General features: G+C 49.2%; 4 protein-coding genes across 6 annotated transcripts; 2 read left to right on the top strand and 2 right to left on the bottom strand.

Annotated features, from left to right (window-relative positions):
- The first annotated feature begins 38,756 nt into the window (after window positions 1-38,756).
- Window positions 38,757-41,311, top strand: LOC129325764 (uncharacterized). The gene is made up of 4 exons (XM_054973649.1): window positions 38,757-38,837; window positions 39,087-39,416; window positions 40,798-41,112; window positions 41,253-41,311. Exons 1-4 carry the CDS (start codon window positions 38,801-38,803, stop codon window positions 41,309-41,311), a joined length of 741 nt encoding a protein of 246 aa, XP_054829624.1. The 5' UTR covers window positions 38,757-38,800.
- A 29,948-nt stretch (window positions 41,312-71,259) lies between these two features.
- On the bottom strand, window positions 71,260-78,369 carry LOC129340991 (uncharacterized). The gene is made up of 7 exons (XM_054995865.1): window positions 78,351-78,369; window positions 77,670-77,817; window positions 76,217-76,540; window positions 74,340-74,642; window positions 73,512-73,607; window positions 72,811-72,860; window positions 71,260-71,702 (listed from the first exon to the last, which is right to left on the bottom strand). Exons 2-7 carry the CDS (start codon window positions 77,710-77,712, stop codon window positions 71,649-71,651), a joined length of 870 nt encoding a protein of 289 aa, XP_054851840.1. The 5' UTR covers window positions 77,713-77,817; window positions 78,351-78,369; the 3' UTR covers window positions 71,260-71,648.
- An 8,382-nt stretch (window positions 78,370-86,751) lies between these two features.
- APH1A (aph-1 homolog A, gamma-secretase subunit) lies at window positions 86,752-102,677 on the top strand. Its single transcript, XM_054998804.1, has 7 exons — window positions 86,752-86,874; window positions 89,126-89,296; window positions 90,398-90,471; window positions 91,341-91,463; window positions 92,244-92,371; window positions 99,472-99,595; window positions 101,060-102,677. Exons 1-7 carry the CDS (start codon window positions 86,762-86,764, stop codon window positions 101,122-101,124), a joined length of 798 nt encoding a protein of 265 aa, XP_054854779.1. The 5' UTR covers window positions 86,752-86,761; the 3' UTR covers window positions 101,125-102,677.
- A 2,262-nt stretch (window positions 102,678-104,939) lies between these two features.
- CA14 (carbonic anhydrase 14) lies at window positions 104,940-133,856 on the bottom strand. 3 transcript variants are annotated; one of them, XM_054998771.1, is made up of 11 exons: window positions 133,625-133,856; window positions 127,422-127,442; window positions 116,123-116,302; window positions 114,612-114,754; window positions 113,633-113,728; window positions 112,936-113,002; window positions 111,855-112,012; window positions 109,358-109,484; window positions 107,894-107,914; window positions 106,750-106,834; window positions 104,940-105,025 (listed from the first exon to the last, which is right to left on the bottom strand). In XM_054998771.1, exons 1-11 carry the CDS (start codon window positions 133,677-133,679, stop codon window positions 104,956-104,958), a joined length of 1,023 nt encoding a protein of 340 aa, XP_054854746.1. In that variant the 5' UTR covers window positions 133,680-133,856; the 3' UTR covers window positions 104,940-104,955. The 3 variants fall into 3 exon arrangements, with proteins under 3 accessions (XP_054854746.1, XP_054854766.1, XP_054854755.1); XM_054998791.1 differs by having other exon boundaries at window positions 106,697-106,834; window positions 133,625-133,855; XM_054998780.1 differs by lacking the exon at window positions 133,625-133,856 and adding an exon at window positions 130,037-130,114.
- Between the last annotated feature and the right edge of the window lie 712 nt (window positions 133,857-134,568).

Here is a 134,568-nt window from a genome sequence, read left to right as displayed (position 1 = left end):
ATTCCCCTTGATCCCCAGGGTCCTGTGCAAGATAGAGGAGGACGGGACGGACTGCATCCTGGTGGCCCCCTTTTGGCCACGGCAGGTTTGATTCCTGAAGCTCCTGCGGATGTCCCAACGGACCTATGTCAGTCTGCCCCCTCGGCACGACCTTCTCCTAAACGGGAGCCTAGTCCACCACGACCCCAGGAAGCTGCACCTGACGGCTTGGCGGATCGTTCCTCCCCTGTAATTTTTACTGACGAAGTACAGAGGGTCCTCCTGAACGCCCGTCGACCATCCACTAGGCGCGCTTATGCAGCCAAGTGGCGCAGGTTTGAACTTTGGGCACTTGCTAAAGGAGTGGTGCCTGACAGCAGCCCTTTAGGGGTTGTGTTCGAGTATTTGTGCCACTTGCGTGGCCTGGGCTTGAAGGTGTCCTCCCTCAAGGTCCACCTGGCAGCTATATCAGCTGCTCACACCCGAGTTGAGGGTGTTACGGTGTTTTCTCACCCACAATCCCGCCAGTTCCTTAAGGGCATGTTCAACCTTTACCCACCTGTGTCAGCGCCAGTGCCTCAGTGGTCGCTGTCCCTGGTGCTTTCACGTCTAATGTTGCCCCCATTTGAACCTATGGCTACCTGCCCCTTGGATGTCTTGTCTTACAAGGTGGCATTCTTGGTGGCTGTGACATCGGCCAGAAGGGTCGGTGAGCTGTCTGCGCTGCGGTCTGACCCTCCTTTCCTTGTGTTTCATCCCAACAAGGTGGTCCTGCGTCCCAGCTTGGGTTTTCTGCCCAAGGTGGTGTCCGCTTTCCACCTCTCGCAGGATATCTCGCTGCCTGCATTTTTTCCTCACCCTTCCTCTAGAGGGGAGAAGGCCCTCCATTCCCTAGACTTGAAGAGGGCCCTTGCCTATTACCTGGATAGGACGAAAGGGTTCCGCTCCGGTCCTCACCTGTTTGTATGTTTTGGGGCCAAGGACAGGGGTAACAGGGCTTCCTCACAGACCCTGTCTAGGTGGATTGTGACGGCCATTAGCAAGGCCTATTCCCTGGCCGGGGTGGCTTGCCCGCTTCATGTCAGAGCCCACTCCACGCGGTCCCAAGCATCCTCTTCGGCACTCCTCAAGGGTGTGCCCCTAGTTAACATTTGCAAAGCGGCCACATGGTCCTCTGCAGACACTTTTGTCAGGCATTATGCCATTGATGTCAATGCGGAGCAGGATGTATCTGTGGCCAGGGCTGTCCTACACTCCCTTTTTTCCTAGGGGAGTCTTGGATGTAGGTCCTTGCGTACCTGCTAGGTACCCTTGGGTAATTTAGTGTATATATATGTATATATATATTTTCTGTATATAGTGTTGTATATACTGAGTATGTATATGTTTCTGCACATCTTGTGGACTGTATATATGTCTATGTGTATGTTATGTTATTCTTCTTTGTTCAATAAAATTGTGTTGGACTTCACCCCACCTTCCTCATTGTGTGAAGCTTGGTACACTCCCATGTGTGGAGGCACAGAAGAACGAAGATGAAAACAGGGTTAACATACCTGTAACTTATGTTCATCGAGTTCTTCTGTGCTGACACACAACCCTCCCTCCTACCCCGCTGTGAATTCCAATGCACAAATATGTGGTGGCTGTAACGGAGTTTGATGTGTTTTAAGGTGTTACGGCTAAGTGTGTTGGTCAAGCGGCGGCAAAGGAGAACTGAGGGAATGCGCCGTTGGTCGCTGGAGGATCACGTGACCGTTTGGGCAGGAAGACGGTCGCTGAGGCGCGCGACAAACGACCCCTTCGGAGCCATAGAAGCTCTAGAAAATTCTCCGGCGGCTGGCCTGCGCCTGCGCAGTCCCCATGTGTGTCAGCACAGAAGAACTCGATGAACATAAGTTACAGGTATGTTAACCCTGTTTTCTCTTCGTCAGATGCATGGAGGGCCAACAGAAACTGGTCAAATATAGAGGGGGAGGGGGGAGGAGAGGGGAGATGCAACCAACTCCTTTGATATGGAGATGCAAACAGCTCCTTTTGATGTGGGGATCAGTTTGCTTCTGTAAAGGTTCAAAGGAGTTTGCCATGTTAGTCTGTAGTAGCAAAATCAAAAAGATTCTCGAAAGCTTATTCTACAATAAAATTGGTTAGTCTTAAAGGTGCTACTGGACTCTTTTTGATTTCGATACTGAATTTAAGGTTTCAGTCAAATCTTTCTATCACAGCCCCTTAGTGAAATACATCAAATGGAAGGTGCATCAGTGTGAGAGAGGAACATGCCGTTTTGCTGAGCTGTACTCAGGGAATTAAATCTTGGCCTTTGAATGATGTGCCCCATCTAACAACAACAACAACATTCAATTTATATACCGCCCTTCAGGACAACTTAATGCCCACTCAGAGCGGTTTACAAAGTATGTCATTATTATCCCCACAACAATTACCCTGCGAGGTGGGTGGGGCTGAGAGAGCTCCGAGAGAGCTGTGACTGAGCCAAGGTCACCCAGCTGGCTTCAAGTGGAGGAGTCGGGAATCAAACCTGGCTCTCCAGATTAGAGTCCTGCTGCTCTTAACCACTACACCAAACTGGCTCATCTAGTTGCTGATGTAAGATGACATAAAGATTCTAAGCCTCAGCAGTCACCACCAATTCCCCGACTAGCATGACCACCCCGTTGGACCCATTCGGTGGTCACCTTGGCTATAGGGACCAATCCCAGGAGTCTTGCAAGCCAACCTGAGGAGGAAACCCTTGAAGCCCTTTCTGAGGACAAGGACGAGTTGTCAGTCACGGAGCCCCCCCCCCCCGACAGGTGGCTCAGATATTCCTAGAGAGGAGTCTAGAAGCTCTGCGAAGGCTGTCGAAAGCCACCTGGTTCCTTGGAAGCCCCTTAGAGAGGCAGGAAGAAGTGTCCGTCTGTCCATCTTGCACAGCCTCAGAGCTGCCTATGAACAGTGCTGTGTAGTCAGAATTTGTTAGTGGGTCGGAACCAGGCCTTTTTGGCCTATGTTAGAAATAGAAAACCAGCTATAGGTTGGGAAAAAGAAATCTTCCAAAAACTCTCTCTGTCCCTGCAGAATAAAGTTGCATCCCCTGGGAAGATCTCACCAGAGAATAGGTAAAGCTATAAAAGTTAATTGTGTGAGACCTTTTTTTTAGTCCTTTGGTATAAATCACCAAAAGATCAGAGGTAATGAGGGCTAGGGTAAACAACAAACAGATTATCTCTAGGAAGAACAGGATATCCTAACACCACTGGTGTGATGTGAACATTCCCTTGCAAATTACAAATGCATATCAAGGATGCAGTCTATCACAGAGGTAAAGGATGTGTGGACTTGTGTTTACACGAAAGACCCTCAACGGAACTGTCCTTCAAGAACAAAGACAATGCGATTGATTAAGATGTTAATGAAGCAAGTCTTTGATATTTCCCTATAAAAGAGGGACGAAACAAGAACTCGGACCCCTCACTTGCCAACACACAAAGGCCAGCTTGAGCTTGTGGTTGTGCAACGGAGTGGTCACAGAGCTCTGGAATGGGGGGAGGGAAGGTTTTTTTTCTGTAGTTATAATATTGTTGTATCTTGCATGCTAACTTGTATTCTGTATCTATCTCTATAGTGCTCTAGTGGTCAGTGAGCTGGGCCCATATCTGGTGCCTTGCCCAACTGTTTTTGTTTTGTTTTGCCTTTATGAATAAAAACTTCCAGTTTTGCTTAAAGACCTTCTTGCCACTGGCATATTATTCTCAGCAGAGACATCAGTTTAGTACTAGGGAAAGATCAAGTGAGGTTGCACTCTTTACATGCCTATGGTAAGAGGCAAACCCAAGCAGCGAACCGGCAGCAACGAGTGGACTGGTCCCTGGTTGCAGAGCGACAGTTTCCACAATATGCTGCAGCATTAGCAGCAGCCTTACCTGGAGCTGTTCCTCTTATCCTGCCATAGAATAGAGCAAGAGTCCAGTAGCACCTACAAGAGTAACAACATTTGTAGTAGGGTAGAAGCTTTCGTGAGCCACAGATACTCTGTATCTGAAGAAGTGAGCTGTGGCTCATGAAAGCTCATCCCCTACCACGAATTTTGTTAGTCTTATAGGGGCTCCTGGACTCTTGCTCTTTTCTACTACTACAGACAGACTAACACGGCTACCTATCTTGATCTACCTCTTATCCTATAGCTCTTTGGATGGCGGAGCCTACCCTGCACCAACTTTCTGTTGCCTACCATTACCATCCCGGTAACTGCAACTCTTGCTGGTGACCCACAGACCTGAGCCCCCGTCCTCCATGATCTCTGTTACAGGTAGAGATCTTTCCCTGTCTGCTGTTTTGAGAGGTCACCCTACTCATAGACAAATGCGAAAGGGGTGGGTGGGTTAGTTTGTTTAAGCCCCCAAGGGCTTGGAAGAGCTCTTGGGGGTTGGGAGGGGTGATTTTCAAGTTGCTCACTTACCCTTCACAGACCCCCCCCCCTAACTTGTCGCGTCCTAGTTTAGTACTGACACACGCATCCTTGGTCTATCTATCCACTTTCAATGAATGGAAACCCCACTCGCTAACTGCTGTGACTGTGAACGCATAAGGTAGTTAGTGTCAATTAATCTGTTCAATTCTCTCCATTTCTCTTGAGACCTGCCAGTGGCAGATTCCAGCTTCGCATGCTCTTTCTTCATGTAAACCCACACAAATAGCAAACTAGTACAGTTGGGAGAAAGGTTATTTTCCCTTTTTGCCTCCTTTCTGTTCACAGGGAGTTTTTAACTTAGGGGGGCATTCCATCTTGTGATCCTTCCGCGCACACACACACACACACACCCATTCCCCTGCAGTCATGAACCACACCTTACTCTTAGCGGGGCTGGTGCTGCTCGGACCAAGCGGTTCATTGAGATCAACAGGAGATATCGAGGACCCAGCCAGCCCCCATCCATGAAGCATACAGATCACAATTTATTACTTATTCAGAATGGTGAAACAAGGCTGCCTGCGAAGAGCTCCCGGAGGATTCCACAAATGGGACGAGTGGGCAACGATGGGGCATGTGTAGAAAAGTTTAAGGGGAAGCACATCAGAACAAATGGGGTCCAAACTTGCTGAGACTGTGGACCAAGCTAGAAGTGAGGAATGACACTTGCCTGGCAAGTGAACAGACTCACGCATATTCCTCCCTGTTCACTTGCCCTCCACTTGCACGTAGTGATCGAGTGGAGGGCAAGTGAACAGGGAGGAATACACGTGAGTCCGTTCACTTGCCAGGCAAGTGTCATTCGTCACTTGTAGCTCGGCCCTCAGAGGGAAAAAGACCTCAGGGTCATAGTGGAGAGCTCGGTGAAAGTATCGGCTCAGTGTGCCTCCGCAGTGAAAAAGGCAACCTCTGCCATTTGGTGATTATTAGGAAAGGGTCTGAAAGTCAAGTAGCCGGTATTATAATGCCTTTGTGTAGATCTATGGTGTGGCCTCATTTTGAATACTGTGTGCAGTTGCGGTTGCTGTATCTCAAAAAGGAGCTCTTACCCTCAGAGGCAACTGCTATGACGTAGCACCTCCAAGCAACTTACATTCAACCATGACTGTGGACCAAGACAAATTTTAGTGGATTAGTCAGCAACGAATAGATCAAATTTAGATAAATATAACATATTACCAAAACTTAAAGTGCTCTTTTTAGAATATCAAGGTAAACACAAGAAGGCTGTCTTTGATTCTTCTTCCCATTAAAGCGCCAAGTCCTACTTTTTAAGGATAAAATGATCCCCGCAGCTTCATGGCAGGAGACCCTCCATTCAGTCAGCGGGACACAATCCTGGCTTCTCTTCGTCTTTGATCGGCTCTTCTTCTGTAGTTTCCGTGCTTTCTTCCCGAGGCTTTCCGCTGGGCTGCAGTGCTCCCCAAGACAGCATCCTTGGCTTCCTCTGGGACATTCTAGAACACCAGCTCCGGTTCCAAATGGAGGGAAATAAATTGGCAGTTCTTGAGGGAGGAAGTGTGTAATTGTAGGAACAAAGTCTGATAGGCCATCTGAACTAAACCTCCCATCTGCATTTAGTTTGTTATCCCATGTTCAACCTGGGATACAAAAGGAGGAACTTTTGTTCTTCTCGTGAACGGAGGGATCCGGTTTATCAAACCTCCTATCACAGTAAATGTAATAGGTTTTAATTTGCCACACACCTTTCTGTTGCTTAATATTTACGACATTTTATCCTCCATGCACACACAAACAAAAGGATCAAGAAGAGTTGGCTGGATCCTGCAGATTGAAGAATCTCTTTTGTTGGGAGGAGATTCTTTGCGCAGGGCGAAGCACCACCGTTACTGGAGCAGACCTGCAGGATCCTCTGTCATGAACAGAGAAGGCTGTCGACAGGGAAGAGAGCTGAATTAGATTGCTTGTTAGACCTCTGACTACAGGTACTGGATCCTAACTAGAAATTACTAAACCTTATGAGTATCCTTTACACGTTGGCTGTTTCCACACATCTTACTTGCCTGCAGAACATCGTGCGAAAGACCCAGAAGACACCATCTTCTCGCGCAAAATCATGCCAGGAAGACGCTGTTTTGCACGAAATCAGATATTTCGCACAAAACTCCTGGATAATGAACTTTGCGCAAAACTCCCGGATAACGGGAGTTTTGCACGAAATTACAAATTTCGCACAAAACTCCTGGATAACGGCATCTTCCTGGCACGATTTCGTGCGAGAAGATGGTGTCTTCCGGGTCTTTCGCGCGATGTTCCGCAGGCAGGTAAGACATGTGGAAATGGCCATGGACCTGTTCATGCCCCACCCCAAGACTCAAAGGAAGATCAACATCTACGTATCTGTAAACTTCTAATTGTATCTGCTCATCATCCTCCACTAGATTTTATCTTTGACTATCTAATAGTTGGGAGCATCTCATTACCATAACCATACTGAGTGAATTGATCACCCTTTAGAGCAGATATAGTTTTAAACCAGCCTCTATTTATAAACTCCCCCATCCAGGCACATGCTTTTCTGTTGTGTACATAAATCAGGCTGATGGATTAACACTCGAACACATCAGAGGGAGCTCTGATTCGGGAAAACATATGCAGTAATAAATTGGTGTAGTGGTCAATAGCGGCAGGGCTTTAACCTGGAGAGCCAGGTTTGATTCCTCACTCCTCCGCTTGAAGCCTGCTGGGTGACCGTGGGTCAGTCACAGCTCTCTCAGAGCTCTCTCAGCCCCACCCACCTCACAGGGTGATAATAATGACATACTTTGTAAACCACTCTGAGTGGGTGGTAAGTTGTCCCGAAGGGCGGTATATAAATCGAATGTTGCTATTTCCCCAGCAAAAATGTTAAAGTGCCTCCAGACTTCTGTTTTACATCAACAGGCTGATTTCAAACAGAGAAGGGAGGAAAGGCCTTTGGGATCCAGCTCTAAAGTGAGATTTCAAACCCACTTTACTAAACTTATCATTGGCAGTTACTGAAAGCAATATTACCCCTCCTGCCCCTACTTTCTATACCTAAAGTTCAGTTATGTGTCATTATGCTTTATGGGAAAGATTTGGGTCCAGTAGCACCTTAAAGACCAAGTAGGTTTTCAGGGCACCCGAATCTTGCTCTTCTACTACAGACCAATACGGCTGCCCATCTGAAACATGTTTTATGGATATACTGTTTTGTTGTGCCAAGTGAAGAGGCTCTTTTTAGCTTCCTGTGTGGTTTGCTAGTTGCTGATGAACAACTGGTGTTTCATTAATGGTACACCGGGCCAGGCTTGATTAAAAATCCACCTCAGAAGAAGTACGTAGTGGGGGAATATAAAGAATTGTCCCCCTTGCAGCAGCAGCAGCAGCAGCTTGCGTCTGGGCACAGAAGGACGAAGTCTCTCCAAGGGTTGGAGCATGGCTCCAAGGCGCCTCTTGGTTCCATGGGACTGATGCTTATTCGTAGGGAAGCATCCACTTGCTTGCTACGCACACATTTGTGGGGACAAAGAAAACTTCATCACAATTCTTAAGCCTTGCACTCACCTAAAAGACAAGTGGCCCAGTAAAATCTGTCCTGGAACTGCTTGCTGCTTAATTAAATGGGAAGTGCCACACAGGGACAAAATCCAGCTACAGCCCTCCAATGTGTCAGTTGGACCTTGCTTTAGTCACACCCATGCTTTAGGTCTACTCTAGAGGCAATCGACCGCTTCCCAGACTGTACCACTCCTGGTAGCTGATAGAAATGTTCTTGTCGCTTCATACATGCAAACAAATCCCTGCACCAAGAAAACTAGTTGTCAGGGAAGAGGATTCTAGCTTAGACTTCTCCCTGGCATGCTACTTTTCAATGAGTCACAATCTTTTTTCTTGGGAAAGCATTCTATCACATGACCCCAGCTGCAGTCAGAAGGGGAATAGTCCAAATGCAAGTTTATCGGTTGTGAGCAACAACCACAACATTGTGCTCCAGCCAGTCTCCGCTAGAGTGTGCTGGATTCCTTCCTCATTCTCTTCTTTCTCTTTGGAGGCTCTGTGAAATACCATTTTGGCCTGCCTCATTCCCACCTGCTGTGGCACGTCTCACCTGCTCTCCTTGACCTCAATTGATTCCCTTCTTCGCTACAAGCAAGCTGGATCGTTATGCTTTCCCCCACTTGTCTTCTCCAACTGGATGGAACGGTCTCCAAGCCTTTCAGAGCGTGGAGCTGCCCCCTCCTTGGGTGGTTGGAGCAAGACACCTTTGGTATGTTGTTACGCAGGCTGCTAAATATAACAGGAGCTGGCTGTACCTTTTGAAATCACAGCCTGAGGTCTTCTAAAAGAAACCACAGAAGATGGAGAAGACTGAAGAAGGGGAGCCGGCCCTGAACTAAATGGCTCACAGAGTTGTTAAGATTCTGAAAAACAGAAGCAGAATTAACTAAATTATTCAGCAAGGCATGTCCTAGTAAGATGATGACCACAGCTCTGCCGCCACCCCCCCCCCCCCGCCACCCCCGGACATGCCTGGTCACCGTTCACCACCTGCTGTGTATGATGCCCCTTCCTGGCCTCAGATGTACAGAGAAGGGCAACTAAAATGATTAAAGGGTTGGGACACTTTCCCTATGAGGAAAGATTGAGGCGCTTGGGGCTCTTTAGCCTGGAGAAAAGACGACTGAGGGGAGACATGATAGAGGTTTACAAGATAATGCACGGGTTAGAGAAGGTAGAGAAAGATGTGTTTTTCTCCCTTTCTCACAATACAAGAACTCGTGGGCACTCTATGAAATTATTGAGCAGTCGGGTTAGAACAGATAGAAGAAAATACTACTTTACACAAAGGGTGATAAACACATGGAATTCGTTGCCACAGGAGGTGGTGGCAGCTACAAGCATTGCCAGCTTCAAGAGGGGACTGGACAAATATATGGAGCAGAGGTCCATCAGTGGCTATTAGCCACAGGAGATAGATGGTATTCTCTTTGTGGGGAGGTGGTGCTCTGTTGTCTTGGTGCTGGAAGGAAGGCAGAGGGAGGGCTTCTGGTGTCCTGGCCTCACTGACAGTCCTTTAGATGGCACTGGATTTCTAGCCACTGTGTGTGACAGAATGTTGGACTGGATGGGCCACTGGCCTGATCCAACATGGCTTTGCTTATGTTCTTATGTTCTTATGTTGTGCAGCGCCCTTTAAGCACTACTGCTTTATGCGCTGACCTTACAACGGCCAGCAGTTCCCTTCTGTTTTCTGCTGTAACCCTGCCAATTTGCCCAGTTCTCACTAGCAGCAGGTGGCAAGTGATGGAATATTCTTGCATGAAAAGATGTTTTAGCACCCAGAAGATGTGCCAGTTTGGGAGAAAGCTGGGTGAGAATGCCTGTCTATTGCATTCTGTGTGCAGGGAAATTCAAGCTTCACTAAACGAGTCAATGGCTTGTGAGATTCACTGCCACAAGGTGGAGTGCCAGCTTTAAAAGAAGCTTTAAAAGTTCATGAGGCCCCAGGTTTGTGTTCACATTTATTTTGGCTCAGAGCCAAGCTACAAGTGACGCCTGACACAGGTTGGACACTTGTCAGCTTCCCTCAAGTTTTGATGGGAAATGTAGGCGTCCTGGTTTTACAACTTGGCTCTCCATTACAGCTGCAAGACCAGGACGCCTACATTTCCCATCAAAACTTGAGGGAAGCTGACAAGTGTCCAACCTGTGTCAGGCGTCACTTGTAGCTTGGCTCTCAGAGAGAGTTATCAATGGCTATTAGCCTCCACGGCTAAACCAAACCTCTGTATTCATACAGGGCTACCAGTTGAAAATTTAGCAGAGTAAATAAAGTGCAGCAGAATAATGCAGGGTAGACGTGTGTGTGTTTAACTACTAAGAAAAGTTTACTACAAAAATTAGGGAAAGGATTACATGGCAAGAAAACAACAAGTCTTAACTAAGTTATCTTTCTAGTTCTGATATGTTCCATCTTGTTTCTTTGTTCCCCCTCTTTCTCTCTCTCTGACCCCTTGCGTACGTGCAGGATAGCATGAACTATCTCCAGTATATTGATCATTGAGAAGAAAGCCTCCCCCTTTCTGGCTGGAAGAGTCTCCTCTACACCTAATTGGCTCTGTGTGCTAAACTTGCTATCATCAGCTTACAGAAATTTCAGCTTAACCCTTTCATGACAGAAGGGATAGCACTTGCAAAACTCAACACTGCCCCTTCATTTGGCTCTTCCTATGGGTCTCTATTAGAAATGGGCATGAACTGAAATATGAACCAAAATTAAGCAGGAACCATGCCGGTTCGTGGTTTGCGAACCGCGGTTCATCAGATCCCATTTCTGATGAACCGCCCCGAACTTTAGGCTGGTTCATTTGGTTCCTTTTTTTGGTTCGTGACTGCAGACAGCCTGGTGCCAATCAATCAGTTTCCTAGGCAACAGGGGATGGACTTCCTGCAGACTGTCTGCTGACCCGGAAGTGATGATTTTCTGCCCCGTATGTGATGTTTTCACGAACCAAACAAACCGGTTTGTGAACCAGGGGCAGGTTCGTGCAAGTTCGTGGTTCGTGAAATTTGACGAACCATGAACCGCATGGTTTGGTTTTTTTCTGGTTTGTGCCCATCTCTAGTCTCTGTACACAAGACATCTTACATGGGGACTCTCAAGTGAAAGATCATACACTTGTTATCCCATTGTGGATAAACATGCATTGCTAGGGAGACAGAGTGCACTTGAATATAAGACCACACAGAAAGTAAGTCACTTGAGCATCCCTGTGTAAGACGTCTTGTGTAGAGAGACTCTATGAAGGAAGCCTCAGTTTGAGCTTTGCTTGTTACCTGGCTTATGTAACTGCATACCCCCCTTCCCCCAGTGTGCACTTAGAGAAATAGTAAAGGGTCCAGTAGCACCTTTAAGACTAACCAACTTTATTGTAGCATAAGTTTTCAAGAGCCACATCTCTCTTCATCAGGTGCATCGTCAGAAGAGAGCTGTGGTTCTCAAAAGCTTATGCTACAAAAAAGTTGGGTTAGTCTTAAAGGTGCTACTGGACCCTTTACTATTTTGCTACTACAGACTAACACGGCTAACTCCTCTGGATCTATCACTTAGAGAAAGACTCCTTTGCCATTGGGTGCCTTCACTGGGCAAGAGAGGCTGATTCTTATGAAGATGGCTTACCTTAATCACTGGAGTTTCATACAGAGAATAATCCACTGTATATGTGGAGTTTTCTGGAAAAGTAAGAATGAGTTAAGGTTATCCCAACAGGTTCTGAACAGCAAACAAAACTAATTTGAAAACAATTTCAGGTAGGGAACGTCCCCCAAGGAAACCTGGCAATGGACACTCTGGGAACTTGCCGAGAACTCTTTTTTTGTTAAGCCTCCCACCCACTCCACAGAGCTGCCATTCCCAGGTCAGTGGCAATGAATTAAGAGATTTATATACTACTTCTCCAACATAATATGTCCAAAGCAATTTACATATTGAAAATGAAGTCCATAGCATGAATAGTTTTTAAAAGGTATATCTGCACAGAACAATCTTTATGAAGTTGAAACTACACAATCAGCATATCTGAGAGTTGCGCTTTCTGTGTCACGGGACCAGTTTTCAGTCCTGCTTTTCTGTCCAATCAGGGCTGACACCAGGGCAGCTAACAATTATAACAGCATCATTAAAATGCATCATAAAACCAGAGCTAAAATACATATATAAAATAAAACACTGCAAATTAAAACATAAGGCTGGAAGGAGCGATCATCCAGGGAAAGCCAGACAAAGCAAAAGTCTCCATTTGCTGGAGGATGACAATGATCAAAGGGACAGACAAAAGTCCCGTGGATGGTAGTTCCATAAGTTTGGCATCATGACCCAGGCAGTCCTATCAAGTTGCTACTCATCCACCCTCAGAGCCAAGCTACAAGTGACGCCTGACACAGGTTGGACACTTGTCAGCTCACCTCAAGTTTTGATGGGAAATGTAGGCGTCCTGGTCTTGCAGCTTGGCTCTCCATTTAATTGAAGTTTACAGAGCGGCAGTCTATGGGAGGGAGAACATGTGGTCGGGAGGGGAGTGCAGGCGTTGGGCTCTCACCGGGCACCCCCCTTCCCCTCCATTGGGTGGGTGGGAGGAGTTCTGTAAACTTCAATTAAATGGAAAGCCAAGCTGTAAGACCAGGACGCCTACATTTCCCATCAAAACTTGAGGTGAGCTGACAAGTGTCCAACCTGTGTCAGGCGTCACTTGTAGGGAAACCTGGAGCAGGGCCTCAGTAGAGCTGGCGTGGCTGGCTGCAGCTGCTGCTGCAGCCATCCAGCCCCGTGCCGCCACCGCCACATGCCCCAGCCGTGCGCAGAAGCTGCGAGCCGCTGCTGGGGCAGCGCGTGGAGGCTGCTCCGTGCTCTGCACGCCGCCCCAGCAGCGGCTCATGGCTTCTGCACCCAGCTGGGGTGTGGCGGCGGTGCAGTGGCGGCAAGGGGCTGGCTGGCTGCACCCTCCGGCGCCTCTCCCCCTCCGGCGCCTCTCCGGCGCCTCTCCAGTGCCCTCGCGCCCGAGGCCACCGCCTACCTGGCCTCAATGGGCACGCCAGCCCTGCTTCTGTAATTCTGACAAACATGCACAATGCAACAAATCCTCAATTATGAGAACAATTTAGAGGACTGCCTCCCCCTCCCCCAAAGCAGAAGATTACCAACAGAAGCAGCATCTAGACAAACTTGGGCAGAGACAGAGCAATACAAAAAACTGCCGCAAATTTAGTCAGCACGGTGTTCAGAGTAACACCGATTCTGGGCATATTCAAGGACTGTTTATAAAGCAACTGAATGCAAAAAGCTGGCAAACAGCCGTGTCTGCCCAGCCACAGGCAATTCTCCAACCAGCTGCCAGGCACCACTTTTTCTTAGCTTAATTGTGACAGGTCCTCTTACCATCGTAATAGTCTTCATCATAATAGATCATATGACTTCCTAGGAAAAGCAAACATTTCAATGAGTAACATGAATGACTGAAGGCCAAGATATTAATTCTAAACAGGGCTTTTTTTCAGGGGGAACGTGGGGGAACGGAGTTCCGGAACCTCTTGAAAATGGTCACATGGCCGGTGGCCCCGCCCCCTGATCTCCAGGCAGAGGGGAGTTTAGATTGCCTTCCGCACCGCTGAGCAGCGTGGAGGGCAATCTCGACTCCCCTCTGTCTGGAGATCAGGGGGCGGGGCCACCAGCCATGTGACCATTTTCTCTGAGGGCAACCCACTGAGTTCCACCACCTCTTTTCCCAGCAAAAAAGCCCTGATTCTAAACATTGCCAAATGTCCCTTCTCCTCACCAGGCAAAGATCCTCTTACTTCTCAAGTCCTAAGCCACAACTGACTCCGATGTCCAGGAAAAAGCTGTTGTGTGCAGTTAAAGTTGCTGGAACCTTCTGTCAGCCGGGAGAGGGGGTGTGGTAAGCAGCTCCCATAGGGTCCGGGGGGGGGGGGCAAAGGCAAAGATTCGCCAGAGAGCAATTCTCCCTTCTCTTGGGACTTCTCAGCCCTAGCCAGCCCAGAACAGGCCACTGATTTGATCAGCTCTCTTGGCTCCTTCCAGCCTCCCCTTCCCCATCACCTGCTTGGCAAAATAACTGGACTCTGGTGGGTGGGTTGTTTGCTTGCTAGCTGGTTGGCGGTTGATTAAAGATGCTTAGAAGCGGGGTTCTTGACCCAAACGGTGCCAGCTGTCTTGGTCAAAAATGATTGTGGCTCACGTGATATTGTGATTAAGCTTGCCTAATCTTAGAAATGCATAGGCAAGAGAGCATAATAGGTGGGCGTTCTTTTGAAATTGGAGTGTGGGGGGCAGGAACGCAAACAGCATCCCCCCGCCCGCCTCCTCCTGAATCACTGCTGCTTCCACAGCACGGCAGCTTTTTCTGCGCCTGTGTGAAATCAGCTATGTTGAAATTTGCCTTGGCACCCGCCCTAATATGACATTTGTCCCCTCCCAGTGGCTGGCATCGCCTTCATTGGGCCAGCAGATCGACTTACCATTGAAATAAAAAGTGTAATTCTCTTCTCCGTCATAAACTATGAAACTCCCTCCAGCAATACTACCTACAATGAACAGACATTTCAGTGAGCCACGCACAGCATCACAGACAAAAATATTAATTCTGAATATTGCCAAAATACCCCCCTCCACAGACCAGGAGTAATAGCTCATGAAAGCTATAGCGGTGCAGTTATAGTTTCTATTGCTGTAGTGGGTGGGTAGGGTCTGGAAAACTGGCTGGGAGCCACTTCTCAGGAGTCTAATTTTTCTCTTGGTTTCTTGGACCCTTGAAGGTGTATTACAAGCAGGCATACCGAATAACCCCAAACTAGCACTATGGCAGTTGCCCTCGATTGGAATGGGAACATCTGGCTTTGGGGCGGAATATTATAATGCAACACATTATTCTGTCCTGAGCAATTTCATTTAAGCTCTGAACCAACCCCAGTCAATGTTGCATTACCAAAACCTGGCAGTTCTGTGACAAAACACAGTTAGATTGAAACTTGCCCCAGGCACTGGGATATGAAACGAAGAATGTATAGATGAATGAATTCAATGAGCTCAGTCAAAATTAAACTGTTCACAAAGATGGCCAAAAGATTACATCTGGTGAATTTATCAAAAATAATCCTTGTGTTGTAATAGTACAAAACTGGATTGTTCAAAAGGGCTTTTTACTCAGATAGGGGGGCTGTATTATAGGGAGGTGGTCTCAAAAAGATGCTTTACTAAAAAGTTAGGGACCACAAACTTTACCATTATGTTGCCTTATTCACTATCTGTTGCTTTAAGTATGTGCTCCTATATACTACTGGTTGCTTTAAGTACGACCCTATGGGGTAGTTCTGTGTTGTCTCAGGTCAGTCCTAGAATTGCTTATGCTCTGTTTCAGCATTTCTTCAAGTCTGTATTGGATTTTTGCTAATGCTCTGTCTTTGTAAACTTGCACGTTTTTACCCTGTGGCATTGTTTATTGAAATGACCTTGATATCAATGGTACTAATCTCACACTACGTAATCCGCCTTGAGTCTCAGTGAGAAAGGCGGACTATAAATGACATAAATAAAAATAAATAAACTTACTGAAAGTAATCCTTGTGTTTGATTCAAGGTCCCTGTCATCACCTGCAAAGCCTTTCATGTCCTAAGACCCCCATATCGGCAGGACGGCCTCTCCTGCTCCGCTCCGCTGTGTCTGCGTCGCTCGTCTGAGCAAAGCCTTTTGAAAGTGCCACCCTGAAAGGGGGTACGTTCAGGAGTTGCCCAGACCGGAGCATTTCTTTGGTTGGCTCCCACCCACCTGGTGGAATAGCTTGCCTGACCGAGTCAGGAAGGCTCCCGCACTTTTATCATCCCGCAGAATTTGTGAAATGGAACTGTTCAGGATAGCATTTGAAGAAAGGAAAACGGGATACGGTAAATGGAATCATGCAGGGGGGATGCTTTCTATCTGGGTTGCCAACTCCAATTTGGGGAATTCCTAGAGATTGGGGGTTGACGCCTTGGGGAAGGCAGAGTTTCGGAAAAAGGGGGGCCTCAGTTGGGATGTGATTTCCTCCTGGGAAACTGATCCTTGTAGTTTGGAGACGAGTTGTAATTCCAGGGGAATTCCATGCACCACCTAGAAGTTGGCAGCCCTTCTTTCCATAAAGATAATAGTGTTGGACTTTTAATTGCCTGTGAAAATTTCAGATAGTTCTGTTTTTTCGTTCACCTTCAAGCGGCATTGTTTATTGAACGCATTGTGTATCTCCTTGCTCTCCATGAAATCCATTTCAGTGGATCCTCCGATTTGTGACATCAAGAATATTGTAGGCACTATATTGTTTTTATTCCCTTCTGGACGTTTGTGCATTGTTGTGATAACTCTGTAATCTGCCTTCTCCTTGAGAAAGGCAGACATAAATGCAGTAAATAAATAAATAAATAAAAATTTATTACAGTAAATTTGTAATCTGCCCTGAGCCTGCTGGTGTGGGGAGGGCGGAATATAAATTGAATAAATAAATAAATACATAAATAAATAAATAAATAAATAAATAAAATGTTTATTTCCATCCTATTCGAGGCTTATTTTGTGAGCCAGAAATCTTTGATCGTGAACAAACATCTGAATGACATTTCTGACAATAAAATATAGTCTATTTGGCCGTAATGTCAAACATTAGCAGTGACTTCTTTCTGGGATTAATTTGCTATGGTTTTTAAGGTGCCAAAACAAAGCGCACTGAGGTTTCCCTAACGAGAAAAACAAGCTGCCTTAACTACCCCCCCCCCCAAAAAAACCCTTTAAGAAAGTTTGCAGAAGTTTTCTTTTTCAAAAGCCTGTGTGCTCTTTGGTGTGTTGTGACTCCAGCATTGAAGGTAGGGATTTACTAAACTGGGCACCCTGGGTCAAAATTCCCTCACGAGTTTCGCTGGTTTTAGTGGGGAAACTCCAGGCCCAAGAGTACAGCACCCACTGATGTGTGGATCCAGTCTTTGACAGTCAATTCCCTCCTCTATCCATTCCTGGGGCTAAAATCCGTCAGCACCAAAACAGCAAATGAAAGTTCTCAAACCAAAGTTGGGCATAAGAGCGGAGGACTGCTGGTTGACAGCAACCTGCTACCTCACTGGAAGAACAGCCATCAGAATTAGCAAGCCCACCTACCGATGAAGCTCTGAAGAATCACAGCTCGCAGGAGGAAAACCCACATCCTTGTTGCCGTTCGATGCACCGAGCAGCTTCTGAGACTGCTCTGCAGGGTCATCCCAAGAGTTCCTTAGAGGAACAATCAGAGTTATTCTGTGACTATGACAGGAAACGGCTCTGCTCCAAGGGCTGAGCCAAACCAGCACCTTCCTCTGTGAAATGGAAGGGTGTGGCTGTGTGTGTTTGTAGACTTGCTGCAGCTTTGCGAATGAGTGACCGATGTCTCAGCTGCTGAGAGGCCAGGAAACTGCATGTCAGATGAAGGAATGGGGCTTTTCCAGAGGCCCCCCGAGATTTCTAACTATGACGAAACACTTGCAGAAGTCCCACTTCTCACTACAACAGATAGCTTTGTGATATATCATAACAGGAACTTGCGAGAAAGAACGACGTTTGCACTGAGTGATATTTCAGCATGGAGGGATGAATGACAAGCCCAGGTCTGGATATCCCAGTCTTGGCTGCAAAGTAAAAGGGGGGATTGGAGAGGGTCAGATGAGCATCTCTGGGGTTCCACGGGGGAACCACACCACTCCAATGGACTATGCCCTTCCTCAAAAGGTGTGATCCATCAAGTGGCCCATGCTCCAGTCACGTTTGGGTTACACAGGGATGCCCAGGGCTTTTTTTCTGGGAAAAGAGGTGGTGGAACTCAGTGGTGGAACTCAGAATCGCACAATGATGTCACTTTGGGTCAGCTGGAACAAAGGGGGAGTTTTTTAAAGTTTAAATTGCCCTTGGCGAAAATAGTCACATGGCCGGTGGCCCCGCCCCCCGATCTCAAGACAGAGGGGAGTTCAGATTGCCCTCCACACCACGGTACAGAGGGCAATCTAAACTCCCCTCTGTCTGGAGATCAGGGGGCAGGGCCACCGGCCATGTGACCATTTTCAAGAGATGCCAGAACTCTTTTTCACCGTGTTCCAGCTGAAAAAAAGCCCTGGGGGATGCCTTTGAAAACAGTCCAAAAACTTCAGTTTGTCCAAAATACAGTAGCCAGGCCAACGTTGGAGACAGGATACCAGGATCGTATTTAGAGATGGGCATGATCTGCATTACGATCGAAAAAACCCCACGATAATGGTGATTGCGCGATCGTGACCCGGCGGATCGTGATCGTCCACGGCCAACGATCCAGCGGTCGGGGGAGGCCTGGATCGGGGCAATCGGGCTTTGTTCGGGGATCCAGACACTCAGGCACCAGCAATCTATTCCCCTGGCAACGGAGCCAGGGGAATGCCTGAGCTCTGTTTGTCCTCCTTCTGTCGCCCTGGAAACCCAAATGGAAGCCCAGCTTTCCTTGATCAGCAGGGCTTCCTTCCAACCACAGAGAAGCAAAGCAGTCACAAGTTGGGAGAAGACACCCATGGCAGGGAGGGGGAAGGGGGTGTTCTGTAGCCATGGGCTCTCCAATCTCATCCCTGCAAACCCTGATAGGCAGCTATGATGGCCAAACACAGACCTCCTGTGTTGCTGAATGGCACCCATGCCATGGGCTCCCAGGCTGGGTTTCACTTTCTGCAAGCAGTGGAGTGGGACAGAGCTCTTGCTTGCTACTTGCTAGCCTTTGGAGAGAGAGAGAAAGAGACTGAGAGAGTCGGCCGCCGCCACAACCCACCTTCCCACATAGCTGGGAATACCAGCGTGCCCCGCTTTGGCATCCATGATCCACGGTTCGGGAACAGGAGATGATCGGTGTGGATCGTTAATTCGGGATCGTCGCTGGCGCCGATCCACGATCAGCTGGATCATTAAATTTTTTTGGATTGTGCCCATCTCTAATCGTATTACCCCTGTGCTGAAGGATCTGCACTTGCTACCCATCAGAACATAATCATCGTAATAACAATAACAGCCGTGTGCTTATACACTGAATGTCCCACTCAGAGCAGAGAACAAGGTCAGTGTTGTTATCATCCCCACAATATGGCTGAGGACCTGGGCAGAGAGGTGTGGCTGACCCAAGGCCACCTGCTGAACTCGCGGCAGGAGTGGGATTCGAACTAGCAGAGTGCTGATTCTCCCATAGGATAATGTCTGTTGGATCAGACCGGTGGTCCTTGTAGTCCAGCATCCTGTTCCACACAGCAGCCAAGAGCCAACCAGTTTTCCTGGAGGGCCAAACAAACTGGGCGTAGAAGCCGAGGGCTTGCACGCTTGTTTTCCTTGTCGCCCGAGATCTTTATTCCTAGGCACTACAATCTGATGCAATTCTTCAGACAGCCTCCCCCAAAATAGCAACTGCGGTGCACGTATGCCTCACTTTAGCAACCTTTCGTTCCTTTGTCATCCAAAAGCCCTTGCTGGTTTCCTTCTCCTGACATATCTGAAGAAATTCTTCTTGTCTTAATGTTTTTTGCAAGCCCCTCCCCAAAGTTTCTTTTTACTCATTTTGTTGTCAACTTACATTTGTTTTTCTAGAACGAGTGCTGCTTTCTGTTCACTTTGTGGAAACCTTCCACTTAAAAAAAAAAACCTTTTTGCCTTTTGTGGCTTTCATGAGCTATGGTTGCCATCTCTGGGTTGGGCAATCCCTGGAGATTTGGAGGTCGAGCCTAGAGAAGGCTGACTTGGGGGGGTGGAGGGAGTTCAGCAGAGATGGGCTGCCTTAGAGTCCCCCCTCCAGACCAGCCACTTTCTCCAGAGGAACGGATCTCTGTGGCCTGGAGAGCAGTTGCCATTCTTGGAGATCAGTTGTCATTCTTGGAGATCTCCAGACCCCACCGGGGGGGGGGGGGTTGGCAACCACCCTTGACTTGTGTCCTTAGCCCTGCAGGCATTCTTCTGGACTTGGGGTACCTTTCCTTATTTGAACTATGCATTACATCTGGGCTTTAATTAGTGTACTGTTAAAGAGTTTCCAGGCGTCCTGGAGGGCTCTGACCCTCTTGGTTGTCCCTCAGCCATTTAGCAAAGTTCCCTCTTTTGAAATCAAAAGGGTTGGGCACAGGGTGCTGAAAGATCTCCAGGCACAATTCAGACTGCAGCTTCGGATGATTAAGGGCCTGAACCACGCGGGCCAGCCAAGGCAGGCGGTATCAGAGCTGCATGGTAGCTACTGATAAGAGCACGTGCCTTCAGCTGTGACAGTGGCTGAATGTCTGAAGGCACTGAGACTGGGCCTCGTTCATCATCCTCCGAAGCCTCACGGTGCATGTGGGTCATAGAATCCTAGGGTTGGAAGGTACCCCAAGTCCAGGGTCATCTAGTCCAACCCCCCGCAAAGTGCAGGAAATTCTCAAATACCTCCCCCCCTACACACAGTGACCCTTACTCCGTGTCCAGAAGATGGCAAAACACAATCAGGATCCCTAGCCAAAGTGGCCTGTGGAAAATGCTACCGGACTCCAAGGTGGTGATTGGCATTACCCTGGGCATAGAAGAAGGGGCCGTGAGAACTAAGCACTGATGCAGCCCTTCCTGCCCTCCCTCTTTTGATCTGCCCAGGTTCGCAGAATCAGCACTGCTGTCAGGTGGCCCTCTGGCCTCTGCTTATAAACCTCCAATGAAGGAGAGCCCACCACCTCCCGAGGAAGCCTGTTCCACTGAGGGACTGCTCTCACTGTCAGGAAGTTCTTCCTAATGTTTAGCCAAAAACTCTTTTGATTTAATTTCAAGCCATTGGTTCTGGTCCGACCTTCTGGGGCAGCATATCCAGGTTTTTGGATACCTCACAGGCTCCCCCCAGGCTTTCCATCTTCTCCCCTCCTGGGGACAATCCCGGGCAACAGGCATATCTCCTTACTGGGTCCCTCAGCACCTCACCCCCTATCTCTGACTCCTGCTCTGCCCATTGGCCATTTGGGCTGTTTGTTTCTCTTCTGAAGACAGTGGGAGGCTGAGGATCCAGGGGCTGCCTCTGTGGGGTTAGCCACCACGGCATCCTCATCTTCCGAGGAGGCCTTATTAAGCCCAACACCTGCGGGAAAGACCTCCCATATTCTTCTGTTAAGATCTGCCTCACCAGCCTTGCTCTCTGTGCCCCCTCCTTCAGAGGTGAGGCAGGTGGTGACCATAGACAGGCCTGTTTCCGTGGAGGCACAGCTCACCTGTGGAACACCCTTCCCCTGGAGGCACGCCTGGCCCTTACCTTGAAGTGCCAAGCCAAAACATTCCTTTTTATTCAGGTTTCTAACTCCGAGGTTCTGTCTTTCGAACAGGGCTTTTTTTCAGGGGGAACGCGGGGGAGCGGAGTTCCGGAACCTCTTGAAAACGGTCACATGGCTGGTGGCCCCACCCCCTGATATCCAGACAGAGGGGAGTTTAGATTGCCCTCCGCGCTGCTCAATCTAAACCCCCCTCTGTCTGGAGATCAGGGGGCGGGGCCACCAGCCATGTGACCATTTTCTCTGAGGGCAACCCTCTGAGTTCCACCACCTCTTTTCCCAGAAAAAAAGCCCTGCTTTCAAAGCTGTTGTTCTAGTCTGCTTCTAGCCCAAATACTATTTTATGAATATCATTTTAGGTTGTCGAGTGACGTTCTAGAAGTAGAGAAGAGCAAGCACCTATAAGACTATTTGTGGTAGGGTATGAGTTCTAGGCTTTTTTAATGGCTTGTTTTTTTAAAAAAATGGCTGGGCCTGTCCTGCTTTCTTAATTTTTAATTATTTCATGCTGATTTTATTCTGTTTGACTCAATAAGAATGTACACAGATGTGTCATGAAGGGATGAGCAGGCGCTTGGCTTTTGTGGCTCTTTGTTATATGCCCAGGGTAATGCCTCCAGAGAAGACCAGGGCTGCTATGCAGAGGCAGGCAAAGGCAAACCACCTCTGTTCGCCTCTTGCCTTGAAAACCGCAGCAGGCGTCACCATAAGTCAGCTATGACTTTGAATGCCCTTCACACACACACACCACACACACACACACACACACACAGAGCTGGTGACTTGCAGCTGGTTGTGTGAATTGGTTCCATGAAAAAGTGTGGTGTGCAAAGGCCACATGATAGCTCCGTGATCCGATGCGCGCTGTCTGTGAGGGAGCCTGCCCACAGGGGAGTCAGTGTGCTTGATGGACGTGCTAAGCACAAACCCACTCTAAGCGGAGGGAGACAAAGAGAGAGCAAGTCTTGTGGATTTGGCCAGGAGACCTTCCTTGGAGGTATTCAGGAAGAGGCTAGGTGGTCCCCCGACAGCTATGATGATTTTCTGACTCAATATGAATGTGCACAGATCAGGAGAGGGAGGGCCGGAAGGGCTGAGCCAGAAGGGATAGCCCTTGTGGACCTTTCTTGCATGCCCAGGGTAATAATGCCGATCGCCACTTTGGGGTCAGGAAGGAATTTTCCTCCAGGCCAGATTGCCTGGGGATGCTGGAGGTTGTTTGCCTTCCTCTGGGCATACACCAGGGGTCACTGAGGCAGGTGTGCGGGAGATAGCTGTGAATTTCCTGTGTTGCACATGGGGTCGACTAGATGGCCTTTGGGTTCCCTTCCAGCTCTACGTTTCTACTTTGTGAGTGGCCTTGAGCAGATCTCCAACAGGTGACAAATACGTTTCCTAACTAAATCAATAAAGAGTGGGACAAAAGCCACAGGGAAAACCTGCCGTGCGGTCCCCAGCAAGGGGAACTGGAGCTGCTTCACAGCAGTCAGAACGCTCTTTTCCACTGTGGCTTGTGCAGGAGAACCATCCCATCAGTTTTGCCTTGGGCTAATTTGCGAAAGAGAGGTGAATGCAGAGTTTAAGCCGCCTGATAGAGCCCCAGACTCAGAAAGAGGAAGAGGAGCAGAAGGCTGAACAGAGAAGTGGTGGTGAGAGCGGAAGGCTGGAGCACGGGACTCTCGCGGCCTTACTTCCTTTGTGGGCTTTTAGGGAAAATTCCAGTTGCCCTTCGTGAGGCATGGGTCAAAGTGGCTTTTCCCAGCTGAGATGCACTTTTCTCAGAACTGAAAGGAAAAGCTCACTGACGCGCCAAGGAGGATGATTTGTCCAAACTGTGTGTCTGCATGATTTATTGTTCTACCTGCCTCCGGACTGGGGAAAGGGACACCCAGAGCAGGAACTCATGCAGAGACTAACAGGCAGCAGCATGTGAGGAAGAGCAATTCTGCTGCATTCTCCGCACTGGAAGTAACTGACAATGCAGTGGTACGCAGAGTTGGTTTCAATGGGCTTAATTCTGCATAGACGCTGCGACTGCCTTGACAGAGATGCAGCAGACCTGCCCCAGCACAGACTGATTGATACTATGATGGCTGGAGCCATGGCTCAGTGGCAGAGCACCCGATTTTCTTGCAGCAGGCCCCCGGTTCAATCCTCGGCATCTCTAGTTAAAGAGAAGTATTAGTAAGGAACTGGAAAGATCTTGACTTGGGGCACTGGAGAAACAACGCTAGTTACAGGAGACAAGACCGAGGGTCTGACTCAGTATTTTTTATAGAAAAGAGGCTGAAAATATGTGACTGGCCCAAGGCTACTCAGCAAGCTTCCATGGCAGAGCGAGGAATCGAACCTGGGTCTTCCAGATCCTACTCCGTCACTCAAGCCACTATACCTCACTGGCTCTCTGTATAAGCTAGGTCCATTGAGAGGGAGGGGGCATGGTTCAGTGGTGGAGCGTGCAAATGGTTCCTGGCTCACTCCCTGCCATGTCCAGTTTTGAAAAATATCAAATAATAGCTGACTTGAAAAGTAACCTGATATCCTGGAAAGCTGCTGCTAGTCAGAGTGGATAAGGTTGTTTTTGATAAAATAAGGATCAGTAGAGGGCAGCTTTATGCATTCATGCAAGACCAGAACAATGATCCAGGCAGAGACACAACAGTCAAACTTACCTGTGGCATCTCTACCTCAGACTGAACGGTCCGATTACAACCGTTGCAGAGATGCAGCATTAATACGCCCTCCCCCTACTACAGGCTGATGGAAAGGGGGCGTGCCCAGAGCTGACAATCATGCAGAGATGCAACGGGCAGCTTCCTCAGAGGGTGAATATTTTGGGCTCATAGGATCACTCGTTGTTTTCAATTATGGTTTGGTTTACTTATTTTCTCCCTGAGTTCTGGCACCGAAGCCCTTATAAATGTTTGATTAAGCTTAGACATGTAATAGATTAATTAAAATACCACCAGCAGCACTTCGGTTCACCCTGGCCACCCAAAGTCAGAAAAAGTAACAAAACTTTTGTAGAACCTTTTACTGGGGTCAACTCAAATGATAACAAAACATTGTGCAAATTTCGACGTTCATCAGAAGCCTTCGTCAGACTGGATGTTACAAAATCTTTAAAAATGAAAGGGGAGAACTCAAACGATGAACTCCAAAGGTTGCACAATGTTTTCTGTCATGTGGGATGGCCTCAGTCAAAGACATGACAGGGGTTTTTCTGAAGTTCACATGGACCAGAACGGCTGTTGACAACTTCTTTGCATGCAAAGTGACTTCTTTGGAATGAAGCCAATCTCTGGGCACTTCAGGAAGGCAGGCAGCAACGTGATGGTTTGGGAAGGTAAATATAGGATGGGGGGGGAGACTTATCTTGGCAGTAGTATGTGTGAAAAGGATCTCGGGGTCTTAGTAGACCATACACTGAATATGAGTCAGCAGGGAGATGTGGTAGCTAAAAGGCAAGTGCAGTATCAACAGAAGCAGTGTCCGAATCACGAGAAGTAATGGTATCACTCTACTCGGCCCTGGTTAGACCTCACCTAGAGTACTGTGTTCAGTTTTGAGTACCACAATTTAAGAAGGATCTAGACAAGCTGGAACGTGTCCAGAGAAGGGCAACAAAGATGGTGTGGGGTCTGGTGACCAAGTCCTATGAGGAAAGGTTGAAGGAACTTGGTAGGTTTAGCTTGGAAAGGAGACAACTGAGAGGAGATATAATAACCGTCTTCAAGTACTTGAAGGGCTGCCATATAGAGGATGACACAGATTTGTTTTCTGTTCCCCCAGTGGATCGGACCAGAACCAATGGTTTGAAATTAAATCAAAAGAGTTTTCAGCTAAACATTAGGAAGAACTTCCTGACAGTTAGAGCGGTCCCTCAGTGGAACAGGCTTCCTCGGGAGGTGGTGGGCTCTCCTTCTTTGGAGGTTTTTAAGCAGAGGCTAGAAGACAGCAATGCTGATTCTGTGAACCTGGGCAGATCATGAGGGGGAGAGGGTAGAATGGGCTATATCAACGCTTAGTTCTTGCGGCCCCTTCTTGCACGCCCAGGGTAATGCTGATCGCCACGTTGGGGTCAGGAAGCAATTTCCCCCAGTTTGGCTAGGGATCCTGACGGTGTTTTGCCATCTTCTGGGCATGGAGCCGGGGTCACTGGGTGTGTTTAGAGGGGGAAAGTAACTGTGAATTTCATGCATTGTGCAGGGGGTTGTACTAGATGACCTAGAGATCCCTTCCAACCCTATGATCCTATGATTCTATATAAGTGGTCAGACCTGGAGGTCCCCATTCCTGCCCTCAAAGTGTTACCTGAGTCTCCTTGCTAGTAAATGGAATTTGTGGGGGGAATTAGCAAGCAAGGAAGACAGCTATGTGAGAGGCTGGTAATCGCGAGGATGTGATCACCAATAATTTACGGAGTCCTTTCCCAAGGATATACACACACGAAGCCGGTGTTCTTAATTAAAGGGTGATTTTTATTCAAGGGGCAAATGCATACACACACAAACACACAAGAGGCCTAAGAAAAGCAGTGGTGAAGGTGGGATAGATTTGAGGGTTTGCGAGGCGATAATTACCTATCCAAAGAGCAGGGAAGACTGTGGGGGGAGAGCTTCAAACGCTGCGTTCTCAGCCAAGGGATCAAGAGGCTTAGGGCAAACCTCCAGGGACAGTGCTTTGGATCCAGTAAGCATGTACAATTTGAATGAGGCCAGGGTCCTAACTTTATAGGTAAAACATGCCCTGAGGTGGGCAAACCCACCTAGCCATTAGAACAAAGACTCCCAATGGTCAGTTCCTGGGATTGACAAAAGGTTTGATTGCCTTGATTGATAGCTGCCAGTGCGTGTGAAAGTAAATGCAAAATTTGTTCTAGCGCTGCACAAAGGGATAGTTTGTTAATGAAGTCCACCGGAGCTAAGCTGATGAATTTAGTTGGGGGAATGTACCTTCCCAGGAACACTGTAAATACTTATGAATGTCATTTGATTAGCTCCTCAGTCAAGGACAGGAGATCTCATCATGGGAGGAGGGAAAGGAATGTGTTAAGCAGGGATGACTCTGCGACACCTTTGTTGCGCTAGATTCCTTAGGGGCTGGGGAGACTGCAAATCTAATCACCGCAAATCTCTCCACATTCCTGTGCGGCATTCCATTCATGCCTGGATCTCCCAGGTGGGACTCAGCAACTGTTAGCTGGAGGCCCTCTGGTTTGCAATACAAGTTGCCATTTTAAATACAGAGGTCTGGTGATTTTTAATCTCACAAGCAACCATGTTAAAATGGCTATTAAAGATGGCGGAGGCCGGGCTGACTGCTTACACTAAGTAGCTACCAGTTGCTTCAGACTGTAGTCCCACCCCACACTCACTAGCCTCTGTCTGGACTGATGATTGGGGATGCCTCACTCTTGCAAAGGGCAGATTTGCCCTCTTCTAGCATGTAGGAAGGTCTGTGGGGTACCATAAGGAGCAAGGCAAAGCGTCTCCAGTATAAGGGGGGGGAGTCTGAGCCCTCCAGCGTTTCCCTTCTGGTTTTGCCCTTCAGCAACCGCAGCCACAGTCCTGCTGCAAGGGAGTCAGCCATGGCTCTGGTTCACGGTCACTTGCCTTGCCTTGGCTGAGGGGGGACGCAGGCAGGCTCTTCCACCCCTCCCAGCCCTCTAGCAACAAGTCCTGGCCCCAGGAGCTCAGAAGGATGGATACTCCAGAAATTATGGATGCCACATACGGGTAAGCTATGCTGAAACCTGCAAGTTCAAAGCATGAACTTCCAATGGCAGAGGCGCTCAAGAAGAGGTCGCTTGTTGGAAGACAGGCTGGAGAGAGAGCGCCCCCCCCTCCTGGGAGGGGTGTGGTGAGGTGGAACGGTTAAAAGCAAATCTGGGCAGGATTCAATTACATACTCTATGCTTTTTGAAATTTTGTACCTGTAATTTTTAATTTTTAAAATGTATTTACTGTGATTTTAAATTGAGAAACTGTAAATTTTAACGTCTATTAATGTAATCCGCCCGGAGCCTGCTGGTGCGGGGAGGACGGAATAGAAATTGAAATAAACAAACACACATATATTGTCGAAGGCTTTCACGGCTGGAGAACGATGGTTGTTGTGGATTTTCCGGGCTGTATAGCCATGGTCTTGGCATTGTAGTTCCTGACGTTTCGCCAGCAGCTGTGGCTGGCATCTTCAGAGATTTCTCAGTGTCACAGTGTGGAGAAGATGTTGGCCTGAGTAGATATAAATTACCTGCCAAGACCACGGCTATACAGCCCGGGAAATCCACGACCACCAAACAAACACACACTCTGGCCCCAAAACACACCTGCTCTGCCACAAAGAACCAAAAGAGAGGATCAGGGGATTAGGTGTCCCCCTAAGGGGTCTATTCAGGCCACATGACCACATGGAGCTACCTGCTCTTAATTTGACCCCTTGTCCATCAAGGTCAGTATTTTCTACTCAGCAGCTCTCCAGAGTCTCAGGCAGAGCTTTTTCATCTCACCTTCTACCTGATCCTATTAACTGAAAATGCTGGGAATTGAACCTGAGACCTTCTGTGGGACTGAACTTCGAACGTCAGGCAGATGCTCTGCCACTGAGCCACTGGCTCCTCCCCAGCCCCTTTAACTTCTGGCCCCTCCCCAGTTCAGAGAAGCTCAATGTTTGCTTTTTTTAGGTGTTTTTGTTGTTTAGAGTTCATTTTTGAGGCTTTTTTTTGTTTTTGTGTTTAAAATGTTTCTGTTTTCTTCCACCCCACGATAATCCCTGCTCACAGATCTCTTTCATTGTACATCTTGAATTTTGAAATTGAAAAATGTCTTTTATTTTGTTTGAAATGCAATCCGCTGCACCAGGCTCTCTGATCAAAACCTGAGATGTGCCTCTCATCTATGAATGCAGAAGTAACTGTATGCACCCACCAGTGGTCTCCCTGCTGCCTGGCTCTGCAATTCCCTTTTTAAAAACGACATCCAAATTGTCCTGCTGCCTGCTGCCCTGGAACTGCGCTGAACGTTTGGATCCACCTAGCTGTCCATTTTGAGAAACCAGGCAAAAGCTACCATGCCCTGGAGGAGACGGGCCCTGCGCCTGATCCAGCCAAGCAATTCTTCATTGTTATGCCCTGCTGTCCCTCGTGTCAAATTTAGATTTGTATAAAAATGAAGATTTCTTTTTCTTACATTTTTGTGCTGGCTAATTGAACAACCGTTTGGCCATCTGAGAGGAACTGTTTGTGTCATATTTCATTGTGTAAAGCAAAGATAACAGCTGGAACAGAAAACACCTGCTGGGGGAATGTGGGGGGGGCACAGGAGGGTGTGAAATCCTCTTTCCCAGGAAATGGAGTGAGCCAGCTGCGAAACAGAATGCATCTTCCATTCCCTCCCGCAGCCAAACGCAGACCATTTATGGCCTGGTGTGGATCGCAGTTTGTGTGGGTCAAAGGACACATTCCTCAGACTTGCTCCTGAAGGGCTGCAAGTTTTTTGGTGGGGGGGAAATTGTGTAATTGTGCAGATTTCCCCCTGCTCAGCTGCAAGTTTGCCATCATCATCCGTCTGGGTTTGCCCGCCATCTGGGTGGGATGGTGCCGTTTTTGAACTTCTTCAACCACTTTGGTCCCATTTTCTCTTAGTATCCTCTTGTGTCTGATGTTCTCCCTCCTCGGCCAGGCCGCCAGTGAGCCATTTGATGTGGCTTTTTATACTGGTAGTTGTTGGAGTGCTTGAGTATCATACAGCAATGTCCTTATTTTTAAAAAAAAACTGGGGGAAAGCCCCTTGGCAACACGTGACAGCGGGCAAGACAGGAGACCAAGGGAAGCCCGGCGTCCTCTGGGCGTTGCTCTGTTGCCACTGCAAAGACCTCTGCGTTTGCAAAAAGGGAAGTCGCCACTGCGTAGATGCATCCCAAAACGTCGGACTTTCCTGTTGCTAAGACTGAAGGCACACCACTTTGTGCACTTTGCAGAGCACTGCCTTTGGAAATTCCCAGGACTGGATCCCCCGGAACTGTCCTGCTTTCCCTGTGGGGATTTAGCAAGTGTTTTCATTTCAGTCATGAAAGAGTTAAACTGTTTTGTTACCTACTTAATTAGTAAACATACTTTGAATGTAATCATTAGAGCTTCGAATAAGATTCCCGCGGGAGAAAGGGGAGTCACTAAGCATAATGAAGTAGGATTAGGATTTTCTATTGGGCAGTTTGTTTATTGGGGGCAATTAATTGATGCTATATACTGAAGTTTTATTGCTCTTTGTTCACTTCTTCCACCACTTCCACTTCTTCTTGTCTCTACTCTAAGTCACTTATCTAGCAAGATGTAGTCAGCTTAGCAATTTATTATTTTCTCCAAATGTAACCCTAATTTTTATCCTTTAGTAAAGTAATCTTACAGAGCTACACTGGAGTGTGTGTGTGAATCTATTCTCATTATTTCCAATGTGCAATCTTTGTACAATCTCTGCTATATTTTCCTACATTCCCGCAGTGCAAGGAGTCTTCCCTGATGCCAGGGGAAATGCTGTGGCTATCCGTACAGGTTCTCAGGATCCAACTCAGAGGCTGAAAGGATAGCTCTGGGCTGCTGACCAAGCAATATCCAGAACAGTGTCGAGTTGGGGCTGTGCATGTGGAAAGTTCTAGAAGCCTCCCCCCACCGCATAAATGAACACACCCTATGCCCTCTGTAAAGTGCCAAGACTTTGGCTGTTTCTGTTTCCACCGTTTCCACGAGTCCCAGGTCGGCCATGAAGGCTGCCTGGTGCCTCTCAGCCCAGCCCACCTCACAAAGTTGTTGTGAAGATTAAGTGAAGGGGACAGGAACCATCTATGCTGCCAGGAGGAGCTCGTTGCTGGGAAGACAGGATCTGCTTTGAGGCTGGACTTTGGCATGCACCTGCTTGGGCATGTGGCCAGCCCGGCTGCTCTGAGCGCTTTACAGGAGTTGCTCACTTGTTCTTTGGGGGTTCAAAGGGGCCCTCCTCTTGTCCTTAAGGTTTTTTTAAATAGCTCTGGGGCATGAAAGCAAGCAAGGGATGTGGGGGGGGGGAGCACAGAGTTGGAAGGGCCTTACAGGCCATCTAGTCCAACCCCCTGCCCAGTGCAGGAACAGCCTAAAGCACCCCCAACGAAGATTCCTCCAGCTGCTCCTTGAAGACTGCCAAAGAGGGGGAACCCACCACACCCCCAGGCAGCCGATTCCACTCCTGGATCACTCTTAATGTGAAGAAGTTTTTCCTCATGTCCAGCCGAGACCTTCCCTCCTGTAGTTTAACCCCATTGTCTCGAGTCCTGTCCTCTGTTGCCAACAGGAACAGCTCTCGCCCCTTCTCTAAGTGACAGCCTTTTAAATACTTCAAGAGAGCAATTGCGTCTTCCCTCAGCCTCCTCTTCTCCAGACTGCACATTCCCAAACGGAGCATACACTCCCTTTTGCTGAAAGCCTCCATCAACGGAGCATGAATTAGCCAGCCACTCAAGAAGGAAAAATGGTGCCAGGTGTTATTGGGGGCGGGGGGCGGATGGCTAGTACTGCAGCTTTTGGGCTCTTTGCTTCCTGTTACCTAAACTCAGACCTTTGAGAGTAAACAGGTCTCCTAAGAACACCAATGCTCTCGCCACACACAAAGCCTGGCTTGATACTGTCACCCTGGAACATCTCCAGAAAGCTTCAAAAGTCAAGCTGTTTTTCCTCTCCAAATTTCAAATGGCCGATGTATTGTTGATGTGGCCAGTTGATTGCACTTCTCTTTCTTTGTAACGTGCTCTTTGCCCTGAAAAATGCTTGTCACTTATGACACCAGAGATTGCAGATCTCATGTTCTGTCCTAAGCCAGTGATACAGAGCTTCTAATTAGACAGACAGTGTGGCTAGATAAAATAGTGAACTTGCAGTTTTGATCTGAGCTCAAGGGGAAAAGAAAAACCACGGATTTATTACTGCCCTTCCAGCAGAGCGCCTTTGTCTGTAAAATAATTTAATGTGCGCTGAAAATGTGTATGGCATGTAAAACTCGTCAGCTTCCTAGGTTGATAAAGTTGGGGTCCACAGCTGTGAAACTTTGTGTATGTGTATCTCTGTATCTCTCTGTGTATCTCTGTCTCTTTGTGGATTTTGTGTATTCTGAGCTTGTTACTGTTCTCAGATAAAAGGTCTTTCACAAATCAGGTTCATAGAATCCTAGAATCACAGGGTTGGAAGAGACATCCAGGGTCATCTAGTCCAACCCCCTGCACAATGCACAAATTCACAACTACCTCCCCTGCATGCCCCCATTGACCCCTATTCCATGCCCAGAAGTTGGCAAATCACCTCCAGGATCCCTGGCCAAACTGGCCAGGGGGAAATTGCTACCTAACCCCAAGGTGGCGATCGGCCTTACCTTGGGCATGTAAGAAGGGGCCATGAGAACTAAGCGCTGATATAGCCCATTCTACCCTCTCCCTCTCATGATCTGCCCAGGTTCACAGGATCAGCATTGCTGTCAGATGGCCATCTAGCCTGTGCTTAAAAACCTCCAAAGGAGGAGAGCCCACCACCTCCCGAGGAAGCCTGTTCCACTGAGGGACCACTCGAACTGTCAGGAAGTTCTTCCTAATGTTTAGCCAAAAACTCTTTTGATTTAATCTCAACCCGTCAGTTCTGGTCCAACCTTCTGGGGCAGCGCAAAACCACGCCATCCTCTATATATGACAGCCCTTCAAGTACTTGAAGATGGTTGTCATATCACCTCTCTGTCATCTCCTCTCCAGGCTAAACATTCTGAGCTCCTTCAACCTTGCCTCACAGGGCTTGGTCTCCAGACCCCTCCCCATCTTCGTTGCCCTCCTCTGGACTCGCTCCAGCTTATCTATATCCTTCTTGTGGTGCCCAAAACTGAACATGTGTTAAACTACACTGTTAATTGGACTGTTGTACTTTTTTAAAAGTTAGTGCCCCCCACCCCAGACTAGGCAGAAGCTCACTCTCCAGTGACTTACACACAGGGGGGGGGGGTTGTCCCAACTTGGATACTATTGGGAACTACGTTTTCTCCCACTTTCCCCACAACATCATGGTGCTTCCGTGCACTTCCCAGCCCCGCCCCCCCCCCCGTCTTTCCTGTGATCTTTCTCAAACTTTTTTGCTGAGACTTTTTGGGGAAGATTTTAGCAAAGTCAGGGTAGTACCCATAAGGTCAGGAAAGCTCCACATTGGTGCTATTTCCTCCCCTCTCGGCAGCCATTCTCCCCCCCACACACACATTAGAAGGCTTTTCTAAAAAAAAAATGGAATTGACATATTGTTATAGTGTTATAACCTAACAATCTGTCTGTTGGGCTCTCTGAGTGCCCAGCTTTCATTTAAAAAAAAATAAGAATCTAGCCTCTTTTGTACAGAGATATGCCTTTTCCCTTATAGCTCCACAATGAAAGCAACTATAAACTTGGTTGTTGTTGTTGTTGTTGTTGTTTAAAAAGCTGGAAATGTAGAACATTTCACAGATAACACTACCATGATATATGCATTTAATAAGCACCTGGAGAAAGCCCCCCCCTCAGTGGCATGGGGAATGGAATGGCTGCCAGGGGGGGTGGAGCAGAGAAACTGCTTTGTCGAAGCCCCATTACGGCTGTGCTGTATCAGCAACCACCACGATAACTGGGAAACCACAGAAGCATCTCCCTGTGTGGAAAACTCCAAAATAATTTCCTTATGAAAACAGGCGCCCAGGTACTTCGACCTGCCAGGCAATAGTCTAGTTTCTGTATAGCTGTGTTTGGCTTGGGACTTGGCATTAAACAGAAGCTACACCGAAATATTGGTTATCGTCTTGCAACAGATACTTGCAACCAGACACACCCCGCCTGTTTGGAAGTGGGTGGTGGAAACAGTTTTGCCCTTTGGAGTTAGTGGAAGGGGGACACAAATATTTGCCCTTGACAATCAGGGGAGTCTGTTGCATTTGGCTTTGGGGGAGCCGATGTCTCTTGACTGACTAGCTGCTGGGCCTTTTTGACACTACTTACCTGCTCCCGGAACGTTGCAAAATCTCGCGCAAAAACTGCGGAAGACAGCGTCTTCTCGCGTCCTCTTTGCGATAGCGTCTTCTTTGCGATGTCGCGCAAAACTCTCGCGAGAAGACGCTATCTTCCGCGGTTTTTTGCGCGATATTTCGCAACGTTCCGGGAACAGGTAAGTAGTGTGAAAAGGGGTTTGCTCCGCTCCCGTACTTGGCTGGAATAGTTGTGAATAAACATATATTTCAAAAACACGTTTCCCATATTAGGTTTGCCAACTCCAGCTTGGGAAGCTCCTGGAGATTTGGGGGTGGAGTGGGGGGGGGCAAGGTTCGGGGCAGGGAGGCACCTCAGCAGAGTATAATGCCATAGAGTTCACCCTCCAGAGCAGCCACTTTCTCCTGGGGAACTGAATGCAGTTGTTTGGGTCGGAAACCCTACCTCGCCTCTCTGCGTCTTCTCTCTCGGTTCACAAGGACACAAACCCTGAAAGGAGACAAGAGATGCTCGGTGGTTTATCCTATCAGATCCCCCAGTCCTTGGGTGTTGGTTTAGGAGCAAATTCCTTCAGCAAATTTCGGAAGACAAGCATCATATCCCTTCATGCTTAGAAAGGAAGTGGGAGACTCAACAGGAAACTGACAAGATCTGAAATGCCAATAAGATGAACAATGCTGGAGTCCAGGGTGAACTGACCAGGCAGCGTTCTTGAGGAAGTACCTGCGGAAGGGCATTGTTTGCTCGTACGTTCCTCGGTCGGGGAGTGTGGAGGGGGGGCTCCAGCAGGTGCTGCTTGAGGGGGGAAACAGCTCAGGCAGGAAGGAAACTCTCACAGCCTATGGCCAGGATCCAAAGGGCTTTGGGCTGTGATTGTCAAAAAGCCACTCTGCCCATGCACCCACCCACCCGTCCCGGGCCACACCACACGAAAACTCACTTTTGTAGCTCGGGGGAGTTTCCAAATGTTGTCAGAATTTTGTTAGTGGGTCGGAACCAGGCCTTTTTGGCCCATGTTAGAAATAAAGAACCAGCTAGAGTTTGGGAAAAAAGAAATCTTCCAAAAGCTCTGTCCCTGCAGAATAAAGTCGCAGTTCCTGGGAAGGTCTCACCCCTGCACAGGAAGCAGATGAGACCATAAAAGTTAATTGTTTGAGACCTCTTTAAGGGTCCTCTGGCCTTCTACATATAAATCACCAAAAGGGTAAACAACAAACAGCTTATCTTTAGGAAAACAAGGTGTCTAAAATCTTCAGCCAGTGAAGTGTGAACATTCCTGTGTAATTTACAATGTAGTCAAATACATACCAAGGATGCAGTCTATCACAGAGGTAAAGGATGTGTAGACCTGTGTTTACATGAAGGACTTTTGACGGAACTGTCTTTCAAGAACAAAGACAATGCGATTGATTAACACGTTAAGGAGGCAAGTCTTTGATATTTCCCTATAAAAGAGGGATGGAACAAGAACTCGGTACCCTTCACTTGCCAACACGCAAAGGCTAGTGCTAGCCTTTGCGGCTGTGCAATGGGGGGGGGGGGGGTCCCAGAGCTCTGGAATGGGGGGAGGGTAAGTTTTCTTTTCTGTAGTTATCTTGTAATGTTGTTGTATTGTGCATGCTAACTTGTATTCTGTATCTATCTTCATAGTGCTTTAGTAGTCAGTAGGCTGGGCCCAAGTCTGGTGCCTTGCCCAACTGTTCTTTTTATTATTATTATTATTATGTCTTTACAAATAAAGAACTTCCAGTCTCGCATAAGACCTTCTCACTGCTGACACATTATTCTCAGCAGAGACATCAGTTTAGTACTAGGGAAAGATCAAGTGAGGTTGCACTCTTTACATGCCTATGGTAAGAGGCAAACCCAAGCAGCTGGTGGACTAGTCCCTGGTTGCAGAGAGCAACAATTTCCACAACACCAAACTGCTTGACTGTTTTGAAAAGTCAAAATGCCATTAGACCCCACCCAAGGGCTGGAAGGAACTGTTGCTCCTGCGAGTCTATGCAGAGGGATTCCATCTAGGGCCACCGACGAGTAACTCTGCTTCGGACTGCGCTGGAGGGATCGGGTGTCCCACCTGGAAGCGCGATCCCTCTAATTTCCTGGCATGCATACCTTTCCCTCTCCAGGACTCCAGGAGAGAAAAGCAGAAATCAGGCGTGGATGGCACCGAAGACACCCTTCTCTGTTCCTTGGACTAATATCGCAACTGTTGTTAAATATTTGCTTTAAAAAAAAAAAAAGGTAAACACCAAATGTGTAAGCAGATAAACTTACACGTGATGCTGGTTAAAAAAAAAACATGGGAGGACGGGCAAAACTGGAGGTTTCTCAGAATCATAAATTATTATTTAAATTACTGGAAGAACTTCCTGACAGTGAGAGCAGTCCCTGAGTGGAACAGGCTTCCTCGGGGAGGTGGTGGGCTCTCCTTCTTAGGAGTTTTGTAAGCAGAGGCCAGAGGGCCACCTGACAGCAGTGCTGATTCTGTGAACCTGGGCAGATCATGAGAGGGAGGGCAGGAAGGGTTGCATCAGGGCTTCGTTCTCGTGGCCCCTTCTTACACGCCCAGGGTAATGCCAATTGCCACCTTGGGGTCAGGTAGCAATTTTCCACAGGCCAGTTTGGCTAGGGATCCTGGAGGTGTTTTGCTATCTTCTGGGCATGGAGTGTGTGAGTGTGTGTGGGGGGGGCACTGGGGCAGTCGGGGGGGGTAGTTGTGAATTTCCTGCATTGTGCAGGGGGTTGGATTAGATGACCCTAGAGGTCCCTTCCAGCCCTAGGATTCTATGATAAATTATTATTTACTACTAACCATATATATACTGCATATAAATAGTATATATGACATTATATGTGGTATATACACCGGTGAGGAGGCCCAGGCTGAGCCCAAGCAATTTAAATAAATATTTCAAGAGGAACAAAACTCGTGACAAAATTATGAAAGATAAAAATCACTTCTTGAATGTGGTTCTGAATATCGCTGTCAAACTGAAGCGTGTGTGTGTGTGCACGAGTGCATGTCCACGAGCACATGTGCACATAGAGACCACCTGCTGAAGCCGTCATTTCTTCCAGAGGAAGTGTAGTCTGGAGATCAGCTGTGGTTGCCACCCTCCAGGTGGGGCCTGGATGTTCTCCTAGAATTACGGCCGATCTCCAGACTACACACTTCCTCTGGAAGAAATGACGGCTTCAGCAGGTGGTCTCTGTGGCATCACATCCCCGTCTCCCCACCTCAACAGATCCACCCTGCGCCTAACCAGACAAATCTTTGCTTGCGCATTAGAGCTAGGACATGAATCACAGGAACCCGAAAAGGGTTTTGTTTAATATAAGAGCATACATTTGGCACAAGATTTCAAAGCCTGCCATTTGCTTCCCTTCCTTGCACACTTCCTCCTTGTGTCGTGCACGACACAGAAAGATGAAAAAGCCAGTCTCACATGGGATCCTTCGCTGGTTTTTGTTTCCCACATATGTAATACTGAATGAAAATGCTGCTTTTCAAAAATCGGAACATCTATTTTTAAACATCTCTCTTCTGTTTTCGACATGACATTCACAAAAGTAATGCGTTTCTTTATAGACTAGCAACCGGCTGTTTTTATCTTGTTCAGTTTTCCGTCCCTTGGGAAAGAAAGTGCATTTCAGAAGTGGTGAATTGCAGACCCTGGCCGTTTCCACACGGCTCCCCGCTGCTCGTAACAACCCAGAATATCGTGGAAAAAATGCGGAAGATCGCACTTTCTCGCGCGAGATTTGCGTGAGAAAACGCGATCTTCCGCGTTTTTTTCATGATATTCCAGGTTGTTAGGAGCAGCGAGGAGCCGTGTGGAAACAGCCCCTCTCCCTTCCTGAGCTTTCTGTGAAGACTATGATCTACAGGCAGGTTCTCTAAAATCCCTGATTTCTTGTAAACCGTTCTGTAAAAACACTTTTAAAAAATCTTTCATTGTACCTGTGCAATCCCCCTTCAGGAAATCCCTTCACACTTGGCATTCCCTGAGAGGAGAAAAGGAGCATTATAATGCATACTGGCTGGTGTGTCACGCAGTTTACCTGACAAATACATTACCCTCAGCAAGAGGCTTCCTGAAGAATACCAAGAGAAGGATGACAAGACGAGGTGTCCCAAAGCTTCAAGTGAGGCCTGGAAATCTCTCGGAATTACAACTGATCTCCAGACAACATAGATGAGTTCTCCTGCAGAAAATGGCTGCTCTATGGCATTATACCCCGCTGAAGTTCCACACACACACCGCCAAATTTTTTTTTGCCCTTGCTAGGTTCCATCCCTAAATCTCCAAGAATTTCCAAACCCAGAGTTGGCAACTCTAATGTGGAAGTTCCCTTTAGTCACCACCAAATGGACTCTCTTCCATGAATCCGTCTAATTTCCTTTTAAAGCCATCTGTCAACCAAGCTAGATGCAAGAGTATCCGCCGCCATTTTAAAATTATTCTAAAATGCTGTCGCCCACACCACGGTGGGGTGAGGCACTCTTGTCTCCTCCCCACACCTGACATACCTTATCGAGTGCTGAAATGCCCCTACATGGCTGTTTTGGCACTCAAAACCACGCACAGGAGGCAAACAAAAGTGCCGAGCTGTGTGCATTTTTAAACAACTTAAAAATACAGTGACGATGGCATCCTTGTGGCTGCCATTGTGGAACCAACATAAAAGAAATCAAAAGCATCCTGTGTGTGAAGTGGCTCCCCCCCACCCCGCACACCTTCCTTCCAGCTTCTTCCATGGCCACAATAGAAAGTTCTCTACTTTGCCACATAGAGGAGCAGTTAAAAACATTCCAAGGTTGACTCTCTCTCCAGAAGTGATAAGGGGTGAGCAAACACCCCCTCCTCTCTTGAAAGATACGTGTTTGGCACTGTGTAGGTCATGGTGTTGGAAAAGGGGTTGGTGTTAAACCAAATAGGGCAAAAGATGCAATTTAGCAATATGATAGGCTACACAACACTTGCAGAAATCTCACGAGAATAATTGTGTGCCAGTTTAAACACCAAAATTAGGACGGCTGAAAAGGGTTCAGGAAAGAGAGAGACCCTGCGGGGTCCATTCACTTCTCTCTTTCTGCCTCTTCCCATTTCAGCTGCCCCCATGATCAGACAACAATCTTGCACCACATTTTGGGCATACTTACTATGCAGAGAAAGTAGAATGACCCTCCTAGTCACAGGGGGAAACGCTTCCAGGCCTCTGTCACCGGCTGAATTCTGAAGCAGACCCGCTGATGGCCGACCCTCTGGTCCCAAGTGCTGGGAGAGTTCTCTTCACCCCCGCCCCCCCCCATCATTCAACCCAGCCCAGTGACTGCACACCACTGATGATGACTCACGTCACGGACCTTTCTCTGTGGCATCCAGTGTCAGACAGCACCGCCCCCGTAGAGATGTTCCTTTGCATGCAATCGGCATTGTGTGAGACCCCGTTCTTGGCGCTGCATCTCAGGTGTGCACAGTGGGCGGCTGGGCTGGCTTCGTTCAGAGATGAGCCTGGCCTGGTGCCTCCTTTTGTCTTCCACAGGTAATTCCATGGCTGCTGCTTTAAAGTGGATCTCCGTGCTTTGCATCCGAATACGAGGCCGTTTCCATTTTTGTGTGTTCTGCCAACCCTTACAGAGTTTTATTGCTGGCTTGCGCTTTCTTAGGTTGTAGTTCTAGTTATTCTGTCTCACAAGATTCTTTCTCACACTTTCTACAAGCTTTTTGCAGTAGGAAGCAAAACGGTGAAAATTCCAAAAGAGTCTCTCTTTTCTTATATTTCTTTCCACAGTGTTGCAAGCTCAGTTATTGCTGTATCAGAAGGAGCCGTTCCACTTTGTGAATACTGGGCGCACGGCAGAGATCCAGTGCGTGTCTACGGAAACAATTTCCTCTGGAATAATGTTCAGTTGGTACAAAAGAAGAGAGAATGAAATATCTGTTTTAATTGCGAAGTGCGCTGGTATGGCAAACAACGCAAAATTTATTTGTAGAGTGGAACAAGAAAAGTTGATCTTGAAAATCTCCAATCTCAGAACAGAGGATTCTGGCCTGTATTTCTGCGGAACGAGACAGGATGGCTTTTTCTCCTTCAGCAATGGGTCTTCTCTGATCGTTGGAGGTAAGCAAGGATGGTTAATTTGGCAACGGAAATGTAGTGTAGCAATGGCACATGTGCAATACGGGTAAATATAACAAGGGGCAAAAGCATGTAAAAGCAAGATAAATGCCAATGTCCGGGACCCACCCTCCACACTCGTGTGTGGTAGGCAGTACTTATACCAACTTCTAGCCACAAATGTCATGTGTAAACCTGCGTTGTGTGCTGCAGGTGCGAAGTGTGGTGTGGTGAGGCAACTGCTAAGGCCCAGAGTCCCGTAGAGAACCTACCATTCACCAACTGGTCTGCCGTGTTCATTTGGGCTGTCAAGTTGCAACCAACTTATGGTGACTCCAGCAAGGGGGTTCCAAGGGAAGAGAGGAGCAGAGGTGGTTTGCCACGGTCTCCTCTGCAGAGTCTTCCATCCAAATACTGGCCCTGCTTAACTTCTGAGATCTGGCAAGATTTGACTATATACCATGTGTTGCCGCCAGCCTCCCAGAACTCCAGGCCTCGGCAAAGTGCCTGTTTCCCCCAGGAGTGGAGATACGAAGCTGCCTAAATCTTTTCCTACTGAATTGGCCTTCCTTGAAGCCCCAAGCAAGTGAAGAAAGCAATCTCCCTTGCTTCTCATCTGATCAGGGTGTTATGCCAGAAAACAGCTCCCCTCTGTGCCCTTCCCAATTTAGACACAAAGGGTCCGAGTAGGAGGAGTTGTTTTTATTTAACACTGTTATTGCAATAAGAGGCGAGAGACCCGAGGCAGTTTCAGGCCTCAAGATGGTTCCCTCTGCCCCTCCTTTGAGCAGAGCCACCTTTATAGCACTTAAGTTGTGGCATCAGAACATCATTACAATTAATTACAACATGGTTGGTTGACAGGTACGTCGCAATGAGAAATTCAGCACACATGTGCAGCCTTTTGTTATAACGCGCACGTGTGATTCGACGAAGTCAGCTTTTGTGTTTGAACTTGTTCCTTTAAGGGATTCTTGGCCATCCCCCCCCCCATCCTGTGGTCTCCAGCTTCGAGATAACCACGCAGGGCACATTGCACCGTGTGCTAAAAGTCAGGCATAGCGCCCAGCCAGGTTGTGCAAGACACAACCATCCCTGCACCAGACTCCGGTGGCTGTAATACAGGGGAAGCAGCACCTGTCACTCCACCAGCAGATCTCTTCCACAGTGAACTTCCAGGAGAAATAAATGCACGGAATCCAATGAGTACGTTAAATTCAGTCTTGCAGATTCCAAAGCCTTCTCAGTCCTCCCTGCTCTTTTGGGACTTGTCTCTTATTTTGCCCAAGGCCCTCTGCACCAGACTGGCCCTCTGAAACACTGACCTTTGACCTGAGCCAGGACAACTGACCTTGCCAAACTTTCGGCTTCATTTTTTTCTCAGATAGTTACACTCCAAGGACCCAGGTGGTGCTTCTGCTGCCTCCTGCACCACCAGCTCCCACCCTCATGCACGCCGGCCACGTTGCTTGTGTGGTCCGTGGAGTCTCCAACCTGGTCCAGGTGTCCTGGGATGTCCCCGGGGAACTCCAGCAAGAGGGCCTGACTCGGCTGGTGAAAAGCAGCAGCGGCTCCCTCACCTTCGTCAGCGTCCTTCAGATCCCCAGGGACTCGCATTGGGGTGGGAAGAACGTCACATGCCAAGTCAGATTCAACTCTTCCGGCCCCAGCATAAAGAAGAGCGCCACCTTCCCAGCACGTGAGTGTTTTTCCGAGTGCCTTGTTGACTATGGTATAACTAGTGGTTGTTTTCATACATGAATGTTCAAAGCAGTCATTGCTTCCTGCGTAGGCCAGAAGGCTCATTTGTGCTGCATTCCACATTTTCTTCTCCTCTAGCAACAGTCGAACATTCACATTGGGGGCACATGAAAAACGCAAAGTCTGTTTATGTCTGACTTAGGAAAATGCTAATTGTTCCTCTGATGGGGAGGAACTTTTAGCCGGCTTTGGAGGCACCATTTGTGAAGAGACAGTACTGGAGGTGAGGCCCTAAGAAGCAGTTTATTTGCCAAGGCAAGTGTGGAAGGAACAGCAACCGTCTGTAGAGGTGCTTCAGTCAGGTCCCAACCATCAGCATCCTTTTGCCGTGCATTTGCACAACCTCTGCAATCCGGACACTGTATTTCCCTCCATCACTGTGCCAAATGAAATAGGAGCATCAGTACGGGGCATTGTAGACCCCTGAAAGACAGGAAGCGTTTCTTTGCTGGGAATATATATGTGTGGCCTGTTTTGAGACAACTGTATTGATTGCCTGCAGTCTTACCATTCCTCTGGTTGGGGCTGGGGATCTCTCGCCACTGACTGGGGCTTCCCGGCACCACTCTGCTGGCTGGCGGGGGAAGCTTTCGAGAGTCAGAGCTCCCTTTTCCAGACACTCTCTTCATATACACGGATCTGAAGAAGGGACATTTTGACTCTCAAAAACTCACACCCTGAAAATCTTGTTGGTCTCAAAGGTGCCACCAACTCCAAATCCTGCTGTTCTCCGGCAGACCGGCATGGTTACTCGCCTAAAACTCTCTTCTTCCAAGGGAGTTTCCTCAATGTAGAAAGGCACCTTCCCCCCCCCCTGTCTGTTACTGGTACTTTGTCAACCACAGCGGTTCCTGAGCCAGCCAATCTTTTCTCTCATCTTTTCAATCTCCCTCCACAGACTCAGATGGGGCGTGCTGGAACCACGTGGTGCCTGTGGCTGTTGTGGGAATGCTGGCGTTTCTGACTCTTCTCCTGACCTTTCTTTGGGTTCGATTTTGCCCTTCCAGTCCTGGTAAGGTGTCAGACATCACATCCTAAAACATAATAGCAACTACAATATGAAATGATGTTTCAGTGTCTCTTTCTGCAGAAGGAAATGATGCACAGAATCCTTTACTGGTGTTATATTACCAGGGTGGGCAGGAGGCAGTGCACACTCCTTTTGCGGATTTCTGCCAGGTCTGTGGGGGACCATCTTGCACCTGCTGATTGCTTTGACTGATTCTTTTGGAGGATGCTGGCCGAGGTGTCCCTTGATCTGACCTATCAGGCATCTCTGATGTTCTTAATAACAACAACAACCGCAAAAACATTCGATTTATATACCGCCCTTCAGGACAACTTAATGCCCATTCAGAGTGGTCTACAAAGTATGTCATTATTATCCTCACAACAACAAACACCCTGTGAGGTGGGTGGGGCTGAGAGAGCTCCAAGAGAGCTGTGACTGACCCAAGGTCACCCAGCTGGCTTCAAGTGGAGGAGTGGGGAATCAAACCCGGCTCTCCAGATTAGAGTCCCATCGCTCTTAACCACTACAGCACACTGGCTCAGGATCTGGATTACGATGGCTCAATTATGCCTGAACAGTAAAAAAATATGAGAAGCTACACTCTTCCTTTTAAATTGGCACCGTTCGTTGCACCGTGGTTATTATAGTGGGAGGAAAAGTCATATCCCCTTATCATATGTTAAATATATGCTGTTTTATATATAAAAGTGAGTGATGAATTTTCAGCCCTAGCCACTTCACAAGCATACAATTTCCAGGATTCTTTTTCGGGTGGGAAATTTTTGGCTTCTAGCACAGTGACAATGAAGGCAGCTAGCACAACTTGAATGGGTGATCTGGAACAAAAGTCATCGGGCTCCAGCCAGACCCCACTGATCCACCTCTATAGCTTTTCTAGGGATCAGGTTACCTGCTTTGGGAAATGTGGCTCTTCTAGATGGGCTTCTAGCCCAACCATTGTGTAGTTTCTATGCATTTGCTGTGTATTCACTTTGTGCACATGGATTCACTTTTCAGACCAAAGTTTAGAAGGTGGAACAAGGAGAATCACCCTCTTATTTATCTTTCCTCTTTGCTTCCTTTTGCTTCTCAAGGATTTCAGCTCAAGATCAATGAACCTCCGTCTTCAGAGGTACTAGAGGTATGGCTCTTTCTTGGAAAACAGATCTGGCTTTAAGGGCAGTAAAGAGCAAAGTGTAAACAGATCCCTGATCTCTCTTTCTTTTTTGGTTCATCCCCCTCTGAAACCTGACTAAGACCATATCCTGCTATCCTGAGTCCCAGGCCGAAAAGTTAACTCCGAACTGCTACTAGGTAGCATTTAACGTGTCTCTTCATGCCCCAACCAAAGCCAAGCATCCCATTCTCATTAACCTAGAGAGTCATGATTCACAGTTCATCTTTAATTCTGATTGGAGTTCATATCTGAAGACTGCGGTAAAGAAAAACGTTGAATTCCTCCATCCCCGTTAGGGATAAATAAAAATTACATGATCACAAAGACAGGAAAAGGGGGCAATAAATTCTAAGGCAGGAAGAAGGCAATATAAGTTTCATGTTTGCCTCTTATCCTGGGAGGGAGTCAGAAGGGAGTACCTGACTACAGTTCCCATGAGTCTGTGTTCTTAAAGGTGCAGACTAATTATCTAGGATTCTCTAAGGCCAATACACAAGCTTTCTAACCTGCTGTTACAGCGCAGTCCTCCTCTGCTTAAAGGTGGTTCATCTAGAATTGCCCCCCCCCAATTCAAGAAATCTCAGATTATTATTATTTGTCTGGATAACTGATAGTTAATTAATTAAATCTACATATGTCTGCATATGAGTAAAACTCTTTCTGAAGAAAAAAGCAGTCTCTCTTTTAGGTGAAGCACACGGTTTTTGATAGGCAGGCACTGTCTTTGAAGAGGAATTCCTTCCAGTGTGATAAAGAAAAAGGAATGCCTCTTCCAAGATGTCATGGCACCCTCAGCCCATATTTATGTGCTGATTTTCTCACCTCTGGGGAGCCAAATCTAATAGAAAGGGAGATAAAATATATAATTTAAATAAAGAAGAAAAGGCAAAACCGTACAACACAACTCTGGGCAGCAGACTCATAGCCTAAGCGTTGGCCGCTGGGTCAGACCCATTCAGAAATGAAATCTCTTGCACCATTCATATTTAATCATTCCGAGTTTTAATCTGTTAATCTACCTGATCAACTGAACACTGCAGTCTTATCCTACTATATAATTCCCTTAGCGTCTATCCGACGACGCACTTTTATCCTGGTGCGCCTGTGCGGGTGCACGAGGATAAAAGGGCGCTGTGGAATGATGCCTCTGGCTGCGGAGGGTCAGGCGAGTTTGCCCGACCTCCTGCCGTCTGGCTACACAGCCCAGCCGGGCGGCAGGAGGGCGGCGCGGAAAGAGCGACGTGGCTGCAGGGGGAGCCCGGGTGGCGGGGCCTGACCGAAGCGCCCCCTGCCCGAGAAGCCCCACTGCAGTCGCGCTGCACCGCTCCGGGGCAATGGCACGAGCAAAGCGCCTGCCACCCTGGGAGCCCCGCCGGAGCCGCGCCACGCCACTCTCGGTGGGGATGGGGCAGAAGCAAAGTGCCGTAGCCCTGGAAGCCCCGGTGGAGCCGCGGCGCGCCGCTCACAATGGAGCCAGGGCAACGGGCCGCGAGCGATGCACCCGCCGCCCTGCGAGGCCCACTGGAGCCACAGCATGCCGCTGTCCACGGAGCCGGGGCGACGGGGCACAAGCAAAGCACACGTCGCCCTCGGAGCTCTGCCGCTCTCGCTGCTGCGCCACTCAGCGCAATGCCCCATCCCCACTGAGAGCCGTGCCACACCGCTCTCAGCGGGGACGAGATGGAGGCGAAGCGCCTGCTTCCCTCTGAGCCCCGCTGGAGCAGGGCCACGCCGCTCTCGGTGGAGCTGCAGTACAGTGCGCCCTGGCTCCAGCGGGGTTCACAGGGCTACAGGCGTGTCTCCCCCCTGCGTCCCTCCCCAGACCCCTCCTGCCTCTGAGCCCTCCCCAGACCCCTCTTGTCCCTCCACCTGCCAATCATCCCCAGACCCCTCCTGCCTCTCAGCCCTCCCCAGACCCCCCTTTTCCCTCTATCTGCCAATCATCCCCAGACCCCTCCTGCCTCTCAGCCCTCCCCAGACCCCCCTTGCCCCTCTACCTGCCAATCATCTCCAGTCCCCTCCTGCCTCTCAGCCCTCCCCAGACCCCCCTTGCCCCTCTACCTGCCAATCATCCCCAGTCCCCTCCTGCCTCTCAGCCCTCCCCAGACCCCCCTTGCCCCTCTACCTGCCAATCATCTCCAGTCCCCTCCTGCCTCTCAGCCCTCCCCAGACCCCCCTTGCCCCTCTACCTGCCAATCCTCCCCAGACCCCTCCTGCCTCTCAGCCCTCCCAGACCCCCCCTTGCCCCTCTACCTGCCAATCCTCCCCAGACCCCTCCTGTCTCTCAGCCCTCCCCAGACCCCCCTTTCCCCTCTACCTGCCAGCCCTCCCCAGACCCCACCCCACGCCAGCCCTCCCCAGCTCCAGCTTTCTAGCTCCCCCCCCTTTCCCCTCTACCTGCCAGCCCTCCCCAGACCCCCCCACACACACCAGCCCTCCCCAGCTCCCGCTTTCTAGAGCCCATTGTATTTATTTGCACAACGGACTTTGTTTCTAGTACTCAATATTAATGCACGTTCAATGGCACTTATAAAGAGATGTGCTTTCCCCTGATATGCTTCATTGGCTGCTCATTTATCATTATTGCCATAGGGAGAAATATTTTCCGGACTAGGCCAGTGGGCAAATGTCTTCCTCTGCTAGCTGGAGGGGATGTGGTGACTTCTATGTAGGTCAGGAGAGGGGGAAGAGATGTGTCTCGCTCGTGCGCCTGAACAGAGAGGGTTATAGCCAGAGGTTCACAAGTGTTTTCCCAGACTTGTGAAAAGGTTTCCAGGAGCCAACCAGAGGTGTCGTGGAGGGAGGTGCGTCATTGCTCGGGCTTGTCTCCCACTCAGCCTTGAGTCTGGGGCACATAATCATTTCTCAGCCTAGCCAACTTCAAAGATTTGTCGTGAGGATTAAATGGAAGGATTCCACACGCGCTGTTTTGACCCCGTAGTGGTCCGAGCCTGGCTTTCTCCAAAATAGCTGGAATTACATACATTTCAAACGGATGGCTGCAAGTGTCTAGAATAGAATGGGCTAGAAAGGTAGACAAAAAGATAATAGTATGTTCCTTTTTGTGAACCAGGAAGGCCTTTGCTATGCGCAGCTGGATTTTCCTTCAAGGTCTCATGACAGGAAGAAGAAGAGGAGGCAAGCGTCACAAGGGGGAAATCTAAAGATCGGAATGAACTAAACCATCTGGTGCGACGGTGGAGAGTGCCCTCAGGTCATAGCTGACTTACGGCGACCCCTGGTGGGGTTTTCATGGCAAGAGACTAACAGAGGTGGCTTGCCGTTGCCTGCCTCTGCAACCCTGGTCTTCGTTGGAGGTCTCCCATCCAATTACTAACCAAGGCTGACCCTGCTTAGCTTCTGAAATCTGACAAGATCGGGCTTGCCTCTGCTATCCAGATCAGAGCGAACCACCTGGCAGAGACTGTCAATGTGTGGGGAGAGGCTGCATCCCTCTCTGCGGTGCTGAGATTCAAGTTCCACCCGTTGGTCCACGAGTGGACAGAGGCAAAATGTAGTCTCATTACAAGGCCCTTGTGAAAATGAACGATGAGGATTACGACATGTTTGGCATGCCGAAAGAGCTAAATAAATGAATGATTAGTAATAAACCTGGCCATTAATTGATTTAACATATTCAGCTTTGGGCAGTTTTTCTGACCTGAATTAGATGCTCTTAGGAAGGACACCTTTGGCCTCGGACAACTACAGTAAATGTGATTTGCAGCCAATTCAGCAAGAGTCCGAGTACGCCGACCTCTCCCCTGGATGAGCGCTGGGGCAGGTGTGGGGCCCCAGCAGGTGTGGGGCAGGTGTGGGGCCCCAGCAGAGGGGAGACGAGGAGCTGAAGGGTTTGCGAGGCGGGGCCAGGCGTGGGCCTTGCTTATCAGGGTCGGTCTGCAGGTTCTTCCTGTCCAGACTTATCTCATTTTCATACCAGCTTAACTGTCAGGGCTTCCCATGAAGAATTCTGGGAACGGCAGTCTGAGGTGGATGCTGTGAGCTCTTTCTCAGACTTTCTGCTTCCTCAAAACCACAGCCCTCCGAGGTAAGAACATTAGTGTAGATGTGCCTAGAAGTGAGGGTCTGTCATGTATTCAATGGTTGGCCTCAGCCCAGGCAGTGCTCAGTAGAGAGCTGTCTTCAGACACGAAATAATCGTAACCTGGACTAGCAGTGCAATGCTAAGAACGCTTTGCTGGGAGTAAGCCCCACTGAATAGACCTATTTAGGATTGCTCTTTAGAGAACCATGTCTGATCTGGCAAGGTTCGTCTTATGACAGAGTTGTGCCAGAAATTACAACTGACCTCCAGTCTCGGGATCAGGTCCCCTGGAGGAAATGGCAGTTTAAGATGGGTGGACACGACGACATGATACCCTGCTGAGCTCCCTCCCCTCCCCAAACTCAGTTGGGATTTCCCATTCCAATGTATATCACCTTACACTAACCTATGCTGAGCTATTTAGAGGTCCTCCTGCAGCTCTTCCCAGCCAGCCTCGTTTTTTTCCACCCTGAATAATTTTGTGCCATCTGCAAACCTGGCTTCTGTACTGCTTATCTCAACTTCTAAATAATTTACGAACAAATTAAACAGCTCTGGTCCCAATTCCAGTTGTTGTATCAAGCCACTGCTCGTTCTCCCTCACTGCAAGAAATTACGTTCTCTTCCCTGCTTTTACAATCCCTTCACCCCCGCCCCCCCCCCCATCATTCAGCCCAGCCCAGTGACTGCACACCACTGGTGATGACTCACGTCACGGACCTTTCTCTGTGGCATCCAGTGTCAGACAGCACCGCCCCCGTAGAGATGTTCCTTTGCATGCAATCGGCATTGTGTGAGACCCCGTTCTCGGCGCTGCATCTCAGGTGTGCACAGTGGGCGGCTGGCCTGGCTTCGTTCAGAGATGCGCCTGGCCTGGTGCCTCCTTTTGTCCTCCACAGGTAATTCCGTGGCTGCTGCTTTAAAGTGGATCTCCGTGCTTTGCATCCGAATACGAGGCCGTTTCCATTTTTGTGTGTTCTGCCAACCCTTACAGAGTTTTATTGCTGGCTTGCGCTTTCTTAGGTTGTAGTTCTAGTTATTCTGTCTCACAAGATTCAGAGATTCTTTCTCACACTTCCTACAAGCTTTTTGCAGTAGGAAGCAAAACGGTGAAAATTCCAAAAGAGTCTCTCTTTTCTTATATTTCTTTCCACAGTGTTGCAAGTTCAGTTATTGCTGTATCAGAAGGAGCCGTTCCACTTTGTGAATACTGGGCGCACGGCAGAGATCCAGTGCGTGTCTACGGAAACAATTTCCTCTGGAATAATGTTCAGTTGGTACAAAAGAAGAGAGAATGAAATATCTGTTTTAATTGCGAAGTGCGCTGATATGGCAAACAACGCAAAATTTATTTGTAGAGTGGAACAAGAAAAGTTGATCTTGAAAATCTCCAATCTCAGAACAGAGGATTCTGGCCTGTATTTTTGCGGAACGAGACAGGATGGCTTTTTCTCCTTCAGCAATGGGTCTTCTCTGATCGTTGGAGGTAAGCAAGGATGGTTAATTTGGCAACGGAAATGTAGTGTAGCAATGGCACATGTGCAATACGTGTAAATATAACAAGGGGCAAAAGCATGTAAAAGCAAGATAAATGCCAATGTCCGGGACCCACCCTCCACACTCGTGTGTGGTAGGCAGTACTTATACCGACTTCTAGCCACAAATGTCATGTGTGCTGCAGGTCCAAACTGTGGTGTGGTGAGGCAACTGCTAAGGCCCAGAGTCCCGTAGAGAACCTACCATTCACCAACTGGTCTGCCGTGTTCATTTGGGCTGTCAAGTTGCAACCGACTTATGGTGACTCCAGCAAGGGGGTTCCAAGGGAAGAGAGGAGCAGAGGTGGTTTGCCACGGTCTCCTCTGCAGAGTCTTCCATCCAAATACTGGCCCTGCTTAACTTCTGAGATCTGGCAAGATTTGACTATATACCATGTGTTGCCGCCAGCCTCCCAGAACTCTAGCCCTCAGCAAAGTGCCTGTTTCCCCCAGGAGTGGAGATACGAAGCTGCCTAAATCTTTTCCTACTGAATTGGCCTTCCTTGAAGCCCCAAGCAAATGAAGAAAGCAATCTCCCTTGCTTCTCATCTGATCAGGGTGTTATGCCAGAAAACAGCTCCCCTCTGTGCCCTTCCCAATTTAGACACAAAGGGTCGGAGTAGGAGGAGTTATTTTTATTTAACACTGTTATTGCAATAAGAGGCGAGAGACCCGAGGCAGTTTCAGGCCTCAAAATGGTTCCCTCTGCCCCTCCTTTGAGCAGAGCCACCTTTATAGCACTTAAGTTGTGGCATCAGAACATCATTACAATTAATTACAACATGGTTGGTTGACAGTTACGTCGCAATGAGAAATTCAGCACACATGTGCAGCCTTTTGTTATAACGCGCACGTGTGATTCGAGAAGTCAGCTTTTGTGTTTGAACTTGTTCCTTTAAGGGATTCTTGGCCATCCCCCCCATCCTGTGGTCTCCAGCTTCGAGATAACCACGCAGGGCACATTGCACCGTGTGCTAAAAGTCAGGCATAGCGCCCAGACAGGTTGTGCAAGACCCAACCATCCCTGCACCAGACTCCGGTGGCTGTAATACAGGGGAAGCAGCACCTGTCACTCCACCAGCAGATCTCTTCCACGATCAACTTCCAGGAGAAATAAATGCACGGAATCCAATGAGTACGTTAAATTCAGTCTTGCAAATTCCAAAGCCTTCTTAGTCTTCCCTGCTCTTTTGGGTCTTGTCTCTTCTGCAGCCTCCAAAGCCCCATTGCTTACCACTCCACCACAGACCCTCATGGCCGAAGACCCTCTGCACCAGACTGGCCCACTGAAACACTGACCTTTGACCTGAGCTAGGACAACTGACCTTGACAAACTTTCTGCTTCATTTTTTTCTCAGATAGTTACACTCCAAGCACCCGGGTGATGCTTTTGCTGCCTCCTGCACCACCAGCTCCCAACCTCACGCACGCCAGCCACGTTGCTTGTGTGGTCCGTGGAGTCTCTAACCTGGTCCAGGTGTCCTGGGATGTCTCCGGGGAGCTCCAGCAAGAGGGCCTGACTCGGCTGGTGAAAAACAGCAGCGGCTCCCTCACCTTCGTCAGCGTCCTTCAGATCCCCAGGGACTCACATTGGGGTGGGAAGAGCTTCACCTGTGAAGTCAGATTCAACTCTTCTGGCCCCAGCATAAAGAAGAGCGCCACCTTCCCAGCACGTGAGTGTTTTTCCGAGTGTCTTGTTGACTATGGTATAACTAGTGGTTGTTTTCATACATGAATGTTCAAAGCAGTCGTTGCTTCCTGCGTAGGCCAGAAGGCTCATTTGAGTTGCATTCCACATTTTCTTCTTCTCTAGTAACAGTCGAACGTTCACATTGGGGGCACGTGAAAAACGCACAGTCTGTTTATGTCTGACTTAGGAAAATGCTCATTGTTCCACTCTTATCTTCCTCTGATGGGGAGGAACTTTTAGCCGGCTTTGGAGGCACCATTTGTGAAGAGACGGTACTGGATGTGATGCCCTAAAAAGCAGTTTATTTGCCAAGGCAAGTGTAGAAGGAACAGCAACCGTCTGTAGAGGTGCTCCCGTCAAGGTCTGAACCATAAGCATCCTTTTGCCGTGCATTTGCACAGCCTCTGCTGTATTTCCCTCCATCACTGTGCCAAATGAAATAGGAGCATCAATACGGGGCATTGTAGACCCCTGAAAGACAGGAAGCGTTTCTTTGCTGGGAATATATATGTGTGGCCTGTTTTGAGACAACTGTATTGATTGCCTGCAGTCTTACCATTCCTCTGGTTGGGGCTGGGGATCTCTCACCACTGACTGGGGCTTCCCGGCATCGCTCTGCTGGCTGGCGGGGGAAGCTTTCGAGAGTCAGAGCTCCCTTTTCCAGACGCTCTCTTCATATACACGGATCTGAAGAAGGGACATTTTGACTCTCAAAAACTCACACCCTGAAAATCTTGTTGGTCTCAAAGGTGCCACCGACTCCAAATCCTGCTGTTCTCCGGCAGACCGGCATGGTTACTCGCCTAAGACTATCTTCTTCCAAGGGAGTTTCCTTAATGTCAACCTCCCCACTTCTGTTCTTTGTCAACTGCAAACAGTTTCTGAGCCAGCCAATCTTTTCTCTCATCTTTTCAAGCTCCCTCCACAGACTCAGATGGGGCGTGCTGGAACCACGTGGTGCCTGTGGCTGTTGTGAGAATGCTGGCGTTTCTGACTCTTCTCTTGACCTTTCTTTGGGTTCGATTTTGCCCTTCCAGTCCTGGTAAGGTGTCAGGCATCACATCCTAAAACATAATAGCAGCTACAACATTAAATGTCTCTTTCTGCAGAAGGAAACGATGCACAGAATCCTTTGCTGGTGGTATATTACCAGGGTGGGCAGGAGGCAGTGCACACTCCTTTCGTGGATTTCTGCCCAGTCTGTGGGGAACCATCTTGCACCTGCTGATTGCTTTGACTGATTCTTTCGGAGGATGTTGGCCGAGGTGTCCCTTGATCTGACCTATCAGGCATCTCTGATGTTCCTAAGGACTCTGGATCATGGCATGGCTTAATTATGCCCTAACAGCCAGAAGATCTCAGAAGCTGCACTCTTCCTTTTAAATTGGCACAGTTCATTGCACCGTGGTTACTGTAGTGGGGGGTGGTAGTCATACACCCCTATAGTATTACTAGAACCAAAGCCCGTTGTGCAAATAAATACAATGGGCTCTAGAAAGCTGGGTCTGGGGAGGGCTGGGGAGGGGAGTTGGGGAGTCCTGGCAGGTGGAGGGGCAAGGGGAGGTCTGGGGGGAGCTGAGAAGCAGGAGGGGTCTGGGGAGGATTGGCAGGTGGAGGGGCAAGAGGAGGTCTGGGGATGGCTGAGACAGGAGGAGTCTGGGGAGGATTGGCAGGTGGAGGGGCAAGAGGGGATCTGGGGAGGTCTCAGAGGCAGGAAGGGTCTGGGGAGGATTGACAGATGGAGGGGCAAGAGGGGGTCTGGGGAGGTCTCAGAGGCAGGAAGGGTCTGGGGAGGATTGACAGATGGAGGGGCAAGGGGGTGAGGGGAGGGCTCAGCGGCAGGAGGGGTCTGGGGAGGATTGGCAGGTAGAGGGGAAAGAGGGGGTCTGGGGAGGGCAGAGAGGCAGGAGGGGTCAAGGGAGGATTGGCAAGTATAGGGGCAAGAGGGGGTCTAGGGAGGGCTGAGGCAGGAGGGGTCTTGGGAGGGCTGGCAGGTGGATGGGCAAGGGGGGGTCTGGGGAGGATTGGCAGGTGGAGGGGCAAGAGGAGGTCTGGGGATGGCTGAGACAGGAGGGGTGTGGGGAGGACTGGTAGGTGGAGGGGCAAGAGGGGGTCTGGGGAGGGCTGAGAGGCAGGAGAGGTCTGGGGAGGATTGGCAGGTAGTGGGGCAAGGGGAGCTTTGGGGAGGGCTGAGAGGCAGGAGGGGTGTGGGGAGGACTGGTAGGTGGAGGGGCAAGAGGGGGTCTGGGGAGGGCTGAGAGGCAGGAGGGGTCTGGGGATGATTGGCAGGTAGAGGGGCAAGGGGAGGTTCTGGGGAGGGCTGAGAGGCAGGAGAGGTCTGAGGAGTGGCAGGTAGAGGGGCAAGGGGAGGTCTGGGGGAGCTGAGAGGCAGGAGGGGTCTGGGGAGGATTGGCAGGTGGAGGGGCAAGAGGGGGTCTGGGGAGGGCTGAGAGGCAGGAGGGGTCTGGGGATGATTGGCAGGTAGAGGGGCAAGGTGAGGGCTGGGAAGGGCTGAGAGGCAGGAGAGGTCTGGGGAGGATTGGCAGGTAGAGGGGCAAGGGGAGGGCTGGGAAGGGCTGAGAGGCAGGAGAGGTCTGGGGAGGATTGGCAGGTAGAGGGGCAAGGGGAGGTCTGGGGAGGGCTGAGAGGCAGGAGAGGTCTGAGGAGGAGTGGCAGGTAGAGGGGCAAGGGGAGGTCTGGGGGAGCTGAGAGGCAGGAGGGGTCTGGGGAGGATTGGCAGGTGGAGGGGCAAGAGGGGGTCTGGGGAGGTCTCAAAGGCAGGAGGGGTCTGGGGAGGATTGACAGATGGAGGGGCAAGGGGGTGAGGGGAGGGCTCAGCGGCAGGAGGGGTCTGGGGAGGATTGGCAGGTAGAGGGGCAAGAGGGGGTCCGGGGAGGGCAGAGAGGCAGGAGGGGTCAAGGGAGGATTGGCAAGTAGAGGGGCAAGAGGGGGTCTAGGGAGGGCTGAGGCAGGAGGGGTCTGGGGAGGGCTGGCAGGTGGATGGGCAAGGGGGGGTCTGGGGAGGATTGGCAGGTGGAGGGGCAAGAGGAGGTCTGGGGATGGCTGAGACAGGAGGAGTCTGGGGAGGACTAGCGGAGGGGCAAGAGGAGGCTGGGAGGGCTCAGAGGCAGGAGGGGTCTGGGGAGGATTGGCAGGTGGAGGGGCAAGAGGAGGCTGGGAGGGCTCAGAGGCAGGAGGGGTCTGGGGAGGATTGGCAGGTGGAGGGGCAAGGGGTTCTGGGGAGGGCTGAGAGGCAGGAGGGGTCTGGGGAGGATTGGCAGGTGGAGGGGCAAGGGGGTCTGGGGAGGGCTGAGAGGCAGGAGGGGTCTGGGGAGGATTGGCAGGTGGAGGGGCAAGAGGAGGTCGGGTGGGCTCAGAGGAAGGAGGGGTCTAGGGAGGATTGGCAGGTGGAGGGGCAAGGGGGTCTGGGAAGGGCTGAGAGGCAGGAGGGGTCTGGGGAGGATTGGCAGGTGGAGGGGCAAGAGGGGGTCTGGGGAGGGCTGAGACAGGAGGAGTCTGGGGAGGACTAGGGGAGGGGCAAGAGGAGGCTGGGAGGGCTCAGAGGCAGGAGGGGTCTGGGGAGGATTGGCAAGTGGAGGGGCAAGAGGAGGCTGGGAGGGCTCAGAGGCAGGAGGGGTCTGGGGAGGATTGGCAGGTGGAGGGGCAAGGGGTTCTGGGGAGGGCTCAGAGGCAGGAGGGGTCTGGGGAGGATCGGCAGGTGGAGGGGCAATGGGGTCTGGGGAGGGCTGAGAGGCAGGAGGGGTCTGGGGAGGATTGGCAGGTGGAGGGGCAAGAGGAGGTCGGGAGGGCTCAGAGGAAGGAGGGGTCTGGGGAGGATTGGCAGGTGGAGGGGCAAGAGGAGGTCGGGAGGGCTCAGAGGAAGGCGGGGTCTGGGGAGGATTGGCAGGTGGAGGGGCAAGAGGGGGTCTGGGGAGGGCTGAGACAGGAGGAGTCTGGGGAGGACTAGCGGAGGGGCAAGAGGAGGCTGGGAGGGCTCAGAGGCAGGAGGGTTCTGGGGAGGATTGGCAGGTGGAGGGGCAAGAGGAGATCAGGATGGCTCAGAGGCAGGAGGGCTCAGGGAGGGCTCAGAGGCAGGAGGAGTCTGGGGAGGGCTAGCAGGTGGAGGGGCAAGGGGAGACTGGGGAGGATTGGCAGGTGGAGGGGCAAGGGAGGGTCTGGGGAGGGTGGAGAGGCAGGAGGGGTCTGGGAAGGACTGGCAGGTGGAGGGACAAGAGGAGGTCTAGAGAGGATTGGCAGGTGGAGGGGCAAGGGAGCGTCTGGGGAGTGTAGAGAGGCAGGAGGGATCTGGGGAGGATTGGCAGGTAGAGGGGCAAGGGGAGGTCTAGGGAGGATTGGCAGGTGGAGGGGAAAGGGAGGGTCTGGGGAGGCTAGAGAGGCAGGAGGGGTCTGGGGAGGATTGGCAGGTGGATAGGCAAGGGGAGGTCTAGGGAGGATTGGCAGGCCGAGAGCCAAGGGAGGGTCTGGGGAGGGCGGAGAGGCAGGGGGGGTCTAGGGAGGGTTTGGAGGTGGGGTGCAGACCCAGGGAGGTCAGGCAGAGTGGGCTCGCTCTTCCCACTGCATCCCAAGCTCCAGCAGGACTCCCATGGCGGCAGGCACGGTGGAGCCTGGCTGGAGCCAGGGCACACCAAGAGCTCCAGCGGGGCTCCAAGGATGGTGGGTGCTTCACCTCTGCCCCATCCCCACCAAGAGCAGCGCGGCGCATCTCTAGCAGGACCCCGAGGACAGTGGGTGGGTTGCTCTTGCACCCTCTCCCCGGGGCTGCGGAGGGCAGTGTGCCATGGCTCCAGCAGGCGTTGCAGGTTTTTTAGGCAGGGTCAGGGAAGGCTTAGGGAGAAAAGCTTATTTTTAGGTGATAAATCTACCCGGGCAGTTTCTAAGGACCAGAGACTGGAGCGGAAGAATAAACCTAAACCTTGGAGGAAACCTGCAAGGAAAACCTGCGTTCAAGGAGGAAACCTGCATTTTCATTACCAGTAAACCTCCTAACCTGAGGTCAAGGTTCTGGAGAAAGGAAGTCAGAATCTCACCTCAGTTAAGATGAAACACTCCACATATTACATTTACTCTGCTGAGTAAATTTTTTTCTATTAAATAAAGTGTGTTATTTTTGCCTTCACCTGTATCTCGTCTGTCCAATTGAATATTTCGGGAACAAAATTTACCTCATAAGTACACCCAAAATGGTTTCAAAAGTGTCTGAAGAAGAGGCCTGGGGCAGCAGGCAGTTTTCTTGCTACCAACACTCCATGGTAAACCCATGTCACCCGTTCTTATGAATGTGGGCAGTTGGTGATTCAAAAATAAAGAGTCTAGCGTGGGGAAGGGGCTATAGGGAGGACTATAGAGAGGGGTTTCAGCATAAACTTAATAAAGCCTTGAGCATTGAGTACAGATGCCTCAGAGCTCCCGTAACTGCCACAGCTGGACTGCCCCAGCTTGGGGTGTATTCACCATTATCTCAAGGAAGGAACAGAGGGAGAACTTAAAGAAATGGGAGGTTACCATGCACTGCAATGACTGTTGTCTTTTAGCCTTTTGCAAGAATGCATGACAAATAGAGGGTCACAGAACACAGGAGGGAAACCAACATTCAACCTTTTCTTTCTCTGACAGCCCAGTTAACAGGCTGCACTTTGCAAGGGCCGGAATCTGAACGTCACTTGAGGTGTTTGGGCACTTCCGACAAGAGCCTTTGTGGTGTCCAGCTCTGAGCCAGTTTGGCTCTGCTTGTGGCTCTCAGACAGGATAGGCAAACCGCATAGAGAGGCAGGCCTTTTATGGACAGGATATTTATTTATACCTTTCTGAGCAGCAGCAGGGGGGAAAGGGTTTGTTTTTTAACAAAGTTGTTAACAAAGCTTTGTTTTTAAAAAGATGAGGTTGGCTAAGGGTAGATATACCTGTTCTTGAATCTGCCAGGATCTCACCATTGCTCTGGGTCACAGAAGAAGGAGCGACAAGTAGAGCTGCCACATTTTCTCAGAGAGGGCTCTTGTGCTTTGAACGTCTTTGTGAGGGCCAAGCTACAAGTGACGAATGACACTTGAACAGCAAGTGTATTTCTCCCTGTTCACTTGCCCTCCACTCAATCCACTTGCCATTCAAGTGTCATTCGTCACTTGTAGCTTGGCCCTGAGACAGATAAATCAATCAGGGAGGCTTTACTCTGGACTGTACTTGAGGAAAGTTTCCCCTGCAGAATTTCCGCTTGTCACATAATGCTTAAAGAAACATGAGCCTCCTCAGAAAAGCTCTTGGTAATGTATTCCAAGCAGCAGGAGGCTAAGCTAAGCTAGCCTTGGTGGAAAGTGCCGTCTAGTCACAGCTAAGGAGACCCCTGCTGGGGTTTTCAGTGTAAGAGACTAACAGGTGGTTTGCCATTGAATGCCTCTGCAGTTCTGGTCTTCTTTGCAGGGCTTCCATCCAATTACTAACCAGGGCTGATCCTGCTTAACTTCCAAGATCTGACGAGATCCCGTATGCCTGGGCTATTCAGGTCAGGGCAAGATAACCTTAAGACTATACAATTCAAAGAAGATCAGGGACCTTCTGGTTTTCTACGTCTTGTGGGAGTGGAAAAAGCAACTGTTTGCTCAATTTCCTCTTCGGCACATTTGTTAAAGAGAAAGAAGAACTGCCAACATGTTTCTCTCCATCTGTCCATCCTACCTGGTACTAAAGCAATGCAAACACCCCTCCTTTGTTAGCCAAACTGCCTTAAGGATGGGGAATTAATAAGCAGCAGGCTATTCGTAAGGGATCAAGACCTATATATACCCGGATCAGAGTTCCTGAGACACGCCCAATAAGAGAGAAGACTAATATTTCAATGAATCGAAGACTTTACTTAATAACCTTGAGTAAAAAGTACATTAGGTTCACACACACGTTCGTTACAAGACTAGGAAATAAAAGATGAGAAAAATCGAAACTGTTGCACGAGCAGGAATATCGTTGGTGGGCAATACACACCCGTCCTGGCAAGAGCAGAGATCCAGCAGCAAGGGGCAGAATGCTGAGTGAGATGCCAGCAATGTGCTGGGTGGGGTGGGGTGGGGTGGGGTAGGAGGAGCCCTGGGGAGTTCGTGCATCTCCCTTATATAGCCAATTCCAGCCCTTGGGCTAGACCTGGGGTTGGGCTTATGCCCTGTCAAATGGTTCTCAGGAAATTTAACAAAAGGAAATAATGTGCCACTCAGGTGGGATAAAGGAGATCTGGACTGGGTACTTTGGAGTCTTAATGTTTGTGTTTGTGACACCTCAAGAATAACAAAAGGGACAGGAGGAAGAGAGGAGGAGGGGTGATTGATTTTTATGGTGGTCCATGGCGACACTTCCAGAGGGAAGAAAGGGCAGAGGGGAAGAGCGGATGAAAAGTGACCTGCATTTTATGATCGTCCATTGCTTGATGGGTGGAAGTGATTATCTCGATTGTGGGATTACCAGGAGAACCTGAAGCACCTTTTGTTCCCAGCATATCCATATCAAGAGGCCCCTATGGAAAACAGTTCATGCCCAGATGCAGACAAGACATGGCTTTCCCAGGAAAAATAGTTGTCTTTTTAAAGTGTCTCTAGGAACATGGCTTCTCTCTCTTTCACTGCTAGTCCTGGTTCCTGCAGGAATCTCAGCAGGGGCTGGCATCTTGGCAAGCAGGCCCATTTACCTGGGCGCAGTGTGGCCACTCCAGAGTGTTTGCAGAGAGGGTGGCTTGTGGGTGCTGATCAGGGGGTTGCCCTGCCCGTCCCATGCCGCTCCCTTCTTCATGCATCATATTGGCCTCAGTACCAAGTCCATATGCACAGTCCATATATAAACTCCATGCCCAGATTCTGTGGGTGGGGTTTCCAGGCAACACCTTGGAGAAACTTTCTTTGGCTTAATATATGTGAGAGTGCTGTAAGTGCACGCCCAGTTTTGCAAGGGCTGGATGTTGGCTAAGGAGTTTTGGCAGTGCTCTCAAATGCAGTTGGAACGTCTGGTTCTGAGCCACTTTGACTCTGGTTAATGTAATTAGTTGCTTAATTAATTCAATATTCTTTGCCTTTCCCTTGTGGCTCTGGGTAGTTTATTATTCCAGGATTAAAAAAATACAATTTATACAATATACAATCCACCCTATTGACCATGCCCCTCCCCAAGAAAACGCCTAAAGCTTACATCCCATTAAAAGCTGTAGGAAAGAACACAGTCCTATAGTACCTCCCCAGAGTCCCATAGTAACTCCCACAACGCCCCCTTCACCTCCTCTGGGAGCCTGTTCTCTGGGAGGTGGGGGCCACTTTTGAAAAGGAAGGGCTCTGGTGGTAAACACCAAGCAGGGGGGCAACCAGAAGGTGGCAACTAGAGGACCATAACTGGCAAAGAGTATATGGGTCCTTGGCTGTGAAGGGCTGTAAAGGTTAAAAACAGCACCCTGGACTGAACTCAGAAACAAACTGGCAGCCAACGTAGATGTTGTAGATTTTTGGTGGTTGAAGCCCAAGATATTTTGCAGGAAATCTAAACTCTCCAAGCCCTTTGTAAAAAAAAAATGAGTAAACATTGGATGCCTTAAAATAAGCAACCATCGTCCTTCAGTGGCACCTGAATTCTGCTTCACACTGACTTGGGGTCTGACACATTTCCTTGAAATACTGAACCAGGTACTGAAACAGAAGCTCAGGAGCTCTGGAAGGGAGACGGGACTGTGCCAGACTGTGCCAAGTGAAGCAAAATGACACAGAGACCCACCATGCCTCCCTGGAAGTTTTATTAGATGCCCGTAGCCGATTCTAGCTGAGGAGCAGCGCATGTGATGCCTCGTTGACCTTTCTCAGGAACACCCAGCATCAGAGAGCATCGCCCACGCGGAGGTGTTCCTGTGCATGAAATCGGCATTGTGCGAGGCCCCTTCCCGGGTGCTGCCTCTGTGGGCTTTGGGCTGCTCCTGCTTCTTTCAGCTATGCTCCTGGCCAGGTGCCTCGTTTTGGCCTCCACAGGTAACTCTCCTGCTGCTTTCATCTTAATTTTTAACATTTTCTGCCTAAGAAAAGAGGCTGTTTCAATTTTTATGCACCCCAACAACTTTGGAAAGTTTGTCTTCTGCTGCAAGATTTTGCACCTTCCTAAGTACGTAGCGTTTCTTAGTTTTCCAGTTGAGACATCTTGGCAGACAGTAATTTCTTTCTAGTTTCATAAGACTTTTTGTAGGAGGAGGTGTAAAATTACTCCCAAAATGTTCCTTATTCTGTTTTGGCTCCACAGTGTTACAAGCCCAGTTACTTCTGTACCAGGCTCGGCGAACGCAATTTGTGGATATCGGGAACACGGCACAGATCCGGTGCATTTCTTCTGAAAACACCGGAGATGAAGGAACTTCTATCGTTTGGTACAAAGGAAGAGAAAATGAAATGCCTCTTTTAATCAAACGTTGCTTAGATCGTAAAAATGCGGGCAAACTAATTTGCAAAGCCAAAGGTCAAACGTTGCTCCTGGAAATCTTTCATGTGCAAAAGGACGACTCCGGCATATATTTGTGCGCTAAGAGAAATTATGGGTTCATGACTTTCAGCAACGGATCTTCTTCACTGATTGTTGGAGGTAAGGGAGTAGGGCCGACCTTTACAATGGAAATGATGGCTCTTTCATACTACAATGGGTAGGTAAAGGCAGGGGCAAAGCTGGTGGGGAATGCTCAGGCCCTGAAAGACTTTGCGCTTCCCGCTTTTGATGGGGTCCAGCTGACCCTTTCTGGCTCGGTCCAGAGTTTAGGGGCTACACTGGACCCAGCTCTATTGCTCGAGAAGCAAGCTAATGCAGCAGCAAAAGAAGTTTTCTTCCATCTTCATTTCTTCCACAAGATGGCTTCTTTCCTTGACTGGACTAATCTAGCCCTCTGGATCAAAGATATTTGGCAGGACCTCAAGACTAGACTATTGTAACTTTACATGGTTGTGCCCTTCAGGTAAACTTAGAAACTCCAGTTTGTGACGAATGCTGCCGCTAGGCATGAGCTAGGCAGAGCTTGATTATTTCACCTGTTCTGTAGTCACTCCTTTGGCTACTGGTCAGTTTCTGGGTTCCCTTCCAGTTACTGGTTACCGCATCCCAAGCCCTTCCTGTGTGTGCCTCAGAAGTCTTGCATGTCGCAGAAGAATCTGAAGTGTGCTTTGGGGCATACACTCCTTCCATGCACCACCGCAGCCCTGTCTGTGGATCTTTACTGTCATCCTACGCTGGAATGACAATTGCAGAAGAATATGGGTAACAGTGGGCAAGCTCTCAGTCAAGGATGTTGTCCACTCTTACTGATTTTGTCACTGATTAAAAACCACATGTAGAAACATTGACCCAAATAGATCAGTGGTCTGAGCCAAGGCCAAAATAATGTTGCCAAATAATTGTTTCTCAGATAGTTACACTCCAAGCACCCGGGTGGTGCTTCTGCTGCCTCCTGCACCACCAGCTCCCAACCTCATGCACGCCGGCCACGTTGCTTGTGTGGTCCGTGGAGTCTCCCACCTTGTCCAGGTGTCCTGGGATGTCCCCGGGGAGCTCCAGCAAGAGGGCCTGACTCGGCTGGTGAAAAACAGCAGCGGCTCCCTCACCTTCGTCAGCGTCCTTCAGATCCCCAGGGACTCACATTGGGGTGGGAAGAACGTCACCTGCGAAGTCAGATTCAACTCTTCTGGCCCCAGCGTAAAGAAGAGGGCCCCCTTCCCAGCACGTGAGTAATTTGCATGTGGCTTGTCTATCATAAAACGAGTGGTGGTTTTCATACACAAACTCTTAAAACAATTCTTGCTTCAATTGGGTGTGTAATGAGAATGTTAAATAAATGTTGCCTAAAATAATCATTTGCTCTATAACTGCCTTTGCTCCACTTAACTCCTAGCGGCCATTCAATCAAACAGTTACAAGAGCAGTGTAAATAGTATTTAAGCCGAAAGTATGAAAATACTCACTTCTTCACTGTCCTTTCTCTGACTGATGGAGGGTTGCAGTCAGTTTTTGAAGTGTCTCCTCTACCCAGACTATAGGGCTGCATTGAAAGAAGTAGCTCAGAGAGATCCATTGGTAGGGGCAGGAACTAGTTGCTTCTCTGTTGGGTACTTACTGATGTAGACGTGCACTTGCTAGGGAATTTCCACGTTGCAAAACGGGCCGTGTAAATTAGTATTGCTTTGTTTGACTAATTTGTTTGTGCTGCAGTGGAATTGGTTGGTCTTGGAAGTGCTGCTGGACTCTTTTTGATTTTGCTACTACAGACTAACACGGCTAACTCCTCTGGATTTGTTTCAGAAAGATTTCATCTCTATGCTCGGCTTTACGCTTCTTTTTTTCCAATCTTCTGCTACCATCCCCTATTGCGTCTCTATCACTGTGAGCTAAGCTACAAGTGACGCCTGACACAGGTTGGGCCCTTGTCAGCTTCCCTCAAGTTTTGATGGGAAATGTAGGCAGCTGTAATGGAGAGCCAAGCTGTAAAATCAGGACGCCTACATTTCCCATCAAAACTTGAGGGAAGCTGACAAGTGTCCAGCCTGTGTAAGGCGTCACTTGTAGCTTGGCTCTCAGTGTCCTTACTGTTGTTCATTATTCTGTTTTGCTCAGTGAATGTCCTAGCTGTTTCATTATATTGTATTTTCACTTGCATTGTGTAATATGCCTTGGCTCTCAGTGAGGAAGGCGGACTAACAACAACAATGACGACGACAATGACAAAACAACAACAACAACATTCGATTTATACAATAACAGATAGCATAAGAGATGTCATTTCGAGGTTTAACAAAATCTCTTTATTTACACAAGTACCCACTGAGAAATTATAGTGAAAATGGAGCAGCAAGGAGAGGCAGTGCTAAACCCCAAAAGATTTGAGTTTGACCCCCTAACCCAACAAGCTCAGCGCCACATGAGAGAGGGCGCTTCTCCCGTGGCTCTCCTGTGGCACCCCAGAGTGTTTGCAAACCTCCTGCTTGAGGAATCAGAGCTCTGGTCTTTCACAGGAGAGCTCAAGGCCTGCAAGTTGCTTGTCCAACGGGATCATAGAATCATAGAATCATAGAGTTGGAAGGGGCCATACAGACCATCTAGTCCAACCCCTAGTCAACAGAGGCCAGGAGAGCAGAGCTGCTGGTGTGCCAAACACCGGATGTTGTTTGGTACTATATTAGTTATTGAAGCAATAACTGACGGCACGTTTCCAGTTTGCCTGTATCTGTAGTTTCTGCCAACCCCCAAACCACCAGGCAAAATAAAAAGATTCCCACTGGCTTCTTTCAGTCTTGAATTGCTCCCATTAACCAGCAGACTTCTCTCTCAATACCGAGATTACAAATGGAGAGGACGCATTTCTGGCTCATAAGGGATAATGGGCGTTGCCGGGGATGTGCCACGCAGCCGGGCCTGCCTTACCCTCCCAGGCCATTTCCTGCATCAAAATAGCATGGGGGGGGGCAGGGTATTTCCCTGTTTTTACTGCTCCACATGCACAGAATGCTCCACATGGAGCAGCAAAACCGGAGAGGTGAAGCAGGAGTCCTTCCTCCCTCCGCAGAGGCATTCTGAGGCTGTTTGGACTCTCTTTTATTTTTTAACAGCCACACCCCACAGCTCCTGTGTGGCTGCGGGGAACCCAAGTTCAGTCTGGGGAACATAAGAACATAAGAGAAGCCATGTTGGATCAGGCCAATGGCCCATCCGGTCCAACACTCTGGGTCACACAGTGGCCAAAAACCCAGGTGTCCTCAGGAGGTCTGCCAGTGGGGAAGGGACATTAGAAGCCCTCCCACTGATTGCCCCCCCCCCCAAACACCAAGCAGACAGAGCCTCACTGCCCGAGACAGAGAGTTCCATCTAGACCTTCTGGCTAACAGCCACTGATGGACCTCTGCTCCATATGTTGATCCAATCCCCTCTTGAAGCTGTCTATGCTTGAAGCTGCCACCACCTCCTGAGGCAGTGAATCCCACGTGATAATCACCCTTTGGGTGAAGAAGGACTTCCTTTTATCCGTTCTCACCCAACTGCTCAGCAATTTCATTGAGTGCAAACATGAGTTCTTGTATTGTGAGAAAGGGAGAAAAATACTTCTTTCTCTACCTTCTCTATCCCATGCATAATCTTGTAAACCTCTATCATGTCACCCCTCAGTCGTCCTTTCTCCAAGCTAAAGAGCCCCAAGCGCTTTAACCTATTCTAGTCTAGTTTGACCCTCAGGGTCATCAATGCCAGTACATGTAAAGAATGGAGGGAGGGAGAGAGGATCAATTTGAAAATCCCCCCCTTCAAATCTCTCCTTCCAGGGCCCTATGAACTCTCAGGGACTTGAGCTGGACAAATTTCCTTCCCTCCTTTCCCCTTTTACTGACCTCTCAACACATTACAAACACTCAAATGAATCTCATTTCACATGTCCCCCTCTCCAGCTTTCCATGCACTCACTCTCATAGTCACACTTTAATTTGCTCCACATGCGCACATTTCCACATTTGATATAAGTTTCTCCTCAACTGCTAAAAGTTTCTTCCACCTCCCCCATCCATTCATTGAAATGCAGATCTTGACACTTTCTCACACCTTAAAGAAATACAAATTGGCAAGTCAAAGGAGCCTGCAGTAGATGGCTGTTGTGGGTTTTCCGGGCTGTATTGCCGTGGTCTTGGCATTGTAGTTCCTGATGTTTCGCCAGCAGCTGTGGCTGGCATCTTCAGAGGTGTAGCACCAAAACACTCTATACACGACAATAGCCCTGCAGAGAAGATTAGCACATCAAGCACCAATCCATATGCAAAAGAACCTCCTCAGGATACAGTGAAGCCTCCCGCCATTAGCATTCCACACCCTGGGAAACTCTTACAGGATGACTCAGCTCAACCCCACCCCTCCTGAGTAGATATAAATGACCTGCCAACATCTTTTCCACACTGTGACACTGAGAGATCTCTGTCTTTTGGTGCTACACCTCTGAAGATGCCAGCCACAGCTGCTGGCGAAACGTCAGGAACTACAATGCCAAGACCACGGCAATACAGCCCGGAAAACCCCCAACAACCATCGTTCTCCGGCCGTGAAAGCCTTCGACAGAATACATCGAGCCTGCAGTACTTGTTCTTGCAGCAAAAACAGAGCGGAATGGTGCTGTGCCCTCCAGACTCACTCACAGATGCAATGATACAAAGGGAGCCCCCGTGAAAACGGCATTCACGTGCACCAAGCATGAATAGCCTGCATATGAATTGAGGACCCACGTAAAATCCTGCACTTGCGGAAATACACGTTGCCCCAGGTACATGGCAAAGTGTATTTCCACTACTCTGTGAGTAGGAAGGTGGAATTCTGGATTCTCTGTGAACCGCAGCAGCTCCTGAGTCAGCCAATCTGTTGTCTCTCTTCTTTTGAAGCGCCTTCCATAGACTCTGATGGGAAGTGCCTGAGCTACACGGTGTCCGCAGCTGTGGTGGGAGTGCTGGCATTGGTGACACTTCTCCTTTTGAGCTTGCCTTGGATTCGACTCTGCCCTTCAAGGCTGGGTAATATCAACTTCAAAATGACCAAAAGGAAGTATTTCTTCACATAACAGCCATAATGACAGGGGGAGTCCATCCCTGTTGATTCTCCATCCCCTCTTTCTGGCGTTTGATACCTCCTCTGGAATGGTTGGCTGAGTTGGGAGTGGGGGAATGTCATACACTTTTGGCTCTGGTCTTACTTGACCGGCAAATTCCATAAGGTGCCAGGGGAGTGTGGCTCAGCCCGCCATGGGGTCATGCAGAATTTCATCTCATCCCCCATGATGTTTAACTTCTACATGAAACCACTGAGAGAGGTAAGGTGTAAGTAAGGTGTCACCACTATATGCCCAGCTCTGTTTCTCTTTAACATATGGGGTGGATGAGGGCCAATAAACTGAAAATCAATCCAGACAAGATTAACAGTGCAATCCTATGGAACGTTACTCCCGTCTAAGGCCATTGACTTCAATGGGCTTAGACTGGAGTAACTCTCCATAGGATTGCCTTGTGAGGTGGTGTTGGTCAATGGAGAAGCTGCTTGGGGAGAGCAGAGTAAGCTTATAGTGGAGGGAGTTACACTCCCCCGAAGGAGCGGGCTCATAGCTTGGGGTGCTACTGGATTCTAACCTATGGTTAGGTCTCCTCCATGGCGTGTAGAGCCTTCTATCAACTTCACCTGGTTGGTCAGTTCCTCCAAATGTGTGATCTGGCCACGGTGAACCATGTTAGGATTACTGTAAAGTGCTCTTTGTGGGGCCACCCTTGAAAGCAGTTCAGAAACTCCCCTTGCTCCAAAATGCAGCAGCCAGGCGATGGTCAGGGGCAGGCACAGTTCAAAGTGCTTGTTCTTACCTTGATTGATTGATTGATTTACATCATTTATAGTCCACCCTTATCTTTAAAGCCCTAAATGGCTTAGGGGAAGGGTACTTGAAGGACCAACTCCTCCCACACTGTCCAGCCTTCCATTTAAGATCTGCTCTCTGTGCCCCCAACTTCAGAGGTGAGGCGGGTGATGATGACTAGAGGCAGGGCATTTTGTGTCTTCTTGCTGGCTGCTGATGGCAACAGGACGCTGGAGCTGATGAACTCAGCAACGCTTGATGCTCGCTTATGCGCTTAGACATCTCCAGTGTGGATTCAGCCTCATTTCCAGGTGAAAGTTTGCCAGGTGGGAAGGAGAGAACAGCATCCTCGTTTTTCTTTTCTTCTAAGGGCCAAGCTACAAGTGATGAATGACACTTGCCTGGCAAGTGAACAGACTCACGTGTATTCCTCCCTGTTCACTTGCCATTCACTTGTGCTCCAAGAATGGCAAGTGAACAGGGAGGAATACACGTGAGTCTGTTCACCTGCCAGGCAAGTGTCATTCATCACTTGTCACTTGGCCCTAATTCTCTCATTTTTCCTTTCTTCCCAAGGATTCCAGTCCAGGGTCTCCGAACCTCCGTCTTCTGAGATATCACAGGTATGGGTCCAGCTTTTCAGGGCACAGTCAAAGACTGACACTCACATCTTCCTTCAGTGTATGATCTGGCCATTTGGGTACCTGTCTGAATGCTTCTGGTATCATCATCGGTGCAGGGCCTAACACCTGGAGTGCTTGTTTTAAAAAGAGTGAATACTGATTCATTGTACTTTGTAAAACTGGGGACAATTTAATCAATGGTAATCCTGATAATCTACTCAATGCTGCAGCCCTCATTTCAGCCTTCACTCCCGTTCGGTGTCACTTGTGAACGCGCCTGCTTCCTTCAAGGTGCTTAAGTGGACCTCCATCCACCTGCTGAGACCGAATGCCCAACTTAGTTGTGAAATAGCCTTGCGTGTCACCGACTCCCAACCTAACCAATTTTGAAGGCTTGTTCTGAGGATAAAATGAAAGAATCCCATGGATGCTTCTCTGAGGGCCAAACGAAATGTGACAGTGTCCTCATGGCCGCCACAGGGGATGCTAGAACAGCAGGATTTCAGTCCCGTGGCACCTTAGAGACCAACAAGATTTTCAGAGTATAAGCTTTCGAGAGTGAGCGCTCCCTTCTGCAGACAGGGACACGGCTGCCTAAAATGTGACCACCTAAAAGCCAATTGAAAAATGCTGGAAGGGCCCGATCTTGATAGAGCCTTTAGTGCCGCATTCTTTATCCCCCCTCCCCTTGCACCTTTTATAGTGCTGAAATAGCCACAGGTGGGGTGGGGTGGTGGTGTCAGCACTTGATAAGGCACAGGGGGAGAAACACGAGTGGCTCAGCCCACCGCACTGTGGGCCCAATCAGGATCAGACTCTTGAGAGGCATTTTTAAATAATAATAATAATAATAACTACAGTTATATACCGCTCTTCTGGACAGATTAGCGCCTTGCCCAGAGTGGTGAACCAAGAAGTCAGTATTATTATTGTCCCCCCAATAAAGCTGAGGAGCTGGGGCTGAGAGGAGCGGCTTCCCCAAGGCCAGCTACTGAGCTCATGGCAAGGAGTGGGATTCGAACCAGTAGAGTGCTGATTCACAGCCAAACCACTTAACCACTATACTACAGCAGCTCTGCCTTAAATCACTGGCAGCAGCATCCCTGTTGAGGCCACAAGGGCAGTTTCGTGTTTCGTTTGGCCCTGTGCCCCTCGTAGAAAGGACAGGACACAAATGAGATGAACCGTTTATGGGGCCAGAGTCAAGCCACGGGGGACTGGAGTCTGGGTTCTGGATGCCTTCCAACAAATTTCTGACTTGACTCCCATTTTATGTCGAAGCTGATTGCGATACAACTCAAACTTCTAAGGCGGGGCAAGCTAAAAACTGACAAGAAACGTTCTTTCCCCCCAATCTTTGTGACACAGGAAGGCATTTTCTACGCCCAGCTGGCTTTTCCTTCAAGGACTTGTGACGGTAACAAGAGGAATGGAGCATCGTACGCGAAAAAGCTAAAGCTGTGAACGACCTACAAGGAACGGGTGGACTGTCAGTGGTTAGATGCTGCTCTGGGGTGCTGGCATTGAAACTCCCTCCCAGGCCCAGACTCTGTCATGACGCAGCCGCCTGGCCTCAGTCTCCCTTTTGTAATGTTGCAATCCATAGTGATTTCCCCTATGTGGCTATAGAGGAAAGGCGTGTTAAGGATTATGAGACATTTTGCACACCAGACGAACTAAATAAAGGAATCTTAAAGATGCACCTGACCGTTCGTTGTTTATTTATGCCTACTGTGGCCCTTCACCTGATTTGGGCCCTAGACAGTTTAGTGTTGGTTTCTACCTTCCCTCTCAGTCCAACCAGAATCCCAAATAGATTTAAGCCTTCAGTTATCCTAATCTGAACTAGAGGTACCCGAGAAGAACTATATTTCCAACAACTGTAGTCCAAATGATTCATAAGAAGAAGATCCCTTCTGGGTCAGAGTGTGTAGAAGTCTTTCTTTTTGTCTGTCCTGAACCTATCGCCCATCAGCTTCATTGGATGCCCTCCAGTTCTAGTATTATGGCCTGTCCCAGGCAAAGTGGTAGCAACTGTAATAAAAGACAGTACTATTGCGCACACAGAGGAGCAAAACCTGCGGAGGGAAAAATCAGCCTGGCTTCTGCAAAGGTGAGCCCTGCCTCACCAATCTTTTGGAGCTCTTCGATAAAGTGAACAAGCCTGTAAAGATAACCCAATAATAGACATTATAGAATTGGAATTTCCAAGGCTTTTGACAAAGTTCCTCACCAAAGACTCCTGGGTACGCTTAGCAGTTATGGGATAAGAGGACGGGTCTTCTTATGGATTAAAGGTTGGCCGGAAGCAGAGAGCAGGAATAAATGGACAGTTCTAGCAATAGATCCAGAGGAGTTAGCCGTGTTAGTCTGTAGTAGTGTAATGTACTGGTCGAACTCTAGCTTGATAGAGAACTCAAGGCTATGATACCATTGGCTACTAAGTACGGGTGGCAGCAAATCAGAAGAGCAAGATTAAGACCAATCACTGAGCTGTAAATAAGTTACATTGTATATGAGTTATGCAAACGATGGTATTCTAAAATACGTGCTCTCATTGGCTATCACTATTCAGGGGGTAGAACGGATATGTATATATATTGAGGGTTTCTGTTCAGTTTGTGTTGTGTGTGGTTATACTGAATAAAGAGCTGTTGGTTTACTTCAAGTCTGAACCCACTATTTAATAAGTAGCAAAATCAAAAAGAGTCCAGTAGCACCTTTAAGACTAACCAATTTTATTGTAGCATAAGCTTTCGAGAATCAAGTTCTCTTCGTCTGATGCATGGTACAGAAACTGGGCAAATATAGAAGAGGGGGGAGGAGGAGAGAGAAGGTGCATTTAGGGGGGGAGAGGGAGGGTGCAACCAAAACATTCCTTTGCTAGTAAATGTAAACATCTCCTTTTGGGGTCAGTTGGCTTGGGTGAGGCTTCAAGGGAGTTTGCCCTGTAGTTTGCAGCAGTAAAACAGCTAGACCATCCAATTCCTATGTAGCATAAGCCTTCGATAACCACAGCTCTCCCCGTCAGATGCATCTGACAAAGAGAACGTAAGCGGGAGGGTCCCACAAGGATCGGTATGGGGGGCCCCCCAGTGCTATTTACATTGTTCATAAATGATCTGGAACTGGGGGGTGAGCAGCGCAGTGGCCAAGTTTGCAGATGGCATGAAACTGTTTAGGATTGTAGAAACAACATCCAACTGTGAAGAGATCCTGGAGGATCTCCACAAATTGCGTGAATGGGCAGCAATGTGGCAAATGAAGTTCAGTGTAGGCGAGTGTAACGTCATGCAGATTGGAACAAAAAAATCCCAATGTCAAGTATATGCTAATGGGGTCTGAACGATGGTGTGGTCTGACCGGGAATACTATGCGCAGTTCTGGTCATAGTAGCGCAAAAAGGACATTGCAGAGCTGGAAATCCGTACAGAAGAGATCAAGCAAAATGAGGGGGGGGGGGTTAGAGTTCCTTTCCCCTGAGGAAAGGCTGAAGAGTCTGGGACTTTGCAGTTGAGAAAAGAGACGACTAAGGGGGGGAGGGGGGAGGGATATGATAGGGGCTTATTAAGTGCAAGCGGACAGAGCGAACTCGTCTCCCCCTCCCGAAATACTAGACCTCAAAAGGCACACAATGAAGGTGACGGACAGAAGATTCAGGGCAGACAAAAGGAAATACTCCTTTACTCAACGGGTGATTTAAATGTAGAATTCGCTGCCAGGTGGTGTAGTGATGGCCGCAGGCCTAGAAAGCTTTTGTACGGGATCTGACAGATTCATGGAGGACAGGACTATTGGCGGATATTTTATTTATTTTATTTATTTTATTTTATTTATTTTCTTTGGATTTCTATTCTGCCCAAGTGTCTCACTCAGCGCAGAGCAGCTTGAAGCGTATTCTGGCAACACATGGGATCTTTTAAGGTGGTGCCTGCCACAGACAGTACTTCTGTTTTCAATAGTGTTTTTGGGGAGGGGAAACCTCCTGAATGAGTAATTGCAATCACATTTTAATTGACCAAAAGGTTTTCAACGAATGGACTTATCCAGGGCTGTTTTTCTGGGAAAAGAGGTGGTGGAACTCAGTGGGTTGCCCTTGGAGAAAAGGGTCACATGGCTGGTGGCCCCGCCCCCTGATCTCCAGACAGAGGGGAGTTGAGATTGCCCTCCGTGAGAGCAATCTCAATTCTCCTCTGTCTGGAGATCAGGGGGCGGGGCCACCAGCCATGTGACCATTTTCGAGGGGTTCCGGAACTCCGTTCCCCCGCGTTCCCCCTGAAAAAAAGCCCTGGACTTACTGAATATTCGACTGAATCCTGCAGCCCAATTTCAGCCTTAAAGCCCTTATCCTGGGCTTGTCAACCTTTGGTCCCTCCGCCCTCCTTCTGCGAGATGGAGGATACTTTCATTCTAGATGGGTGGGAGAACGTTTCCTTGCACTGCTTAGAGCAAGTGGAGTGGCCTTTAAGAAGAGGAAAGGAGGTGGGCCTTGCATGCTAGAGGCAGTACGAACTATGGAGATCACAGTATGATGTATTTTGGCCTTGGGAAGAGCCAAATAAGGAATGACCAACTGTACGTCTGATACTTCATTTATTCTCTGGCTTTTGGCCCAAGTTGGACTCCTAACCAGGGACAGAAAAGCACCCGAAGTTTAACATGTGCACTTAAAAATGCAATCCTGTGCAGAAATCCATAGGCTCAGACTGGAGTGACTCTCCGTAAGACCGCACTGTCATTCTCACAGATTACAAGATGATAAACTCTGGGTCTGGAGATGTCCAGGTCAGTGGAAGACGCAGCACATGTTTTACATGCCGGAAGTCCAAGGGTCAGTTCCTGGCAGGTCCAGATAAAACAATTTCAGGGGCAGGTGCTGAGGAAGGTCTTTCACGGCCTGGCAGTGGCTGCCGTTCAGAGAAGACGTTGCTGAGCTAGATGGAGCAGGCAGCTTCCTATGTACAATTCCTTCCTTGTGTCTTTCAGTCTTCTAAAAATGATGAAAACTTTTAACAAAAGACACTCTCAGTCCTCACAAAGCACGTTTCCACTCCTGTAGTGCACTTCTGCATAGTCAGTCTGGAACAGAAAATGGAAACATCAAAGATTATTCTAAGAAAGGATGCTTAATTAATGAGAGCCAGTTTGGTGCTGAAAGCCAGTTTGGTGTGGTGGTTAAGAGCGGCAGGACTCTAATCTGGAGAGCCGGGTTTGATTCTCCACTCCTCCACTTGAAGCCAGCTGGGTGACCTTGGGTCAGGTGCAGCTTCTAGGAGCTCTCTCAGTGCCACCCACTTCACAGGGTGATTATTGTTGTGGGTATAATAATGACATACTTTGTAAACCACTCTGAGTGGACATTAAGTTGTCCTGTAGAGCGGTATATAAATAGAAGTTATTATTGTTGTTGTTATTTATTTTTTAAATTTCCTATGTCTGTAAATCTTTTGAACCTTTTCTGTCTGTGACTTTTAAACAGCATTCTTGTATCTCATTCACAACATTCAGCATTAACCATTGCATTTTCTTCTTGGGCATTTTCCATTGAAAAAGCAACTTGCAAATACATAAATATCCAGAAGTGGCACAGTATAGACTAAATGGAGTTCTTAGCACATTTTTACAAACGTTTGCCGAAATTATTAGCCCATAAAACATGGTGTAGTGGTTAGAGTGTTGGGCTAAGAACTGGGAAACCTGGGTTTGGATCCTACTTTGCCAGGGAAGCTTACAGGGTGACCTTGGCCCAGTCTTGCACTGTTGGCCTAGCCTACCTCACGGGGCTGTTGTGAAGATAAACTGGAGAAAGGGAAAATATTATAAGCCACTTTGGGCCCCCACTGGGGAGAAAAGTAGGGTATAAATGAAGTATAATAAAATCAGCAAACATTTTCACTCTCCCACCTGCCCATTCTTCTCTTTCTTTCTTCTTTGTGGCATTTCAAAGGACTGGATAAAAATATACAGCGCCCACTGACCCAAGATGCATTACCTCATCCGAGAGGAGGCCATTTTTTCTCACCACAGAGGTCCAATTGTGTTGCCATTCACAAGCCCAGTGACATGAAATTGTTCACAGACTCCTCTGCAAATCTAGAAACTCCTCTGCAAATCTTCTAGAAACCCTGCATGCATTTCCTCCTCTACGACATCTTTTTGAAAGCTCAGTGGACAAGAACACATTTACCTGTGGGATCTCCCTCAAGGGTGTTTGACTTGCTCCTTGCTCTGCATTTCCTGTGTGGAGAAAAGCAACTTCACTAATGAGTTTGTGGACTTCATCACTATATTGCCTTACATATTATCTGCTGCTTTAAAAATGTACTCCTGTATACCACCAGTGCTCCATGTTGTCTAATGTTAGTCCTAGAATTGATTGTGTTCTGCTTCAGTATTTTTTCTACTCTGTATTGGATCCTTGCTGATAGTATGGCTTTGTAAACTTCTTTATATTTACCTTATGGCATTGTTTATGGAAATGTCCTTTATATTGTATGGAAATGTACTTGATACTGATTGTACTAATCTCATACTGTGTAATCCGCCTTGAGTCTCAGTGAGAAAGGCATAAACAACAACAACAACAACAACAACAACAACAACAACAACAACAACAACAACAACAACAAAAGAAACACTGGCCGTTTCCACACGGGTTACCTTCCCTCGGAACGACCCGGAACATCGCGCAAAAAACATGGAAGATTGCATTTTCTCGCGTGAGATTTGCACAACGTCATGCAAATCTCGCGCGAGAAAACACGATCTTCTGCGTTTTTTGTGCGATGTTCCGGGTCATTCCGAGGGAAGGTAAGCCGTATGGAAAGGGCCTCAGTTAAATCTGAATGACGGCTGGGTGTGACACAATTCTTCTTCTGAAGGCATTACTTCTGGCAAGATGCTTCCTGAAGAGCAGGATCAACGGCAGGACCAACAGGACAATAATGGAAGGAATCCCAAGATATAAATAACGACGGCAGTTTCCTGCAAAAGGACGGGGGAGAATCAAAATGGTGGTCAGCCACTGTTGGGCCAATCTAGGGCAAAAGACAGGGGCAAGCAGCCGCAGCCCTGCAGTGTGTGTGCTTGGCACCATCAAGGCACCATCTTAGCTGACTGAGGCCGAAGTCTTGTGCCTCTGTCCTTGGGAGCAATGGAAGACGGCAGGGAGCAGTCTGGTGCCGCATCCTTTCCCTTGGCCTTCCATTCCCTCACCTCATGTGCCATATCTTTACTGAGAAATGTGCTCTCGAAATCATACACTTCTCTCATAACTGAGATCACATAATGCTCCTCCTTAAAAGCGGACACATTTTTTGGGGGGGGGTACACACTCCTTGTCCTTCAAAGCCCCCCAAACTTCATCTGTCCTCTCAGCCTGGTCTAATCCTACCCATGACCTTCACAAACTTCATACACCCCAATGTCTCCTGCTCCCCATCTGCCGCCACCCCACCCCACCCCCCCGGCACCCTCTTTCCTTGGCTCTTCCTTCCATATCTCCCATGTCAGGCCACCACTATCCCTTCCTGCCCCCCCCCCCCGCCTCAGAGTCTACCATTTCCCAGAAAACTTGCTACTGGGTATCAGAGGGTCCCACTTTGTAAAGCTGAAGTTCAACTAGAAGGTGTCAGTTTCTAAGGACACATTACAGAATTTAGCCGTTATAATATAAATCCCCTAGCGGACAGAGTTACCTGTTCCTTCCTACTGTACCTGTGTCTGTGGGCATCGCTGCGCTGGTGTCTCTGTTCTCCTGAAGTGAGCAGGTACGCGCCTTCTCTTCAGTCCATTCCCTCCGAGGGATCATCTCTAAGTGCCAAATGCTGAAGACGCCTTCCTTGTCTATCTCACCAACGCCCTTCTGGTCCTGAGATAATTCTTTGCTAATATCCCAGGAGAAATTGTCCCAAGCAGGACTTGCGCCAGACATGAGGCAGAGGAGGGGGACGCTGTCATCCAGCTGCATGCCCTCCAAGGAGGAAGGTACCAGGGTGGAAAGGCGTGGTCTTGGAGTCCCTAAAAGGGCATCAGGAAGGATAATGATAAGCTCTTTCATTAGATTTTTATCTCAATAGCACGTATTGCTTGGAGTTTTGTGAATGAGCTCCGAAGTGTGGGTTTTTTCCTTATAAATAGCAGACAGGCAGTGCCTTGATTTGCCTGCGACCACAGCTCAGATGGAGGGAGTTTAACCCTTTCCCCCCTACCCCACAGAACTACAAATTGTCTTCATACCAAAGTCTGTGTAACAACCTAAATGTTTGCTCCAACAAGCAACTACGCAGGTTCATTTCAGAATGGGAAATAAAAAAAAGAAAAACTTGAGCACTTATTGGATTCCTAGTATCGAAAGAAAACCAACTTCAGGCCAATTGACATTAACCACTCCAGTGATGTGCTGTAAGAAAGGGTGTGTGCATGCGGATTGCACAGCACCCTACACCCCCCACATCACTTTTCTGACACATAACTAGCCACTACTGGAGAGCTTAATTCTTTATCCTCTGAACTGCAGTCTCTGGCCAACTGGGAATCACAGTCCAGTGTCTACCGGGGAATTGGGATCCCCCTTGGTCTCCTGCAAGATAAAAGGATTCTCCTTTCTCACGATCATTGCAGGGGTCTGTTCTGAGGAAGTAAGCTCTGACTCACAAAGGCTCATATCAAAACAAATGGGGTTAGTCTTTAAGGTGCCACTGGACTTTATTTTATTCTCTCTTCTTTCCCTTCAGACCTTTGAGAAATGTATACCAGAGCATCCCTGCTCATGGGTGGAGGGTGTTAACAAGACTGCATACAGAAACAGCAAATCTTTCTCAAACCTACTACAAGCAAACCCTTGGTCATATTTAAGCTCCAGTGTGGTGAAGCAGAATATTCTTCCATGGATATTCAGTGGTTAAAAGCTGCATGAAAAGTGTCCATAAAACAAAATACAGATCTTCCAAGACTTACCTGCAAGTTTGTTGAAGAAAAGGAGAGATTTTTATTTCTTAAAACAAATTTTACAAAGGAAAGAAATAAAATATCATTGGAGGGTCCTGTTTGCCATAGGAGTTGCACTATCTAAGGGTAAAAGAATAATTATGACAGTCGAACAAGCTAAACAATTGGTAGAAGAATTATCAATCAAGAACATGTTAAAGGAGCGTGAGAATGGAATCGAAAGAAGATCTCCTATCATCTCAAAAGAGAACACTCCGAAAACAAAGAGAGGAAAGAAGAATAAAGGAGCATTAGATTAAGAATAGGAAAAATTCGATCAGGCTGTACCATTAGAATAAAGTGGATAAAATGAAGATTGTATCAATAAATATCAATGGTATAAACTCTCCCTCCAAAAGAACAAAAATACTGAACTTATTAATCAAACAAAATGCAGATATGTATTCAAGAAACCCTCATTAAGAAAAGGCATGAATATATTTCAAATAATTTATTTTAAATAATAATTTTATACAATTTATATACAAGAGAAGACAATGAAGGGATGGCAGAAACAGATAAATACGGTCATATGAAATGCTAAAAAACCAAGAATTAGATTTAAAAACCTACAAGATGAGAAAAAACTCTTTTTGGACACTCACCTGTGATGATCAGTCTAGCTCCACTGACGATTCTGACATTCCAAGAGTTATCGATGCCACAGTAATAAACTCCAGAATCATTTCTTTGCACGTTGCTGATGGTCAGATTGGGCATTCGGCCTGAGTACTTCCCATCTAGGTATGAATTCCTGAAACTCACGTAAATCCTTTGCAGGCTTTTGTCTTGTCGCTCCTTGTACCATATAATACTCCACTCATGAGAGCTAAGTTGGGGTTTGCAGCGGAGCTGTACCTTGTCTCCAGGAGATGCCGCAATCTCCTCCAGTTTTTCTATTATTTTTGTATTCTCCTGGGAACGAGCAGCTGCAAAGAGGAGCAAGAATTCTTAGGTTACAATTAAATGAGACTTACTTCTGAGAAGACCTGCTAAGGATTGCTCCCTGAGTGTGTTGGTGGGAGGGTAATAGATTAAGGAGAGGAGGGAAATAGATATGTACATGGGAAAGGGAATGCTCACATTCACAGCTCACATTCTATAAATGCTGTCCATGCGCACTCTGGCTTATCTCCATTCCTGTGCTACTGCCATACCTGTCAACATGGCCGGCAGGGGCAGCTGTGGGACTGGCATGGCCCATGCAATCTGTATGACTGACTTGCTTCTTGCTAGTAGTTCAGGTTATCTTGGGGTTTGGGGGCTGATTTTTCTATGCACAATTCTAAATTTCTGAGTAGGCACTATCAGCATGAACTAATGCTCCATGCCTGGTTTCAATGCACTACTTTTTAATATTTATTGAAAGCAATCAAGAGCCTGCCAGCCATCTCATTCTGTTGCAAGAAAAATAATTTCCAAAAGTGACTTTAAAAGACATGCGCTGGCCGTGATCCAGAGGTCCTGGCGCACATTGGCAGGCTGAGAGGACCTTTTGCTGGCAAAGATCTCTCCTGCTGAAGGCCGGTGGGAGAGGAAACAAGGTTGCTGTTCTTGATGCTATTGCCTTAAGATCATAGATATTGGCTCAAACTATTAAGGCTCAGGAAAAGAATATGTTTGTTGAATTAACAAACACATTTATCTATTAATTTTTTAGCTATTGCACGGAGGAAGCACCGACTCTCGAAAGCTCCTACCCTGGGCATCTAGTTGGTCTTTAAGGTGCTACGGGGCCCGAATCTTTCTCTTTCACTATACTCTTTGGTGTTATCCAAAGCAAAAAAACTGATTTCAAGGTTTACTGAGGTAAAATAATTTACTATTAGTATATCTGAAATGTGCTATGCTTAACATGAAACATACACCAGGACTTCCCAAAGAACTTCTCAAAGAGAAGAACTGTGCTATTACACGCTTACAGTATATAAACATTAAATGCTGTATTTTTTCTTCCTTTCCTTTGAACAAACCTTGCTATTTCTCAAGCATCTGTATGAATGTAATTAATTATGTGAGAAGAATGAATGAAACGGGTTAGGATTTGAAAATACTTACTGTGCAGAAAAAGTAGAATCATCCCTGCAAAGTCGAACCACATCTTCCAGTTCTATTCAACTTCTTCCAAACTCAAAGTTGCAGGTTAAGAGATCTTTTCCTTTTTCTTTTTCAAAGTAAAGAGATCTTTTCTTTCTGCAGTCACTTTCTGGGGGTATAAAGAAAAAGGCTGGGAGTTGAAATCCACCATCATCCAGCCCCGAGACATACAATTTGAAGGACCTTTGGACGGCTATTTAGTAGCTTCTTTTTAAGAACAGGTGGGCAGAGAGCTTTCTGGAGGAACTATTTCCCTTGGCTCTTTAGCACATTCTGAGAAAGAAGGATAGCTATAGCATGCTAATATTTTTAGCAGAAAATCCAAATCCTTCCACCCAAACATTTTTAAAAATATATGAGAAAATTGCTAACAACTATGCCTAAGTAAATCGCAAACTATCCTTAGTGCCAAAAATGTGCCGGAAAAGTGGCCTCGTGGCAGGGCAGACTGCAGAAGGTTGCAGCAGCTACCAAAACTGCAACCACAGGACCTCTGGAAAAGACCTGGAGGTCAAAACAGGTGAAGCAAGGGGGGGGGGACACCTCTAGTCCTCTCATGGCTAGGAAGGTGCAGATAGCTGAGGTTATGCCGGGACTGAAATGCCTACGGTTGATTCCTGCGAGAGATGCCTCACCACTGACCTTTCGCAGGGCCACCCAGCCTCAGACTGCACAGCACACAGAGGGGGGCCTTGGCAAGAACCTGTTGTGACATCAGAGTCCTTCCTCAAAGCTGCGTCTCAGATGTGGGTTTGGGGCTCATGTTTTCTTGGTCCAGCTGCTTTCAGCGATGCTCCTGGCCAACTGCCTCATGCTACCTCCACAGGGAGTTCTTCTGCTTTAATGCCTTGAATCGGAGACTATTTAAATTCGTAGGCACTCTGACACCTGTAGGAAGGTTTCACTGCTCTTTAGCAGAAACAAGTTGCAGATCTTTCAATACTTTCCTTTGGGGGGTTTGGAGGCTCATTGAGGCAAAGGTGTTCCAACCCTTTCTTCTTTGTTTGGTCACCTCCTTCTGAAGACTTGAGGAGTCTGTTGTATGCCATGCGAAGTTTTTCCTCCCAGGGATCATAGAATCATAGGGTTGGAAGGTACCTCCAGGGTCATCTAGTCCAGCCGCCTGCACAATGCAGGACATTCACAACTACCCCCCCCCCACACACACAGTGACCCCTGCTCCATGCCCAGAAGATGGCAAAACACCTCCAGGATCCCTAGCCAAACTGGATGTTTGCCATCATTAGCAACCTCCTCTTTGAAGAGCCCCTGAAAAGCTTCTGGGGATAAAGGTCCCTGCAGTGCCATCGGAAAAACTGGAATGTTCCAGGACAAAGTTCCAAAAGATTGGATAGACCACTGTTTGGTTCCACTGTGGTGGTCAGAAGAATCATTCATTCATTCATTCATTCATTGACAAGAATTTTACTCCACATTTCTGCCCGCACAGCACTGTCTCTCATCTGCACACCCCAAGCCATCGTTTGCTGTTTTTGCTATGCTCCACACAACTCAAACAACACAGTGAAGAAGAACTCTGTTAGCACAGTAGCTAACAGTAGTGTAAATAACATTGCTACTGTGCTAACAGAGTTCTTCACTGTGTTTATTTGGGTTTATTATTGTCATCCCCTCACGTGTAGTTCTCTACCATTTGTGTTGTCTATGCTCCACACAACTGGCAGCTCACATCATGCACAAGCTTCACATGTCAAGTGAGGCTCAGGTCCTCTGGCAGCGTCAGTCATAAAGAAGAATGTATGGTCTCGCAGGTGCCTTCTTGGCCGTCAGAAAAATACTGGCCCCGACCTTTTCACTCACGAAGTTTCAAGCGGTTGCTGCTTTATGCCTTGCAATGCATCTGGAAAACCTGTGCTGTCCCAAAGGCTCAGGGCCTAACGATCTGGAATTACAAGTGATCTCATAGAATCATAGAGCTGGAAGGGCTTTACAGACCATCTAGCCCAACCCCAGCCCAATGCAGGAACAGCCTATAGCATCCCCAACATGTATTCATTGGAGGCTGCCAATGAAGGGGAACCCACCACATCCTTAGGCAGCCGATTCAAATACTTAAAGAGAGCAATTCTGTCTCCCCTCAGCCTCTTTAGATGGGGCACTGGAACTGCTTTTCCCTGGGTTCATCCTGTGTTACCAGAGATGTGTGAGTTATGTGCCATCAAGTCAACTCCGACCTATGGCAACCCTATGAATGAAAAACCTCCAAAACGTCCTGTCATTAACAGACGTGCTCAGATCCTGCAACCTGGAGGACATGGCTTCTTTTATTGAGTCCAGCCATCTCGTTTTAGGTTTTCCTCTTTTCCTACTGCCTCCCGCTTTCCTAGCATTATTGACTTTTCCGGAGAATCTTGTCTGCTCATGATGTGACCAAAGTACGATAGCCTCAGTTTTGTCATTTTAGTTTCCAGGGAAAATTCAGGCTTGATGTGATCTAGTATCCAGTTATTTGTCTTTTTGGCCATCTATGGTATCCGCAAAACTCTTCTCCAGCACCACATTTCAAATGAATCCATTCTCTTCCTGTCAGATTCAGTTTTGTTTTCCCGGCCATGTCGGACGCTCCTCTCCACAGGTCCGGGAGGAAACGTCCGAGCAGCCTGATCGGGCGGTTGGCTCGCGAGGGTTAAGCCCCAGGTCTCCCAGTGAGGGAGCCAGGGTCTGGAGCGCGGCGGGAAGAACCCCCTGAAAGCAATGCAGGGGGTAAATTGCCCGTTTGCTCCAACGGAGGCCGGCAGACTTGCGCAGCACATCGCGTGCAGCCGGGCCATGGAGAACGGCAATAAGCAGATTTAAGGTGAAAACCTGTAAGTAAGCGAATCCCTTCTGATTTCTAAGCGTATGTGAAGGATTGGTGGGAGTTGAAGCTAAGAAGGTGTGGATTTCTTCCCCTTCACGGAGTTTCAGAACTTAGCTGGCGCCCCCCCCTAAGATGGCGACGAGAAAGCAGAGCCCTGCAATGAGTAAATCGGTGATGGCGATGTTACAGGGGAAGGGGGAAACTTTAGAAGAGATGGTCAGACGAGCAGTCTTTGAAGCTATGCAGCCCTTTGTAGCGAAGATAAACAAAATGGGGCAAAAGGTTGATTCAGTGGAAAGCGAAGTGAAAGCCATTAAAGAAACAGCGTCTGGAGCAGAGCAGTCTGCACGCGAAAACGCAGTACTCATGAAAGCAACAAGTAAAGAAGTGAAGCTCTTGGAGAATCAAATAATAGGATTGCAAGTGGACCATGCCCAAACGGTACTGCATCTTCAAAATGTAAAAGAGGAGCAAAGTGAAAATTTAAAAGATTTGGTGTCGGGACTTTTGGCGTCATTCGCAAAGGCAACTAAAGAAGAGTTAAAAAGCGATATTTTGGAAGTCCGTCGGACATCTTCAAAGTATGTAATGAAGCGTCAGCTGCCTTGCGAGATTATTATTGACTTTTCATCTAAGAAGACTCGGGACACCATCTTATATAATTCGTATAATGTGGACTTGGACTATTTGGGCAACAAGGTTAAAATATTGAAGGCTGTTCCATTTCTGGCTCGTAAAAGAAGATTTAAGTATAAAAGACTTGCGGCTTTCCTGAGGAAATATGATGTAAAATACAAATGGTTGTTTCTGGAAGGCATCTGGTTCAGATATAAGGATCAAACCTACAAGATAACATCGGAAGTACAGCTGAGGGACTTTTTGTTCAACCATCACGAGTTTCAGCAAGAAGAAAGTTCAAAGTCTGAAGGGGAAAGTGGGGGGGAGGAGAGAATGAGCGCAGCTGCTGCAGCTGCGCAGAGACAACTGAAACTGAGACGCGGGGGGGGGGGGGGGAGAAGACCTGATCCTGAATGTAGTCTGTATTGTATAAGATCTACCAATCTGATAGCATATTAGAAAGTTAACTTTAAAGAAAAATTGCAGCATGAAGGGAATACAAGACATGTAGAGTAGTGTACGTTTTTTGTTTATATGTTGCTCTTCCCTTTTCCCCAGTCCCCCCTTTTTCCCTTATATCTTTGTAGTCTTTTGTAGTTTTCCATGTTAGATATTAAAAATTTAAAAAAAGAAAAAAATTTCCTGTCAGTTTTCTTTATTCTCCAACTCTCACTTCTATACACAGTAAATATTCTTGATACTGAATGTGCTAATCTTGCACTGTGTAATCTGCCTTGATTCTCAGTGAGAAAAGTAGACTATAAATGACATAAATAAAATAAATGGGGAATACCACAGTGTGGATTATCTTGATCTTGGTTCCCTAGTTCCTTCATGGCTGCCCCAGCTTTTTCTTTATCTGTCCTACATGGCACCTTACAACCTAGTATTTCTATGGTTCTGGCTACTACTATTTCTCTGTATTCTACATAAATCTTGTTACAATTTTCTCACATTGGGACAATCCCACCATATATGCAGGGGTGTCCTTTTCCCTTAGATCTGGGCCCAACTCCATGTTAAACAGCTTCAGGGTCTGTCCTATGCCCAGTCAAAGTTAACTCACTCCTACTGGAAGGAAACGAGGTGGGATATTTATTAATATCTTTCTGCTCATGTCACTTCTGGTAAAAACTAGACGTGTCATGGCAGACTCTCTAGCATTTTGCAAAAACTCTATGATTTTATCTGTTTTTACCAGAAGTGTCATTAGTGTGCCGGCACAATGCTGGCACACCAGGCGCAGCCCCACATCCTCTCAGGGGGTGCTGGCTGTGGCCTGGCAACCCTACTTTGACTTCAGGTTGCTATTCTTAGGGGGTTCATTCTGGCTACCTCTCTCTTTCTTTCTTCTCTCTCTCCATCCTCCCAGGGAGCAACATGTGTTCTCTGGACGTCTCTCCATCCTTGAGTTAGATCAGGAGCCTCCACCCTTTTTGAGCTTGAAGGCACCTTTGTCATTCCAACACGGGATGGTGGGTGCAACTGTGGGAAGCTGAGCCAATGTCAGGGACTTCTGTTTTTGCCTTTGGAGAAATCTAGAGATAACCCAAGGGGGTGTGTGCTGCCTATAATTTAACTGATCACAAATCTTTTGACTTCCTCCTTAATACTTCCGATTTTCTGCCTGAGAACAACAACAACAACAACAACAACAACAACAACAACAACATTCAATTTATATACTGCTCTTCAGGACAACTTAACGCCCACTCAGAGCAATTTACAAAGTGTGTTATTGTTATCTTTACAACAATCAGGGCTTTTTTTCTGGGAAAAGAGGTGGTGGAACTCAGTGGGTTGCCCTGGGAGAAAATGGTCACATGGCCTGTGGCCCCGCCTCCTGATCTCCAGACAGAGGGGAGTTTAGATGGCCCTCCGCGCCGCTCGGTGGCGCGGAGGGCCATCTAAACTTCCCTCTGTCTGGAGATCAGGGGGCGGGGCCACCGGCCATGTGACCATTTTCAAGAGGTTCTGGAACTCCGTTCCCCCGCTGTCCCCCTGAAAAAAAGCCCTGAGAACAATAATCACCCTGCGAGGTGGGTGGGGCTGAGAGAGCTCTGAGAGAGCTGTGACTGACCCAAGGTCACCCAGCTGGCTTCAAGCGGAGGGGTGGGGAATCAAACCTGGCTCTCCAGATTAGAGTCCTGCTGCTCTTAACCACTACACTAAACAGGCTCTCCAGTGTAAGAAGGAACTCACACACGTGCATCAACTTTTTATTTCCTTGAAATTCCTGAGGCAATTCTTTCTTTTCTCTTTCATCGTGTTTACAGTCATGCCAAGCAAGCTACGGAGCGGTTCCCTGAGGAACAGGAAAAACAATGGAAGGCCAACTGTAACTGCCTTTTCAGCTCTTTGCAGGACCTTGTGACAAATATTGAGCAGAGAAGTTCTCATCCTGAAGCACACACTGAAGCAACCCCACCCCCACCCCTTTCCCCCTCCATAATGCAGGTTGGAGACTAAAACGGCTGCTGCAGCTGAGCTGCGTTTTGCAAGGGTTGAAATCTGAACGTCACTCAAGGGGTTTGGGCACTTCCGAAAACAGCCCTTGTGGTGTCCGTCTCCCAGCCACTTGGGCTCTGCTTGTGGCTCCCAGGCAGGACAGGGAAACCACACAGAGAGGCAGGGTTGTTGAGGCAGGATATTTATTAATATCTTTCCGCACAGAAGTAAGAAACAGGCATAAGTTTTGTTTTTAACAAAGGGCAAGGAATCGAAAATGAGATCTGATGGGCCGGGAGTTCCTTCACTCTCAAAATCTCCTCAGTTGATAGCACGAGGGCTGCTAATTTGCGGTTGGGAAATTCGCTGAGATTTGGGAGCAGAGCATTGGGAAGATGGGGGTTTGGGGAGGGGAAGGTCCTCAGCAGAGCATAATGCCACAGAACCCACCCTCCAAAGCAGCCACCTTCTCACTGTTGCCTGGAGATCAGTTTTAATTCCAGGAGATCGCCAGGCCGCACCTGGAGGTTGGCAACCAGCTTCCACCTCAACTTTGCTTCGCAGGAGACAGAGCAGCTGGTAAAGCTGCCATCTTTGCTTCCTGAGAGAGTTCATGTACCTTTTATAACTTTATGTGGAGGAGAAAGGAAAGTTCTGCATAGAACCCGTTCCCCATCTCCTCTATCTGAGGGAAGATTCACCTGTTGAATTTCTGCTTGGCAAAAGAGTCTACCCAGATAACCAGCTGGCACCAGCAGCAGCAGGGCTGGCTCAAGGGAACTGGTCCAAAAGAGGACAGGGCTGCTGTGTGAAAGAGGGGGAGGCTGGCAGTTGGAGGTTTCCTCACGAGAGATCACCTCTCACCCACCCAGCGGCCCTCTTAGCCGAATTCCACCAGTGGGTGTCGGCTGGCGGCCTGTGACCCACAACTGGGCAGCAGCTTCATCCCCCCCCCCCGCAAGTGGGCCACAGCAGCTCCACAGCCATCTGTGGGAGGGGAGATGGGCAGCGGGGCAGGTGAGCTTTTCTGCGGCATTCTCTGCCTGGAGGGCTCGGGGAACTGCTGCCTGTTGGAGTGGGTGGCGCTAGTCTGAACGGTCCCGTGGTCTGAAAGGGTGAGGCATTTCTTTACAATTGACCCAGGTTTTGTGTGGCAGGCAGGATTGTCGCTTGGCATCCTGGGGGTGACGACATCCCGGGAGAGAAGTTTTGAAGTTGCAGGAGGCCACGCGGCAGCAGGTGCTCCTGCTCTGGCCCGGCATTGGCAAACAGGCCTCCCATTCTGCTGTGAGAGCAAAATCCCACAGAGAAAAGAGGAAGGAGGGAATGCAGGGGCAGGAGGAAGGTGAGCCGCAACATACCAGAAGGTGGTCTGAAGGAATGCCAAGAGCATTGGGGAGGGCTTCCTTCGAAGGCTCCCCGTCTGAGGCTAGGCTGGGAGCCCAAAAGGACAGGGCCTTCTCCAAAGTGGCACCCTCCTTCTGGAACTCTTTGCCTAGGGATGCTTACCAGGTCAGCTCACTGTGGACTTTCCAGAGGTTTGTCAACACTTTTATTTGCCAAGGGAGGTCTTGGTGGTATAAAATGCTTGCAGGGGCTCGGTTTTATCTTAGTTTTGTTTTACAATGTCGTTAAATTGGAACAGACTGCAAATTTTCATTTTTATGTAAGATCCCTTTGCCAGGCTAAAAAAGAGTGCAAATATTTCTGTAAATGAAGTTATTAGTCCAGCATCCACTTCCTGAGGACCTCCCATAAGCTAAATATGGGCACGCACGCACACTCCTCCTTGTTTTGTTCCTTTTACTGAAAGACAACAAGACGTCTAGTTTCTCACTTGCTCTTTGAGAACGACCTTTCTGCATGAGCTGCCCATTTCTGTGCCTTAAGCAGACCAGAGAGACGTTAAAGGGCCCGTGTTTGAGCAACAGTTAGAGGGCAAGCCGGCCAACAACTAACCGAGTCAATGTTTCTGTTCCTTCGCGTCTGTTTTCTTTACACCTCTGAAACCCATTTCTTCATCTGAAATAAACAGGAAGCTTTGCAGAAATGTGTGTGGTTTTGTGGAGAAATAAAGTGTGAAGCTTTTAATGGCGATAGGCCTGGGCAGCTCAAATTGCTGGTAAAGGCACAGCTACAGGTGCCGGTTCAAAAACTGGCAACCCTCATTTTTCTGCCTGTATATGAAAAGGGAAAGGGTCGGCCATCTCCGTTTCGTTTGCTGCATTTCAGACTGTTCCTTCGGTCCATGCATTTGGAACGTGCTCCTTACCCATAGTTGCCCCCACAAAGGCAAATGAAAGGTATTGCCCGTGCCAGTTCAAGGACCGCTCTGAAAGGCACGGTGGGCAGGAGTGACCCCTTGTGGCTGAGCCCCACGTAGCTCTTGAGAGATGCCGGCTGAGCCATGGATCAGGGTGGCCTGCCGGGGACTGGGTACCAGCTGACCTGCAGTTTTTTGACTGTGGTGCAACTGGTGACTGTGGGAGGACTCTCCCAAACCCCAAATCCAAAGAAAATTCCTTAACAGTGACCATTCGTTCTGATAATAAAGAGTCCAGCTGCACCTTTAAGACTAAACTTCATTGTAGCATATGCTTTTGAGAACCACAGCTCTCTTCGTCAGATCTGACGATGCATCTGACGAAGAGAGCTGTGGTTCTCAAAAGCTTATGCTACAATGAAGTTGATTAGTCTTAAAAGTGCTACTAGACTCTTTACTATTTTGCAACTACAGACTAACACAGCTAACTCCTCTGGATCTATGACTGTGATTCTCGAAAGCTTATGCTACAATAAAGTTGGTTAGTCTTAAAGGTGCTACTGGACTCTTTTTGATTTTGCTACTACAGACTAACACGGCTAACTCCTCTGCTTTCTTGGGGACAAAGCGCCACTCTTCCCAGTAAAACAAGAGCAAACCCTCTCTCCCTGCGCCCTTTGCAGCAAGAACCTTCCGTGCAACCCTAAGCAGAGTTAGACCAGTCTACGCCAATTCAAATCGATGGGCTTAGACCGGCAGAACTCTGCCTAGACTTGCACCGTTTAGATACCTGCCCGCCGCGCGACTACAACTCCCAGCATGCCCCGGCGCTTGCTCCGCCCCCCTCCGGGCTTTGTCCTGCCGCCGGCTCCGCTGGCGGCTCCTTCCGCGGCCAGGCGGGCGATGGGGGCGGCGGTCTTCTTCGGCTGCACCTTCATCGCCTTCGGGCCGGCCTTGGCGCTTTGCCTATTGACCGTGGCCGGAGACCCGCTGCGCGTCATCGTGCTGGTGGCCGGGTCAGCCGGGGGCCGGGCGGGGGCCCGCGGGAGTGGGGTTGCCAACTCCGTGGGGGTTTCCGGGAGGTTGGGGGGGGGAGCCTGGGGAGGGACCCCAGCGGGGTAGAATGCCCCTCCGAAGCAGCCGCTTCCCCCAGGGGAGCTGATCTCTGTAGTCTGGAGCTCAGTTGGCTTTCCGGGAGATCTCCAGGCCCTACTTGGAGAGTGGCGCTGTACCATGGAGGGTGGGATGGGGCAGACCCCCCCCCCACTGGGCAGGGTTGCAGGGTTCCCCCCTCCCACCGAAGGAAGCCCCCTTCCCTGCCTCTGGCGGATGGAAAGAAGGGCGGGGGGTGCCAACCAGCATGCTGGCACGCATGGGGTTCCCTGGCAGGAATGCCCTGGGCATCTGGGCTACGTTTAGCGGCAGAGGAGAGAGTGGGGAGGTTCTTTTGGAGTAGGACTTCCTCTCGGCAGGGCAGTGGTGGCATTCCCACCGCCGCTTGTAGGGCTGGAGAGAGGCGAGGGGGAGTTCAGGAAGTTCCCCCTTAAGGAAGCCTGCAGAACCCCCCCCCCCCGGCACCCGCTTTGGCGCCGCCACCCCCACCCCAGTAACCAGGTCCTTTGTGGCCACGACCCAGATTCCCTTTTCTGAGCTTCCTTCTCTCAAGTGACGGGAACAGTCCGCCAGCCGTCCAGGCCCCTTGCAGTTGATGCCCAGCCAGAGAGAGCCGCGGGGGCCCTCTTCTGTGGACCCCCCGCCCCGCCCCGCCCCGCCCCACCATCCCTCTTTTCGGGGGGGGGGGAGGAAGTCGCCCTTGCTTGCGCAGTGGGGATGAACGTGGGTCCCTCTTTCTTTTTGTCGTCAGGTGAGCCCTAAACATGCGGCTTGTGAGACAAAAGCATTTCCCTGTGAGGTGTGGCGCACACATGCGTGGCCTCTCCAGGCCCTGCCGGAAACTGTCCTCACTCCTCATCGCTGCCACATTTCAGCCAGGCCTCTCTTCCTACGTTTGAGGGGGGGGGATTGGCTCTGGGGCTCCGTCCCTGGCATGCCAGCCTCTCCTTGTTCATGCTCTCTCATAACTCTACCCCGCTGATACGCGCATGAGGTTTGGGAAATAAAAGTGTGGCAGGAAGGGGGGAATACAACCCTCCGCCGGACACACACACGCACTGATAAGAGCAAAACTGGTTAAAAGCGCCTGTTGTGTTTCTGCCGCCTGAGGAAGTAGGAAGGGCGTTGGTGTTATTTCAAGAGTCTTGCGCAACTATGAGACAACGGACACAAAGCCCCACACACACACGCACGCGCCAGTCAGGAGAGCACTGTTGGCACAAGGAAATCACCGTTTTCTGCTTCTGGTTCTCCTTGGCCAGCCGGCCTTGGCCCAGCTTCCCCTCAGTGCCTCAGAGGAGCCACATCCGGCACAGCCCCGGCCCGCGAGGTTTCCCAGACTGCTGGCTGAAGGCTCCTGGGGCCTGCTGTGGGGCTGAATCAGCCTGGTTTCCAGTGGTGGCCACCAGTGCCTGGACTGGAGGACACTGGGCATGCTACTCCAAGCGCAAGTTTGTGGTGGCAGCGCTCTGGGTGCCCCTGGATTTGTGTGATGGGGGTGGTACCCTTTCATCCCATTGGGTGCAGAGAGGCTGAAAGGATCCCTGTCCCCAAAAGCAACAAGCTATCGGTGGGGAAGCCTCCCTCCCTCCCGGCAATTTCCATTTGTGTCTGGAAACTGCTCAGGGCAGGGACCTGCCTTGTGCTCCTGCAAAGCCCCCTGATGCCAGCGTGTAACTCGTAATACCCTCCATTCCCCCGTTTTATATAATTCACCCCAATCCAGTCAGGTTGTGCCCCTCTTGTGCCTGCTTTATGCCTGAACGGAGGTCCCAGGCATTCCAGGGCCGTGTGGCCGGTGGAATTGTGCAGAAAACCAGCCAAGTGGAGTATCGGCTTTGTAAGAAAAGCTTCTAGTCGGGAGGTTTTGAGTTGTTTAAAAGCACATTGAGAATGACAGAGATCTCAGGAACGGTGCCAGATTTCCAGGGGGACGTGCTTCGGTGCCCTGCACAGCTTTTTATCCCTTTCCTGGGACTAGCGAGAGCAGAATCTCTGATGCAAAAGGAATGTGCTTGACTTACGTAGTTTGTGCCGGTTGTACAACATAGGTTGCCTTAAGGCAGAGTTCTGACTTTTTAAAGAAGTGCACACAGCCCTGCTGATAGCTGTCATAACCATGTTTTTCTCTCCCCCCTCCCCCTTATTATCCAGTGCCTTTTTCTGGCTGGTCTCCCTCCTCCTGGCTTCTTTGATCTGGTTTATTTCGGTGCAGCTGAGTGACCGGGATAACGGGCAGCTGCAGTACGGCCTCCTGCTGTTTGGGGCAGCGGTCTCTGTCCTGCTGCAAGAAGCCTTTCGCTTTGCATACTTCAAACTACTCAAGTAAGAGAGCCTCTTTAGGCAATGGGACTTGCTGGTGTTTTTAAAAGGTTTGTCTGCCATGGCTTCCTCTCCGAGAATTCTGGGGATGCTGAACATTCTTCCATAGAGAACTACATTTCCCAGAATTCTCCTATTTGGTGCCATGACCATTAAATCAGTTTGGTATAGGTATAATCGTCTTGTAGGTACGTGTTCGAGAAAAGTTTTTTTTTTTAATCGGGTGTCAGTTGTACGCTTTTGATCATATTGTTAAATGTTTAATCTTTTAGCATAGATCTTAATGTTCCTTTGACAATCCATGTCTCCGTTGGAACAACCAACTCTCTAGCCCTCATGGAGGTTTTGATGCTGCCTTTTGACCAAATAGCACCGCCAAGGTGGCGAGCATGAAAATATGAAAACATTTCAACATTAAAACAGCATTTAGATATAAAATAATTCAATAAAATCATATAGAGTGCAATATAGATGGAATCTATCAGTCAATGAATGATAGCTCTCAGGTCCTCTCTTGACCCTGAACAAGGGCAGGGGGCAGTAAGAGCTTCTACGGACTCAGATGGAGAATAACAAGAGGGAAGACCGAGGAGTAGTGGCGAGCTTTAAGTCTGGCAGAGGCGTAAAAAGGCAGCTCGGAGAGTTAGGGCTTCTTCTGGTTAGTGCCAAACTCTTTGCCTAGACAACTCAGTATCTGCGCCCAGAAAATTGTAATCGTAACCTTAACTTGGTAAATTAAAGAAACATGCATGCATTGAGTATATGTTCTCCTGCTTCTGCGAGCCATGGGAAGGGGCAAGGAGGGCACATGACACTTGAAATCCCACGTTACCTTATGACCTTGGCGGTCATGAAGACTAGAAACTTGGATGCTGGCATTTGAAGTGTTCCAAATTCTCTGTGTGTTGGAATCACCAAAGTGCACGATATGCCTCCAGCCTGGGTGCAGCTGTGCTTGTGTGGTCTTGCACGTGTTTACTTAGGAACAAACACCATGTAGGGCACTGGCTCTCGTTCCTGAGTAAGGTTAGGATGGTGACCCCAGCCTAAGAGGGTTTGCTGTGCTCCTGAACTCTCGACTCATACCCTGACTCTTGCCCTTAGGAAAGCAGATGAAGGCTTGGTGGCCCTCAGTGAAGACGGCCGGCCCCCCATCTCAATCAAGCAGATGGCCTATGGTGAGCGAATAGCTGGTTGCCTCCGTTTGTACGTCTCCCTCTGGGCCTCAGTCAGTAGCCCCTTCCCAGGAACAGATAGCCCGTGTGCCAGTCCCAAAGAAGCCTTAAATGGCTGCTGCCCATAAGGGATAAAACTGTGGCAGAAGCTGGTCAGACCTCCGGATCTGGTTTTTTTCCTGAAGACTTTATCCCTGCTTCGCTTTCTCCTAAGCAAAGTGCTTGTTCTCTGGTTCAGAAAGCTAATTAAGACCTCTTGAGTGGATTTTTCCTGGAGCATTTTGCTTATGGCATTGCGTACAAATTGGTACTGTGAGGTTCTGAGAGCTGCTGTAACATAGTGGTTAAGTGGCTGGGCTGCAAATCAGCCCTCTGCTGGTTCGGCTCCCTCTACTGCCATGAGCTCAGCAGGTGCATCTTGGGTAAGCCACTCCCCTCAGCCCAGCTCCCCAGCTGCATTGTGGGGATAACAATAACACTGACTTTGTTCCCCACTTCGAGTGTGGCACTAATCTGTCCAGAAGGGCCGTATATAAGCACGCTTCTTGTTGTTATTTTCCCATTCCAAAAGTGGAGTGCCCTTTTGGTTTGTGGTTATAGGAGTGCTCTTTATTCTGTGGGCTGTGGGTTCTAATCCTGCCTCCTCTTCCCGTTCATTCACTGAGGAGAGTTCCATCAACAGCTTTTGACCAGAGCAACTGTATGGCACCTCCAGAAACCCTCTGGATGGCAGCACTGAGGGGCAACTGCAGAGGGAGGCTTTGGCATCCGTGCCCCGCAGAGGGCGACCAAAGCAGACGGGCGTTCGGTCCACTCCTGCAGTGCCACTCGGAGGCTCTTAAGGGGCTTGTTTGTTTCTCTCTGCCGTGTAGTGTCGGGGCTGTCCTTTGGGATCATCAGCGGCGTCTTCTCCGTCATCAATATCCTGGCAGATTCCATCGGGCCAGGCACTGTGGGAATCCACGGGGACTCCCCCCACTACTTCATCACATCAGGTAATGTCAGACCAAGAGGGGAGACGGAGACTGCTCTTTTGGCTGAGTGGTCGGGGGTCGGGGCTCCCCTTCTGCCCTGGATAGTTTGCATGGCTTCGGGCGAGTCGTTCTTCATCGCGTGAGAATGGCACCTGTGTGTTTTCTTCTTGCTCTCTCCCCGAGAAGTTCAGAGCAGCATTTGTGACACTCTCCCTTCTGCATTTTACTCTCACAGCAACCCTGCTAGGTAGTTGAGAGCGTGAATGGGCAGCTGATGAGCTTCCGTGGCTGAGTGGGGATTTGATCCCTAGCCCAGCACTCTAACCATTACACTATCCAGCCTCACTCTGGCAGGGCAGTTTTGAAAACCATAGTGCCGACTGTAAGCAGGAGGGCTTCCTTCTTCCACCCCCACTTGCTCGGTAATTCCTCCCATATCGAAGAAATGTTGATCAGGAGGGGGCTTGGGTCTCGGAGAGAAAGGCAGACTATAAATAACATTTAATGCATCCAGGCAGGATCAGGGGTGGGCTGTGGGAGCCCTGGGCCAGGGGAATACTTGCTGGCCCCTGCTCCTCTGCTCCGAAGCAAAGAGGGGTGGGGAGGGACTAGCTTGGAGCGGATGGTAGAGTTGGTTGCTGAGTGAGGTCTGATGGAATCTCTACGCAGCACGGAGCCGTTGCAGGTGATATTTACTGTGTCTTTTGTTCAGTGCTGGCTTGGGCAAGGGGTGGAGTGCCGCATGCCTGGAGGGGTGTCTCAGCTCGCTCTGACTGGGCGTCCCTTTCTCCCCCCCCCCAGCTTTCTTGACCATGGCCGTGGTTTTCTTGCATACTTTCTGGGGGACGATCTTCTTTGACGCCTGTGAGAAGGGACGTTATGGGACGCTGGGGCTGGTGGTCGCCAGCCATCTGCTTACATCTGGGTTGGTGAGTGGATGGGGGCTGTGCTTTCCCCCCAGTCCCCAGGGACTTCTGGGTGAATGCCGCAGTCTTCCGTGTTCTTCGGTTCCCTTGATAGAATTTGCAGAAACGGAATCCAGAGATTTCCTCTGGGGCAGGATGCCTAGATAAGTTTGCAAAACCAACTTTGGCTAATATGTTAAGGCAATTATGGTCACAGAGGGATTAACGGAAGAACAAATTTAAAGCACCAAACAGGGATCTGCGAAACAAAAAATAGTACTTGGCCCATTTCCCTTGAAAATCAAATAATGCCCCCCGCCCCCCAGTGGCTGTGGCTGACCCTTCCGAAACTGGGGGCCTGCAAATGGCCTGGCTTTGGTACTTTGAAATCTCCATCTTTCTCCCACATCCTCTTTTTAAATACTGGAATTCTCAGCATGACCAACAAAGCTTTAAGCAGGCTGTGCTCGGCTGTTCGCATTTGGATACTTTAGGTGGGTGGCCATGTTGGTCTGCAGTAGAACCGCAACACTGGAGTCCAGTGGCACCTGACAGACCAACGAGGCTTTCAGGGTGTAAACTTTCGAGAGTCACAGCTCCCGACTTCCGGTTTGGGATTCATGGAGGTCTAACGCAGCTCCATTTGCGGAGCTGACCGGATTGCCGTTTTAACCGGCCGGAGGGGTGAAAATAACCCGCGGCCGACTGCTCTCAGGCGGGGAGCAGGCAAAGAACGCTCAAGACCCTAGGGTGAGCTAGATCTCGGACGAGGGGGGGCTCTACACAAGGAGTCTCCCCCCCGATCCTTGAGGTCCCACCTTGCGACGGGTCGGCTATAATCTCTGCGGCAATTTTGGGGCCAATTCGGCTGGCATAAGACCTACATACCCAAGCTTCGATCGGGGAGGGAAGTTGAGAGGAGAATTTAAGATCGAAACAGCGATTACAACCCGAGAAAGTTGAAGAGAAGGTAAAGATCGCTATCTCTTGAAACGGGACAGATTGACAAAAACAGAGAGGAAAGAAAGTAGATTTTTAAACTGCAACAGACTAGTGAAAAGGAGGTGAAGACTCGGCAGGAGTTGTATTTTAAAAGAGACTAAGTTTAAAGAAGTTATTACAAAAATCGGACTATTGTTTTGAATACCTGTGGTTTTGGAGCTGTGGGAAAAAGACACCATCGCGAGACCTGCTGTGGGAAGACGGGAGACAGGAAGTGCGTAACAACAATAGAGTGGCTGGAGGGAAGCGGCCCTTGCCAAGGGACAGGAAGTGGGGAATCGCCATTTTTGAAAGTGGAAGGGTCGTGGCTTCAGCGGAAGAGGAAGTAGGCCATCTTGGATTATAATAACATAGAGAAACCATAGAGAAAAGACGCCCGACATTTTGGATATAAAAAATTAATTTTGGCAAAGATTGGGACACTTGAAAAAAAGGAAAACGTTTAATTATACGCCACGGAGCTGAGGAAGAGAGCAGATTCGTGGGAGCGAGCTAAAGCAAGCCCCACGATGTCGAAAAAAGAGTGGCAATCGGCAATAGAAAATTTGGACAAAAAACTTATAGACATGATGAAAGAACTTAAGGACACGAAATTGGAGCTTATTAAAGAGGTCAAAGAAGTTACACAGACAGTAAAGTCGGAGCTGTCAGAAGTGAAAAAAGGCGTGGAAACGATTAGCAGTGAATTACAAGGAACGAAACAGAGAGTCAAAACAGTAGAAGACGCGATGGAGAATTTAATAGAAACGCAACAAACAGAGATGAGATTGGTAAAGGGGAGGATGTCAGTTGCAGAAACTAAACACATGGAGAAGCAGCTTCGTTTTCGTGGTCTGCCAGAAGTTGAAGGGAAGTCAGCGCAAGAACAGATGACTGAGGTGTTGGCTGAATACCTGGGGAAGGAGGAGGAGGAAATTGTGGCTATCCTAGATGTGGCGTATCGTGTGAACTCGAGAATTGCAACCCAGAGGAAACTACCAAGGGATGTGATCGTGCAGTTTACAACTAGAAATATGAAAGAGAGGATTGTGACAAAACAATTTCAAGATCCATTGGAGATTGATGGCAAGACGATTATCATAATGAAGGAATTGCCCAGATCAGTGTTACTGGACAGGAAAAAATATAGAGTGCTAATTCAGACTTTGAAGGACATGAACATTAGGTACAGATGGGAGTTACCGGAAGGAGTGTCCTTTGAGTTTGGAGGGGCAAAAAAGCGTATCAGATCTGAGCGGGAGATGGAGAGATTTATTAAGGACAATGAAAAAGACTTACCAACAAAATCATGAATATGGAGTGTAAAGTATTATCTTGGAATGTAAATGGACTAAACTCACCGAATAAGAGAAAAAATATTTTTCATTGGCTACTAAAACAAAAATGTGATATTGTTTGTTTGCAGGAGACCCATATTAGAAAACAGGATGTAAAATATTTAAAATCTGGAAAATTGGGCAAAGAATTTGTAGCGGCTTCCAACAAGAAAAAAAGAGGAGTGGTGTTGTATATAAAAGAGGAGCTGCAGCCAAAATTTGTTATGAGAGATGTGGAAGCTAGATTTGTAGCAGTGGAATGTAATTGGAACTTAAAGAGAGTGTTGGTAGTCGGACTTTATGCACCTAACGGTGCAAAGGAAAGCTTCTTTGAGGACTTAAGGAAGCACCTAGACGATCTTGTATATGACCAGATAATTCTTGCTGGAGATTTCAATGGAGTGACAGATTTGGAACTAGACAAAAAGACTACAAAAGCACAAAAGAAAAGAGGACTGTTGCCAAAGTTTTTTTTTGAGTTGATTCAACAAGAGACTCTCGAAGACGTATGGAGGAGAGAATATCCTAAAACCAGACAGTTTACTTTTTATTCTGCAAGGCATCTTACATTATCAAGAATTGATATGATCTGGGCCTCAAAGGACTTAGCGTTATGGACTAAGGAGGTAGAAATAATGCCGATGGTAGGCTCAGATCACAACCCAATTATGTGGAAATTTGGAAAAAGGAGAAAAAGGAAAGCCTGGAGAATAAATGAGGACTTGTTACAGGAAAGTGAGAATATGGAAACATTGAGAAGAGAGACTAAGTTTTTTATACAATACAACGTGAATAAAGAAGTACCAACCAGTAAAGTTTGGGACGCGTATAAGGCGGTTGTAAGGGGCATACTAATGGACTTAAATGGCAGAGCAAGGAAAAAGAAAGAGGAGAAAAGACAAGAGATTGAGGAGAAAATAAAGGCCAAAGAAGTACAGTTAAAAAAGAGACCAGGGAAAAAGAAAATACATCAGGAAATCAAAATTCTTCAAGAACAGTTAACAGCAATGAGTAATAAAGAATTGGAGTGGAACCTTAAAAGACTGAATCAAAAAGCTTTTGAGGGTGCTAATAAACCTGGGAAATATTTGGCATGGCAATTAAAGAAGAAAAGGGAAAAGAAAATAATAAATAAAATTTGTGAAGAAAATAAAACGTATTTGGAGCAGACTACCATTAGCAGAGCCTTTTATAAATTTTACGCTAAGCTGTATAATAAAAAAGAAGTAAACAAAGAATCAATAGCATCATATTTGGAGAAAACCAAACTTCCAGAGATCTCGGAAGCTTGGAGAAATAAGTTGAACAGTGAAGTAACTGACGAGGAAATAAATATGGCAATACAATCCGCAAATCTAGGAAAGGCGCCAGGGCCAGATGGACTTACGGCTAAATTTTATAAGACAATGGCCAACGAACTGGCACCATTCCTAAAAGAGGTGATGAACGGAGTTTTTAGGGATCAAAGAATTCCAGACACTTGGAGCGAAGCGAATATATCATTGATCCCAAAAGAGGGCCAAGATCTGACTAGCGTGAAAAACTACAGGCCTATATCATTACTTAACAATGATTATAAAATTTTTGCAAAGATATTGGCGGAGAGACTGAAGGGGTGGCTCTCGGAAGTTATAGAGGAAGAACAAGCAGGTTTTTTGCCGGACAGACAAATAAGAGACAATTTAAGGACAGTGATCAATGCTATTGAATACTATGACAAGCGTTGCGATAAAGAGGTTGGTTTCTTCTTTGTAGATGCTGAAAAAGCGTTTGACAATTTAAACTGGGATTTTTTGTTTGCCACTATGGAAAAGCTACAATTGGGAGAAAGATTCATCAGAGCAATTAAAGAAATATATAGGGACCAGACTGCAGCAATTGTAGTGAATGATGAACTGACCAAGAAATTGACGATTAGTAAAGGAACAAGACAAGGTTGCCCGTTATCTCCATTGTTGTTCATATTAGTATTGGAGATTCTGATGATACAAATACGACAAGACGAGGAAATACGAGGAATAAAAATAAAGGACTATTCATACAAGGTTAGAGCATTTGCAGATGACATAATGTTAATTGTAGAAGATCCATTGGAGAACATGCCAAAAGTGATAGATAAGATCAAGGAGTTTGGTAACTTGGCAGGTTTCTTCATTAATAAAAAGAAGTCAAAGATACTATGTAAAAACATGACTAAGCAGAAACAACAATTGTTAATGGAAACAACGGACTGTGAAGTAACTAGTAAGGTGAAATATTTGGGAGTTGAGCTGACTGCAAAAAATATAGATTTGTTCAAGAATAATTATGAAAAATTATGGACTCAGATAGAGAGAGACTTGATCAAATGGAATAGACTGAATTTGTCATGGTTGGGCAGGATTGCAGCAGTTAAGATGAATGTGTTACCAAGAGTAATGTTTTTGTTACAGACAATACCAATCATCAGAGACTCTAAACAATTTGAAAAATGGCAGAGGAAAATATCAGATTTTGTTTGGGCAGGCAAGAAGCCTCGAGTGAAAGTAAAAGTTCTACAAGATGCAAAGGAGAGAGGCGGAATGCAACTGCCCAATCTGAGACTTTACCATGATGCAATCTGCCTAGTTTGGCTAAAAGAGTGGATGACATTAAAGAATAAGAAACTATTAGCCCTAGAGGGATATAAAAAAATTTTTGGATGGCACGCATACCTATGGCATGACAAAGTAAAGGTCAACTCGATGTTCCTGCATCATTTTGTAAGGAGAAGTCTATATACAATCTGGAAGAAGTACAGAACTTACCTACAAGAAGGAACCCCCTTGTGGGTGGTTCCATATGAGGTGATAGATCCGAGAGCTGTGGATAATGAACAACAATGTTTAACGTATAAAGAAATAACTAAGATTGAAGTATCTAAACTTAGAATAAAGACGCAAGAGGAACTATCACCTAACTATGATTGGTTCCAGTATAGACAGATTAGAGACTTATACAACTCGGACTTTGCAAAAGGGGGCATACGAACAGAGAACTCGGAACTAGAGCAGACCCTTCTTAAAGAAGACAAGAAAAGAATATCCAAGGTATACCAAGTACTGTTGAAATGGTATACTGAGGATGAGATAGTTAAAACACAGATGGTGAAATGGGCTATAAATTTCAATAAAGAAATAACAATGGAGGCATGGGAATACTTGTGGAAAACTACAATGAAGACAACGACATGCATTAATATTAAAGAGAACATTTTCAAAATGATCTATCGTTGGTACATGACACCAAAGAAGATTGCGCTAGGGAACTTGAATACTTCTAATAAATGCTGGAAATGTAAGAAACATGAGGGCTCCCTCTATCATATGTGGTGGTCGTGTGAGGTAGCTAGGCAGTTCTGGGGGGAAATAATAAGAGAAATGAGTGAAATTTTACAGTTTCAAATAAATAAGAACCCAGAACTCCTGCTGCTAAACTTGGGAATGGAGGGAATTCCAGCCCATCATAGGACGTTGATTTTTTATATGACTGCAGCAGCTAGACTTTTGTATGCACAGAAATGGAAAGTACAAGAAGTGCCAACTATTGAAGATTGGATCTACAAATTGCTGTATATGGCTGAAATGGACAAGATGACAAGAAAACTGAGAGATCTGGACTCAGGGCAGTTTAACACAGACTGGGAGAAGCTGAAACAATATCTGGAGAAGAAATGGGAGGTGGGAGGAAAACTGTGGCAGTTTGAGAACTACTGAAGTATAATAAAAGTATAAAAGAGAGGGGTGACTTTACCGGGGGAGGAAGAGAAATGTGAATTTATAAGCAGTTAGATTAATTGATTGAGATATATATAGATATGTATAGGTTAACTGATAGAACATTGATAGAGAATAATTAATGATAAGGTTTAAACATGAGGATTGAGTAAATAACAATATTTTCTTTCTTTGATAAGATTTATATGCACCAAACTGAATGTATAGAAGAGTTAAATTGATTGATTATGCGAGGAGTTATATAGAATTACCATAAAAAGTTGAAATGAGTAATATATAGAGAACAAATCAAATTGTTTGATTTAAATGTGGGAAATTTTTATGGTTTATGATATATAGGTTTATATAGAAATACTCAAAACTGGAAAATGGGATAAATTGTTTATCTAAAGACGTATAGTTTGGGTGTATAATAAGTAAAGGAGTTAAAGATGTACTGCTTAATATAATGGAGAATGTATATCTGTTTTAGACAGAGGAATTTAATAGAAGTAAGGGAAAAGGGACAGAGGGTGGGAAAGCTGTTGGAAGTCAACAAAAGGGGGGGAAAGGGAGGGGGTTAGAAACGAAAAATTAGGGGAAATTTGACGGTATTGTAAAAATAAAAATGTTCTAACCCAATAAAAAAAATTTTTCAAGAGAGTCACAGCTCCCTTCTTCAGGCATGAGATTCTTGAAAGCTCTCAAAATCTTGTTGGTCTCTCAGGTGCCACTGGACTCCAGTCCATTTGGACACGTGCTTCAGACTTCGCTGCGTGATGTGGAGCCGTTTACAGAATCTCAGGGGGGGGGGGGCGGTCCTGCTTCTCCTTCATAGATTGGGGGTGGGTGGGATGGGGTGGGGAGGGAGGCAGGAGAGGTTGGCTTAAGCCACGCAGGGCCTCTCTGGGCCTTGCCAGTGGCAGAGAATTACCTACTAAGCTGTGCCAGTCGGCAGCCATGGAGTTAACAGGGCCCAGCACAAAGGCTCATACGAGTAGGACAGCACGGGGAACAGGAAAGGGGTGTGTGGATATTATGACCTGAAAGTCTGTCTTTCTCCCCTCCATAGACATTCCTCAACCCTTGCTACGAAGCCAGCCTCATCCCCCTCTTCCTCCTCACGGTCTCCACGGGGGCCTGGGCCTTCTTCACAGCCGGAGGATCCCTGCACAGCATCCTTGCCTGCCTCCCCTGTGAGGGTCATGACGCCTGTCTGGGCAGCAGGTTTGGGAAGGGGAGGGCAGGAGGGTTAGACCTTGGGGCAGGGCTGCGGCTCAGTGGCAGAGCATCTACTTTGCATGATAGTAAAGAGTCTGGTAGCATCCTTAAGACTAACCAACTGTATTGTAGCATAAGCTTTTGAGAACCACAGCTCTCTGATGAAGAGAGCTGTGGTTCTCGAAAGCTTATGCTACAAATGATGCATCTGACGAAGAGAGCTGTGGTTCTCGAAAGCTTATGCTACAAATGATGCATCTGACGAAAAGAGCTGTGGTTCTCAAAAGCTTATGCTACAAATGATGCATCTGACGAAGAGAGCTGTGGTTTTCGAAAGCTTATGCTACAGTAAAGTTGGTTAGTCTTAAAGGTCCCAGGTTCACTTCCTGGCGTCTCCGGTTTAGAAAGACTAGGCAGTAGGTGGTGTGGCCCGCCTCCGTCTGAAGTCCTGGAGAGATGCTGCCAGTCCGAGTAGAAAATACTGGCCTTGACCGATGGATCGCCTGATAAGGCAGATTGATGTGTGCAGACGAGACAAGACTAATTGCCGGGGGGTCTGACTCGGAGGGCAGCAGGCTCACGTGTTCAGCAGCCCATAAACACCCAAGTGCCCCTCCGGTGGAACAAAATAAATTGTCCTACTCCGGCAAATATGCTGCTGGTGGTTGGATGTTGGTTTGAATCCAGTTTCTGCATCTACGAAAGCTTACCAAATTATTTTGTTTTCTTGAAACAAAAAGGAAGAATTACAGAATCTTTTAAACAGAAAAGAGCAAGAGTCCAGGAGCACCTATAAGACTAACAACATTAGTGGGTAGGATATGAGCTTTCATGAGCCACAGCTCACTTCTTCAGAGGCAGCTAGAATGTGAATTCATCTGTCCTTGTATCTTGGCGAGTGGAGTGATTACAGAAGCCGAATGACAATAGCCGGTGAATGACAAAGGCAGGCGTGATTGAACAGGGTGGGGTATGCAGAGGGGCAGCGGGTGTGGAGAAATCGGCATTGGTAATGAGACAGGAAGCCTAGGTCTCGATTCAGTCCAGGGGGACGCATTGTCTTGAGCCTCGTTATCAGTTGCAATTCAGCAATCCTTTAAAATCTTTTTTAAAAGCCCAACTTTTGAGTCCTCTTGATCAGAAAGGTTAATTTGAAAATGAACAAGCCGCACCTCAGTTAACTTCTAGAGTGTCCCTGGAATCGGCAGTTTCTAGGAGACCAGTGAGGAGTCCCCCCCCCCTTGTGATCATAGCATCCCTAAATTGTCTCCGGTGGCCAAGTTCATCCCACTCGGAAGATGCAGGGGGGGGGGAGACCACATACCTCTTGCAGTGGTAGCGGGCGGGGCTTCGTGCCCACGTGGCACCGACTCCTTCCCCATGGTGCCAAACCGGCACTGGTATGCAAAATTCTGAGCTCCTTTCCCTTTCCCTTTCAGGCAAAAAGGAGGAGAGCGATTCTGTCATGGTGTACTCGACGCTGCGGCGCCCAGCTGAAGACTGAGTGTCGCTTTGGCACCTGGGACACTCCTTAAGGCACATGTGCCATGTGCCCCCTTTCTCGCCAGCTGTGAAGTGCGTACCCCCCAGTGAACGCACAACCCCAGGATCAGAGGCAGTGGCTGCCAGCCTCACCTGTCACGGTGGGTCAGAAGCACAGCCCGCTTTGACCACAGGATTATCAGCCCTGTGCCCTGCCGTGGGCAAGGAACTCTGTTTTCTTCGACAGGTTTTCCATTGCGTCTGTTACAGAAGATTGCAATGTTTAACTGTCCCTTCTCTTGTGGGGTGGCTGGTGGTAGAAGCTTCTCACCCCAGCCCTTGTAACTTATACAATGAGGTCACGCTGGATGAGGCCTGTAGCTGCTTTGAGCCATTTCTAATCTGCAAAGAGTGATGGAGCACTGGGAGGTAGTAATTTAAACTGAGCCGTGTCCAACCTGGATTCATTCCCTGGGCAGTGACTGGCTCAACTGGATGCTTAAGACTAGGTAGTTGTGGGGGGGGGGTCCATCCCCCCTGCAAACTGCAGGGAATTCTTGTTTTGCACCTTCTATTCCCTCCTCTCTTGCCTCTGTGTTGGCAAACAGGAGCCAGCTAGGGTTTTTTGAGTCTTATTCCACCCTAACTTGTGCCAGAGTTTGCTCAGTTCAGGATTCTGGACGTTCTTTCCTCCCTGGAATTTTCTTCAGCCAGAGCTGCTTCAGTTGCAGCCATCTGCTCACAGGTATGCAGAGAACTTCACACCCTGAATTTGGTAATGGGGTCATTCAGGTTTTCCAGGCAGAACTCCTGCCTGGGATCTTTCTGTCACCTTTTGAAAGAGCCCTCTCTGTTTTTACTGTCTCTCTGACAGCTAGAACGGAACCCAAGCAGTTTGGCTGAGAAATATGTCTTTTACTCTGGGACGATATCGATAACGGTATTGTTTGTTTCCATAAAGCAACAGGCCTGCTGTGCTCTTTGGCTTACAGGCCCAGCTCCTGTGGAACAACTTGGTCTTGGCCCCTCCCATGCTGTGCTCCAAGCACTGCGTCCCACAGCCTTTTCTTGAAGGAAGCCGGGCAAATTCCTCTTGTTGATGTGTTCAGAGGGAATAGGGAAGGAGAGCCCTGTGTCACTCCAGCCTTTTTGCAACTCTGTCGCTGCTGCAGGGATTGGCTGTTGGTCAACCAGAAAGCATGTCCAGGTCTCTGGGAGGACAGGATGGGCACAGCTGGGTGATTCAGTGCCATCTTCTGGCTGGGGAGTACGAGTGTGCGTGTTGTCAGTTCCTCCCGCCTCTTAGTCCTCCCAGAGCAGAAATGCCCCTCGCTCGTCTTCAGGAAAAGCGAGGCCTTCCCTCTTCCCTCTTCGAAGGAGAGGGAGAATTGCACTTTCTCCTTCTGCAGCAGGTGACCGTGTGGCCTTAGTAATACACGAGCAGCTTTTAAACTGGCTCCTTTGACTAAGTATTGATCCTTTATGACTGAAGTGCAAATCCTTTTAATATCAGCTCCTTGGTATGACGAATAAAAGGAATTTCCTCTTGCAGTGGGGCTTGTGGAGGTGCACTGGGAGGTGTCGTTTGGCTGCTGTCTTGGGGGAAAACATTCAGCGGGACTCGCAAGGCACTTGCGTTGCAAGAGCCGAGCATGGCTCAGTCTGTGTGATTCTGCTCTGAAGCTCCGGCATGGGCTAAGGGAGCTGGGTCTAGTACCCCTAGGGCTCCGCATGTGCCCTGAGGCAGCCCTGGGAAGGGTGTTTCTGACTTCCCCGCTTGTGCTGTGATCCTTTGAACGTGGGGGGTGGAAACTGAGCCACAGCCAGCCCCTGCTTTGTGTGCATCTTTTATGTGTTGGGAGGAGCAGGTGAAAACACTCTTCTTCCTCTGAACGCAGCAAGAGCTGGCCCTGGTCTCCGTCTCCCCCCTCCAGCCCAGACGTGGCATTCCAGGGCAGATTCTGGCTACGGCAGAACTCGTGGGGCTCTGCCTTCCTTCTTCCTCCTGCCCTCTCCCCCCTGCTTGCATGGCTTCCTTCAAGCACGCTTTATCCTTTAGGATATTGGCTTTGGGGTGGGCTTCCTAGGGAACTGAGTGGGGGGCGGTTCTTCTGGCATAAGGTCGAGCTGAGGCCCTTGGCAAACCCAGTAGGTGCCCCCAAATGTGCCCAGGGTCCTCTTTGGGGTGCAGGACTTTGACCGCCAGTGGGAGAAAGGGTTCCCGGAGCACAGGAGAAATATACCACTTTGGGACTTAGGAAAAGAAACTCTTTATGGGATTTTTTTTCCTCCTTAAAGAGATTACCGAAGCTCATGAGTTTCAGCTGCCGAAGCTAACCGGTCTTGACATTCCCCTCTCCCAGCAGTAATCCCAAGCAAGAAAAGAACACTGAACAAAGGGAAGCCCGGTTGAGGCCAACCTGCAAGGGAAGAAAGCCTTCAAAGGCACGCAGCATCTGAATGCAACTGCTAGGCCAAAGTATGTCTGGGGGGGCTCCATCTTCGAAGGGGGAGATGAAGGCAGCTGCTCCCAGAACGTCACTTGCTGCAGTGGGGCTGGTTTTGCACCTCTGCATAGATCCCCTCTCCCAAACTGTTAATCAGAAAGCTTGTCTGGATGAGAACATGTGAGCCCCCTTCCTTGGGGTTTAAAAGGAGCCATATATTGAATGTGTGAATGGACACAGATCCAATGTGGTAAAGAGTCCAGTAGCACCTTTAAGATGAACCAACTTTATTGTAGCATAAGCTTTAGAGAACCATAGCTTTCTTTGTCAGATGCAGCGACAGCTTTTGAGAACCACAGCTCTCTTCGTCAGATGCATTGTCAGATGCATCTGACGAAGAGAGCTGTGGTTCTCGAAAACTGTCAGTGCATCTGATGAAGAGAGCTGTGGTTCTCGAAAACTGTCAATGCATCTGACGAAGAGAGCTGTGGTTCTCGAAAGCTTATGCTACAAAAAAGTTGGTTAGTCTTAAAGGGACAACTGGACTCTTTACTATTTTGTGACTACAGACTAACACGGCTAACTCCTTTGGATCTAGATCCAATGTGGTTTCTCAGGTCAGCCACGTGTGTACTTATTTAACATTGGCTGACTTTTGCTTATTTAAATAAGCGCATTCTTGCGATCACATTTGGAGCTGGGACAAAGTTTTGCAAATCTGGATGTGCATTTTGATCCCCCAAATTAAAGTTTCCGCAGAACGGTACTACACTGTATTGGGAACACAAGTGAAGATTGGCAGGATCCCAACAGGGCATAGGGACATCTCCGTCTGGCATGGTTGCTCTCTCGTGGCCGCTGCAGGAGTAGGCCTTACCCCCACTCCCCCCACCACCACCTTTGGGGAATTCTGCACCCATTATCTTACAGAGAAAGTGTGACTTTATTGTAAGATTCCCAGTGTGAGGAAGGCAAGTTGACTACAAGACCTGGGCTGATTGTAGCCAATACTGATGGAGATGCCGGCTTTCTTTTAAATAGGGCAAACATCATCCCTGCGATGTACCTTGCACAAGATTGCCACTAGCTTGCAGCATCGTTCCTGGAACAGGAGCCCAGCATGCATTTGGGGGGAGAAGGGGGCTAAGGAGCCACCAGTGTATCCCGCCGTAGGGAGGCAGTGGTTGGGGTTCACCTCCTCCCCACCGCTTTGGGGTTTGCCCCAAAGCAAAGTTTCCTGTCTCTTAAGGGAGGACGGAGGGATTGCTGGTGGCAGAGATCATTTTGCTGTGCTGGTTGGCTGTCCAGTGGCTGTTCTCATTTGCCACCACAACCCAAAAGTCTGTATAATTCTTGCGTTGAGGTGAGGGAAGCGGGCAGAAGGTTCCATGACTCCAGCTGAGCTCTTAATCCGCAGTTGGTCGAGGCGATGAGGATTTGAAGACGACGCCCTTCTGGTCCATAATGCTCTTCTCCCTGGTTCAGGGTGGGGGAGACAAAGTCAGAACGGCAGGAGAAACCTGGCACTTCTCGCAATGATGAAGCTGCAGATTGACCTCCTTCCTAACCTGCCATAAAATCAAGATAGTCCACACTGTGGGATTCCCCATTTCTATATATTGATGTGAGAGTTGGACAGTGAAGAAAGCTCTCAGGAAGAGAACGGATTCATTTGAAATGTGGTGCTGGAGGAGAGTTTTGCGGATACCACGGACAGCCAAAAAGACAATTAAGTGGGTCGTAGATCAACTCAAGCCTGAATTCTCCCAAAATGACAAAACAGGCTATTGTCACACCATGAGAAGACTCTGGAAAAGACAATAAAATGCTGGGAAAAGTGGAACACAGTAGGAAAAGAGGAAGACCTAAAACGAGATTGTCTCAATGAAGCCACAGCCTCCAGTTTGCAAGATCCGAGCCAGGCTCAGGATGATAATAATATTCAATTTAAATACTGCCCTTCAGGACAACTTAACACCCACTCAGAGAGGTTTACAAAGTATGCCATTATTATCCCCACAACAACAATCCCCCTGTGAGTTGGGTGGGGCTGAGAGAGCTCCGAGAGAGCTGTGACAGACGCAAGTTCACCCAGCTGGCTTCAAGTGGAGGAGGGTGGAATTAAACCTGGCTCTCCAGATTAGAGTCCTGCTGCTCTTCACCACCACAACCAAACTGGCTCTCAATCTGGAGGTGGTTAATTCAAGGGTTGCCAGAAGCCAGAAGCAACGTGATAGTATATCACACACACTAATCTGCTGCTGTCCCTCTGTAGTCCCTCCCTTTCTCCCCAGGTGATCCAAAGCTGCTTGCTTGCTTCTCCTCTCCTCCACTTTAACCCCACAAGGACCGTGAGAGGTAGCTTAGGCTGAGTGGGGGTGCCTGGCCCAAGGTCACCCAACAACCATCCATGGCAGGGTCGGTGGCTGAACCCGGGTTTCCCAGACTCTAGCCTGACACTGACCGCTCCAGCGTATTGCCTCATGCTCTGTTACAAACACGTTCCCAGGGTGAGTCAAATTCATGGAGGAGGGAGGGGGATTGTAATGCCTTAGACTGGAGTAACTCTGCTTAGGATAGTCTGTAGTTGCAAAATAGTAAAGAGTCCAGTAGCACCTTTAAGACTAACCAACTTGATTGTAGCATAAGCTTTCGAGAACCACAGCAAAAACTTCTCGAAAACTTATGCTACAATCAAGTTGGTTAGTCTTAAAGGTGCTACTGGACTCTTTATTATAATTACGGGTCAGCCCCCACTTGTCAGTTGTGAGTCTCCTGCCAATCCATTTCCATGGGTGAATTCTGGCATTAAGAGAGGAGTGGCAGTTTCTACCTTCCTCTTAGCAGGCCTCCCCTATCCCCTGCTTTTGCCATCTCGTCTTCTAAGTTTCCCATGTTGGTCTTGCACTTCCAGAGGTCAGGGAAGGCAATCTTCAGTTTTTAGGAGATAGCTCATTGCCCGTCCCCCCCGCCACATTCTTGAAAGTGTGGGGCACATCCAAGCTGCATCCTCCTCTAAGCAACAGCACAGCATTCTAGCCCAAGCCCACATGTTATTCCTGCTATGTAAGCCCCCCCCACCCCCCACCCCCAGTAGACCTTTCCCCCTTCTCTCTTGCAGTGCAGTGGGGTGAGCTGGGGGGATACCTCCTGCGGGAAGAATGGAACTGCTTGGCTTCCCGTGTCCGCCTGCATCTCACCGTATTCTTTTTGCCACAATCCAGCCAGCGAAGAAGAGGCTGAGGCAGCCCAAAAGCACCCCGAAAAGTATGGCCACAACCTTGCCTGGAAGAGGAGAAGGCAGCATAAGGGGCAAAATTCACCAGAAAGGTGCCGCAGTTTGAGGAGAGGCAGAGGAAGGAAAAGGAGGCTCCCCAGAATGGTGGAAACTGGAGGGAATGTATCTCATGTCTGAGGGGCACCAGACCTGTGAGTCAGGAAGGGCCCAGTGAAAGCCTCACCTCCATCCACCTCGCATCCTTCTTTCAGCCGGCCCCATCTCTTCCCTACCCCTTGGGTTTACTTAGCAGTCCTCAGCCAACCCCACAAAGTTTCCTTTGGTCAGTGCAAGGTTTTAAGGAAAAGTTCTCTCAGCATTCCCTGAGCAGCTGGAATGTGAGTGAACATTCCAGTGTATTGACAGTAAAACTCTATGACATCACAGCAGCTCAGCCAATAGAGGCTTCAGTGCCAAAGCTCCAATATATATGTTGATGGGCAGGAATCTGGAATTGACCCCATCCTGGGACAGTTATTTGTTGTTGATTTTATGATGAACTGTTGTTTTATGAATTGTTTTAATATTTGTATTATATTTTTATAACTGCTGTACCTCGCCCTGAGCCCGTTTGCAGGAAGGGCGAGTTAGAAATGTAATAAATAATAATAACAACATACAGGTAATGCCTGCTAGGTGGTCATCGGTGACTTGGTCAATGGTATATTTTCTAATGAAAAGATTTTAAATAATGCGGTTAGCGTTGCCAACAGGCCTGGAGACAATGATCCCTTTAATAGAGTCTTCAACTTGAAGCATCTCATAAAAGGACAGAATAGTTTTTGCCAGGACTTTCGGCACTCATAGCTAGGGTATGACTGTGGCTAAGTCTCCGCCTACCAACCCCCCCTACCAACACCCCTCCTTGCATCCCCCCAATCTGATCCTCTGAAGCTTTTCCTGCCCCCTCATTCCCCAGCCCAAATCGGCCAGCACCTGTCCCTTTCCCCCCTGCTTCCCAGACGTTCTCCTCTAGCCCCTCTTTAGCTTCCCCCACCACTAACACAATCTCAACCTCCCCCACCCCACCCCGCCACCAACTGTATGAGCAAATGGTCAGTCAGTACCTGCAGAATATCCAGAGGGCCCTGCAAGGGAAAAAAAGGAGGGGTTAAGAAGAGATTTATTCCCCGGAGCTCTTGAACAAATGCCTCCCCTCCCCCTTTCAGTTAAAAAAAATCTGCCTAATCTCCAGGGCTTTGGCTGGGGTGAGGACATTCGGAGGACTTCATATGACCAAATCTCACTGCCCGCCCGCCCGCCCAGCACTGGTTCTTTGGACTAAGCTGGGGTGGGGGCTAGATGTGATTATTTGATGTGCCGTGGAGGCGCTTACTTCCCGGGAGGTGAGCCTAGGATTACCTCCACGGAGTGTTTCTCATACATGGACTGTCCCTTTTGTTTACAAGACTTATGCGCTACTTTGCAGCTTTTGTTCACAAAGAGGGAGACGCAAGAAACTTACAAGCTTTGTTGGTTTCCAGGCAGCAGGGGCAACAGAGAGGCTGTGCAGTAATGGGAAAGGGAATGTCGCCCCAAAGCCCAGTGGGACAGGACCGCCTTGGGTTGTTTTGCAGAATACAGATGGGATAAGAAGAAAGAGTTTGGAGGCTTTAACCTAAAAATGCACTGCAAACTTGGCTGCAACAGCCTCTGTTGTAAGTCTCCTGTGGAAATGGCCTTATGCTGTTTTGGAAATATGCTCCGGCATAGGCTTTGGCCGTGCCTCCCGAGTCTATCATCCTTCGGACTGGCACTGCCCCGAGCCAAGCCCCTGGGGCAAGGGGGACGGAATGACAAAGTCCCCTGAGCCATCTCTGAGCCTCCAACACAGAGGGCTGCGGCGTCATGGGGAAGCAGCAGGGGCCTTTCCCTGTAAGCACTTGGGGGCCATAAGTAATTGTGGGTGTGGGTGGCATTTCTTATGATGGGGGAAATACAGCTCTCGGCTGCACCTGCTGCCACTCAAGCAGGGCATTCCCAGCAACTGTGTGTGACCGCCTTCCTCCACTAGAGGACTGTGTCACCGTGTGGGTTTGCTGCAGTCCTTTCCAAGGAGCTTGGTTGGCTTTCCAACCTGCCAGAGGTGCAGGAATTGGGGGCTGAAGCTTTTCAGGGTGCAAAACGACCGGCAGCCCCTTCTACATGCAACAGATTAAGCAGCTGCGAAAGGCCAGGTGGGGGAGAGGGCAACAGTTGACCACGTGCTAACAACTCTTGAAGTTTCACTGGATTGTCCGGGGTCTCCTGCTAGGGCAGGAGGCCTGATTTTGCCCCACAACTTCCAACCTGGACCTTCCAAGGCTGCAACCTGAAATCCAGATTCCGCAGGCAGGGGTGCAGTTAAGCTGATACAGTCGCCGTAAGACGGCGGCCAAAGGGGCACCTCCGATCCTCTGACTCAGCCCGAGAAAGCAGTGAGGAGCGTCAAGTCGCTTTCTCCTCCTGACCATAGGCCTCAAAGGGGATTGTTCTAAGCAAACCGCTTAGCCTCCTCATACGCAACCCCACCCCTCCCTCGACGCACTGACCCGCCGGGAAGGATGAGAGGACCAGGCGGCGGTTCAAGTCTTGGGGCATCCGGAAGTTATCCATGAGAGGCAGCGATGGGCTCTTGTCAGCTTCCGTGGCATAAAGGGATTTCTGCAGCTTCTCCAGCTGAAAGAGAAAGGAAGCACCTCACCCCTGTGTCGCAACAGTCCCCCTGCGCCCCCAGGGCCACGGGGAGGGCAAGCATCCCCGGCACTTCCCATTCTGCTGCGTGCGCTGCGGAACCACAGCGGCCCTGGCTGAATTGCAGGGCGACAACTCCGGCAAAACCTGGCCGACCGTTCTCGGGTTGGGGGACTTAGGCCAAGTGATCTGGGACGCTGCTGGAGGTCTACTCATCTAGTCCAGGCCACAGGGGGAAAAGGGATTTATTAATTGGAAATAAATGCAGAGGAGTTAGCCGTGTTAGTCTGTAGCTGCAAAATAGTAAAGAGTCCAGTAGCACCTTTAAGACTAACCAACTTTACTGTAGCTGGGGCCAGCGGGCCTATTGAGGCCAGGTAGGCGGTGGCCGCAGGCGCGGGGTGCCGGAGGGAGCACCGGAGGAGGCGCGGCGGGCGGGAGCACGCGCCACAAAGCACCAGCCTCCTACCCCTCCCACCCCGCGCCGCTGCCGCCGCCAGCACAAGCCCCCGGCCAGGCTCAGCCACCGCAGGCAGGCATCTGCGGCGGCGCAGGCAACCGAGCGTGAGAGCTCGGAGGCCGCCCGCCGCAGCAATCAGGCCAGCAGCGGCGCGTGCACTCCCGTGATGATGTCACTCGTGACATCATCACGCAGGCCGGTGCGCGCGCGCGTGCGTGCGGGCGCGCCCGGCCAGCCGGCCGGCCGCGAGCATGGTAAACCCTTGCGCCGCCCCTGACTGTAGCATAAGCTTTCAAAAACCACAGCTCTTTTCGTTAGACGCATCTGACGATGCATCTGACGAAAAGAGCTGTGGTTCTCAAAAGCTGATGATGCATCTGACGAAGAGAGCTGTGGTTCTTGAAAGCTGACAATAAATCTGATGAAGAGAGCTGTGGTTCTTGAAAGCTGACAGTAAATCTGACAAAGAGCTGTGGTTCTCAAAAGCTGACAGTGACAATAAATCGGACAAAGAGAGCTGTGGTTCTTGAAAGCTTATGCTACAATAAAGTTGGTTAGTTTTAAAGGTGCTACTGGACTCTACTATTTTCCAGTGGAAGAAACTCAATTCAATGACCGTCCAAAGGAGCAATACATAAAAAGTATGAAGACTTGAAACAGAGGCAGAGGTTTGAGGGAATCAAGACCAGAGTTCTAAAACTGGTTTAATTGCCATCCTCTCTTCCCAAAGAGTCAGGGGTATTCCTGTGAGGCAGGGGCTCGGGATCTCTGGGAGAGACTCCTTGGCACCTCTCCAAACTACATTTCCCAGGATTCCGTGGGGAAAGCCTTGGGGACGCTCAGTTTGGTGTAGTGGTTAAGAGCGCAGAACTCTAATCTGGAGAACTGGGTTTGATTCCTCACTCCTCTGCCTGAAGCCAGCGGGGTGACCTTGGGTCACTCACAGCTCTCTCAGAACTCTCTCAGCCCCACCCACCTCACAGGGTGTTTGTTGTGGGTATAATAATGACATACTTTGTAAACTGCTCCGAGTGGGCATTAAGTTGTCCTGAAGGACGGTATATAAATATGTTGTTGTTGTTGTTACTACTACTTCTAGTAGTACTGTCTCTTAAACAACGTAACCTTCTCACATAGTATTGTCCAGACATCTGGGGCTGCAACATGCTTTGTGGCTAGGGATGCCATCCCCCCACCCGGGGCAGGGGGGGCCCTGCTCCCACCCTCCACCCCCTGCCCCTGCTTACCTAGCCAGCGAGGGGGGGGACACCTCCCAGATCATACCCCCCCGAGCGGCGTGGCACGCTCCCGCACGCCACAGCAGCCCAACTCAGGCTGAACTGGGCGTGATTCGGCCCAAATCGGGCTGCTGTAGGGGGCAGGAGCATTCCCATGACCCGCGTGATGATGTCACTTCCCGGAAGAAGATAAGGTAGGTGCCAGGCAATCGATCTCCCCCTGGGGGGGGTTGGGGGATGCCCACGCCTTCCTCTAAGGGGGTCGCCTTCTTTGAAGGTTTTTAAGCAGAGGCTTGGTGGCCATCTGCCAGCAACGCTGCTTCTGTGAACTTAGGCAGATCATGAGAGGGAGGGCAGGAAGAGTGAGCCAGTGCCTGCCCCTCACAGCCTTTTCTTATGTGCCCAGGGCAATGCCAGTCACCACTTCAGGGCCAGGAAGGAATTTTCCTCCAGGCCAGATTGGCGGGGGATTGTGGAGGTTTTTTGCCTTCCTCTGGGCATAGAGCAAGGGACACTGGGGGAGTGGCCATGAATGTTCTGCATCGTGCAGGGGTTGGACTAGATGACCCTTGGGGGTCCCTTCCAGGCAGCTCTGTGTTTCTACGGCGATGGATTTCCCACCGAAGGGGGGAAAGGGCTGATTGAAGGGGTATGTACCTGGGCTGCAGAGATGGGGACAGCCTGGTGGAAGACAGTCCACAGCACGCTCTGGTAGCACGGCGGGGTCGTCAGAGAACCATTGTAACGGAAATAGTGGCCCAAGTGAGCAGGAAGGAGGTCACGGACGTTGAAGGGCGAGAGCACGATTTCCTGCTCTGACGAGTCCAGGGATGAGAGAGCAGGAGAGAAAGCGAGGATGAAACGCCCCAAGACAAAACCCGCTGCCTTTGTCGGTCATTTTTTGTTCCCTTGCGTTTCCCCCAGCCCGGACCCTCCAGGAAGGTTTGGCCCTGCAAAGTCTTTGTGTCTCAAGGCCCCACTGAGTGCATTTCCTTCCCAGTGGCAACTGTGGGTTTTCTGTCTGGCTGCAAGGATGGCTTTCCACTGTGGCATGTCTGCCACGCCAGGAAAAGGCATATTGGGGACGCTGTTCTCAGGGGCAAGCCCTGCTCATGCAAAACGCTCTCTTTGGGCCACGTTTCCTGCATCAGCACAAAACTCTCTCTCTCTCTCTCTCTCTCTCTCTCTCTCTCTCTCTCTCTCTCTCTCTCCCTCTCTCTCTCTCACACACACACACGCCCCCGAATGCCTCCCCATGCCTGGGCATTGCCAAGGAAGACAGAACAAGGAATCTTGTGGCACCTCGAAGACAGCCAGATTCCGCAGTCTCCGTGGCCAGAGAAGGCTCCTGGCTGCTTCTGGTCCACAAAAGCTTCTGGCACAATAAATCTGCACACCTTTACAGGGTCAGGGGGCTGCAGCAGCAGACGGACCCAGGAAGGGGGTGTGCCCATCCGTAGTGGCCATCCTCTCGAGAAGCTCCTGATAAAGTCCCAAGCAACCCCCCCCTGCCCAGAACACAGATTCCAAAGGCCACTCGTGGAGGGTGTTCCCCAACAGACCTGCCTGCACAGCCGGCCGTAACTCTCGGCAATAAACCATTCTTGTTCCCAGAAGGGCCTGCGCATTCCTGCCCCTTTTCTGCCTCACTGCAACGGTCCCTCCTCTGCCTTTCGAAGCCCCTTCCCGCGCATGCAGCCGGCCGGCCGGCCCTTCCTGGTCACAAGGGGCGTCTCACCTGCATGCTCGATGTCTTCCAAGTGGTCAAAGATGTGGCTGTAGGCAGGATTCTCCACGTTACCAACCTGCCAGACAAATGAAGCGACAGGTGGGCATTTTTTTCTCATGTTTACGTCGCTATTTCTGTAGCACCACCAGTGCGCGTGGAGCTTCCGTTCAAATATGGACACTGAGAAGTGAGGAAGGGGCGGTGGCAGTTTTGGTTTCATCCAAGGAGACTCAAAAACGGCTGCGGCACTCCGGGGTGGGGGGTGGGCTGCGGAAGTACCTGAGCCTTCGAAATGACTTTTCTGATTTTGTGTGGGAGGGCTGGGTGGCCTCTGCAGTCGCCTGCTCCGCCCCACTCAGCCTCCTGCCTGGCTCCTCCCTGCTGCTCCTGCAGCTTCCCCAGCAGCCCCCGTGGTGGCCTGGGGCCTGGGCTCGCTCCACCCTGGTTGCCAAGGGACTCTTGTGAGCCTGGCTGAGGAGGCAGGCGAGTCAGCTGCATGGCGGCTGAATCGTTGCCCGTGGTGGGGCGTGGGCATTGGCTGCTGCCACTGTGATGGAGAACGTGGCCTGGCCTCCATGGAGGCACCTGAAGCTCAGGGGCTGGCGGACAATGTGGCACAGGGCCTGGGGACGGGGCCTGCCGCTGCAGTGCTCGAGTGGTGGATGGAAGATGGCGTCGCTGGATAACGTGCAAGGCCCCTGCTCACCTCCAGGAAGATGCCCAGCACAGCCAGGCCGTCTGCGTGGTGTTTCGCCTCGCTCAGGTTGGCGTACTTTTCCGAGTTGAAATGAACAATGTGAAGCTGAAAAAGAGAGAAAAGGTGGTTTCCAAAGAACTGCCATGTGCAGGTGAGGAAAGGATGTACCAAAAAACTACCCTGTACACATCTTTGGGACAGCTCCTGTGCAAGTTCCTGGGATCTCTGCAGGAGAACTTCCCACAGGACTGGGCTGTCTGTGCCATTCAGCGGAAGAGGAGTGCCCGGGAGAGCTGCAGGACACCTCTGCCCCCAAAACCTCCTGAATCTGGAGGCGTTTCCCATGCACCTTAATCCAGTTAAGAGCCTCGCGCTGCCAGGTCAGCTCAGGTGCTCCGCCATGCCAGCTCTGGAATAGGGGCTCCCCCAGCCCCAGCCTTAATTCCCCCTGTCCCAGATTGCCCTGGCTAATCCATTGCCTTCTGTGAACTCGAGCGGGGCATAAATCCTGGCCAGGTCCTGTGTCTTGCTTGAGCAGCCCCAGAAAGCAGAGTTGCCCCCCCCCACCTGCATTCATTCTGCTGATGTTTGCCAGGCTTGCTGCAGCGCAATGGCAAGAAGGGAAGAGGTCGGCTAGGAAAGCGGGGCTGGCTTTGCTCAGGGAGCTGCATGGAACTGAGCAAGGGGCCTTTGGACTTGTTTGCCCTGTGCGGGTCTGTTGGTGGGGGATAGGCAGGGCTCGATCTGTGTCTCTGCCGCTGCAAGAGGGGACAGATCCCCCCCCCCATTTCTCTGCCAAGCTACCCTGTAGCACCAAAACTTGACTTAGTAGAGAAAGGGAGGAAGGGCAGGGTGTGCAGGGGAAAGGGGGAGGGACATACCTGTCTGCTGGCTCCTGGAGCCTGGCGGCTGGATTTCAGGGACTTTGGGCTGGGCACTTGTCCTGCTTTTATTGGGAGCGGGGGGGGGGAGCACCCTGCCCACTTACCTCCGCAGGGAAGACCTGGCCATCCACCCGGTGCTCTGACCCCCCAGTGTGTCTCGTGCTGCCCCAATGGAAGTGTAGCTGGACAGCTGAGTAGACCCTGGGCAGGCCGTGCAAGCGCATCGTCTGGGGCAGCGACATCTGCACTGCGGGAGAGAGAGGCCAGCAGGCCGTTAGTCCAGAGGGTGGGGGGCTGCATTGGCCTTTATTATTGCACCCCTTAATCTGTTTTACTGCCCAAGAGTGCAGCTGTTTGTTTAGGACATCTAAAGGTGCTAAGATGAACATAGGTGCATGTTAGATTAATAGGATTATGGTATGAATGTGGCCTCTCGCTGAGAAACTCATCCATCCCTGAGGTTAGGAGCACCAATACAGACGTTGAAGTCACTGGCTAGGAGCTGTAATGCTGGGGACCTGCTTTGGCTTGAGCGATATCATCAGAGCTTTGCAATGTAGGGAGCCAGGCTGGGTATGCCGTGGGATCATGTCCATTTGGGAAGTAGTCCCATATGGTAGGACTTGGTGTATTCCACAATAACAATAACAACAACATTTGATTTATATACTGCCCTTCAGGACAACTTAACACGCACTCAGAGCAATTTACAAAGTGTGTTGTTATCCTCACGGGACAATCACCCTGTGAGGTGGGTGGGGCTGAGAGAGCTCTGAGAGAGCTGTGACTGACCCAAGGGCACCCAGCTGGCTTCAAGCGGAGGAATCAAAACCCGGCTCTCCAGATTAGAGTCCTGCTGCTCTTAACCACTACATCTCTATAGCAAGAAACTGGCGAGTTATTGCTGGGGTGTGGAATTCAGCACCCTAAAGCTTCTCAGCCTTTTCCATTTTTGTTTTATAAGGAAGCAAGTTTCTAGTGCTTAAGGCAGCACGAAGATACGGGTGAAGGCTTCTGGCCAACTTCATCACTATGGAATTTTTAAAAAGGCAATCCTGCAACCACGGAGCTGCCTCGGAAGACCTTGGGGCTGTATGGTGGTTTCACTGCCATTGCAACTGCGCACTGCGCACCGCGCAATCTGCGCACTGAGTTACCAGAGCCAGAGCTCGTGGCTCAAGGGGCCACAGAAACAAAGGGCAACTGCCCTCCACCAGGCCACAGGCCCATAACAATCGCAGAATGGGAGGTGCGCTCTACGGTGTCACTAAGAGGGAGATTCGTGACTGTGGGACACCATGACACGTGGAAACCGTGGTGGTTCTGGCAATGCCAGAGCACAGAGTGGAGCGTGGCCAAGAGTTGCCAGCAAAACAGCTGCCCACGCTCCTTTGCCCTGTGAAACCTTCCATGGTGCAAGTGAGACCTCCCAGCGCTCTGGCATTGCGGGAAAGGGGCCTTCCTAGCCCCCTAGACGTGGTGTGCCTGCAGTGTAGCCATGGAAGACTCTTTGGCACTACAAAAGCGCCACGCCCTCTGCCCCCCCCCCGGGCCACTCAGCGATGAAGATGTCTGTCATGTGAGGGACGCAACCCAAGCCGCAGGGGAACCTCACCTGTGTGCCCATTATTTTTAAGGGTCAGCGCCTCGCTCCCAGGGCTGCGGTATCCCTCAGGCTCCACTGGAGGCAGGGAGGGGTCATAGTGGACTGCCTCGGTCTGGATGTTGATGGGGGACTGTGCTTTCCACCCACAGTCAGGATACGTGTCCAGCCAGTGCGCTTGTCCATGGGCCCCTGCAACAGAGAGAATGAGTGGCAAAGATCCTACCCGCATTTGTGGCACTTGCTTTGAAGGGGAGGGAGCCGTGGGGGGGGGGCAGCTGAAGCCCCACCTCACTCCACCAATGCTCCTTAATAGCTGCTGAACACCCGTGTGTGTGTGCCAGGAGCTGTTCATGACAGAGACCAAGCAGCATGCAATCTGTGCTTGGGGGCCTCCGACTAACAACAGAAATCCATCCCCAAATCCAAGGTGGGTGGGGTGGCTGTGCCCACCTCAAAGCTCCTCTCTTCTAAGGGCAAAGGGAAGGAATTGTTCTGGTACCTCGTGCAGAGTGAGGCTGGAGCTTCTAGGCTGAGGGAAGGTTGCACACCCAAGGCCATTATGGCAGAAGTAGGTATCAGGGCAGGGAGTGTGCCTTGGATTGGTTTAAATTGTTCCTCATGGAATGGACTCCAAGGGTTGTTGCTGGAATCATAGAATCATAGGGTTGGAAGGGACCTCTAGGGTCATCTATTCCCACCCCCTGCAAAATGCAAGAAATTCCCAAATACCCTCCCACACTCAGTGACCCCTACTCCATGCCCAGAAGATGGCAAAACGCCATCAGGATCCCTAGCCAAACTGGGGCTAGGAGTTCTCTTGTGGGGTTCCACGGGGCACAGTCTTATCTCCCATGTTATTCAGGCCTCTATATAAAGCCTTTAGGAGAATTCATTCACAGCTGTGGAATTCAATGCCATCAATATGCGGATGATACCCAGCTCATTATCCAAATCCCCTGGTGATGTAGTAGAGGTACTAAGTTGCTGCTTGACAGCTGTTGTTAATTGGCTAAAAGCAAACAAATTGAAACTGAACCCAGACCAGACGGAAGTGATGCTGGCTGGAAAAGCAAAGAGCTTGAAGGACACGGTGCTCGCCGCTTTCGATGGGGTTCAGCTGACCCTTGCAGGCTCGGTGAAGAGAGTCGAGGGCTTATTCCAGATCCTGCACTGCTGCGAGAGAATACAGATGCAAAAATGCCTTCTTCTAACTCAGTCTAGCCCAGAGGACGGCTCCCTGTCTTGACAAGGCTGATCTGACCCCCTGGATCCACGCCACGGTAACATTGAGATTAGATTTGGAGGAAGGCCTTGTGCGGCTGCATTCACTTGCTCCTCTAGCAGCAATTCTGGGTCCATTATAACCCCCAGGCTCTTATCTGAGTCTGCCAGGGTCAACTGAACCTATCAGGCTCTGGATAACAGGATATGGTAGACAGGAACCTGCACCATTGCAGCAAGAAATCCAAGCTCTTGGTCAAATGGTTTTATTCAGAAATCCAATCTTTTCCATATATATGTCCATAGAATGCGCAGAGGCAAAAAGCACCTAGCAGTACACGTTTCCTTGACAGGAATAGCAACTTGAAGAAAATACAAACTCTAAATCCCCACTCATTTCCCCCTCCCACCTAGACCACAGGTAAGCACAGGAAATGGTCTGAGAATAAATGAGAGTAAGCTATAACATTTCAGACAGTACAAGGTCACTTTTGTGAGCTTCAAAGAAAGTACAGATAAGGCAGCTGTGTTCTCAGGCTGCTAGAGAAACGAATGCTACGGTTAGAGCATTCGCAAAATGAAATCAAGATACAGCATCAGCAATGGTTCCACACAGAGAACAATGGAATGGATGTAGGGGTACAGACATGACAGAACCTCATCAAAAGTGAGACAAACAATGTCCTTCAAGATCTCCACCTTCCCAACCAGCATCTCTTCCGTCTTGTCTGGGTTCAGTTTCAATTTGTTCGCTTCCAGCTATTGACCGCAGCTGTCAGGCGATAACCCAAGATATCTACTGCATCACCAGGAGATACGGACAGCAAGCTATAAAGCTAAGTATCATCTGCATATTGGTCACATCCAGTTCCATAGCTACAAATGATTTCTCCTAAAGGCTTTACATGGTGGAGAGTGCCCTCAAGTCATAGCTGACTTATGGCTACCCCTGGTGGGGTTTTCATGGCAAGAGACTAACAGAGGTGGTTTGCCATCACCTGCCTCTGCAAACCTGGTCTTCATTGGGGGTCTCCCATCCAATTACTAATCAAGGTTGACCCTGCTTCGCTTCTGCCATCTGACAAGATCAGGCTCACATAGGCTTTACTTAAAGTTAAATAACTTGGGGGATAAGATTGCACCCAGTGGAACCCTGTAAGGTAATTCACGTACTAAAGATAGCTGTTCTCCAACAGCAACCCTTTGAGTCCATTCCATGAGGAACTATTTAAACCAGTCCAGGGCACATCCTTTGATGCCCACTTAAATGCCTCAACAGGTCTACTGTGTCAAATGTAAAAGGTAAAGGTAGTCCCCTGTGCAAGCACCGAGTCATTACTGACCCATGGGGGGACGTCGCATCACGATGTTTTCTTGGCAGATTTTTTGTTACGGGGCGTTTTGCCATTGCCTTCCCCAGTCATCTACACTTTACCCCGAAGAAACTGGGTACTCATTTTACCGACCTTGGAAGGATGGAAGGCAGAGGGTCAAGCTACAAGTGACGAATGACACTTGAACGGCAAGTGGATCTAGTGAAGAGCAAGTGGAGGGCAAGTGAACAGGGAGGAATACACTTGCCGTTCAAGTGTCATTCGTCACTTGTAGTTTGGCCCTGAGTCAACTTTGAGCCGGCTACCTGGACCCGGCTTCCGTCGGGATCGAACTCAGGTCGTGAGCAGAGCTTGGGCTGCAGTACTGCCGCTCACCGCTCTGCGCCACGGGGCTCTTAACTGTGTCAAAGGCTGCAGACAAATCCAGCAGAAGCGGCAAGGAAGCACACGGCCTTTGTCTATATTCGGACGGATACTGCTGTGTATCGTATACTACTGTCCGTTGCTGTAAGCATGCCCCTCCTGGGTAGTTTCTGTGTCGTTTAACACCTTGTGTCAAACTGCCTGCATTCCGTTTCAGCATCGTTTGAGGTCTGTTTTCAGATTTCTGTTTGTTCTCACATTTCTGTAATCCCTCTCCCATTGTATTGTTTATTGAACGTTCCAGCCATTGGTCATATTGACCTACTCTGCATAATCCCCCTTGAGTCTCAGTGGGAAAGCTGGACTATAAACAACATAAATAAACAAAAAGTAAAAATCAATGGGGTCCCCATTGCGAGTCCTCATATGCCTCCCGGCAGGGGCGCCTGGACTGAAGCCTGCTACCGAAAAGTCTGTCTTTTGCCTCAAAAAGGCTGCAAGAGGGCAAGGCTTGTTCCCTCTTTCTGAAAGAGGTTTGGCGCCGTCCACGTCCCCCGGATGCGGCAAAGGAGACCAGCAACTAGGCTGGTGAATTCCACGCTCCTTTGCATCTGAATGCTAATTGCTGGCACAGCCCTTGTTTTGCTGGAAGGATTGTTTCCAAGCGGGGAAGCAAGGATAAAGCTGTTTGTTTGGCCTGCCCTGCACAGTTGTCATTCCAGTGGCCTGAGACCTTCAGCTGTCGCACATGCATTTTTTTCAAATAAAATCCTCCAAACCCAGTTTCCCGCCATCACCGATTCTCTGCCGTATGCGTCTGCACCCAGAAAACTCTCAAATCCCTGGAGGAACTGGAAGACTGGGTAGAGAGGAAATGGGTGGTTCAAGAGAACAGACTTGTGAGATCTGAAGGAATGTCCGCTTTTCCCCACTGTCCTTGCACTTTCCCCTGCCCTTCACAAAACCGACTGCTCCTGCCCCCCCCTTTGCAACTCTCCAGCTCACTATGTGCTTTCATGTGCTGGGCATGTTCATGGGTGCTTGCCTAGCGGGGCTTACATTGCCACCTTTTAACCTGGCGAATTAAAGTCATTCCAGTGGACAGGAATGACAACTCCGGGTTAGGAAATTCGTGGGGGTGGAGCCTGGGGTGGGAGGGCTTAAGGGAGGGAACTCACAGGGGTATAATCGCATAAAGTCCGCCTTCAAAGCAGCCATCGTCTCCAGGGGAACTGATCTTTGTTGTCTGGAGATCAGTATAATTTTGTGAGATCTCCAGGACTCACCTGGAAGTTGGCAATGCCAGTTGGGAGCATGCCCCTGGGAGGCTTCTGTGTATGTCATGCACAAAGACTCTGGGAAAGAGAGACACCACTTTCCATGCAACTGGAGGACGGGGGGGGGGGGGCACCAGAAAATGTATGCCTTGCCCTTTGTGCAAAAGTTGTGTTTCCGTTTCCCTGCCTCGTGGGAAATGTTGCGTGCAGACCTCCAAGGGCCTTCTGGAATAAAGCATCGGATTACGGACAAAGTTTCCAAAATAAGAACTCATCATAAAGGTGAGGCACAGCTGGGCATCCTCAGGAACTTGGGGGTCAAGACGGGAAAGCTCTTCACGTTGAGTGCTGCTGTTGCCCAGTTAACAGAATCGGATTTGGCGTTTGCTTTGTCAGCACTTAAATCTGTGTGGCCTTGCCTAGGGTCGGAACCCGACTTGGGAACCCGAGTGCCCGTCAGGAGAGACCGGCCTTGACCAACCGAAGCTCGGGCTCAGGGGCAGGACGGCAACTCCATACCAGCAGGAAGCACACCAAGGCTCGTACGGTTTTGCAGCTACTCTTTGGGCAGTGCTCAACTAGATGAGATCCTGGAGGGGTCTTTGGCCCACCCAGCATCCCCTCTGGCTCCCTGATCTTCTCCCACACCTGGGTAAGGAAGTGGGGCAATGCACACACACACACTTGCTGTTTCTCCCCATCTCCTGCACCTCCCTTTGGCAAACCAGACCAGGCCCTGGACAGGCCTCTCTCGTCTGGAATTGCTGCAGCCACCACTAAGCCCCTCTCAGCCTTCCATAATGGCTTTGTTTTTCAAGGCTGAGCGACTCAAAGGGGATTACATTCCCTGTGCCCAAGAGGATCAAGCGTGCCTGGCCAAGCTTCCTGCGCTAACCTCTTTGGAACAACACGTGTCCTTTGCTCTTTTGAAGCACAGGATTTCAGCTGGAAAAACAGACCAGCAGCCCTGCCCAGCTCTCAGAATTAGGGGGCCTTTGGGGACAAAGGCAGATCTGGTGGCTGGGGGGCAGGAGGACGAGCTCCGTCATTCCCCCTCCCCAGTGCTTCCTCCATGGGGAAAGGACGGGTCCAGTTGAGTTAGGGCAGCTACTGCTTCTGCCTTGTTGTAGGGTCGCTACCCAGAATGACACATTTGTAGAACGGAGAGGGAAGATCAAAAGTCGGACCCTTCCAGCCTCTGCACTTACACACCAAGGCCAGCTGAACAACGCCCACCCACCCCCACCATTCACTGAGCCAAGCTGTTCAGCATTTGCTAGAAACAAAAAGCAGGCATAGATCCAGAGGAGTTAGCCGTGTTAGTCTGTAGCAGCAAAATAGAAAAGAATCCAGTAGCGCCTTTAAGACTAACCAACTTTACTGTAGCATAAGCTTTCGAGAACCACAGCTCTCTTCATCAGATGCATGGAGGGTATGAAGAAACTGGTTAGATATATATAGGTGGTGAGGGGAAGGGGTAAGAACACTTCAGTCTATCAGGACATTCCATCAAGGACTTAAAGGTCATCGTAGTTCAACAGAAACCTTTCAAAAACAAAATACAACGGGGAAGCTGCTGAATTGGAATTCATATGCAAATTTGACTCAGTCAGACTTGCACTGAATAGAGACTATGAATGGTTATCTCACTATCAGAAGCAACTGATCCCATTATCAGAAGCAACTGATTGCATCTACAGTTCTAGAAGCAGCTGAGGAAAACCATTTTTTGCTCTCATGATACATGTTTCTCCAGCTCTGGGTGGAGGGCCAAGCTACCTGCTACGAATTTTGGCAAGTCATTTATTTTATTTATAATTTAGATTTATAGATTCTATAGTATTACATCTGGGCCACAAAAATGAGAAGCACAAATACTGGATGGGGGATACACTTCTGGGCAGTAGTATATGTGAAAGGGATCTTGGGGTAAGAGTGGACTGTAAATTAAATATGAGCAGTCAGTGTGATACGGTGGCAAAAAAGGCCAATTGGGTTGTATCAAAGGGGCCATAGTGTCGAAATTGCAGGAGGTCATAGCCCCTCTCTATACTGCCTTGGTCAGGCCACACCTGGAGTATTGTGTGCAGTTCTGGAGGCCTCACTTCAAAAAGGATGTGGACAAAATCGAGAGGGTGCAGAGGAGAGCGACGAGGATGATCAGGGGTCTGGAGACTGAGCCCTACGAGGAAAGGCTGAGGGCCTTGGGAATGTTTAGTTTGGAGAAGAGGAGGTTGAGGGGGGACAGGATTGCTCTCTTTAAATATTTGAAAGGCTGTCATTTGGAGGAGGGCAAGGAGCTGTTCCAGTTGGCAGCAGAGGGTAGGACGCGAAGCAATGGGCTAAAACTACATGCACAAAGGTACCGGCTGGATATTAGGAAAAACTTTTTCACGGTCAGAGTAGTTCAAAGGTGGAATCAGCTGCCTAGGGAGGTGGTGAGCTCCCCCTCACTGGCAGTTTTCAAGAAGAGGCTGGAGGAATCTTTGTCAGGGCTGCTTTAGGCTGATCCTGCACTGGGCAGGGGGTTGGACTAGATGGTCTGTATGGCCCCTTCCAACTCTGTGATTCTACGATTCTATAAACTGCCCTACTCCTGAATATGCAGGGCTCAGGGCAGTGATTCATTCTCAGGGCTCAGGGCAGGGGTCCTTACTGGGACTCCATTCAGGGCACATATTCACCCTGTGCTGTTCCAGCTGCACTGGCTCCCTGTTGAGTTCCGGATCTAGTTCAAGGTCTTGGTTTTGGTGTTTAAAGCCCTTAGTGGACTGGGGCCAACGTATCTATGGGACCGCCTTTCCCATTATGTCCCCCACAGGGCCTTGCACCCTGTGGATAAACAATTAGTGGTGGTCCCCGGTAGGGATGGCAGACCCCCGGTGGGGGCGGGGTATCCCCAGCCCCCGCTCCCCACACCCTGCCCCCACTTACCTAACCAGCGGGGGGGGCATCTTCCATGTGAGCTCCCCTGTGGCGCTGCGTGCTCCCGTGTGCAGCAGCCACCGGGATCAGACCCTTTTTGGCCCGGATCAGGACCACTGTGGAGTGTGGAAGCACTCCTGCGCTCCGCAGCGCTTCAAAACGGACCCGTTTTGGCCAAAATCAGGCTCATTTTGGGCCCATTTTGCCGCAGATTGGGCCTGTTTTGAGGTGCTGCAAAACGGGCCCGATCTGTGGCAAAATGGGCCCATTTTCGGGCGCTGCGAAGCACAAGAGTGCTCCTGCACTCCGCAGCGCCTCATAACGGGCCCATTTCAGCACGGATCAGGCCTGTTTTGAGCCCCTGCAGAGCGTGGGTGCACACCCAGGGGCCGCGCGATGTCGTCACTCCTGAAGTGACGTCAGCGTGCTTGTGGGGGCGCGTGCGCGCACCCCTCTCCCCCAAGGTAAGTGCTAGGCCCCTATCCTCCCAGTGGGAGGTTTAGGGGGCCTGGCAACCCTCGTCCCCGGCCTGAGGGACGTTTTTCTGGTCTCAGCCAGGGGCAGGGCCTTTTTGGCTCTGGCCTCGGCCCAGTGGAACCACTCCCATTGGAGATCCGGGCCCTGCAGAATCTGCTACAGTTCCGCAGGGCCTGTAAGACGGAGTCGTTGTTCCGCCGGGCCTTTGGTTGAGAGCCGACATTCTGCCCCTCCTTTGGCCGCCGCGCCCCAAGCTGTCCTTCCCTGGGCGCTACCCCATGGTTGAAATCTGGAGTTCTTATACTATTTTTACAGTGGCCTGTGTAACTGTTGATGACGCCTGAAACTGGAATTTGGATTACAGTAGCTGTGATTTAGTTTTATGATTTTATGTGTTTTAACTTGTATTTATTGTTGTTTATTGATGATGTTAGCCACCTTCAGCCTGTTCGTGAGGAGGGCGGGATATAAATCTAAATAAATAAATCTTACTATATAATTCAGTAAGTGGTTTCCGATGACTCACCCGGTAACCAAGAGCGCAGGCGCGTTATTGCGCCCCTCCCAGGGATACGAGGGGAGTCGCTTCGTGCCGCAGTAGCCCGATCCGGGTGGCTGCCGGGCAGAGGAGCCTGGAGCCACACACACCCCATGCTCCCCGCTGGCAGCAGCCCCGATTGCTGGCCTCCTCTACCCCACAAAGCAGTGATCCTGGGGGGCACAGGGGGGTCGAGTGGCGGCATGCAAGCCTCGCTCAACTCCTCCCCCCCGAGCCGTGATCCTGGGGGGGGTGTCGAGTGGCGGCAGGCAAACCTCGCTTGTCTCCTCTCCCCCTCAAAGCCATGATTCTGGGGGTCAGGGGGGGTGAGCGGCGGCAGGCAAGCCTCGCTCTCCTCCTCTCCCCACCAAAGCTGCGATCCTGGGGGGGTGTCAAGCGACGGAATGTCCCAACCTGGAGCTGGCAACCCTACTTGAAGTCGCAATGGGGAGGGTGAGGGGGGCACGCAGGAGCAAGGGGGGCACGGCATCCCTCACTCACCTCCCCCCCAAACCGCAATGGGGGCAAGAGCGGGGGGGGGGGAATGGAGGCAGGTATGCTACCCTGCCCTCCTTCCCTTTGCCCAGATTGGGGCGCTGGGGAGGGGGCAATGGCCAGCCAGGCCCCCCTGCCCTTTCTAGAGCCCGTTGTATTTTTTGCTATAACAGGATTTCTTTCTAGTAAATAAATAAATTCAGCCGGAAAGGAAAGGGATTTTAAAGTCCACGAGGGGGCCTGGGAAGGCAGCAGGGGGGCAGGAGTTCTACTGTTGTTATCACATGGAGGTTAGTGAATCAACGTGTTAATCATGTAATCTTATAAATGTAAGAAGAGTAAGTCTTTGGTAATTGAAACTGCTATTTGATAACAGTTCTTAAAACGTTTCATTGGAACAATAATGTAAGTCTTTTGACGTTAGAAATTGTTATAGTTAGATCATATAACAAAAGCCGAACAGCAATAAAAAGATGGCTATAAAAAACGGACGGATCTTTAAAAATTCCTCTCTCCGCAGCTGCTGTGTTGCTGTGGGGAAAGTGAGCCATGACTCACCACAATTGGCAGTGTGTCCTTTGGGCCAGAGTCTTTCCGCAAAAGCTGTACACTGTCCATGGTAGGAAAAACAATCCCATTGAAAGCAGAGGCTGTTCCAGGCAGCACCGTCTCCCTCTTACCTGGATCCAGCTATTTGCATGGCTGCACGGCTGCAGTTACTAGTCCATAACGGCTGGGCCCCCCCTGCTATTTTCCTAATGCATTTGCAGCTATTTAAGCAATTGGGGGGGGGGGGTTATCACTTCAGGGAGGTGGCTGTGTTTTCTAAACAGGCGTATGCATTTTTATTTTTTAAAAAATATGCATTTGCTGTCCTCCTCTATAAATGGCAAGCAACAATTCGTCTGTTGCTGCTGGAAGGACGAGGGTTAACTCGTGTGTCCCAAATCTTTTGTTGCAAGCTGGGAACTCCAAAAGGGCCTTTCTTCTGGGGCACCTGAGGGGTCGTGGAAGGCTTTGGCCGGAGCTCCTTTGTGGCAGCTCAGGGGGCCACGGCTCGGGCAAGAACTGGGGCAGCTGTGCCAAGGGCCTTGGCCACTCCCCCATGGCTGGCCTGCGATGCTGAGTTGTTGGAGGGACGAACGGTGAGCTGCATCTGAAATGCTCCAAGCTTTGAAAAGCCGTCTGATGCAGTAACCAAACTGCAGCTATCAAAAATGGTTAATTCGCCCCTGCGGGTTCTGATGCTTCCAAAAATATTGTTTCTCCCAGAGAAAAGGGGTCGGATCTGTTCCACTAACAATAACAGCCTCTTGGTTCAGGGGAATGCTCCTTGAGCCACGCCACCGCTGTTCATGGGATGGATCTGCAGGATTCGACCCGCAAGCTGCCGTATAAGAGTCAGTCTTGTCTCCTCTGGCTGGCAGCTGCTCTTGAGGGTCTCAGGCAGAAAAAGGTCTTCCACGTCACCTGCTACCTGCCCTTTTCTATTGGAGATGCAGGGAATTGATCCCAGGACGTTGCGCGTGCCAAGCGAGTGCTCTGCCACTGAGCCACAGCGCCTCCCTATTGATTTAACACTTTTGATTCCCCGTCGAGGCAACACTTTCTAGTTGAATCACCATCGGGGCAGCGGCATATGGCAGAATTCGTTCTGCATTGCCCAGCCCATGCCTCTGCCTAAGTGCCAAACTAGAAATGTGGGTTTTTTAAGTATTGGGTCTGAGTTTTCCAGACTTGCCTCAATTTTCCTGCAGCTGCCAAATGGCTGCTAAATAGTAAAGGAGACCTTGTTTGGGCTTGGAATACTGCCAAGGGGGGAGGGGGCTGCTGCCTTCCCCCCAGTCCCTTTCCCGGCAATGAAACAGGCCCTGTTTTTGCTGCTCCGTATGGAGAATTCTGAGCATGTGGATAAGCAAAGATTAGGAAATAAATCTCTCTAGTGCTGTTTCATTGGGGGGGGGGGGAAGACTGCCCCCCCACCGTCTTCTCCCACAGTGGTATGGTTGCCAACCTCCAGGTGAGGCCTGAAGATCTCCTGGAATTACAATGGCTCTCCAGACTACAGAAATTGGTTGCCCTGCAGAAAATGGCTGCTTTGGATGGGGGGCTCCACAGCCTCATATCTCACAAAGGTCCCTCCCCAAATCCTGCCCCCCAGACTCCACCCCCTCCAAATTTCTAGACGTTTCCCAACCCGGAATTGACAGCCCTACACGACAGCATTTTCAGCCCAAATGGGCTCGACTTTGATTTTTGAATAGCCATTCGCTGCAGCAGCTTTTGTGGCTCTGGGAACCTGGGCCCGACTCTTAAAAAGCAAACGTCTAGTTTGGCCCTAAGGAGGCCTTTCAAAACCGAGGCCTTTAGGACCTCCTCCGGCCTGCCGACATGTCTCTCGCTCCCCAGAATTTTCAGATATATAGGATTCAGCTGTGGCTGGGGAAGAGCATTCTGTGCATGCTCAGGAGCTTCTTACCCATATTCTAGTATTGCTGAAGGAGTGCCGCAGCTGGGCTTGGGGGCAGAGCCTGGCTTAGCTTGGGGTGTAACCAGCAGGCATCAGGGGTCAACACCCCAACATGAGGGGAAGCCAGTTTACAGCAAGCTTAAGGTGGTCCAAATGAAGAAATGTGAACTTCTGCAGAGTAAATCCAGGAAAATCGCTCTTTCCTTACCTTCATATGTCCAGTGGGAACCTGCAAGGGAAAAGAAGAAGGGGATTGGGTTGAGTCAGGGCAGTCTGAGGCAGCGTCTGCGGGAACCATCACAGGTTCCAGGGCTGATTCGGCCCCCGAAGGGACTGCATTGCCCCAGGGGGTGGCAGAAGGAGCTTCCTGCCAAGGTCTTGGTGCCGGAAGGCTCACGGCGCAACCCAGGAATGAGCCTGGGCGTTCAAAACCTGCTCCCACGGAGCCTCTTCCACAGAGCCAGCGTGGCGTGGTGGTTAGAGTGTGGGATTAAGATCTAGGGGATCCGGGTTCGAATTCCAGCTCTGCCATGGAAGCCACCTGGGTGACCACAAGCCAGTCACACTCTCTCAGCCCAGTCTCCCTCACAGGACTGTTGTGAGGATAAAATGGAGGAGAAGAGAATGATTCAAGCTGCTTTGCGTCCCCACTGGGGAGAAAGGCTGGGGGTATAATGGAAGGAAATAAAAACATACGGATCACCCCGCTGGGTCAGACTAAAGGTCCTTCTAGTCTAGCATCCCGTATCCCATGGGAACCAGCCAGATGACTCCCTGGGAAGTAGGACCACCCTCCATTTTTTATCCCCCAGCATCTGGCTATTCAGAGGTACACTGCCTTGGAACATGGAGTTTCCTTTCTCAGTTACCATTGTTCATGACCACTGAGCCATCTCTCCCCCTTAAGGTTTGCCTTCTACTTTTTTCCGTTGAATTCCCGCCCCCCCCCCCTTATTGGTCACATCATCTCAGGAGATAAACGGAGGTAAACTGCCTCTGGGCATGGAGGTTTCAGTCGCCTGTTATTGCTAATAGCTGTTGATAGACCTGGCCCCAAAGAAAAGGGTCTAAGGGAAGACACGGAGCATAGCCTTCTCTACGTGTTGTTAGATCCAGAGGAGTTAGCCGTGTTAGTCTGTAGTAGCAAAATCAAAAAGAGTCCAGTAGCACCTTTAAGACTAACCAATTTTATTATAGCATAAGCTTTCGAGAATCAAGTTCTCTTCATCAGATGCCTGATCAAAACTGGGCAGATACAGAAGAGGAGGGGGAAAGAGAGAGAAGGGGGCATAAATCACAAGAAGACAGAATGCAATTAGCATAGAGGCAATCAAAACATTTGGTGGGTACTGTAGTCCCAAAAATGCTTGTTGTAAATCTCTTAAGTGTGAGTCTCGGTCGAGAGCATTGGAGCAGATACGGTTGTAACGTGAGGCTTGGCTGTAGACAACCGACCGAGTGGTATGTTTAGGGTGGAAGCTGGAGGCATGTCGATATGAGTATCGGTCTGTTGGTACCCACCAAATGAAGTGAAGGAACAAATTAACAGGGCCAGACTAGTACCCAGAAACAGCCTGCTCCAGGACAAACCTAAAGGAACTAACAACAGAACACCACTGGTTGTCACCTATAGCTCCCAGCTCAAACCCATCCAACGTATCATCAGTGAGCTACAACCCATCCTGGAAAATGATACCTCTCTCTCAGAAGCCCTGGGTGGAAGACCTTTCCTTGCCTACAGACAGCCCCCCAATCTTAAACGACTTCTCACTTACAATCATGAATCGGCCAGCAGAGTCACCAGCACAGGTACCAAGCCCTGCAACAGACCCAGATGCCAGCTCTGCCCCTATATCTACCCAGGGAATACAATTACAGGACCCAATGGCATCAACTACACTGTCTCTGGCTCTTACAGCTGCTCATCCTCCAATCTGATATATGCCCTCATGTGCCAACAATGTCCTTCTGCTCTGTACATTGGACAAACGAGCCAACCTCTACGCAAAAGAATAAATGGACACAAATCTGACATTAGAAATGGAAACGTCCAGAAACCAGTGGGAGAACACTTCAATCTACCAGGACATTCCACCAAAGACTTAAAGGTCGCTGTGGTTCAACAGAAACCTTTCAAAAACAAAATCTAACGGGAGGCTGCTGAATTGGAATTCATATGCAAATTTGACTCTGTCAAGCTGGGACTGAATAGAGACTATGAATGGTTATCACATTATCACAGGTAACAGATTCCCTTTACAGAGGCGTGGTCTGGGGGAGCCCAGTGACGCCTGGTGTGGGCTTTCGGGGACCACAGTTCTCTTTGTCAGATGCAACTGGCAGGGAGGGCTGTGGTTACCGAAGGCTTATACTACATAGGAATTGGATACCTTCACTGCTACAAACTGACTGCACACCAAAAGGAGATGTTTACATTTCCAAGCAAAGGAATGTTTTGATTGCCTCTATGCTAATTGCATTCTGTCTTCTTGTGATTTATGCCCCCTTCTCTCTCTTTCCCCCCTCCTCTTCTGTATCTGCCCAGTTTTGATCAGGCATCTGATGAAGAGAACTTGATTCTCGAAAGCTTATGCTATAATAAAATTGGTTAGTCTTAAAGGTGCTACTGGACTCTACGTGTTGTGGCAGTGAATTCCATGCGTTCATTATGCAGGGGGCCAAGAGCTTTTCTCTGCCTGGCAGACAAACAGTCATGGGTGAGGCCATCCTGAAAGTCTAGCTGTATGCTTCTATTAGGTACCAACACATTCGATGCATGACTTATATTAAAATAAAACACAATTCATATCACATTTTCATTACTTGCTGTATGGATAGCTGTAGTTCCTGGGCATAACATCTGGATCCCCATCCATTACAAAGGAGTTGCAAAAATTTTCCATCCCAAATTTCTGTAAAGGACCCTTCTGCTCACACTTGTGTTTGAGAATGGATCGCCATTGACCTCAGTGGGCTCACTTCCGAGTAAGCGCGCACAGTTTCAGACAAGCCACTGACCCAGGAAACGTTGTGGCCTGGACCCAGTTCTCTTTAGAGCAAGCCCCATTCTCACTGAATGGGTGGCCCCAGACCACGGGGCGGCCCCAGGGCAGAGGCAGGGCTTGGGTCCCAGCTAGCCAATCTCCCGCTAGCCCTCCTGCCCCAGGCATCTTCTTTGAGGCCCTGTCCTTTCAAGCCAGCCCTTTATCCACAGCTGCTTTGTAGAAGGTCACTCGGCATCCCTCCCTCCATTGTCGTCGAGCCAAAACAGAGCAAAAAGCTCATCTCCAATTACAGCTTTGAAATAGCGGGTGTATTTTCCGTTGCTTTAAATAGATCTTTGCATTAATATTTCTTACCCTGAACCTTTTTTTCCAAGTCTATAGAAGTTATACACACACCCAAAAAAAGCCAGATTAGAGGCAATGTTGATAGAAGAGAGAAGTTGAACTGAATTTGTTCCCCCCTAAAAAGGGCAGCCGGTCCCTGGGCAGAGAGACGTGATCTGCCGACAGACCTCTCAGACTGTTTCTAAAATTACTCTTGCAGTGTGAGAAGAGATTTGGCAAAAGGAGAGTCTCCCCCTGCCCCCCCCCCCCCGTTAGGAAAAACTTTGGGACTAGAGTCACATGCCCCCTTCGTAGAGCATCCGGTCAAGAATTCTGCAGATACTGAATGTTCACCTTCTCTGAAAGGTGGAGTGGTAGAAGAACTTTCTTGGCATTTCATGTATCTGAAGAAGTGAGCTGTGACTCAGGAAAGCTCATTCCCTACCACAAATTGTGTTGGTCTTAAAGGTGCTACTGGACTCTTGCTCTTTTCTTAGATCCAGAGGAGTTAGCCGTGTTAGTCTGAGGTTGCAAAATAGTAAAGCGTCCAGTAGCACCTTTAAGACTAACCAACTTTATTTCAGCATAAGCTTTCGAAAACCACAGCTCTCTTCATCAGATGCTGACAAAGAGAGCTGTGGTTCTCAAAAGCTTATGCTACAATAAAGTTGATTAGTCTTAAAGGTGCTACTGGACTCTTTACTCTTTTGCTCTTCTCGTGGCACTGGTTCTTTAAGTAGCTGACCCTGCCTTTCCCTTTTGGGTCTAGGTGACAGCAAGCACCTTGTAATTCAAAGCAGATTAAAATCGGCGCTGATATGTCTGAGCTAGTTTCTAGTAGCGAAGAGGTCTGCACAACTTTGTTGCCTCCAGAAGATCGAATTAACCCTGTTGTGTTTTCCTTTCCTCACGGATCAGCTCAGAACAACAGGGCATGGCTCAGCTAGACATTTCGTCCCTTTTTCCATCTCCATAACATCTGGGGAAATTTAGCACACCTCCAAAGCCAGGGCCAAACTGCTTCCCAGGGCTGCATTCCTTTTTGCCTGCACTGCACTGCCTGATTGGCTGTTTTTTCCATCCAGATGCTGAAGGCTCCCTGCAGAATGTGAATAATTCCCGGTAAGAAAGAGAACCCCCCACCCCTCTGTGTGGCTCAGGAAATCTGTGTGGCAATTCCTCAGAGGTTCCCGCCGGGCCGGCTTCCTGATGCGGGCCCCCACCTGGTAACTCCCTCCCTCTTTTGTTCCCCTTGCAGAGTGGATGAGCGCATTGCTAAAACGTGTTGTGAATGGGAGTTGCTGGCATTGTGATGCTAGCGTTCAGCTTCCTCCCGGGATCTCTGTAACTTCTTCAGTTAAATCTCAGGGTGGGAGCCTTTGCAACAGGAGCTCTGACTCTCACAAGCTCCTACCCTGGGGATCTGGCTGGTCTTTAGGGTGATGCTGGAACCAAATCTTGCTTTTCTGCTGCAGACCGACCCAGCTACCCGCCTGAAACCTACTTCTAGCTAACAGCAGCTCTTTCCCCCGAGGGCAAGGAGCCTGCCTCCTGCGCCAGAGGAGAGTGCTGCTGTTCATAGAACAGGTCAGCATTCTTTTTGGAGCACATATTCATGTAACAATGCTTGTGTATGAGCACTAAGGCGGCCCCCCCCCTGCGATGCCCAGCCTATACAGTGCCCAGCTGCTGCATGTTTTGAATTCTTGATAACATCGGATAGATTTTTTTTCCTGGAGTACCCTAAAGGGCAAACATCTTCTGGGTTTTTAAACGGGCGCACCGCAGGCAAAGTCGAGGGTTTTCAGCCATGTGCAAGACTGGGGTCTGCAAAGGATGGGAAACGGCTGTTAAAAGGAGACCCCTCTTTCCTCTGGGAAATGTTGGGGGGCTGCTTCATTATTGTCCTTTCTCAACTGAAGCTTTTGCCCAAGGGCAAACGGGCAGTTGTAGTAAGAGTCCTGTAGTTGTTTCCTGACCTTTGCAGGGATAATTTAAGCTGAATTGGCTAGTGCCGAAGGGGGCAGGGGAGCCCTGTGTGATCCGGTGCCAGTCAGCCCAGCTGAGAATTTTGCAGCACCTTAAAGAGGCTACAACACCCAAAGAAACTCCTGTGGGAGAGTCCCCAACAAGAGGGCTGCAATCCTAAACACACTTACTTGAGCTTTGTGGTGTTTAGCTCCAAGTCAGCCTGCTTAGGAAAGCAGGCTGCCTTTTTCCTGTCTCCCCCCCCCCTCCAGCCCCCCCCCCATCATCCCAGCCTTGGGTGCTTCATGCTGAGACCCACAGCCAGCGACAACCCGGTGGGGAAGTTCTCCTGCTGAAGCACCACTGCAAGGAAGCATTCGCCTCTGAGACTCTGGCCGTCTGGTGGATTGTGCCCTGTGGCAGCTGGGGGGAAGGGAGAGGAGGCCATGTGGCTCTTCCACCTCGGAGGCCCTTGGCCTGTCCCTGGCGGCTGCTGAAGAGAGAAGAAAACTGGGGGGGGGGGGGAATGCTTCAGTTGAAAGTCCGTTCAGGCTGGGTGTGCAAACCTGGGGAATGGAAAGCTTATTCTCTGGCTACATGCCTATGCACATTTACCTGAGAGTAAGACCCATTGATCTTAGTGAGATTTCTTTCCAGGGAAGCATGCAAATACTTGGTTTGCAATCATCAGCGCTCCCCCTGCACTCAAATGTTGGTGGTCTTTTGGGTGCCCCAGGTGCCCTCTTACTCTGTGAGAAATAACTTCCATCTTTTCCTAGGGGGGCCTTAAGGGGGGGGCAGAGGCCTAGAGGAACTGCTGAGCAAGGACTGTTGGAGGAAACCTTCCGTGTTTGCAAACCGGGCAAGCCATTCCACCCAAACACTCTTCCTTTTTCAAATTATTGAAGGGCAATGATTTTAAAAATTCTCTTGAGAGCAAGCAAACACTCCCCCCCCCCCCCGCAATAATCCCAAAGAAGTGCTGACGGGTGGCAAAGATGACCCTATGTGAAAGGAAGAAAGGAGCAGCCGAGCCAAGCTTCCAAAAGCCAGTGGAAGCCCCCCCCCCTCCGCCCCCCAGCAGAAGAGCAAAGAGGCAGAAGAGGGAACTTACTGCTTGCAGCCCAAGAGAAGGAGAATCCTTGCAACAGCAGAGAAGCCCAGAGCATCTTTGGGCAGGTGAGCAGAAGCGAGGGCTGGAGACGGAGCAGGAAGCCAGAGGGATACCCCTTGGTCGGTCCTCCTGCTAGGCCTGGAGGGTCAGTAGTCAGCTCCCCCAGCCCAGCCCCCCACCCGTCCCTTGGAGAGGAGTCAGGAGATTCCCAAATGCCACTCAGACAAAAAGAATCGAGGTGGCTTTTAAGGTGGCTCTGGCCAGAGAATAGAGGGAAGCTGCCCAGGGACGAAGGGCGCAGCGCCTTAAATACTTCAGCCACAAGTGTAGGGAGTCCCAGCAGTGTTTGGAGAGGGGGACGAGCGAGGGGGGGGGGCCTGGCATTTGGCTGTCGTTCAGGCCTGTGCAAGCCAAGCAGCTTGGCATGCTCAGCGGCGGTCATCTGTAACTTTAATGGAGGGCAAAAAGAAGGAGCAAATCCAGGACACGCAGGAGTGGATTTCTTGACACTCGGAGGGCTAACGTGGAGCACTTAACGGGGACCCAGCCCCAGTCCAGCCGCTCTGTTTTGACCTGACCTACCTCGCTGGGTTGTCGTGAGGATAAAAGGGAGGAGGGGAGATAACTGTGTTTGCCGCCCTGAGTTCCTTGGAGGGAGGGAGGGTTGCCAGCTCCAAGCTGGAAAATTCCTGGAGATTTGGAGGATGAAGCCTGGAGAAGGTAGGATTTGAGGAGGGAAAGGACCTCAGCGTGGTATAATTCCATGGAGCTCTCCCTACAAAGCAGCCCTTTTCTCCAGGGGGACTGATCTCTGTGGCCTGGAGAGCCGTTGTAATTCCGGGAGCTCTCCAGCCACCACCTGGAGGACGGCAACCCTAGAGGGAGGGAAGGATAGAAATGTAGTAAATAAGTAATATTTGAAGCCTGGATTCTGCCAGTCTAAC

This window comes from Eublepharis macularius, chromosome 1 (assembly GCF_028583425.1).
Source record: "Eublepharis macularius isolate TG4126 chromosome 1, MPM_Emac_v1.0, whole genome shotgun sequence".
Taxonomy (NCBI): Eukaryota; Metazoa; Chordata; class Lepidosauria; order Squamata; family Eublepharidae; genus Eublepharis; species Eublepharis macularius.
Note: the sequence above shows the minus strand (reverse complement) of the source record. Positions and strands in the feature narration are given on the sequence as shown.

What these genes read in the sequence shown, in the direction of transcription:
- LOC129325764 (XM_054973649.1), top strand. Translation starts at nt 38,801, where the DNA reads ATGAGCCTGGCCTGGTGCCTCCTTTTGTCTTCCACAG. An exon ending in GTCTTCTCTGATCGTTGGAG is followed by an intron (nt 39,417 to 40,797) that starts GTAAGCAAGGAT and finishes TTTTTTTCTCAG; the next exon opens with ATAGTTACACTCCAAGGACC. An exon ending in GAGCGCCACCTTCCCAGCAC is followed by an intron (nt 41,113 to 41,252) that starts GTGAGTGTTTTT and finishes CTTCTCCTCTAG; the next exon opens with CAACAGTCGAACATTCACAT.
- LOC129340991 (XM_054995865.1), bottom strand. Translation starts at nt 77,712, where the DNA reads ATGTGGTTCGACTTTGCAGGGATGATTCTACTTTTTCTGCACA. An exon ending in GATTCTACTTTTTCTGCACA is followed by an intron (nt 76,541 to 77,669) that starts GTAAGTATTTTC and finishes TCCTCTTTGCAG; the next exon opens with CTGCTCGTTCCCAGGAGAAT. An exon ending in AGCTAGACTGATCATCACAG is followed by an intron (nt 74,643 to 76,216) that starts GTGAGTGTCCAA and finishes ATGCCCTTTTAG; the next exon opens with GGACTCCAAGACCACGCCTT.
- APH1A (XM_054998804.1), top strand. Translation starts at nt 86,762, where the DNA reads ATGGGGGCGGCGGTCTTCTTCGGCTGCACCTTCATCGCCTTCGGGCCG. An exon ending in CCACTACTTCATCACATCAG is followed by an intron (nt 91,464 to 92,243) that starts GTAATGTCAGAC and finishes CCCCCCCCCCAG; the next exon opens with CTTTCTTGACCATGGCCGTG. An exon ending in CATCCTTGCCTGCCTCCCCT is followed by an intron (nt 99,596 to 101,059) that starts GTGAGGGTCATG and finishes TTTCCCTTTCAG; the next exon opens with GCAAAAAGGAGGAGAGCGAT.
- CA14 (XM_054998771.1), bottom strand. Translation starts at nt 133,679, where the DNA reads ATGCTCTGGGCTTCTCTGCTGTTGCAAGGATTCTCCTTCTCTTGGGCT. An exon ending in CTTCTCTTGGGCTGCAAGCA is followed by an intron (nt 127,443 to 133,624) that starts GTAAGTTCCCTC and finishes TTTCCCTTGCAG; the next exon opens with GTTCCCACTGGACATATGAA. An exon ending in TGCTGGGCATCTTCCTGGAG is followed by an intron (nt 113,003 to 113,632) that starts GTGAGCAGGGGC and finishes TTTGTCTGGCAG; the next exon opens with GTTGGTAACGTGGAGAATCC.